Genomic DNA, 144179 nt, shown 5'->3' with positions numbered 1-144179 from the left:
GGCAATAACTTTTAAAAGGGGTCAATCTTAGGGTACAGGAATTAAATCTTTAAAATAGATTTAAAAGGACATACTAAAGATGCAATGATATGTAGTATATGTTGAAAGACAAAAGAGATATAAAAAGAGCTAAATTTCTCATATGTTGAATGACCTTGACCTTTGACCTTGACATAAATTAAAAGGTCAAAGGATGAAGATTATAATGCAGTTGGTCCCATGTCTCTAGGATAAATGGTTTTAATTTTTTTCAATTATTTCTAAAAAGTAAAAATTTTCAGGGGCAATAACTCCTAAAGGGGTCGAAGAATATTATCGCAATGAATAGATTGAAGAGTCTCCTTGAATAGTTGAAGACATTGGTGAAGGTTTGGTGTCTCTACGGTCTATGGTTTCAGAGGAGTAGCGATAACAAGGTTAATACTGTAAAGGGCAATAACTTTTAAAGGGGTCAATCTTAGGGTACAGGAATTAAATCTTTAAAATAGATTTAAAAGGACATACTAAAGATGCAATGATATGTAGTATATGTTGAAAGACAAAAGAGATATAAAAAGAGCTAAATTTCTCATATTTTGAATGACCTTGACCTTTGACCTTGACATAAATTAAAAGGTCAAAGAATGGAGATCATAATGCAGTTGGTCCCATGTCTCTAGGATAAATGATTTCAATTTTTTTCAATTATTTGTAAAAATCAAAAACTTTCAGGGGCAATAACTCATAAAAGGGGTCGAAGAATCTTTTTGCAATGAATAGATTGAAGAGTCTCCTTCACTAGTCGAAGACATTGGTGAAGGTTTGGTATCTTTACGGTGTACGGTTTCGGAGGAGTAGCGATAACAAGGTTAATACTCTAAGGGGCAATAACTTTTAAAAGGGTCAGTCTTAAGGTACAGGAATTAAATCTTTAAAATAGATTTAAAAGGACATACTAAAGATGCAATGATATGTAGTATATGTTGAAAGACAAAAGAGATATAAAAAGAGCTAAATTTCTCATATTTTGAATGACCTTGACCTTTCACCTTGAAATAAATCAAAAGGTCAAAGGATGAAGATTCTAATGCAGTTAGTCCCATGTCTCTAGGATAAATGGTTTTAAATTTTTTCAATTATTTGTAAAAATCAAAAACTTTCAGGGGCAATAACTCATAAAAGGGGTCGAAGAATCATTTCGCAATGAATAGATTGAAGAGTCTCCTTGACTAGTCGAAGACATTGGTGAAGGTTTGGTATCTTTACGGTGTACGATTTCGGAGGAGTAGCGATAACAAGCTTTTATTGCAAAAGGGGCAATAACTCCTTGAGGGGTCAAAGTTCATATACGCAGGGTGAACTGCCAAAATCTTTTAAGGAGTACATTCTTATGGACTATAAATCTTTTCGATAAATCGTGAAACTCAAAATCACGGGGAGGAAAAATAATAATAATAACTAGTAATCCTAATTGTTCGCGAACAATTAGAGGTCTTTCCACCTTTTCAGACATTCAAACAATGTCTCTGAATACAAAAAAATGTGTACTTTATATGCTTTAGATGGTATAAAAATTGCTTATTTTCAAAGTTTCTAGATGACCTTGACCTTTGACCTTGACCTAATTTTCAAGGTCAAAGGTCAGGGATGTCACTTCAGTTGGTCCTGTCTTCTTACGACAAATACTTTAGGAGTTGTAAATTTCTACGCGAAAGCGAAAACTTTCAAGGGCATTAATTCCCGTTACGGATCGAGAAACCATCAAAAACAGGAAGTCATCTTTTACAATTGATCAGGCAATAAGTTTAGTGAAGATTTCGTGTTCGTACCATTTACGATTTCCATACTGTAGTGATAACAATGGTTTTTACGCAAGTCGCTGTAAATCGAACAAAGGTCAAAGTTCAGAATGGTAATGATATGCGTTGACTTAAGTTGGTTCTTGACTACTTGTGCATAGTATACCTTATCTGTACTTTATTTGCTTTAGACGGTATGAAAATTGGTTATTTTCAAAGTTTCTAGATGACTTTGACCTTTGACCTTGACCTAATTTTCAAGGTCAAAGGTCAGGGATGTCACTTCAGTTGGTCCTGTCTTCCTACGACAAATACTTTAGGAGTTGTAAATTTCTACGCGAAAGCGAAAACTTTCAAGGGCATTAATTCCCGTTACGGATCGAGAAACCATCAAAAACAGGAAGTCATCTTTTACAATTGATCAGGCAATAAGTTTAGTGAACATTTCGTGTTCGTACCATTTACGGTTTCCATACTGTAGTGATAACAATGGTTTTTACGCAAGTCGCTGTAAATTGAAGAAAGGTCAAAGTTCAGAGTCGTAATGCAATGCGTTGGAATAAGTTGGTTTGTGACTACTTGTGCATACAACACTTTTTCTGTACTTTCAATGCTTTTAACTGTATGAAAAGTGCTTATTTTTAAAGTTTCCAGATGACCTTGACCTTTGACCTTGACCTGATTTTCAAGGTCAAAGGTCAAGTATTCCATTCCAGTTGGTTCCGTCTTTCTACGACTTATATTTTAGGAGTTTTGATTTTTTCCGTAAAAATCGTAAACTTTCAGGACCATTAACTCCCTTTAGGGATAACCGAAAACTTAAAAGTAAACACTACAACGCTTCAGCTTGATCGACTAAAGAATTTAGTGAAAGTTTCATGCTCTTATCATTTACGGTTTTCGAGGTCAACCGATAACAAGGGTTTTTTGCGTAAAGTCCCATAAGTTCGTTAGGGGTCAAAGATCAAATACGCAGGGTGAGATCTGATGGTCTAAATTGTTTTTCGATAAGTCTTAAAACGTCAAGAGCTTCTCGCGGCGGAAAGAAAAGAAGACAAATAATAATAATAATAATAATAATAATAATAATAAACAGAACAATAACAAAAGGTCTTTCCACAGAAAGGTGGAAAGACCTAATAATAATAATAATAAACAGAACAATAACAAAAGGTCTTTCCACAGAAAGGTGGAAAGCCCTAATAATGGAGACGAAAGTGCCACGTATTGAATACATTTGGCAATCCTAGGTCAGAATGGGAATCCTTGATGATTTAACGTCCAAAATGCGCGGTCGCATCCATTCCGAATTCTCGTATACTGTTGATTTCTACATTTCAAGATTTGCAACTGACCAGGTGTAAAGGTGCACATTTTCCGTTCTCGGATGGAAAAAGGGGTGGGTTCGATTCCCTCGGTCAGTTTACCAGGAAATGTGGAGTCATCGCACGTACGGAGAGTTCGATATTCGCAATACATTATCCCTTATTTCTTGGAGAAAACAGGGTTTGTTTGGGTAAATCAGCTTGATACTGGTCCAATATAGAGAAACAAATTATCAGACAGTAAAAAATACCACCGCGACACACTTTCGACCCAAATAAAGGCCAAAAAGTACGTGCAACATGTCGCATTCCCTTTTTCGCATTTAATGAAGTTGCGATTTATTTTTTCCACAAACGAAGTGTTACAAACATTACGACTTAACCCAAATTGATTGTTTTAAGCATCAATTTCATGTTCAATTCAATTTTCGCATTTGCTAAGGCATAAAACAGTGCAAGGTGGCAGTTGGGTAGAACACTAGTAATCCTAATTGTTCGCGAACAATTAGAGGACTTTCCACCTTTTCAGTGCTTTTTCTTGAAAATTAATTTTCAAATCATTTTCAACTTCAATACTTTTTCACTTTTATCGCCTAACCGTACAACGCCTAAATCCTAAAAAAAAACAAAAAAAAACAAAAACAACCCACTTCCGACGGTCACCCATCCAACTACTCGTCGCGATGAATGTTGCTTAACTTCCATCATGGCGACAGACTCTCTACCACTACACCAGACTGACTTGCTTAATGACAAAGAAGTCCAAGTGACTTATAAAGTGTTTAGGGCCACGAAAGCCATTGTTTAAAGGCCGTAACATCCAAAGACCATAAACAAAGGAATGTTAAGGGTTTTCTTGTTGTTTTGATGTGTGTTTGAACGTAGGACAGGCGTCAATGTGCATGGATATAGTGTGCTTTTAGGAGGACGTGCCGAGAGACCGCAAGTCCTGTTGTGTTGTATTGTGGACCACCACGGACGCGCACCGGGAGGTGTGTGACCTTGACCTTTGACCTTGACCTCCTTTTGAAGGTCAAGGTCATCGGTCTTGTGGCAAGTGCTCCCGTGTCTCTAGGTCTATTCCTGTCCAAGTTAGAAGCTGAAATAACGATATCGGAGATTTGCAGGGGCAATAACTCTGCTCAAGGGGTTCCGGTTCCCTTCGGTTGACTTCTCACTGCAAGGGAGTTTCACTGGGAACTCCTCAGCGAAAGTTTCGTGTCTCTACGACTTTCGGTTCTGGAGGAGTAGCGATAACAAGGTTTTCAACGCGCGTCGCCACGGTTCGCAGAGGGGTCCAAATTGAGAGTTGTCATTCATGATACGGAGACCCGTCCAGAATTCCATGCTGACCCCTATGGTATTTCACTGCTATCTGAAGCGGGAAAGAGAGTATAAAAAGTGCCATTTTCTGGTCTTTGGGGATGACCTTGACCTTTGACCTTGACCTGATTTTCAAGGTCAAAGGTCAAGTATTCCATTCCAGTTGGTTCCGTCTTTCTACGACTTATATTTTAGGAGTTTTGAATTTTTCCGTAAAAATCGTAAACTTTCAGGACCATTAACTCCCTTTAGGGATCACCGAAAACTTAAAAGTAAACACTACAACGCTTCAGCTTGATGGACTAAAGAATTTAGTGAAAGTTTCATGCTCTTATCATTTACGGTTTTCGAGGTGATCCGATAACAAGGGTTTTTTGCGTAAAGTCCCATCAGTTCGTTAAGGGTCAAAGATCAAATACGCAGGGTGAGATCTGAGCATGTTTCGAGATTTCAATTATGATGGTCTAAATTGTTTTTCGATAAGTCTTAAAACGTCAAGAGCTTCTCGCGGCGGAAAGAAAAGAAGACAAATAATAATAATAATAAGAATAATAATAATAATAATAAACAGAACAATAACAAAAGGTCTTTCCACAGAAAGGTGGAAAGCCCTAATAATAACTAGTAATCCTAATTGTTCGCGAACAATTAGAGGTCTTTCCACCTTTTCAGACATTCAAACAATGTCTTTGAATACAAAAAAATGTGTACTTTATATGCTTTAGACGGTATAAAAATTGCTTATTTTCAAAGTTTCTAGATAACCTTGACCTTTGACCTTGACCTAATTTTCAAGGTCAAAGGTCAGGGATGTCACTTCAGTTGGTCCTGTCTTCCTACAACAAATACTTTAGGAGTTGTAAATTTCTACGCTAAATTAAAAAATTTTTAAGGGCATTAATTCCCGTTAGGGATCAACCAATCATCAAAAACAGGAAGTCATCTTTTACAATTGATCAGGCAATAAGTTTAGTGAACATTTCGTGTTCGTACAATTTACGGTTTCCATACTGTAGTGATAACAATGGTTTTTACGCAAGTCGCTGTAAATTGAAGAAAGGTCAAAGATCAGAGTCGTAATGCAATGCGTTGGAATAAGTTGGTTTGTGACTACTTGTGCATACAACACTTTATCTGTACTATCTATGCTTTAGACTGTATGAAAAGTGCTTATTTTTAAAGTTTCCAGATGACCTTGACCTTTGACCTTGACCTGATTTTCAAGGTCAAAGGTCAAGTATTCCATTCCAGTTGGTTCCGTCTTTATACGACTTATATTTTAGGAGTTTTGAATTTTTCCGTAAAAATCGTAAACTTTCGGGGCCATTAACTCCCTTTAGGGATCACCGAAAACTTAAAAGTAAACACTACAACGCTTCAGCTTGATGGACTAAAGAATTTAGTGAAAGTTTCATGCTCTTATCATTTGCGGTTATCGAGGTGATCCGATAACAAGGGTTTTTTGTGTAAAGTCCCATAAGTTCGTTAGGGGTCAAAGATCAAATACGCAGGGTGAGATCTGAGCATGTTTCGAGATGTCAAATATGATGGTCTACATTGTTTTTCGATAAGTCTTAAAACGTCAAGAGCTTCTCGCGGCGGAAAGAAAAGAAGACAAATAATAATAATAATAATAATAAAAAACAGAACAATAACAAAAGGTCTTTCCACAGAAAGGTGGAAAGACCTAACTAGTAATCCTAATTGTTCTCGAACAATTAGAGGTCTTTCCACCTTTTCTGGATTTGTTTCTTGACCTTCAATCTTGATCCATTCTTCAGTAGGTCAAATGAGGCCAAAAAACTTTCAAGTCAATGTAATCTTGGAAAACTTTCAGGGGCCATAACTATTTAAAGGTGTTGGTGAATCTTTTCGCACTGAATAGATTGAAGAGTCTACTAAATCAGTACAAAACATTAATGATTAAGGTTTGGTATCTCCAAGGTTAACGGTTTCGAAGGACTAGTGATAACAAGCTTTATTTGTAAGATGGGCAATAATTTTTAAAGGAGCCCGGCTTAAGGGCCAAGAAAGATGTTTTAATTGGTTTTAAAAGAACATACTAATGATGCAATGAAAAATGATGTATGTTGAAAGACAAAAGAGATATAAAAAGAGCTAAATTCTCAATATTTGAAGTAACTTTGACCTTTGACCTTTACCTAATATTCAGGGTCAAAGGTCAATGATCACATTGCAGTTGGTCCCATGTTTCTATGATTATCCGTTTAAAAGTTAACGATTAGCACAAACACATAAAAGGGCAATAACTCATATAAGGGGTCAGCGGATCCTTTCACACTGAATATGTTGAAGTTGTGCTTTGAGAAACCGAAGACATTGGTGAAGGTTTGGTGTCTCTATGGTCTATGGTTTCAAAGGGGTAGCGATAACAAGGTTAATAATGTAAGGGGCAATAACTTTTAAAGGGTTCAGTCTTAGGGTACAGGTATCAAATCTTTAAAATGGATTTAAAAGGACATACTAAAGATTCAATTATATGTAGTATATGTTGAAAGACAAAAGAGATCTAAAAAGAGCTACATTTCTCATATTTTGAATGACCTTGACCTTTGACCTTGACATAAATTAAAAGGTCAAAGGATGAAGATTCTAATGCAGTTGGTCCCATGTCTCTAGGATAAATGGTTTTAATTTTTTTTAATTATTTCTAAAAATGAAAAACTTTCAGGGGCAATAACTCATAAAAGGGGTCGAAGAATATTATCGCAATGAATAGATTGAAGAGTCTCCTTGAATAGTTGAAGACATTGGTGAAGGTTTGGTGTGTCTACGGTCTATGGTTTCAGAGGAGTAGCGATAACAAGTTTGATACTGTAAAGGACAATAACTTTTAAAGGGGTCAATCTTAGGGTACAGGAATTAAATCTTTAAAATAGATTTAAAAGGACATACTAAAGATGCAATGATATGTAGTATATGTTGAAAGACAAAAAAGATATAAAAAGAGCTAAATTTCTAATATTTTGAATGACCTTGACCTTTGACCTTGACATAAATTAAAAGGTCAAAGGATGAAGATTCTAATGCAGTTGGTCCCATGTCTCTAGGATAAATGGTTTTAATTTTTTTCAATTATTTGTAAAAATTGAAAACTTTCAGGGGCAATAACTCATAAAAGGGGTCGAAGAATATTATCGCAATGAATAGATTGAAGAGTCTCCTTCACTAGTTGAAGACATTGGTGAAGGTTTGGTATCTTTACGGTGTACGATTTCGGAGGAGTAGCGATAACAAGCTTTTATTGCAAATGGGGCAATAACTCCTTGAGGGGTCAAAGTTCATATACGCAGGGTGAACTGCCAAAATCTTTTAAGGAGTACATTCTTATGGACTATAAATCTTTTCGATAAATCTTGAAACTCAAAATCACGGGGAGGAAAAATAATAATAATAACTAGTAATCCTAATTGTTCGCGAACAATTAGAGGTCTTTCCACCTTTTCTGGATTTGTTTCTTGACCTTCAATCTTGATCCATTCTTCAGTAGGTAAAATGAGGCCAAAAAACTTTCAAGTCCATGTAAACTTGGAAAACTTTCAGGGGCCATAACTATTTAAAGGGGTTGGTGAATCTTTTCGCACTGAATAGATTGAAGAGTCTATTAAATCAGTACAAAACATTAATGATTAAGGTTTGGTATCTCCAGGGTTAACGGTTTCGAAGGACTAGTGATAACAAGCTTTATTTGTAAGATGGGCAATAATTTTTAAAGGAGCCCGGCTTAAGGGCCAAGAAAGATGTTTTAATTGGTTTTAAAAGAACATACTAATGATGCAATGAAAAATGATGTATGTTGAAAGACAAAAGAGATATAAAAAGAGCTAAATTCTCAATATTTGAAGTAACTTTGACCTTTGACCTTCACCTAATATTCAGGGTCAAAGGTCAATGATCACATTGCAGTTGGTCCCATGTTTCTATGATTATCCGTTTAAAAGTTAACGATTAGCACAAACACATAAAAGGGCAATAACTCATATAAGGGGTCAGCGGATCCTTTCACACTGAATATGTTGAAGTTGTGCTTTGAGAAACCGAAGACATTGGTGAAGGTTTGGTGTCTCTATGGTCTATGGTTTCAAAGGGGTAGCGATAACAAGGTTAATAATGTAAGGGGCAATAACTTTTAAAGGGGTAAGTCTTAGGGTACAGGTATCAAATCTTTAAAATGGATTTAAAAGGACATACTAAAGATTCAATTATATGTAGTATATGTTGAAAGACAAAAGAGATCTAAAAAGAGCTAAATTTCTGATATTTTGAATGACCTTGACATAAATTAAAAGGTCAAAGAATGGAGATTCTAATGCAGTTGGTCCCATGTCTCTAGGATAAATGGTTTTAATTTTTTTTTAATTATTTGTAAAAATCAAAAACTTTCAGGGGCAATAACTCATAAAAGGAGTCGAAAAATATTTTCGCAATGAATAGATTGAAGAGTCTCCTTGAATAGTTGAAGACATTGGTGAAGGTTTGGTGTCTCTACGGTCTATGGTTTCAGAGGAGTAGCGATAACAAGGTTAATACTGTAAAGGGCAATAACTTTTAAATGGGTCAATCTTAGGGTACAGGAATTAAATCTTTAAAATAGATTTAAAAGGACATACTAAAGATGCAATGATATGTAGTATATGTTGAAAGACAAAAGAGATATAAAAAGAGCTAAATTTCTCATATTTTGAATGACCTTGACCTTTGACCTTGACATAAATTAAAAGGTCAAAGGATGAAGATTCTAATGCAGTTAGTCCCATGTCTCTAGGATAAATGGTTTTAATTTTTTTCAGTTATTTGTAAAAATCAAAAACTTTCAGGGGCAATAACTCATAAAAGGGGTCGAAGAATCATTTCACAATGAATAGATTGAAGAGTCTCCTTCACTAGTTGAAGACATTGGTGAAGGTTTGGTGTCTTTACGGTGTACGGTTTCGGAGGAGAAGCGATAACAAGCTTTTATTGCAAAAGGGGCAATAACTCCTTGAGGGGTCAAAGTTCATATACGCAGGGTGAACTGCCAAAATCTTTTAAGGAGTACATTCTTATGGACTATAAATCTTTTCGATAAATCTTGAAACTCAAAATCACGGGGAGGAAAAATAATAATAATAATAATAACTAGTAATCCTAATTGTTCGCGAACAATTAGAGGTCTTTCCACCTTTTCTGGATTTGTTTCTTGACCTTCAATCTTGATCCATTCTTCAGTAGGTGAAATGAGGCCAAAAAACTTTCAAGTCAATGTAAACTTGGAAAACTTTCAGGGGCCATAACTATTTAAAGGGGTTGGTGAATCTTTTCGCACTGAATAGATTGAAGAGTCTACTAAATCATTACAAAACATTAATGATTAAGGTTTGGTATTTCCAGGGTTAACGGTTTCGAAGGACTAGTGATAACAAGCTTTATTTGTAAGATGGGCAATAATTTTTAAAGGAGCCCGGCTTAAGGGCCAAGAAAGATGTTTTAATTGGTTTTAAAAGAACATACTAATGATGCAATGAAAAATGATGTATGTTGAAAGACAAAAGAGATATAAAAAGAGCTAAATTCTCAATATTTGAAGTAACTTTAACCTTTGACTTTTACCTAATATTCAGGGTCAAAGGTCAATGATCACATTGCAGTTGGTCCCATGTTTCTATGATTATCCGTTTAAAAGTTAACGATTAGCACAAACACATAAAAGGGCAATAACTCATATAAGGGGTCAGCGGATCCTTTCACACTGAATATGTTGAATTTGTGCTTTGAGAAACCGAAGACATTGATGAAGGTTTGGTGTCTCTATGGTCAATGGTTTCAAAGGAGTAGCGATAACAAGGTTAATAATGTAAGGGGCAATAACTTTGAAAGGGGTCAGTCTTAGGGTACAGGTATCAAATCTTTAAAATGGATTTAAAAGGACATACTAAAGATTCAACGATATGTAGTATATGTTGAAAGACAAAAGAGATCTAAAAAGAGCTAAATTTCTCATATTTTGAATGACCTTGACCTTTGACCTTGACATAAATTAAAAGGTCAAAGAATGGAGATTCTAATGCAGTTCGTCCCATGTCTCTAGGATAAATGGTTTTAATTTTTTTCAATTATTTGTAAAAATCAAAAACTTTCAGGGGCAATAACTCATAAAAGGGGTCGAAGAATATTTTCGCAATGAATAGATTGAAGAGTCTCCTTGACTAGTCGAAGACATTGGTGAAGGTTTGGTGTCTCTACGGTCTATGGTTTCAGAGGAGTAGCGATAACAAAGTTAATACTGTAAAGGGCAATAACTTTTAAAGGGGTCAATCTTGGGGTACAGGAATTAAATCTTTAAAATAGATTTAAAAGGACATACTAAAGATGCAATGATATGTAGTATATATTGAAAGACAAAAGAGATATAAAAAGAGCTAAATTTCTCATATTTTGAATGACCTTGACCTTTGACCTTGAAATAAATTAAAAGGTCAAAGGATGAAGATTCTAATGCAGTTGGTCCCATGTCTCTAGGATAAATGGTTTTAATTTTTTTCAATTATTTGTAAAAATCAAAAACCTTCAGGGGCAATAACTCATAAAAGGGGTCGAAGAATCTTTTCGCAATGAATAAATTGAAGAGTTTCCTTGACTAGTCGAAGACATTGGTGAAGGTTTGGTATCTTTACAGTTTACGGTTTCGGAGGAGTAGCGATAACAAGGTTAATACTCTAAGGGGCAATAACTTTTAAAGGGGTCAGTCTTAAGATACAGGAATTAAATCTTTAAAATAGATTTGAAAGGACATACTAAAGATGCAATGATATATAGTATATGTTGAAAGACAAAAGAGATATAAAAAGAGCTAAATTTCTCATATTTTGAATGACCTTGACCTTTGTCCTTGACATAAATTAAAAGGTCAAAGAATGAAGATTCTAATGCAGTTGGTCCCATGTCTCTAGGATAAATGGTTTTAAATTTTTTCAATTATTTGTAAAAATCAAAAACTTTCAGGGGCAATAACTCATAAAAGGGGTCGAAGAATCTTTTCGCAATGATAGATTGAAGAGTCTCCTTGATTAGTCGAAGACATTGGTGAAGGTTTGGTATCTTTACGGTGTACGGTTTCGGAGGAGTAGCGATAACAAGGTTAATACTGTAAGGGGCAATAACTTTTAAAGGGGTCAGTCTTAAGGTACAGGAATTGAATCTTTAAAATAGATTTAAAAGGACATACTAAAGTTGCAATGATATGTAGTATATGTTGAAAGACAAAAGAGATATAAAAAGAGCTAAATTTCTCATATTTTGAATGACCTTGACCTTTGACCTTGATATAAATCAAAAGGTCAAAGGATGAAGATTCTAATGCAGTTAGTCCCATGTCTCTAGGATAAATGGTTTTAAATTTTTTCAAGTATTTGTAAAAATCAAAAACTTTCAGGGGCAATAACTCATAAAAGGGGTCGAAGAATCATTTTGCAATGAATAGATTGAAGAGTCTCCTTGACTAGTCGAAGACATTGGTGAAGGTTTGGTATCTTTACGGTGTACGGTTTCGGAGGAGTAGCGATAACAAGCTTTTATTGCAAAAGGGGCAATAACTCCTTGAGGGGTCAAAGTTCATATATGCAGGGTGAACTGCCAAAATCTTTTAAGGAGTACATTCTTATGGACTATAAATCTTTTCGATAAATCTTGAAACTCAAAATCACGGGGAGGAAAAATAATAATAATAATAATAATAATAATAATAATAATAATAAACAGAAGAATATCAATAGGTCTTTCCACAGAAAGATGGAAATACCTAACTAGTAATCCTAATTGTTCGCGAACAATTAGAGGTCTTTCCACCTTTTCTGGATTTGTTTCTTGACCTTCAATCTTGATCCATTCTTCAGTAGGTCAAATGAGGCCAAAAAACTTTCAAGTCCATGTAAACTTGGAAAACTTTCAGGGGCCATAACTATTTAAAGGCGTTGGTGAATCCTTTCGCACTGAATAGATTGAAGAGTCTACTAAATCAGTACAAAACATTAATGATTAAGGTTTGGTATCTCCAGGGTTAACGGTTTCGAAGGACTAGTGATAACAAGCTTTATTTGTAAGATGGGCAATAATTTTTAAAGGAGCCCGGCTTAAGGGCCAAGAAAGATGTTTTAATTGGTTTTAAAAGAACATACTAATGATGCAATGAAAAATGATGTATGTTGAAAGACAAAAGAGATATAAAAAGAGCTAAATTCTCAATATTTGAAGTAACTTTGACCTTTGACCTTCACCTAATATTCAGGGTCAAAGGTCAATGATCACATTGCAGTTGGTCCCATGTTTCTATGATTATCCGTTTAAAAGTTAACGATTAGCACAAACACATAAAAGGGCAATAACGCATATAAGGGGTCAGCGGATCCTTTCACACTGAATATGTTGAAGTTGTGCTTTGAGAAACCGAAGACATTGGTGAAGGTTTGGTGTCTCTATGGTCTATGGTTTCAAAGAGGTAGCGATAACAAGGTTAATAATGTAAGGGGCAATAACTTTTAAAGGGGTCAGTCTTAGGGTACAGGTATCAAATCTTTAAAATGGATTTAAAAGGACATACTAAAGATTCAATTATATGTAGTATATGTTGAAAGACAAAAGAGATATAAAAAGAGCTAAATTTCTCATATTTTGAATGACCTTGACCTTTGACCTTGACATAAATTAAAAGGTCAAAGGATGGAGATTCTAATGCAGTTGGTCCCATGTCTCTAGGATAAATGGTTTTAATTTTTTTTAATTATTTGTAAAAATCAAAAAAATTCAGGGGCAATAACTCATAAAAGGGGTCGAAAAATATTATCGCAATGAATAGATTGAAGAGTCTCCTTCACTAGTCGAAGACATTGATGAAGGTTTGGTATCTTTACGGTGTACGGTTTCGGAGGAGAAGCGATAACAAGCTTTTATTGCAAAAGGGGCAATAACTCCTTGAGGGGTCAAAGTTCATATACGCAGGGTGAACTGCCAAAATCTTTTAAGGAGTACATTCTTATGGACCATAAATCTTTTCGATAAATCTTGAAACTCAAAATCACGGGGAGGAAAAATAATAATAATAATAAACAGAAGAATATCAATAGGTCTTTCCACAGAAAGGTGGAAAGACCTAATAATAATAAACAGAAGAATATCAATAGGTCTTTCCACAGAAAGATGGAAAGACCTAATAAACAGAAGAATATCAATAGGTCTTTCCACAGAAAGATGGAAAGACCTAATAAACAGAAGAATATCAATAGGTCTTTCCACAGAAAGGTGGAAAGACCTAATAAACAGAACAATATCAAAAGGTCTTTCCACAGAAAGGTGGAAAGACCTAATTACAGCAGTATGTCGTCCTCAAAGTTATGCATATTTTTGTCAAATAACACCAAGAAAATTTTCAAGAGTTATTGGGATTTAGCCTGACGGTGAGACAAATAAATTAATAACCCAAAATCCTGGAAGTGACTAAAATAGGAAATCATGATGTTGAAATTGAATTCAGACAGTGTACAGGTTGATACGTAATCACATCCACAATGATCTCTCTGTATCTCTGAAACATGCCAACCAACATTCGACTTAAGGAAAAGCTATATTTGTAAATAAGATTATTAATACGACCGTGTAATTTGCAATAACTGTAGCCTGCTGTTAAAATGTCGTGTTGTAAATTACGTGGTATGAATATAATGAAGAGTGGCCAGTTAGTGCAGTAACTACAGTCGCTCACCATAGGCTGAGTTGTATAGATCTCTGAGATGATCGTTTCTAGAGGTCTGCTCTGGTCTCTGACTTTCCCGGTGTTCTGGACAGCTGATCAGTATCTGGTGTGTCGGGTCCGATCTTGCTAACATCGAATACCCCCCCCCCCCCCCGTTTTATTTAAAAGAGTGTGGATTATAAAACCGCAAAATATTGTTCCACTGATTGAAACTATTTATCAAACACTTTATTTATATTATTTGCATAACTGTAAACAATCAGACAATCCGACTGTAAATAGTATCGCCTACAGGGGTTTATATGATTAAAGTAATTCCACCTTCCTGTGATGGAATCAGATTTTGCAAAATCAGTGTTTTATTTAGATTTATGCATGATAGAAACATTTTTGTTGGAGTCTTTTCCTATAGTTATTGTAAAATCTTGTTAAAAATAAAATATTTCAAAAGCTTAAGTTATATATGAATAATCAATGATACGTTTTAAAATATTGAATCCAAGGGCAATAACTCTGTCTCTATTGATTTCTTCATCAGGTCTCTTATGCGATGATTTCCTTTATTTTTTACAGACATTTTGTATATTTTGTGAAGATACAGTTTCATGAAATTGTTATGAATGCTACTATATCATCATAACCAGTTTGCATGGAATTTTAATAACGCTGTTTAAGGAAAATTGCAATTTTTTTACGGGTACCTGTAAAGTGCGAAACGAAATCGAAACGGAACGAAACGAAATCTACCGAAACGAAACGAAATCTACCTAAACGAAACGAAATCTGCCGAAACGAAACGAAACCAATCGAAACGAAACGAAACATTGTACATGTATAACCGAACTTTTTAAATTATAATAATTAAAAATGTGAAAGTTACCACATATAAATAAAATTCGTCTCCCCTTTGATGTAGGCTTTGGGCTTGACTGATACATGGTTTTAAAAGTTGGAAAGGGGGTGAGTAAGCACAAAGTCCATATCCGAAGTTGATTAAATACCATGTGAAATTAGTTTCGGATCAATAAATTTCAGAACGGAGGGTTACAGTCTCAGAGGTCTGGGGAAACACACTAAACGAGGGGTGGGGTCACCGGCGTTGGATCCGCCTTTGGGTATAGATACATTGTTTGAAGAAGCTGGTGCCTGAGAAAGTTGAAAGCAGGAAGAGCTCTTAACCTCTTATTTTATCTCTAACTGCTGAGGTGCGAGTACTTTCAATAATGAAAAAAAATTAAATAGTATACCATATTATATGAATGCAATTCGGTAAGATATATAAATACATGTATTATTAAAAATTATTATTGATATGTAGTGAGTCTAAAGATAACTTTATACATTTGGGGTATTGCTAAAACGTGGAATTGAAAACGGGACGGAAAACGGAAATTGTTTTATGCAATAATATCAGGAGGAGGTCAACATTTTGTAAAATCAAAAGGCTTATGAACAAGGGAAGCATAAATTACAAAGAGAACGGGAGGACATACTCAGAATCCACCGTTTGATATACTACATACAAATACACAATATGCATATGTATACGTAGATTTGTCTTTAGAGCAAAAAACACTGAAACATGTATTTATGCCCAAAACCGATTCCAGCGCCGGCGACCCCACCCCTCGTTAAGTGTGTTTCCCCAGACCTCTGACCTGTGAGACTGTAACCCTCCGTTCTGAAATTTATGGATCTGAAACTAATTGCACATGGTATTTTATCAACTTCTGATATATACTTTGTGCTTACTCACCCCCCCCCCCATTCCAATTTTTAAAGCTTTGTATCAGTCAAGCTCAAAGCCTACATCAAAGGGGAGGCGAATTTTATTTATATGTGGTAACTTTCACATGGGCCTAAGATACCATTTTTAATTATTATAAAAGTTGTACAATCTGTTTCGTTTCGTTTCGGTAGGTTTCGTTTCGTTTCGGTAGATTTCGTTTCGTTTCGGTAGATTTCGTTTCGTTTCGCACTTTACAGGTACCCTTTTTTGACGGTGATACATGATACTGCTTATGTACGTCTCGCATCTTAAAGAGTGATGACCTATGTATCTTATTTGATAATTTGTTAGCTTTAACTCTAATGAATGGAAATAAACACACATTTTGAATTTGTATCAGATAAAACTGCGAGTATTGAGTTACCTTAAATGACACAAACATATATATACAAAACCACTGTAATAAAATATTTTGTTTGATTTGCAATCGGAAGTCCTCTAATAAATAATCATTACCTACATCTGATAAGTGAACCCCATCATCTCTAAACAAGTAAGACTTCCTCATAATTATATGCTGTGACATACAGTTGTCTTTACCTAGAAAGTTTCTGATAACTGTGTTAATTTAATTCCTTTCCTTTCCCCTTCCTCCCATCTTAATCCTCTCCAAACAAGTCTACACAATAATTCAGAAAAAATAATGTGGCCATTTGGAAATATTTTCTGGATATACATGTACACTAAATCGGCCAGCATTTTTACTAACAGTTTCTTAGAGTAGGAAAATTTTATGTCATTAGATCCTAAATGAATGATAATGAAATCTGGAATAGGAAAGTTTGACTTGCAAAATTCAACTGTATCCAATAAACTTTCCCATTACATACCCCTAATGTCCTTCCAAAATAATACCTACAAAATCCATATCAAACTCCACATTTTCATTTCCTAATTCAATTGACCTTGTTTTAATCCAGTACATCAGTGAGGATCCAACTATCCATACACCATATTTGTGATAAACTTTAATCAACAAATCAACACAGTTCGCAAAAACTATCAAAATGCTTTAAATTGTCCAATTTAAAAGACTTGCAGCATTTATAACTGGATATGGAGAATCCTGCATCTTTTCCCCTGGAAACGTGGCATTGAAAATTTTCTCTCCCCGTAATTTGTCTGTAAATACTGAACCTTTATAACAGTAAAAACGTTCATGGCTGTTCATGAATTTGTAAATATTTTCAAAATTCTCAAACTTCAGAACTGGAATGATTTTTAGCAGTAAAGAGAACATGAAATCCGCCCAGGATTGTTATTATAGGTCTCCTTGTTGTGTAGTTCTAAGAAATGTTCTTGACCAAATTTCACTTTGCAGTTCGAACAGCATGTTTCAGGTGTTGCGTACCAGATTAGATTATTTTTAACCACATGTCTCTTAACATGTGTAAATTTGGCAAGGCATACCGGGCAAGGATTTCCTCTTTTTTTTTTTTTTGTCTTTGTTGCCCAATGGATCTTTCGTGGACTTGGTGGATCTTCGATGTCTGACCCAATGTCATAATCCGGTAACAAATTGTCCTCCATGTTAAAACTATGAGGAGTATGGTAACTTTATATACTAATTTGAAGGATGAATGGTGAAGGTAACGAACAGTGATCAATCTCATAACTCCTATAAGTACTACAAAATAGATAGTTGGGCAAACACAGACCCCTGGACACACGAGAGGTGGGATCAGGTGCTTAGGAGGAGTAAGCATCCCCTGTCGACCGGTCACACCCGCCGTGAGCCCTATATCCTGATCAGGTAAACGGAGTTATCTGTCGTCAAAATCAGTGTACCAAGAGCGGCCTAACAATCGGTATGAAAAACGTCAGACAACATTTGACCCAACTAGATCGATAATATATAAGGATAGAATGTTTAAATATTGTATTCAAGTCACAGACCAGACCAGACCTCTAGAGACGATCATCTCAGAGATTCATCCAACTCAGCCTATGGTGAGCGACTTATGTAGTTACTGCACTAACTGGGCACTATTTATTCTATCTATATTACGTAATTCACAACATTGGTGTCAGAAGTCGGTTTTAAAAAATCACACCGATCGTTTACTTTGGCGCCAAATTTGAATTTCTTTATCGAGAAGTTCCTTGTCTTGGTGTAAAACGTTACAGTGGGATATCTTATTCTTGGTGTAAATCATACAGTGGGGATTATTCAATACAATTACGTGGTATTTTGCATTTGTTTTGTGTATTCTTTTGTCTTTTCTTTGTGTATTTATTTGTCATTGTTTATAGCCTACATGAACGTATTTTTCAACAAGCATACACTCGATTTCGTCGTCGGAGTGTCTGATGACTTAGTCAATACACACCATTGTTAGGAAATAGTCCACACATTTTTGCGTAGGCTAGGAGGGTTAAAAATCAAAATCAGGACTACCCTCATAATTGAATTTTCTTTAAGTATGCGTTTTATTTTGCTACTAAATGAAATCATTGGTACCTCCAATACTTCTACCATTGATATAAATAAAGCATTGTTTGAGGATCTGTTATTTTAACCAATTTGATTAAAGGTAATTTTAACCAACTATGCCAGTTATTAACCGATGCAATTCAAAATTTTCAATAGATATCCTAGAGTGATTAATATCGGAACAATTTATTGAAAAAGATCACGCCAACAAGAACTTTTTTCAAAGACGTTCATTAACTGCATTTTGAAGTAAATATCTTATTGAACAATCACACTCGGAAGTGCTCCCGAAAATCGTTTTGGACATCTGTTTTTGTTTTTTGTTTTGTTTTGTTTTTGTTTTTATCTTCTTCTGACTTTGAATAATGAAAAATACAAAACATTATACTGCATTGATACATTTTATCAATCTCTTTGGAACAATATTTTGTGCGGAACTGCATAGCTTCTAATGCACGCTATTCTTTCAAAACATATTACTGGGAAGCTTCGTATTCTTCCTATTCACTTCAGGAGTTGTAAGACATTGCTCTGAGATATGTAATTCAGTCAACATTTTTAATCATTTTCGAGTATGGCATAATCTATATCCCAAAACATCGCTACACCTACCTAAAAATACAGTAATTGCCTAAAAAAAACATACTTTAGTTTTATAATACAAAGCACAGAAGCGTGATATGAGGTCATAGTAGACAACGCATTAGCTAAATGATTTTTTTCAAATTGGAAAACTATATACAATATGGACCTTAGCATCAGGAGAAAAAGACATTTATTAAAAGAATCTGTCTTTGGAATGTTAGGCAATATCCCCTTCACGTTCTTCCCTCCACCATATATTTTGGATCGCTTTCAGTTCCCCCCATCGTTTGCCAACCGTTCATTTTTTGCTCTGCATTCATTGATCTTGCATCGATCAGCTGATCACTCCGTTCCTTTACGTTCTATTTTTGCTATTTTCAAACTTATGAAGGAAATACCGTGGCACTTGAATGACATTCATGTGTACTTTATTCTATAAACAATGTTGAAAGGAAATATCCCATTGTTTGTATATAAAAACCACACAAATCCTGCTTCAATTAATTAATTTAATGTTTACATAGGTGTACATGCAATACTATACATATCTCAATAATCGGAAACTTTATGTCCGGAGAAGAACGTATATCTATCGTGTATGTAAGTAGAGACTCTATTGATATTCGCTGTCCAGAATTTGCTTCCTCTCTTCATCTTTGTTACCAGGTGTCCAGTCGTGCTTTGCCATATGGCGGTCTGACCATCAACCCCCGTGTAAACTTTCAGTTTACCATCCAGCATCCCTCCAATGTACGTGGCTGCACCTCTTCTGGTCATGTACGTCCAGCTGAACGAATAGATGCCATCGACTGGGGCTGTGAATTTACCCGTAGAAAGGCTGTATCCATCTCCAATGTTTGTGACGACTGTGTCATATTTCAAAATATGACCTGAAGAAAGAGATGCGATGCTCCTTGTGAGTCTGACTTGGAAAGCTACCGGAGTATCTAAATAAAAGAATGTATCAATCAGTATTTAGTAAGATATCGTGACAAATTCTAACAATTTCATAAAGAAACATTCTCGTCTTGTTCAGAATTTCAGCCTTGAAAAAATTGAACCAAATATGTATTTATGCATCGTTTTATGAGGTAAAAGTTTGTATCATCTAATAAGAATGGGTCTATGGGGTCTCAGGAACGGTATGCATATATAAATGGGGTTAACAATATTTATGTAGTGCAGAGAGATCAAATCTTTTAAAAGTATATTGCCATAAATTGTACCCCTTATTAACTGAACTGTTCTTATGAAGTAGAACCCATCAAAACAGTTGAAAGGAAAAGTTTATTTTGCTGTGGCCTTCAACTCGACATTCAGATACATTGACAACGTTTTATCCATTACATGCAACAATATTCATTTTCATTTATATGTCGAAATCAACTCGAAATTAAACAAAAAAAAAAACTTCCACTTTTCATTCATATTTCGATCTTTCACTGAACATAGACGTTAACGGCAAACTAATACCTCAATATTACGACAAATGGAATGAATTCAGCCTCTCCATCGTCAACTTCTCATATTTAAGTAGCAATGTTCCATTATCACCTGCAAATGATGTTTATGTGACCAGTCAATAGGGTATATTTAATCCTTCTAAGCACCTTATCCCACGTCCTGGGTGTCAAGGGATCCATGTTTGACATACTCTCAATTCTGCATTCTTTATTATATCTATGAAATTCATCACAGTTCGTTATTTTTACTTTTTAAAGAAACAGGTGGGTTTTTTTCATGGACTTTCTAAAACTTGTTTTAGACAAACAAGCAAATGGTATCAGATTTATCCGGCAGAGAAAAATGGGTAATGGGGATATCTTAAATAAAAGTTGTGTTTCACTGTGGAGTATACCAGAAAAAGTTTTAACTGTGTTTTAGCTAATCATATTTAAAAAATATAATGATCCTAGAATAAATCCATGGAAAGCATTCAAATTTTCTAACGAGCAGATATATTAAGGAAAATTTAGTGCTACTCTATGACTTTATAATTATACATTGATGAAATGAAAATAATGCAGTAAGGTTATGTTTGCTGTCGATATTGAGAAAGCATTGGCTTGACTCAGTATCCTGAAAATTTCCCTTAAAAATTCTGAAGTTCTTCAAATTACGACAGAAATTCATAAAATGTATCAAATCTTACCCAAGGGTGCAAAGGTTATATATAATTCAAAACATAGTAATTTCGGAGCGCTTTAATTTGGTATGCGGCGATAAAGGTGACCCAATCCTCCACATTTTTTTTCTTTTCTTTCTTTGTAATAAGATGATAGGTATAATGATTACAAATGATGTGCAAATTAGGGAATCGTTGTAGAAGATAAAGAATACAATTCCTAACACGATAACAGTGATCAATCGCATACTCCTATAAAACATACAAAATTAAGAGTACAAATATGAACCCTTGGACATACCAGAGGTGGGACAAGGTGTCTATGAAGAGTACGCATCCCCTGTCGACCGAATTCAGCCCTATTTCTTGATCGGGTAAACACTCCATTCATTAAATATTTTCATATTAGTAAATGAATTACTGGTGCAACGATAAAAAAGTGAATTATACGTACATTACTCCAACCCGTAGTCAACATCAGTGTGTAAAGAACACTGACAATACAATATGATTAGATACAATTAATGACTTTTGCCACTCTAATAATGTAGTTCATTGTATTATCGTTGCACCAGTAATTTATTTATTAATACATTGCTTGTGAAATTAGTGACTCTTACTATCAAATACATTTGTATTTGTAATTTCGTCCACTTCCCACTAAAAATATCACTTCTCAGTGAATTACTTGTTTAGTTAATTCCCATTTTCAATTCATACTTTGTAACATCTTATAAGTGCGCATACCCTTAATGAATATTAACACAAACTATACTTATGTATAGTAAAAAGAAAATTAAGTGTGTTTCTCTTTACCATTCCCTATACTGCATCCTTTGAACATTTTGGTGCCCATCCTAAATCTCGACACAGACAGCTCAGATTCTTCAGAAACGTGTTCGGACAGTCAGGCACGTGAGCTTCCGTCATCATCATACAAAGGAAGGCTATCCCGATTGTAATGTACATATTTCAGATTTAGCAACTGAAAATCAAATGAAAGTAAATTTTTGAGAGCCTAATTGTTAAAAGAAATTTCGTTAGATAGCAGGGTTTTTTTTAGATTGGAAAAATATGTAAAAAAAAATCATGCAATTGGAAATCTTTAAAATATTTTTAAAAAAAATAGAAATTGATAGATGAAAAGTCGCGTCAATAACAATTGGTTTAAAACAGCGCAAACTTTCTTAAAAGTTTTCTTCAATGAAAGGTGAAGATAACGAACAGTGATCAATCTCATAACTGATATAAGCAATACAAAATAGAGAGTTGAGCAAACACGGATATACCAGAGGCGAGATCAGGTGCCCAGGTGGAGTAAGCATCCCCTGTCAACCCGCCGCATCCGCTGTGGGCCCTGTATCTTGTTCAGGTAAACGGAGTTATCCGTTGTCAAAATCAATGTGCCAAGAACGGTCTAACAATCGGTATGAAACACGTCAGATAGCATTTGACCCAATGATAGGTTGCATTGACAAACTAGATCATCATAACGACCTTAGAATTTGTGAAATGTTGCCTTCAAACGAGACTTTGAAGTTGAGTTGTTAGTTTGCCGTACAATTATATTTTTAATAAAATATCTAGGTATAAAGCAGAAGTGGGTTACTCTGTGGTGTCTTTTATTTCGAGTTCACATGGATATATCGAATCAACATATAAATGAAAATTATCATTCTATCATTGTTAATAGATAAAACGTCGTCGATATATTTGAATGTCGAGTTGAATGCAACAGAAAGAGACTTTTTCTTCTCACTTAGAAGATTTTGAATAAACTCTGCTTCATAAGAATATAAATACAGGTCCACTAGCAAAGGTCACAATTCGTGTCCATAGGAATTCCAACAAACTGTTGGAAGACCTAATCCCAGAGACTACGAAGATATTGTCAATGAGAAACTCCAACATATTATTTATTTCAACTTCAGAGTACTTGTATGTGGAATAAAAGTGGTGTTTAAGAAAGTAATTCTTTGGATCATTAGATATGAATATTTCCGTTTTCCATTTTTGTTAAAGAATCAACTGTCTATAATGTCAAAAAGCCTAGTCTTTAATTTTTGGCACACCGATTTTGACTACGGAGAGCGCCGTTTACCTGATCAAGATATAGGGCTAGTGGCGGGTGTGACCGGTGGACAGGGGATGCTTACTCCTCCTAGGCACCTGGTCGCACCTTTGGTATATCCAGGGGCCCGTGTTTGCCGAAGTCTTTTTTGTGTATTGCTTATAGGAGTTATGAGATTGATCACTGTTCAATATCTTCTCCTTTCATTTATGATGAGCAATGGTCGTGTAAAGTGTTGTAAATTCATACGTTGTAATGTTTGTTAATTTGAGAAAAGATTTGCCATTTCAAATTTTGTAAAAGTTCTGTAGAAGTTTTTAGAATCCAAAATTTGTTTTTCACCACTTCGGGCATATATAGTAGCACAGTACGTTTGAAGTTTCTCCTTCACAGCCGTTAATATTTTTCGTGAGGAACGAAGATAGGTCTTGGTAGAACATTTACTGGATCCAGCAATGTATCATTGTTAGTAAGTGTTTTTATGAAGTTTAGGAATCCAATATAGGTACGGTAACTCATATTCAATCGACCTATTGACTGAAACTGATGCATGGTTTTGAAGAATTTCATCTTTTGAGAGGGCAGTTGGAGTATAAGAACGATTACCAATAGTGGAAATAATGTCAAGTTCGTTGAAAATACATCTGTAATTATGCGCCTTACAAACAAAGACTATGTTGTTAGATGTACAAGCTTTGTCAGCTGCAACCAAAACATATTCCTCGTGTAACCTATCTAATTCTTCATCACTGATAAATTATTATAACTCTAAAAATATGACAGTTAAATGCTAGGTGAAGATAACGAACAGTGATCAATCTCATAACTCCTACAAGCAATACAAAATAGATAGTTGGGCAAACACGGACCCCTGGACACACCAGAGGTGGGATCAGGTTCCTAGGAGGAGTAAGCATCCTCTGTTGACCGGTCACACCCGCCGTGAGCCCCATATCCTGATCAGGTAAACGGAGTTATCCACAGTCAAAATCAGTGTGCCAAGAACGGCTTAACAATTGGCATGAAACACGTCAGACAGCATTTGACCCAATGCGAGTTTGTATTGACGAACTAGATCGTTATAACGACCATAGAATTTGCGAAATGCTGACTTCAATCGAGACTGTTGAAATCCCTGTACCATCAACTTGTTTGTCAGTAGCTTACCTCGATTTACAAACTACGCATACGCAGAACAAGCTCCTGTGTATTGAATAATTTATTTTTTCCACAAAATCTGCTTCTCATAACGTCTTGAAATTATTTCATTAGTCTTGAATATTTCACATCATTCTGCCTGTTTCGGGATTTTGATGGTAGTCTGTGTTGAAGTACGTTAATAAAGCTTTAAATTTATTAGTTTATCTTTTGATGCATTTTCAAGTTATGTTAATCACTCGCCTTGTTTCCCCTTTATTTTGTTGGAAAATATGTCCATTATGGTTATACAAATATATATCATGAAAAGATGAACATAATGAATAGTGATCAATCGCATAACTGCTATAACGAATACAAAATTAAGAGTTAGGCAAACACGGACCCCTGGATATACGAAAATGGGATCAGGTACCTAGGAAGAATAACCATCCACTGTTGACCCTATATCTTGATCAGTCAAAATCAGTGTGTAGAGAACAGTCTAACAATTGGTAAGAAACACGTCAAACAGCATTTGACGCCATGACAGGTTGTATGTGCAAACTATATTATTATAACGACCATTGACTTTGTAAAATGCTTACTGTAAACGAAATTGTTGAAACTTCTGTAATATCAACTTGCTTCTCAGTAGCCTACCTCGATTTACAAACTACGCATACGCAGAACAAGCTCCTGTGTATTGAATCACCTGAGAAATATAAACACCTTGTACAAGTAATATTGGAATATTGCTACATGAATATGGAAAGTTGATGATGGAGAAACTGAAGATGTTGAGTTGTTGGTTTGCCGTTAACATATTATGTAAACCCCTTAGAATAATTCTAAAATTATATAATGCGCTATATGAATATTGCCAAATAAATATAGTATAGATAGGATAGACGTTACTTCGCAGAGAAAACATCCCACCGAAATACTTTACAAAGATGCAGAAAAAGACAAAAAATATGCAGGAGCAATACAAAAAATAGTGCAGATCGATTGCTCTAGATGACGTAAAACCACCTTGGAGATGGCAGATATGCCATGGTCATACATGGTCTAGATACCCAAGATATTTCGTACTTAAATCGAAATTGTATTTTCTACATTCGAAACAATGCATTTTCCATAGATAGTATATTATCAATAATTATATTGCTAAATGTCCGATGAGTGCCCAGACGATTGTTAGACATACCTTTTTTGGATTCACTGTTCACAAGTCAATCAAAATTATTATTACTTTAATGAAAGGTGAAGATAGCGAACAGTGGTCAATCTCGTAACTCCTGTAACCAATACAAATTAGAGAGCTGGACAGACACGGGCCCTTGGACATACCAGAGGTGGGATCAAATATCCCCTGTCGACCAATTACATCCGCCGCGAGTCATATATCCCGATCAGGTAAACAGAGTCACCCACAGTCAAAAGCAGTGTGCCAAAATGGCCTAACAGTCGGTTTGAAACGTCAAACAGCATTTAACTCAATGATAGTCTGCACTCGCAAGCTAGATCGTTATAACGACAATATAATTTGCCAAACGGTGACTTTAAATGAAACTGCTGCAACCCCTGCATCATCAACTTGTAATATATCTTCAGATTTATCTAGCAGAGATACTGAAAATTTCATTTCTATATGAAAATTATTTCAAACGTTAGTTGCATTAAGTCTATTCTCAGTTTATGGTCTTGAGGACTTCGGTCGAAACCCGAGATATTTTTCAATTTTGACTACTCATTTAAATAGAAAACTCAAACTTCCGTTTGATATTTATTTTGGCAAAATTCAAGCCAGGTGTTGTACCTTGTTTACAAAATGAAATGTGTATTTCTCAAATACATCTTTGCGTCCATTTTTATTTGGCCACCTGAGTAAACGCAGGTGACTTATTGTCATTGGTCTGCGTCCCTCGTCGTCCATCTTGCGGGACATGAATTGTAAATTTCAGGACTCTTGAACCCAAGCGCCCTAGGGGCTGGTCAAACTGCAAAACTCTTATCTATGTTCAAAAATCTTCTTCTCTACAACAGCACATGTGTAAGAAAAACTAAGTGCATATTGATGTAGAACAAGAAGGTCCCTAAATTGTAAATTTCCTGATCCCTGGGGTAAATGTTCTAACTCTAGGGAGGGCCTCTGTGGCCGAGTGGTTAGCATCGCGCTCAAAATCACGCGACCTTTCACCTCTGTCGGTGCGGGTTCGAATCCCGCTCGCGCAGGTAAGTGAGAGTTTTCCAGTTTACTTTCGGAAGGTCGGTGGTCTCTTCCCAGGTGCATTGTATCTGGGTTCTCTCTTCCACCAATAAAAACTGGGCGCCACCAGATAACTGAAAACTTGTTGAGTGTGGCGGAAAACATCAATCAATCAATCAATCTAACTCTAGGGCGGGGCCAAACTTCGTATACAGTTATATGTAAAAAAAAAAAAAAAAAAAAAAATTGAAACACATCTTTAATGTTATTGATACTAAATTGAAACTAATGAATATTTAGAATGAGCAGATACAAATTTAGGTAGGGGTTTTGGTATCAGGGTTGGGCCAAAATGGTCAGTGACTTAATGATAATCTCTTCTTGATAATTACCATTCCAATTCTTTTCAAATGTCGTATGAAGCATCTGTAGGTTAAGGGGAACATGGATTGTAAATTCCAGGACTCGTGTACCCCAGTGGCCCTAGGGATGGGGTAAAAACTGCAAAATACTGACCAATATTCAAACTCTTCTTCTCTACAACCGCATATCTCTATGACAAACTAAGTCTAGTGATGTAGAGCAGGGAAGCCTCTAACAAAATTGTAAATGGCATGATCCCAGGAGTGGAGGTTCTGACTGCACGGCGGGGCCAATCCCGGTAAATACAGTACATGTATAGTGTATATGTGTAAAACATTTAGATGGTATCTTCTTCAATGAAATTGATAATAAATTTATACTAAATAGATATTTAGAAAGAGGGGGTTGTCCTTTACAAAAATTGTAATTTTTTTATGATCCTAAAGGGTAGGGGTTGTGGTTCCAGGGTGGCGCCAAAATTATCAAAGTGATTATTGTTTTTATCATTTGAAAGAGTTGTTAAGTTTGCTGATACAGTATAAAAACTAAATGCATATTTAGGAAAATTAGAAAAGGATGTACCAAAATTGTAAATTTTGCAACCCCAGGGTTTGACTCTAGGACGGGTCCAAATTAGTCATATCGTGTTAAGATTACATATATTATATTCCGTAAAGCCTTTCATCGGTAAAGACACTCTCAAGGGCATTTTAAAAGTTTTAAGAACACATCTTGTTTTATACTGTAGCTGAATATTAGAATTTAGCTTATATATTCAGATTAGGAATTTTTTTCCTAGATTACATGACCCTTGGGGCTAATGATACTTTAAACTTACTACTCGGGTGACCGATAAGGTATGTGAGTCTCTTGTTTACATATAGGTTTGTTGCTACGTTTTACACGAATCAAATATTATCATATCATTAATTAGAAATCAAAATAATTTTTGTATTACAATCGTATTCATGCACCTTTAAATATAAGTTTGCACATAAAGCACATCTAGGTAAAAATCAATAATTGAGGGGAGAATTATATCAAAAGAATTTGTGTTTAGATCTGCAAAACAATGACAAATTTTATCTTACCTTAACAAAGAACGTACATGTATGTGGATGTTGATTTAAGTTTGAGTGTCATACCTATAACATATTTATATACTGAATATATAAGTCAATATTCCTATGCACTTCCATTAAAAGGAAAATGATACCAAAAACTTACATCTATGCATGTAAACAATCTGTTACAATCACGCAGTTTTATGTGATGATTAAACATTCAATGAGTCATTCTCTGTGTCTATTTTCTGGGGGTTTTAAATTATGGATAGACATAGGGAACCTCCAAGTCCTGTTATATTTATTTCACTGTTTTATTCTTGATTATCCCATGATACAATGATTATTGTTTTAGGATGCCAAGATGAAATCTTGGTCATCCTGTGTTCGAATCTTAGACACCCCATCCCCAAGTTTGCTTATCCCGTGTTTGAATATTAGATACCCCATCTTCAATATAGGCCATCCTGTTTTCATTCTTAATCATGACTATCTGGTGGTTCTACTTAACACCATTTAAATTAATATATATTCAGAATTTAAGTTGTGTCAAGATCAGATTCTATCCATAAAATCTTGTTATCTGCAAAAATGAAATGATTCGATAATCAACTGGCTGTCTTTTGTATTTCGCGGAGCAGATTTTGAAACATGAAAAAACTCTAGTTGGCACCTGCAGCCTAGTGGACCTCTGGGGAAAAAAAGCACCGATTACAAATTACAATTAAATAACCCTATATCTTATCTACAGAACTAATGAGCTCCGTGAGGCATGAGTAAACCTCGAGAGGTCCATAGTCCTGAACCTTTTTTTATCGTCGCGGATTTATATACACCGTTATGAGGTTGTTGATTCTAGAACTATAAAATGACGTGTACTGGTCAGCCCTCTATCTCCAATGGGTACCCGACCGGGGCGGCCAGCGGAACCCCACCCACCGTCACCTTCGTCTGTAACCCGGGATACACACTCTCCGGGAACCCCACCTATGCGTGTCACTCGGGTAACTGGACTGGAAATGCAGAATGCGCCCCGTGGTACATTAAAGATGGTATGATTTTTTTTTCATTTGATTATAATGGATTTCTCGTGTATGAGACCACCATGTTTTCCTTCACACTAATGGAGACTGTAGCAACATAAAATGTTCACATTGTTAAAACTTCTGAAAACGAAATTGAAAACATTTAGTAAACGCATGCCACTTTCAGTAGTATTAGCGAAAAACTTATTTAATTACTTATCATTACTTTTTAAAATATTGATTGTTTTTCTGTTCTTTGATAAAAATGTAAAAGTTATTTGAAATGTTTAACTAATGTACTCTACCTCGTATTACATTGCTAGATATACTGAATTTTTCAGAATATATACGCTGATTAATGTTAACTGTAAAACACTGTAACTGAATGAAATAGTGTTGTGTGAACCTACGAAAAATAACATTGACTGTATTTTATTTTTTAATCACATATTCATTGTATAACGATCTGAGAATCCAATTATAACTCTATATTACAAATGTAAGTGAAATCATCATCAAAAGCCTAGTGTGTTTGCATTTGAAAGAACTATATAATGTGGGAAGCAGCTATACTTAGGTTCTATGAGAATAATTACATGTACATGTATATGTAGTACTTATGGCCATCTATATGAGACGTGTTCCCGTATGTTTAATATGTTGTCAAACTCTCAAAATGTACATTGCATATGTACATGTGTATATGATGTACGTATAGTGAATACCTTTGCGTGCAAATATGTTGAATTTCGAAATATTTCTTCAGGATGTATGATTTTTAACGATGACTGGGAGGTCGCACTGCAACAAACTATTAATTCTACAAATAATAAAACTTTAGCACGGTGACTCAGTATTGGGAGTGCAAGTAGATTTTAGTTTGTCTTTACATTCGTTCATTTAAATCTTTGATTTCCAAACAAAAGATCAAACAAACAACTGATACTGTTGCCACCACAGAATACCTTTTGATAAGGTCGCAATCAGTGAAACCCACTAGCAGACCGCTCGCTCTTGGTTCTCAATCATTCGAACGTTTTATCTCGACAGGACCGTTCAACTTCACATTAATATTAGTCGACCAGTCTTGACACAAAAGCAAAGTTCGTGAATCAGGAGACAAAATTATCTATCTTTCTTTTCCCCCCAATGTATTTAAGATGAAAAAATCACCGACTTAGGACATATACTTTCTTCAATGGGTTGTGACGTCCCTCCGTCATTGCCAAATGGCTACCCTGTGACAAAAATTGACAAAAGCGGCTCCCAACCTTTTGTACGTTTTACATGTAATCCGGGACACACCCTCTCCGGAGCCCCGAATTTCTATTGCAATACGAGCTCTGATATTTGGTATGGAAACACAGTCTGTAGCCGTGAGGAAATCCCCGAGGGTGAGTGACCGAAACACGAAACAACGGGATTCTATATGTAATTTATGAATGGCTGTTGAAGAACAGGGCAGTTGTAAAAACCGAGAGACATTTATTCACTGAAAAATACAGTATGTTGTCTCTACATGTATGTCAGTTATAATTTACTGTTTATATCAAATTACAACTCGCACGCGTCTATAAAGTTGACTAGATCTTCTCTTCTTTTTTTTACCATGATTACATAATTTATTCATTATACATGTAAATAATATTTCTGATTCCGAACTTTCATGTAAAATAATTCCAATGGTTCCTAAATCACTACCACGAACAGTTGTCGTTCCATGGTAGTGAAATATTACACACTGTACGTTCTTTGTTGAGAAATGATAAAAGAAAATTTACTTACCGACAATACGTAAATAAGTTTATTGTAGCCTTTCAAATTAGGGTTGATAAATGCAGCGGTTTAATCAGAGAAGAACGACATCCACTCCGTGACATTTGGACAATGGTAGTGAGACTTAACAAAATTCACCCACATTGAAATAAGAAGTAGTGATGTCATTAAACAAAATGAAGGTAACTATATAGAATACATTCTTCATTTTTTTATACTGTTCTATTTTTACGGTTTTACAATTCTTGTTTTGTAGTTTGGTTCTGGCTCCTGATAGCGGTAGGGTCTCTGGTGGCTATTGGTGTGATAACGGCGCTGTGCGTCTACTGCTGCAAGAGATGCTGCTGGTATGCACCAATTTCCTACCATTTCATAAGAATTTTTGATAGTAGAAATCTACGTCTGTTTATCAGACGGCTTATTTTCATTGATGTTTAGAAATATGTAATTATATAACTATGTAATTCCACGTTCACTTGGTCAAAATCAAAATGTTCATGTGTCCATGAAATGAAAATCTCCCACAGGCGGAATCGAATACGGAGAGTTAATCCAGTTCATGATGAAGAATATCCACCAGGAGTATGTGGGGGTTGCTGTGACTATGGAGGAAGTTGCGATATTTGTGGTTGCGTGGACTTTTATGGATGTTGCTCTCTTTACGGTTGCTGTGGTTACCAAGGCGTCTGTGGCTTTGGCTTGTGCACGTGCTGTCGGTGTTGTCGAGAACCGGACGATAATCACGTACACGAAAATAGAAGTCAGAATGTGAAAGGTAGAAAACAAAAACGATGGGCGGGAATTCTTTCCAAAAGAACAGTTATGAAAGCGAGGCGAAAACGAAGAGACCTCTGGCGGCGTTGGCGTTCAAACAGACCTGAAAATCCAATGGATGACGAGGTGTACGATAAAGTCAGGAGAAATGCTAAAGTGATGGCTCTCTGGTTACCCCATTCAAACCCCATCAGATCCATCAACACGAGTACAAAATGAAACAGTTTATTTCAATATCATCAAGAGAAGTGGATGCATGACCTTAATCTTTCATATCGGCAAACTTTGATGAGCAAACCAATAATTTTAAATTTTAAATTATTCGATAAAGTAAGGTGCAGACTTTTTAATATGTTGTGAAGTAGCGGATCACGTAAGACTAATGCGGAGGCCGAGGACGAGGTGGCGTATTACCAGAGAAAATTTAAAGTGGCTCTGAATTTGAAAAAAAATCATTAAAGAAGTCTGTATTTTCTCATACAAATTGTGCTCTTTTATTGGCTGGGTCATTGTGTTTTGTATTCTTATGAAGCAGAATGTATTTTAAACAGGAGAACATATTTTGCTATGGTCCACAACTCAACATTAAGAGAAATCGACGACTGTATTTATGAACAATAATATAGGGTTATTGAACTTATATTGGTGAATATTGGCACGAGTTGGCTGTGAAAATGCACGAGCTTGCGAGTGCATTTTGACAGCCAACGAGTGCCAATATACACCAATATAAGTTCGATAACCCTTTTATTATATAGCTAAAGTATTTAGTTGTTAAGTTATATCCCCTTTCACTCAAACTTCTCCAAAAATAGACGAGAATTCATCAATATTGGCAGTGTGCAATAACGGCATGCATTTCTTAACTGTTCAATATTTAACCCGTCATTAATGCATGAAGCAAACTAATTTTGTAAATGGGGACATCATAATTTGTGTACAGTAAAACATTTTGCTTAAGTAAATATCAAATAGGGGCTCTGTCAGATTCGGAGGACCGTCGTCTGCCATTTTGGCTTGTTTAAGTAGCAGGGGACAGTTTCGCACTATAGGTCCGGTCAACTTTTTCAAAAAATGGAAATACCCCATATTTGAAGTGATATTACATGTGTAAAAATGTATACAATAATTTTAGGATGCATGTCAAATGTAGCTGGGTGCTTAATAAAAATGTTGATATACAACATGTAGGTGTCACCATGATTCCTAGCATATAGATGGGTGCAAATACGAAACTAAGACACGTGGTCAGTTGCTGAAGAAATTCCGATGAAAACATGCAGGGTCTAGCAAAAGGTCTGTAGCTGTGAGGGAAGGTGGATGGCCCCATATGAGAGGTAGATTTTTGCGAAGGGCAGATAGGGTTCTTGATTGTGCACAGTGTCTAAATCCCCATGTTTGGTACCGTGATGGTGTGGGGGTGGTGCGGATTAGCCCAAATGAGGGAAAATCAAAGCAAAAAAGGGGAACCTGCTCTGAGCATGTTTTGTGCACCAGTACCAGTATTTATAGATTACATGTAATTTAGGGTCATAATTTATTAACTACACTAATATGAAATACAAGTATTGACATAAAAGGGAAATGTGATTTTTCATTAGTCTGTCATAATCTGACTTTGGTGTATACCCCCTCTCCACATGTTTCAAAACCAAAGAAACTGTCCCTTGCCACCTTACGTCGGTACGGTAACGTCAATATTGAACGCTCATACTCGGAATGTTTCGGGCGCATACAATTTACGCAATGCAAACTTAGCGTTCAATAAATTCTCAGGATATTGAACGCTAACATTCTCTAGATTTTACGCAGATTTTATATTAGACTATTTATTAGCTATATAATAATACTGGCTATTAATCTCCATTCAAACATTGATTCAATACACGTGTCAGTAGTAAATAAAAAGGCACCACAGAGTCGCTCACATTTATTTCATATTAGGATGTTTTACTGAACATAAACTGTAATCTCAATTTTGTGACAAACGAGATGAACAATCTCTATATCTCCAGCTTTTCGTATTTATGTAGTAATATTCCACTATCTCGTGGCACCTGGTGTTTCTATCTCTCAACTTATTCGATATGCAAGAACATGTTCTGCGTATGATCAATTTTTATACCGAGAAAAGTTACTACAAATACTTTGTGCCTAATAAAAAAAAACGTCGTTTGGTCGCTTTTTTTTAAACTTGTATGGCGACTCATTTTTCACGATTCTTTAGATTTTCGTATTAATTCAAAGGTATTTAGAGAAATATGTACATGTATTTTTTTTTTTTAGATTTTGATTTTGATGGCTACCTTGGAAAAGATTTATGTTTGTCATCCATATTTAAAAGATCTACATTAAAATGCGTTTTTCCACCATTAGAGCTACATGTATGCCATTATTATTTACTAGAGCAGTCAAGCCCATACCTATTAGAATTCGTTTCCGAGCAAATTGGCGGTTTCTATGAATAACGCACTATTACAGTGCCCTTAGAGATCTATTTTTAACCTGGTGGTGCCATCTTTTGGCGAATTCGGATAAAAACAACAACACTTGCAGGGGCTTTCTGGTACGTAATTCCTATTATAAGTTTCATTAAAATTCTTCAAGCAGTTATGAAGAAAAATGTAAGAAAAACAATAACCCCACTCTATTTTTTTGGACTACGTATTACTCCGTTAACTCGGTAAAAAACAATTTCTGTTACTAATGATTTTTGTACATGTGCATTCATTTTCTCTTTACAAATAGTGCGTCGTCTTGTTAAAGTATCCAATGTATAATAGACCATATTTCATATCTAGTAAATGAGTGGTGGGATTTTTGTAATCATGGTATCATTTTGATGGGTTCATCAAATAAAAATATTCCACCATAGGAATTTTCAACATTTTGAATACTGCTTGATTTATTTCCCCTAGAATTTTACATTGAAGTCAATGGGAAGACTCTGTTTTATTACAATATTTGTAAAAGAAATTATATTGTTATGCAAATCTCTTGGTAAAAAGTCACATATCCTTTCTCTTTATGAAAATATGAAATAAAATTAATCATTTGCCGCACACATTTTTTAAAAATTAGAATTTTCTTATTTTTACGAAGGGTACATATGTTGATAACTTTTTTGAAAAGTCTCAAGTGCACGAAGGTTAGTTTCTTTAATAATGTACCAGTCGTGTGAATTTGATCTACTTCAATTTAATCATTAGTTAACAATAAACATTTATGTTGATTTAAATCATTCAAAATTGCTTATTATCCTTTTATCATCAATCAAATACCTTAAATAACAAGAAAATTATCTTGGTAACTCGTTACAACGAGATAATATGTAATTATAACTTGTCGTTGGACGAATGAAGAATTTAAACCAAAAAATCTAGTCTTAAGAGTAAATTAACTTCCATATCCAACTACAAAGCATTGAACTTTCTGTTTATTGCATTTTCTTGGGATTTAGAACATGTTTATTTCAAATCTTAAAGGATGTGTAGTAATACACAATATGAAGTCACAATCAGCAATGTGAAAATATCATTTTTATACAATGGATAAATTATAGTATTTCACTGCTGAAAATGTAATATATATTATATCAGAGTGTATCTGTAGACGTATTCGTCAATCACATCGGTTTTGAAATCATTTCCCAGAGTGTGGATTACGAACTCCAGCGACTTCACTTGTACTCCGTCCTGAATGAGGGCTGTTCTGTTTATAGCCATAGAGGCAATGTGGTCGTCCGGCATCGTTTCATCGCGCATGTCTACAGGAGAGAAGTACAAGGGCTATAACAGGGCTGTTTCCTCAAGTTATTTTTCCGACAGACGCTTGAAATCCGTGCTCGCATCGACATGATCTGATGGTGATTTTATATAATGTGGACCCTGGAGAGTCTTTATGTTCAACTTGAAATCGACAGTCGTTGAAGTTAAACCCCGTTTGTCTTTCTCTTTCTGCTAACGTATTGAAAAAAAATTTCAAACTTTCCTTTTCTGACGTCAGCCATACTGGAAGTAGTAAGTATGCGTAGTGGAAGGACGTTATGGTTGCTTTATACAATGACGAAGTTCTGTCACTTTCCATGGACACTATGATAAATAACATAAACAAAATCACATCAGCTGTGCATTAGTGCAGGTCACCATTTAAAAGATAAATGATTGTTTTGTTTCTTTCTAATCCCAGACGTTTAGGTTTATTGAATAAAAATACTTTAAATCAAACGTTTATTTTGCATACGTGTTATAATCTGCTGCTGTAGTGTAACCTATAGCACAGATCATATTTCGAGGTAAACTGATGCGTCTGACATTTCCAATGGAGTCAAATATATTTCTAAAGGATTTTAAGGCTCCCAGTAAACCACACTTATGTTGTAATGGTAATGCTAACATGTAACATGACTTTTTTGCCACTTTGAATATATATGTTATGAATGAAAGAGAGATAGAGATAAATATTACCCAGTTGCCATTCTGCAGTTCCACGACTTCTGGAGAACCCATTTTTAACCATATTCGTGTTTATCGGTGCCCGGATGACAGTAACGTATTTCGGGGTCTTTGTGTCAGTCGATCTTGTCGCAGAAACTATCTGGTAAGACGTCTTCTCCATCTGTCTATCGACTGTAAATCTGTCCTAATGTAGTGAATGTCGATAGATATATTCAAATTTATATGTTAGAACCCCCTTCCTGCTCTATGGAGAATATGTCAATGTTACATGCAGCGTTAGATAATGATTTATAAAGAATTTTATTTTTTCTAGTATGAGATTTTCATCACACTACGGGATTTTCAAATTAAATATCTCTATTTTATTGTTAGAGGTCATCTTATAGGCATGCATAGCAGGACGATTGTCAGACTTCATACCACCACACCCTAAAAAGCTTGGTAGAAAATGAATCTATTTGCTTGTTTCTATGTACTTTGAATTCTAAAATACTAAGTGTTATTTCCAAGAATATATTAGAAAAAACGTGCATGTTTCCATGCGATGATCTGGAACTCATCCTTGGGAAAACGTTCTGGTTTATCGCAGGTATACGTACATCACCCTTATTCAAAGTACATACATGTAGTATGGAGAGAGAGAGGAGGGAGAGAAAGAAAGATTCAAAGTTGAATGTAATATAATTACCAAAATGTCGCAATATTCTTTCTAATGATAAAATCGATAATCCTAAGATAATTTTGATCCCACTGTGTAACCAAAACCCCTACCCCTGGAGTCGTAAAATTTACAATTTGGTAAAGTGCTACCTGCTCCTTCTACATACCTACATGCATTCAGTTTAAGTTTAGTATTAAAAGCATCAAATATGTCATTCTACGTGTAAATGCTATACACACACACACACTACATGCCAATTGTGGCCCTACCCTGATGTCAGAACCTCTACCCCAGGGAACATGAAATTTACAATTTTGTATAGGCATTCCTGCTCTACATGATTATGCATGTAGTTTTTCTAGCAGATGGAGGATTTTTTTTTTTATATCTAGTCAATTTTGGCAGGTTTTGTCCTGTTCTTAAGAACCTAAGCATGCATGAGTACTAAAATTTACAACGTATGCACCAAATATCCCAAAAATGCATCATACCAAAATTGAAAAGAATTGCGATGGTAGTTATCAAGAAATGTAAAATAAAAATGTTCAATTTTTAATACACACATTTGATGACTATGAAATTTACAGTATTAGTAAGGGATTACTTCCGCATTCTAAACATTTGTTTAAATTCAATTTAGTTTCAATTGCATCAATGAAGACGTTATTTGAATGTTTCCTTATAGAAACTACATACCAAGTTATATGCCCACCCTACCCCACCCCCTTGGAGTCAGAACCTTTACCCTTGGGATCATGGAAATTACAATGTTGTTAAAGGCTCTACATGATTTTACATTTAGTTTTTCTTGGTGTGATTGAGAAGATCTTTTAACATTTGTTAATGTTTGGCAGTTTTTGCTCCGTCCCAGTGGTACAGGAGTCATGCAATTTTGAAATTTATGTTTTCCGCATTATAACTGACGCTGACCAATATCAATAAGTCACACGAGTGTCTCGGGGACATAAATTTGTTTTAAACTTACCTCCATGCAGTTTGAATCTTGAAGAAAACATAAGAATTGTAACAAAATGCATGGTACTAGGTCCATAACTACTCTATACTGTCGGCAAAACAGACTTGTCTATAAATGTACAATGTAACTTCAGTTGTGCTGTTTCTCATATACATACACGTACATCACGAACAAACTAGCAGTAATGAATCATAATTTCATCAATTGCTTCACAGGGTCCCTCTAATTATTGGTAGTCATTAGGTGTTTAAGTTAGTACAGCGTGGACAGTTTCAAATATGAACTCTATTTGACCGGGCAATTTTTCATTGGAGAATGCCGACATTTTCTTCTATAACTACGTCTTACCATACAAATATTACTGATCATCATATTGTCAAATCTTACTGGACATTACAATTGCCAAACCATCATTGAATTGGCCGTGTGATGTTAATTTTAGTCCTTTACATAGCCTACATCATATTAATCGTCTATTCATCTAATGGAAATATACCTATATCCTTCTTACTGCATGCTTCATACCCGGTACGTCAAAACGATCGGGAAAACAAATAAAACACGTGCGCGCTAGTCATTCTTCCAATATATATATATATATATATATATATATATATATATATATATATATACTTTGGCTGAAGGTTGACACGCTTTTATAGGGATATAGATATATCTATGTTCTAAAGGATATTCTAAAGCAAAAACAATAAACAAAAACCCAATCACAGATTTACCAATATAAATTTATTCACTTTATCCACGTAAATCTAGTAATTGATCGTTATATAGCCTATTTGTGCAATACACACACGCTAATCTCCAGTGACGTCAATGTGCATTTTTCTCGTTTTCAACTTGTAAAATGCATTACTTTCATGATATTTGTCCGTACCTACATATGACCGTTAGAAAATGTAACAAATGCTTCCAGCTTTTCGAATATGATATACGTTTTAATCACTGCGTTTAGTAAGAAAGGTATTACTAACAGAAGATAACACAAGTTTTGTCATTTTGGCGTAAAATTATATTCTTACTCACCGGCAATGATCGGCAATTTTAAATGCATGTTTTCAACGATTTCCCAACGTCGCACAGAAAAACTTAGTAGAAAATTTATTTAGTCTTTTACTCTGCTGTTTGAAAATATAATTTGTTTCATTATATTCCAATTATAAACAAGGTTCCTTGTTTATGACCAATAATGATATTTACAACTTCACTGAAATGTCATCTAAAGGTCAAAACATGATGCATCCCTCTTTAAACACTAACGTGTTTGATTTAAACACCAACGCGTTCGATTTAAACACTAAGGTGTTCGATTGACCGGTCGCGCTGCCTCGGTAGCCAGAACGTTTAGAGACCAGATGATCGTGGGAGTGACTCAATCTGTTTATGCATACTTATTTTAAAGTAAACTCCATACTCGCAATAGTATCTGGTTAAATTATAGATCGTGTATTCATTTTCATTTAATATGATAGTTAAAACTGATAAACTATCAAAAGAAATATATTATAGGACATCGCACTTTTTATGACAAGCGACACATACAGAAACAGAATGATATACATGTGTAGCAACGTCAGAAAATTGCAATTTTCAACAGGTTGGGAACACTACCCCTACAGCGAAATCTCGCTAAAACGCGATTATCCCTCTTTAGTGAGAGTAAATACATCCCATACAACCTAGTTGTTGTGTTTTTCTTGGTTGTATATAGCTGCAGAACTGTAGCTCTCTGAAAAAAATATTGAGACATATCAGAGAGCTACAGATCCGCCCCTTATAAAAACCTTCGATTTACGATGCACAAAATAATGTGCGAAGTTGAGGCCTTATATCGCTATATATTCTTGCATCGCCGTCTCATAAATTCAATATAAAAAAATCCGAACATATTGTCCTACTATACTTATGTCCAAACATACCTTCAAATATTCATTAAAGCCCCATACGACACAAAAACTCACAGCTTCAAATGATTTTGTTTGTTGCTCTGTAACTATTTTTATCAGAGAGCTAACAGTTCTGCAGCTACATTGTACATATAACCAAGAAAGCACCCGGAGTACATCTTTTCGCGTTTCACATGAAAAGAAGAAAAAGTGCTGAAATGTCTTATACTTCTGCAAATATATAAATCAAAACAAAAACACTCACGATGTGCACTGGATTTCAGCCTCCTTCTCTAAATAATTATAATTAAGCAGCAACGTTTATATGAAATTTCTTGACTATGTTCTCAATTTTATGAAGACAATTCGCTTCATATTGAGTGTGTATCGCACTAATTCAGCATTGCACAGAATTTGTCATTATTTTCAATAAAACCACCAGAACACTTGTTTATGGTAATGTTTACTCGCTAAAGAGGGATAATCGCGTTTTATAGCGAGATTATCTCGCTATAGGGGAAGTGTTCCCTGTCTGTTGAATAGCTAGCTTATCCTTTCATAAAAACTGGTTATAAAGACATAATAGTATTCAAAACAATTTCATGAATTCTTTACTAAAAAAATGCCTTGCAAAAAATATATCGCATTATGGATTTGATACAGAAATCAATGAAAATAGAGTTATTGCCGTTGGATTCAAAATTTTGAAACAAATCATTGATTACAGTGTAACCATATACAACTTAGACTTTTAAAATATTTCATGTCAAACAAGATTTTTTACAATAACTATCGGAAAAGATTCTCACAAAATTTATGTTCCTATAGTGCATAAATCTAAAGAAAGCATTGATTTTGAAAAATCTTACGACGTCACATGAGAGTGGGCTTATTGGAAAGAATCCTTCAGATAATACCTTAAAAATAGAAGTCCCATGTCACGACAGAAGCTGGCACGAAAATGAACCCTCACTGCTGCAACGTTGAAATGTTGATCAACAAATATTCGGGCATTATGTCATCATACAAGCAGAGTTCGACTTCGGTGTTACTAAACCGGTCGCGGTAGCACAGTGGTAGATCGTAACCGGGAGGTCGTGGGTTCGAGCACCGTTCGTGCCATGGCCGCGTCAAACCTAAGACGTTAAAATAGACATGCTGCCCTTCCGTAAAGATACAGTATACTGGTCAGACGAGTAATGATATATTTGTCAATTCAATTTCAGTTTATGTCTTCTACTGTTGATTTTATTGCCCATTTTAACTAAACACTTGTTGAACATTGCTGAAAACTGATATCGTGTCAGTGGTTTTGAGTTGAAATGCACAAAAGAATTTGTCTGACCGGAAAAGGAAGTTACACTCGAGCATGCCCAGTCGAGTAAATAGTCCATTACTTACAAGATAACTACGGTAGTACGAGTCATGGCTCTTGCAATGGTAAAAATTTATACCCTTACAATAACCTGGTTTATGAAGAGAAGATAAACAATGTGCAATATTTGTTGAAAGCAATCTCGATATCGAGGCCACCAGTTTATGTGACTAACTAGAATGTGGTGTGTATTATGGTGTATAATACATATAATATATTGAGCATGGTTGCCCCGTGGAATTACGTACATGTAGTAGCCTATTGGTTTGAGCGCAGGTCTACATTTGCGCAGAGCTTTAAACACCTATTTGAAGTTGGGAATGGTGACATCTCTACATCAATGAAAAATGGGACGTAAATATACTTATTCCATATACATATATAACTGATATTTATTTTGTCCTAAGACGCTTCCGGGTCTCGGTATATTGAGGAGGCGCGTTGTTTCTTTGTCATCAAATACACAGTCACAATTGACCCTCCACCTTCTTATGAACAAGTAAGGGTGTAACCATCTAAGGGTTCGCAGTACGTTCATTATTTCAATCGATATACGTCTGAATAACGATTATACTTTACCCAAGTCAGTGATTCACGGCATTGAAAACACTATCAAAGTGTAAACAAGCCGAGGGGTTTGTTTCCAACAGATTCCACTAACCGTAAGATCGACTCTCACTTACTTGCCATGTTGGTTGGAAATTTAATTTTCATGCACTAAATTTAATTATATAAATTTTGATTTGTAAACGTTTTCAAAATCAATGGGTATTGCGAATTCTCCAGTGTTTCCCATTGACAATGGCTATGTGTCAAGCTACACAGCAACCTCAGTGGTGTATGCTTGTGATTCGGGGTATTCTATGGTGGGCAATTCGGTGTCTGTACCTTTGACATCTGGTTGGACAACCCCTGGGAAATGTGAATTAACATTCGTTGATAAAGGTGAGCTTCTTTTCATGATTATTAATTCCAAAGTCCAACATATTTACTTTAAAGTTTCTCCAATTCATCTATTCGTTTCTATACTCCCCAAAAATGGAAACATGAAAATCTGATGAATGAAAATTCAAAATAAGCATGATCAATTATTTTACACAAAAGTTATTTTCACGTTATCTGTATGTAAACCAAAAACTTTGCGTTTTGGATTTTTTTGTAGTTTGGTTTTGGTTCTTAATCGGTCTCGCGGCTCTGCTGATCATCACAGGTTTAACACTGCTCTGTGTTTATTGTTACCGCCACTGCTTCAGGTAAAACACACGTACAATATTTCTAAATTACATACATATGTTTTCGGATCTTTTAAACGTTTTACCTCACTAGTTGGCCATTTTGTAATCCAACAGGTATAGTATAAGAAAGTCAGAAATATCACGTGATCATTCATTAAAAACAGCGGCCTATATTAAAGTATAAAATATAGCACAATATATGACACAAATATTTTAGAATGCGGTCAAGAAGAATCAAAACGAGGCCAAAGGAAGAAAAAACCCAACGTTCAAACCAAACACCGAGGAGTTCCCGCGGCGATCCCGGCTGTTTCGAATATGGTGGAAAATGTGACATTTGTTGCGTAGATTACTACGGATGTTGCTCATTGTCCAGTTGCTGTGGTTACCATGGCTTTTGCGCTTGGTTTTGTGGTTGTTGCCGATGTTGCAGAGAACCGGAAGAGGGGCCCGGTATTTCCAGTCTTCCTGTTTCAATGTTTCGCAAATGGAGGAAGAAATCGAAAGGTGGCAGTAGATCGGTTACGACCAGGCCGATAGTTGTGATTCAGTACAATAGGGACAAGATGAGATCGGTAAGAAAAGCAGCGAAGACAGCGAAGGTCCCCGTGTTGCCGCTTTGGCTGCCGCATAAAAATAATGTACGGGACATCAACACAAGCACGAGATAAATTTAATATTCCGGCACAATGATGTGAATAAGCACGTTATGAATTTAATATTCCGGCACAATGATGTGAATAAGCACGTCGAAATTTATTTTCATTGTGAATTCTTTGAAATCACAGAATACTTTTAAATTTATGAATGGGTTAGATACGAGATCTAACTCTGTCTATACTACCTGTTAAGGGTAGTTGAGATTCATTAAACCTAATTCATTGTAAGTTTTATTTTCATTTTGTTAATGCCATATACCCTGAAATATAATGTTAAACTACACGTTGTCGATAGTAGTGTCTATACTGGATGTGTTGTTTATCGTAAACTTTTTGTTTTGGTTTTGTACGCATGTCTTAGAAATGCATAGAAACATGGTTATAGTAATTTGCGGTGAGTCGAGTACTTTAGAAAAAATTTATTTCGCGAAACCTTATTTTCCCGAGGGTGCATTGATGTATTATTCACGAACCATAACTTTCACTTATCATTATCTATTGCTTAAGTTTGCTATGTGAAAGAGTTTATCGCAAAAACGAAAGTTTCGCTGATGACTAGTATTGCGTAATTACGCGTAAATACGCGAATTAAATGAGATATCAGATGTTCCAAATATCAGTTTAATACAGTTTATTTAAAATCTATAATAACATTATTATTTTTGCTTGAATTGGTATTAGTAATGGAATTCTGCTTTTGTAATTGAAAAGCTTTTACAATATATTGTTTACAAGTTATATCAGTAAATTATTAACTTTATGTCCATGCTCATAAATTGTATTGTTCATAACCGCTTTTGTTCTTAAGATGTGCTGTTCATCAACAGGACTATTCTATTTTGAAATAAAATAAATGCAGGTGTCTTTACTTTATGAAATTAGCATAATGGAGAGCGTGATGTTTAGCTTACCTGAGCTGAAAGCTCAAGTGAGCTTTTCTGATCACCCGTAGTCCGGCGTCCGTCCGTCTGTAAACTTTTAACATTTTTGACTTCTTGTCTAAAACCACTAGGCGAATTTCAACCAAAGTCGGCACAACGCATCCTTAGGTAAAGGGAATTCTAAATTGTTAAAATAAAGGGCCAGGGCACCTTTCAAGGGGAGATAATCAAGAAAAGGTAAAAATAAAGTAGGGTCATTAAAAAATCTTCTTCTCAAGAACCAATGGGCCAGAAAAGATTAAATTTATAGATCAGCTTTATTAGGTAGTGCAGATTCTAAATTGTTCAACTCATGGCCCCCAGGGGTAGGATGGGGCCACAAGGGGGGATCAAAGTTTTACATACAAATATATAGGAAAAAGCTTTAAAAATCTTCTTCTCAAGAACCACGAAGCCAGAAAAGCTGATATTTACATGAAAGCTTTCTGACATAGTGTAGATTCAAGTTTGTTCAAATCATTGCCCCCGGGGGTAGGATGGGGCCACAAGGGGGGATCAAAGTTTTACATACAAATATATAGGGAAAATCTTAAAACTGAGCTAGAAAAGCTGATATTTACATGAAAGCTTTCTGACATAGTATTAATTCATGTTTGTTCAAATCATGGCCCCCGGGGGTAGGATAGGGCCACAATAGGGGATCAAAGTTTTATATACAAATATAGGAAAAATCTTTAAAAATCTTCTTCTCAAGAACCATTGGGCCAAAGAAGTTGACATTTACATGAAAGCTTTCTGACATTGTGTAGATTCAAGTTTACAAAAATCATGGCCTCCAGGGGTAGGTTGGGGCCATAATAGGGACTAAGGTTTTACATGCAAATATATATGGAAAGTCTTCAGATATGGGCCAAGGTGACTCAGGTGGGCGATGTGGCCCATGGGCCTCTTGTTTATTTTACTTTTGTGCATTGAAACCGAGAAGAAATGACAGAATCTTTATCAGTCCCCTTCACCTTACCGCAATTTGGAACCGGAATGTCAACAGTTCCTGCAGTATGATATCACTCCTTAAGGTTAACAGGAAGAAAAAGGATCTTCCAGCAGTACTTAAAAGGAAGTGTTCATGTATCTGGTGTATTGCCAGAAGACGATCCATCAGTGGATATGTTCTACAGTTTTCATACGTGACGCAGAGATACCGGCTACATAGCAGGCTAGTATGTGTAGTACTGAATTTTTACAAGCACATGTGTCAAATAGTTCAAAACATAACTATGATAACATTATCATAGCACAGCGTGCGGCCATATATTGGGGACCAAAGTATAGCATTATCATGACACGGTGTGCAGCCGCACTTTGAGGACGAAAGTAAAGCATTATCATGACACGGTGTGCGGTCGCACTTTTAGGACGAAAATATAGCATTATGATGACACGGTGTGCGGCCACAATTTGAGGACCAAAGTTTAGCATTGTCCTGACACGGTGTGGCAAAGCACTTTGAGAAGCTTATTAGTAATTCGAGTAAACCCTTTTACTTGATACATTTGCGTTGACCGTCTTAAATGACACTAATAATGCCTTTACATCTGATGACCTCGTTCGGATTGATTGATTGATGTTTTCCGCCACACTCAACAATTTTTCAGTTATATGGTGGCGCCGTTTTTATTGGTGGAAGAGAGAACCCAGATACAATGTACCTGGGAAGAGACCACCGACCTTCCGAAAGTGAACTGGGAAATTTTCTCACTTACCGGCGCTAGCGGGATTCGAACCCGCGCCGACAGAGGTGAGAGGCCGAGTGATTTTCAGCACGGTGCTCTATAACCACTCGGCCACGGAGGATCCGACATAGTTCTGAACATTTTGCAAAGTTCTTTCGTTTCAGAGTACCGGGGTAATGTGTTCAGAATTTTGTCAATGATAATCGCCGGAGTTGTTTAAAAATACTACATTAAACCGTCCGGAAAAATAACAATGTCGGTCGAATATAGGGTTTTCGACCAAACTGTAACTCCCAAATTTCCACTTGCAGGCGAGTATATACGGTGTCCATGCTCATATGAATGGACAGAATATTACGTGCCCTTTCCTTCCTTCCGTTTAAATAAGATTTTATGGATTGTTACAGGGACATGTGATCGACTTATGTGTTCAGCACAGTACATGAAGTAGCTAATCGTGTCAACCTAAAATAGGTAATGATTGTTCGTACGCCAAACGCTCAGCATTTAAAAATGAGAATCGGTGGGTCCTTTGGTATGTCCCTAAAACGGAGGTCCGCATCGCGACTGGCTTTGGTACGTTAAAAAACCCTCGCTGCTAAGCATGTGTCTAAATTTGTGGTACTTCGCCTACTACTGGTGACGTTTCAATATAAGTGGAAATTTTTCAACGGGACATAGAACAACCAACAAACCACTGTATATATTCATCTTCATAAACAAGAATGCTACACATAGCCATGTCCCCCACCGCCGCAAAAAAGTTGAAGCACAAAAGTCCAATAACTCCTGTACTAAAATTTGTCGAATCAAAATGACGGCGCAATATGATCAACTACATATGGTGACTAACAATCCTACAAAACTTATACAAAATCCGTTGAGCGGTTTCGAAGAAGTTGCGTCCACAAAGTGTTTCTATAGTGTAGCATATACAAATTCAACAAAGTTCCATAACTCCTGTAAAATTTATCGAATCAAAATAACGGCGCAATATGATCAACTACATATGATGACTAACACTCCTACAAAATTTGAATGAAATCCAGTGAGTGGTTTCGGAGGAGTTGCGTCCAAAAAGTGTTCCTATAGTGTAACACGTACAAATTCAACAAAGGTCCATAACTCCTGTAAAAATTGTCGAACCAAAATGGCAGCGCAATATGATCAACTACACATGGTGATTAACAATCCTACAAAATATGAACAAAATCCGTTGAGCGGTTTCTGAGGAGTTGCGTCCACAAAGTGAAGTGGGACGGACGGACACCGGTATTTCTATGTCCCTTTCCGCGTTGCAGTGGGGGACAATAATATAGCTGTGCACAAGTCAAGTGTACTTTACCCACTCCTAAGACAGCACCATCACCTGAAGCCTTCCAAAAACTTACAGAATGTCTAAAGAAATTAACAAACGTAACTCAGTTGAAGGAAAGATTTATTTGTGCTTTTTCCTGTACACTTAGCACAGTGAACATAATACATATCTTAATGTATTCACAACAAGAGAAAATTCTTCAACTTATGACTGTTGAAAAACTACGATATTCGCTACACGAAAAAGGATGACAAAGTTCACAGAATGTCACGTGACTTCTATAACGATGAATAGCACAACTGTCTTCTTTATTTATAAAAAATGTGAAAGCAATGAAAAAATAAATTTATGTACAAATCAACTGCCATATTATCATAAAGATTTTCTTAAAAATCTATCAAAAATCAACAGAAAATTTCACATCTATTAACAAGACAATGGCAACCATCTCTAACAACTGAACCAAGAGGAACAAAATAATCATATAAACCTGTCCACTGGTATAATGAGGTCTTGCATTACAGACATACACCCAGTGCTCTTCGTCATCTAGACACGATTTTGCATATTGAACTTATCTTGGGCCACATTAAACATCAGTGTATCAGTACGTTGATCAGTAAATACAGAGGATTGTATTGCTTCACTTCCTCTATCAATACATTATGACATAAAGATACCAGCATTATTATTAATCATATATTATACATGTATGGTGACAAAACATTATCTTTGCCTTTTCATATAAAATAACAATCGTGTGTCCATATATCTCATATTCTGTAGGTGTCACACACTGCATTAAATTACACATTTAGAATATCATTCCAATTCACATATATTCATATAATAATTAAATTTCATGAATTTAAATTTTTCACACGACTCTGAGCAACATAACATTTTTTCAAATTTCATCTTTTTTAAAATGGAAGTCAAAGTAACAAACATCACAACAATTTTTTAATCCCCCCCCCCCGAGCAAATAATGAAATTAAAGGGGGGGGGGTGAAACCTGGAATGAAAATACTTGTTAGGTACTTGTCAAATACAGAACTTCCACTTCATAGTTCAGATGACAGTATTCCTGTAGATCTACAGATATTCTAAATCAGCCTGTGAATAACCAGCACAACACTGACTTTTAAAATGCCTGTTATGAACTACTATTATGAACATCAACAATGTTCTTTTCTTGACTTTTGAAATCCGTTTCTTGTTGATTTGACACAATATCTTCTATAGACGTATAAAGCATTAGAACACAATATGTTGTATCGGCTGGGGGAAGAAAGCGTCACTGAGAATTCCTTGAAGATAAATAAAATTGTTAACACCTGCTACAAATTTAAGAGAATTTGAATTTTCCAAACGCTATTTGGCATTTGTTTATGGTACAAGGTGAAAGGAAATTCTAAATATTATTCCTACTTATTTCAATAAATTTCTCTCTTCTTTCACTTGATAGGAGGAATAACACACCACAGAAATTTGATATGGATGAAAAGTGGGAGATATGTACAATAATAATTTGAAATTGAAAAGTTTGAAATTCACTTTCTTTAGTAAAAAAAAATGCAGTTTTAGTAGAAAGTAATCAGAAAAAATTTAAAACCTCTGCTGGACCTGAACCCACAATCTACAGTTCAGCAGTTGACACATTAACCAACTGAGCTACCCAGCTAGGCGATTACATTTAAAAGAAAGATACAAATATTGCTGATATTTATATTTTCATTCATGATTGAAAAGGAAGGCAGCCATTATGATGTCGTAGTATACCTCCTTAAATGAAATCTACGATGAAATTTTAAAATCCCAGTATGGATATAACATGAATTTGAAACTGCATGATTGAAAGAAAAATTCTTAACTGAAATATAAATACAACAATATGCTTTGACATACTCTATTAAATTTCTTTAGCAAAGGATTCCATCCTGTGTCATATAAATTGCCTTCCCCTAGTCTACAGCAGTAGTTGTGAAGTTTTACTACACATATAAAGTCTTCTTCTCAGCTAACATTTGTTGCAAGTTTTACTATACATGTATATTAACCTATACTTCACAAAGAAAGAAAATTGCATCTGAAAGTGTTTTCTTCCACATCACATACATGTTGTGGGGTCCAGACAACGCGCGCTGAAGTGGGATGATTATTAATCCCTGAAGTCTAGAGCAGAAAAGCCCGAACAGACAGATCTATGGACGAGATTGACGAGTAATAAGATTGCCGGCATCACTGTGGCTTGAATTTCAATACTTCTTCGTAAACTTTAACTGAAAGAGAAAACAGCATCTACGTTACATACACCAACTCAGTACAGCGAATGCTAGTTGCGTGTGAACATCCCTTATACAAAAAGCAGCTCAAATATAAGACATTTTTTAAGTATATATTTTTGTTGGGCAAAACTTTTGTAGTTTAGGAAAAGAAAAACATGTTTGTGGGGACCTCACTTTATGAAATGACAAATTGTTATTTATAACTGCAATTTAGCTTCTCTTGTCCTTGAGGGATTCAAATTCTCAGGTATGTCCATTCTATGTAAACATCGAAAACTCCACCCTCACCCACCCCGACTTTACGGTACGATGAAAACTTCTGTCTATTGTTTCTAATGAGGTAAACAAGTTTTACATTGTGAACCATACACTTTCTAGTGGTAAAACCACTGTGTTAATGGTAGTCTAAGAGTATATATATTTCAAATAATGACTATTGTCTGGATATCAGCATTTAGACTCTGACACTGATGCAAATGGATAAAGAGAAGCAAGTCTCATTCATTAAAAACAATGTTCCCCCCAATTCATGTGCTTACAAACACAGTTAATATTTGTGTGTTGGTGTATTTAATAATACTAAGAAACTCTGAATGTACTTGGTCTTCAAATGTACAGTTTATTTTTCCTTTATCAGTTTCCAGTATATAATTATAAAGCACATTATTATACATGTATGTCCTTAACATTCAATACAATCACTTAATATTCATAATTTCAATACCTTAATCTATATTTAAAAAATTCGATAGATTAGCATCCAAACCTTTCCATTCTGGTATCGTGAGTTCCATCTCCTCAAATGACTGGTCATAGGCATCAGCGCTGGGCTCATCACTAGGGTCAGCGTACTGGGTCAGGTAGGGGTGAGCGAGGGCATCCGTGGCAGTGATACGAGTGTCAGCATCTAAGTCCAGCATCTGTTCCAGCAAGTTTATTGCTGTAAAACAAGGCACCATTATAGGGGTGTATGAATATGCCAACAGTATTTCATTTTCCCAAAACCCAAAGTGACTGTCCCAAAACCCAACACACAGTTTAAAACACAGATGCACAAATACAGTTACTCATGCCCTACCCTATGCTGCTATCAGATTGACATGGTATTTGGAACCCTCCCTTCTTAAAGTGCCAAAGTTTGAAACCTACATGCAAGAAGACAAGACATCCCAAATCTGAATGGCATATGTGACCAACAAATCAGATAAGTTTCTGATTTCTAATTAAACAGCAACGTTGATATGAAATTTCTTGACCATCTTCTCAATTTTATAGAGACAATTCGCTTCATGTTGAGTGTGTATCGCACTTAATCAGCATTGCACGGAATTTGCCATTATTTTCAATAAAATCATCAAAACACCTGGCCCCAGGATCATGTAACAATCTCAGACTTAAGTCAAAATTTCAATCACCTGTAAAATATTTATTACTTTTGAACTGAAACTCTTAATTTGCAGACATTAGAAATTCAATGAAACAATATTGAATAGCAATTTTATTTTGGAATGATTGACTTCTCAATCATTTCATCACAATATTCAGATTTTGACTTAAGCTTAAGATGTTTCATGATACTGGGGCCTGTTTATGGTAATGTGTACTCTCTCGCTAACGAGGGATAATCGCATTTTAGCGAGAATATCTCGCTATAGGGGAAGTGTTCCCAACCTGTTGAATAGCTAGCTTATCCAAATTTCATAAAAACTGGTGTTAAAGACATAATAGTTTTCATAACAATTTCATGAAACAGATTCTTTTCAAAAATAAAAAAATGCCTCTGAAAGGTATATCGCATTATGGATTTGATAAAGAAATCAACGGAAACAGAGTTATTGCTGTTGGATTCAAAATTTTGAAACAAATCATTGATTAACCATATACAACTTAGACGTTTAAATATTCTGTCAAGCAAGATTTTTTACAATAACTATCGAAAAATATTTTCACAAAATTCACTTTCCTATAGTTCATAAATCTAAAGAAAGCATTGATTTTGAAAAATCTTACGACGTCACATGAGAGTGGGCTTATTGTAAGGAGTCCTTCAGATAATACCTTAAAAATAGAAGTCCCATGTCACGACAAAAGCTGGCGCGTAACTGAACCCTCACTGCTGCAACGGTGAAATGTTGATCAACATATATTCGGGCATTATGTCATCATATAAGCAGAGTTCGACTTCGGTGCTACTAAACCGGTCGCGGTAGCACAGTGGTAGATCGTAACCGGGAGGTCGTGAGTTTGAGCACCGTTCGTGTCATGGCAGCGTCTAACCTGAGACGTTAAAATAGACATGCTGCCCTACCGTAAAGATACAGTATACTGGTCAGACGGGTAATGATATATTTGTCAATTCAATTTCAGTTTGTGTCTTCTACTGATGATTTTATTGCCCATATTAACACTAACTAAGTCTTGTCATTTGATAAACACTTGTTGAACATGGCTGAAAACTGATACCGTGTCAGTGGTGTTGAGTTGAAATGCACAAAAGAATTTGTCTGACCGGAAAAGGAAGTTACACTCGAGCATGCCTAGTCCATTACTTACAAGATAACTAGTACGAGTTATGGCTCTTGCAATGGTAAAAATTTATATCCTTACAATAACCTGGTTTATCAAGAGAAGATAAACAATGTGCAATATTTGTTGAAAGCAATCCCACTATCGAGGCCACCAATTTATGTGACTAACTGGAATGTGGTGTGTATTATGGTGTATAATACATATAATATATTGAGCATGGTTGCCCCGTGGAATTACGTAGATGTAGTAGCCTATTGGTTTGAGCGCAGATCTACATTTGTACAGCGCTTTAAATACCTATTTGAAGTTGGGAATGGTGACATCTCTACATCAATGAAAAATGGGACGTAAATGCTTATTCCATATACATATATACATAATGTAACTGATATTTATTTTGTCCTAAGACTATTCCGGGCCTCCGTATATCTTTGTCATCAAATACACAGTCACAACTGACCCTCCACCTTCTTATGAACAAGTAAGGGTGTAACCATCTAAAGGTTCGCAGTACGTTCATTATTTCAATCGATATACGTCTGAACAACGATTATACTTTACCCAAGTCAGTGATTCGTGGCATTGAAAACACTATCAAAGTGTAAACAAGCCGAGGGGTTTGTTTCCAACAGATTCCACTAACCGTAAGATCGACTCTCACTTACTTGCCATGTTGGTTGGAAATTTAATTTTCGTGCACTAAATTTGATTATATCAATTTTGATTTGTAAACGTTTTCAAAATCAATCAGTATTATGAGTTCTCCAGTGCTTTCCATTGACAATGGCTATGTGTCAAGCTACAAAACGAACTCAGTGGTGTATGCTTGTGATACGGGGTATTCTATGGTGGGGAATTCAGTGGCTATCCTTAAATCAGGAGTTTGGTCCACCCCTGGGAAATGTGAATTAACATTCGTTGATAATGGTGAGCTTCTTTTGATGATTATTAATTCCAAAGTTCAACATATTGACTTTAAAGTTTCTCCAATTCATCTATTCGGTTCTATACCAAAAAAATGGAAACATGAAAATCTGATGAATCAAAATTCAAAATAAGCATGATCAATTATTTTGGCACAAAAGTTATTTTCACGTTATCTTTATGTAAACCAAAAACTTTGTAGTTTGGTTTTGGTTCTTAATCGGTCTCGCGGCTCTGCTGACCATCACAGGTTTAACACTGCTCTGTGTTTATTGTTACCGCCACTGCTTCAGGTAAAACACACGTACACTATTTCTAAATTATATGTATATTCTCACATATATGATTTCGGATCTTTTAAACGTTATAGCTCACTAGCTCATGATCAGTTGGGTCATTTTGTAATCCAACAGATATAGTATAAGAAAGTCAGAAATATCACATGATCATTCATTAAAAACAGCGGCCTACATTAAAGATATTAAAGTATAAAATTTAACGCTATATATGACACAAATATTTTAGAATGCTTTCAAGAAGAATCAAAACGAGGCCAAAGGAAGAAGAAACGCAACGTTCAAGCCAAACACCGAGGAGTTCCCGCGGCGATCCCGGCTGTTTCGAATATGGTGGGAAATGTGACATTTGTTGCGTAGATTACTACGGATGTTGCTCATTGTCCAATTGCTGTGGTTACCATGGCTGTTGCGCTTGGTTTTGTGGTTGTTGCCGATGTTGCAGAGAACCGGAAGAGGGGCCCGGTATTTCCAGTCTTCCCGTTTCAATGTTTCGCAAATGGAGGAAGAAATCGAAAGGTGGCAATAGGTCGGTTACGACCAGGCCGATAGTTGTGATTCAGTACAGTAGGCACAAGATGAGATCGGTAAGAAAAGCAGCGAAGACAGCGGAGGTCCCCGTGTTGCCGCTCTGGCTGCCGCATAAAAATAATGTACGGGACATCAACACAAGCACGAGATAAATTTAATATCCCGGCACAATGATGTGAATAAGCACGTTGAAATTTATTTTCATTGTGAACTCTTTGAAATCACAGAATACTTCTAAATTGATGAATGGGTTAGATACGAGATCTAACTCTGTCTATATTACCTGTAAGAGTATTTGAGATTCATTAAACCTAATGCATTGTAAGTTTTATTTTCATTTTATTAATACCATAAACCCTGAAATATGTTAAAATACACGTTGTCGACACTAGTGTCTATACTGGATGTGTTGTTTAATCGTAAACTTATTATTTTTTTGTACACTTGTCTTAGAGATGTATGGAAACATGAGTAAATTAACTGGCAGTGAGTCGAGTACTTTAGACCAATTTCATTTCGCGAAACCTTATTTTCGTGATAGTACATTGATGCATGATGCATTATTCACGAACCATAACTTTCACTTCTTAAGTTTGCTATGTGAAAGAGTTTATCGCGAAAACAAAAGTTTCACGAATGGCTAGTCTTGCGTAATTACGCGAATTAAATGAGATACTAGATATTCCAAATATCAGTTTAATGCAGTTTATATAACATCTATAATAATATTTTTTTGCTTGAATTGGTGTTAGTAATGGAATTCTGCTTTTGTCATTGAAAGCCTTTTACAATATATTGTTTATAAGTTGTATCAGTAAATTATTAACTTTACGACCATGTTCATAAACTGTATTGTTCATAAGCTGTGCTTTCATCAACTGGACTTTTCTATAAAGAAATAAAACAAATGCAGGCGTCCGTACTATATGCAATTATCATAATGGAGGGCGTGCTTTTCGTTTTACTTTTGTGCATTGAAACCGAGAAGAAATGACATAATCTTTATCAGTCCCCTTCACCTTACCGCAATTTGGAACCGGAATGTCAACAGTTCCTGCAGTATGATATCGCTCCTTAAGGCTAACAGGAAGACAAAAGAACTGCCAGCAGTACTTAACAGGAAGTGTTCATGTGTCTAATGTATTGCCAGAAGACGATCAATCAGTGGATATGTTCTACAGTTTTTTTTACGTGACGCAGAGATTCTGACTACACAGCAAGCAATTGTGTGTAGCACTGAATTTTTACAATCACGTGTCAAATAGTTCAAAAGACAGGTATGATAACATTGTCATAGCACAGTGTTCGGCCACACATTGGGGACGAAAGTATAGTATTATCATGACACGGTGTGCGGCCACAATGTGAGGACGAAAGTATAGCATTATCATGACACAGTGTGCGGCCACACTTTGAGGATGAAAGTATAATATTATCACGACACGGTGTGTGGTCACAATTTGAGGACCAAAGTTTAGCATTATCATGACACGGTGTGCGGCCACAATTTGAGGACCAAAGTTTAGCACTGTCATGACACGGTGTGGGAGAGCACTTTGAGAAGCTTATTAGTAATTCGAGTAAACCCCTTTACTTGGTACATTTGCGTTCAATGTATTAAATGACACTAATAATGCCTTTACATCTGATGGCCATGTCATCGACGATGACATCGTTCTGAACATTGTGCGAAGTTCTTCCGTTTCAGAGTACCGGGGTAACGTGTTCAGAATTTAGTAAATGATACACATGATAATCACCGGAGTTGTTTAAAAATACTACGTTACGCCGTCTGGAAAAATAACAATGTCAGTTGAATATAGTTTTGCACCAAACTGTAACACCCAAATTTCCACTTACAGGCGAGTATATGCGGTGTGTATGTTCATATGAATGGACAGAATATTACGTGCCCTTTCCCTCCTTCCGTTTAAATCAGATTTTATGGATTGTTACAGGGACATGCGATAGACTTGTGTTCAGCACAGTACATGAAGTAGCTAATCGTACCACGGCCACGTCAACCTAAAATAGGTAATGATTGTTCGTACGCCAAACGCTCGGCATTGGTGGGTCCTTTGGTATGTCCTTAAAAACGGAGGTCCGCATCGCGACAGGCTTCGGCACGTTAAAAAAACCCTCACTGCTACGGCCTTCAGCGCTAAGAATGTGTCTAAATTTGTGGTACTTCGCCTACTACTGGTGACGTCTCAATATGAGTGGAAATTTTTCAACGGGACATAGAACAACCAACAACCCACTGTATATATTCATCTTTATAAATGAATATAGCTGTGCACAAGCCAAGTGTACTTTACCCACTCCTAAGACGGCACCATCACCTGAAGCCATCAAAACGCACAGAATATCTACAGAAATTAACAAACGTAACTCAGTTGAAGGAAAGATTTATTTGTGCTTTTTCCTGTACACTTAGCACAGTGAACATAATACATATCTTAATGTATTCACAACAAGAGAAAATTCTTCAACTTATGACTGTTGAAAAACTACGATATTCGCTACACGAAAAAGGATGACAAAGTTCACAGAATGTCACGTGACTTCTATAACGATGAATAGCACAACTGTCTTCTTTATTTATAAAAAATGTGAAAGCAATGAAAAAATAAATTTATGTACAAATCAACTGCCATATTATCATAAAGATTTTCTTAAAAATCTATCAAAAATCAACAGAAAATTTCAAATCTATTAACAAGACAATGGCAACCATCTCTAACAACTGAACCAAGAGGAACAAAATAATCATATAAACCTGTCCACTGGTATAATGAGGTCCTGCATTACAGACATACACCCGGTGCTCTTCGTCATCTAGACACGATTTTGCATATTGAACTTATCTTGGGTCACATTAAATATCAGTGTACCAGTATGTTGATCAGTAAATACAGAGGATTGTATTGCTTCACTTCCTCTATCGATACATTATGACATAAAGATACCAGCATTATTATTAATCATATTTTATACATGTATGGTGACAAAACATTATCTTTGCCTTTTCATATAAAATAACAATCGTGTGTCCATATATCTCATATTCTGTAGGTGTCACACACTGCATTAAATTACACATTTAGAATATCATTCCAATTCACATATATTCATATAATAATTAAATTTCATGAATTTAAATTTTTCACACGACTCTGAGCAACATGACATTTTTCAAATTTCATCTTTTTTAAAATGGAAGTCAATGTAACAAACATCACAACAATTTTTTTTAATCCCCCCCCCCTCCCAAGAGCAAATAATGAAATTAAAAGGGGGGAGAAAAAACCTGGAATGAAAATACTTGTTAGGTACTTGTCAAATACAGAACTTCCACTTCATAGTTCAGATGACAGTATTCCTATAGATCTACAGATATTCTAAACCAGCCTGTGAATAACCAGCACAACACTGACATCTGAAATGCCTGTTATGAACTACTATTATGAACATCAACAATTTTCTTTTCTTGACTATTGAAATCCGTTTCTTGTTGATTTGACACAGTATCTTCTATAGAGGTATAAAGCATTAGAACACAATATGTTGTATCGGCTGGGGAAGAAAGTGTCACCGAGAATTTCTTTAAGATAAATAAAATTGTTACCATGGTTGTGTATACATGTTTGGCATTTCTGAAAACGAACACTTGCTACAAATTTAAGCGAATTTGAATTTTCCAAACACTATTTTGCATTTGTTTATGGTACAAGGTGAAAGGAAATTTTAAATATCATTCCTACTTATTTCAATAAATTTCTCTCTTCTTTCACTTGATAGGAGGAATAACACACCATAGAAATTTGATATGGATGAAAAGTGGGGGATATGTACAATAATAATTTGAAATGGAAAGGTTTGAAATTCACTTTATTTATTTTTTAAAAATGCAGTTTTAGTAGAAAGAAATAAGAAAAAATTTAAAACCTCTGCTGGACCTGAACCCACAATCTACAGTTCAGCAGTTGACACATTAACCAACTGAGCTACCCAGCTAGGCGATTACATTTAAAAGAAAGATACAAATATTGCTGATATTTATATTTTCATTCATGATTGAAAAGGAAGTCAGCCATTATGATGTCGTAGTATACCTCCTTAAATGAAATCTACGATGAAATTTTAAAATCCCAGTATGAATATAACATGAATTTGATATTGCATGATTGAAAGAAAAATTCTCAACTGAAATATAAATACAACAATATGCTTTGACATACTCTATGAAATTTCGTTAGCAAAGGATTCCATCTTGTGTCGTATAAATTGCCGTCCCCTAGTCTACAGCAGCAGTTGTGAAGTTTTACTACACATATTAAGTCTTCTTATCAGCTAACATTTGTTGCAAGTTTTACTATATATTAACCTATACTTCACAAAGAAAGAAAATTGCATCTGAAAGTGTTTTCTTCCACATCACATACGTGTTGTGGGGTCCAGACAACGCGCGCTGAAGTTAGATGATTATTACTTCCTGACGTCTAGAGCAGAAAGGCCCGAACAGAGAGACCTATGGACGAGATTGACGAGTAATAAGATTGCCGGCATCACTGTGGTTTGAATTTCAATACTTCTTCGTAAACTTTAACTGAAAGAGAAAACAGCATCTACGTTACATACACCAACCCGGTACAGTGAACGCTAGTTGTGTGTAAACATCCCTTATACAAAAAGCAGCTCAAATATAAGACATTTTATCAGTATATATTTTTGTTGGGCAAAACTTTTGTAGTTTAGGAAAAGAAAAACATGTTTGTGGGGACCTGACTTTATGAAATGAGAAATTGTTATTTATAACTGCAATTTAGTTTCTCTTGTCCATGGGGGATTCAAATTCTCAAGTATGTCCATTCTATGTAAACATCGAAAACTCCACCCTCACCCACCCTGACTTTACGGTACGATGAAAACTTCTGTCTATTGTTTCTAATGAGGTAAACAAGTTTTACATTGTGAACCATACACTTTCTAGTGGTAAAACCACTGTGTTAATGGTAGTCTAAGAGTATATTTATTTCAAATAATGACTATTGTCTGGATATCAGCATTTAAACTCTGACACTGATGCAAATGGATAAAGATAAGCAAGTCTCATTCATTAAAAACAATGTTCCCCCCAATTCATGTGCTTACAAACACAGTTAATATTTGTGTGTTGGTGTATTTAATAATACTAAGAAACTCTGAATGTACATGGTCTTCAAATGTACAGTTTATTTTTCCTTTATCAGTTCCCAGTATATAATTATAAAGCACATTATTATATATGTATGTTCTTAACATTCAATACAATCACTTAATATTCATAATTTCAATACCTTTATCTATATTTTAAAAAGTTGATAGATTAGCATCCAAACTTTTCCATTCTGGTATCGTGAGTTCCATCTCCTCAAATGACTGGTCATAGGCATCAGCGCTGGGCTCATCACTAGGGTAAGCGTACTGGGCCAGGTAGGGGTGAACGAGGGCATCCGTGGCAGTGATACGAGTGTCAGCATCTAAGTCCAGCATCTGTTCCAGCAAGTTTATTGCTGCAAAACAAGGCACCATTTTAGGGGTGTATGAATATGCCAACAGTATTTTTTTTCCCAAAACCCAAATTGACTGTCCCAAAACCCAACACACAGTTTAAAACACAGATGCACAAATACAGTTACTCATGCCCTACCATATGCTGCTATCAGATTGACATGATATTTGGAACCCTCCCTTCTTAAAGTGCCAAAGTTTGAAACCTACATGCAAGAAGACAAGACGTCCCAAATCTGAATGGCATATGTGACCAACATATCAGATAAGTTTCTGACTTTTAATTAAACAGCAACGTTGATATGAAATTTCTTGACTATGTTCTCAATTTTATAGAGACAATTCGTTTCATGTTGAGTGTGTATCGCACTTATTCAGCATTGCACGGAATTTGCCATTATTTTCAATAAAACCATCAAAACACCTGTTTATGGTAATGTGTACTCTCTCGCTAACGAGGGATAATCGCATTTTAGTGAGAATATCTCGCTATAAGGAAAGTGTTCCCAACCTGTTGAATAGCTAGCTTATCCAAATTTCATAAAAATTGGTGATAAAGACATAATAGTTTTCATAACAATTTCATGAAACAGATTCTTTACAAAAATAAAAATAAATGCCTCTGAAAAGTATATCGCATTATGGATTTGATAAAGAAATCAACAGAAACAGAGTTATTGCCGTTGGATTCAAAATTTTGAAACAAATCATTGATTAACCATATACAACTTAGACGTTTGAAATATTCTATGTCAAACAAGATTTTTTACAATAACTATCGGAAAATATTTTCACAAAATTCACTTTCCTATAGTTCATAAATCTAAAGAAAGCATTGATTTTGAAAAATCTTACGACGTCACATGAGAGTGGGCTTATTGTATGGAGTCCTTCAGATAATACCTTAAAAATAGAAGTCCCATGTCACGACAAAAGCTGGCGCGTAAATGAACCCTCACTTCTGCAACGGTGAAATGTTGATCAACATATATTCGGGCATTATGTCATCATACAAGCAGAGTTCGACTTCAGTGCTACTAAACCGATCGCGGTAGCACAGTGGTAGAGCGTAACCGGGAGGTCGTGAGTTTGAGCACCGTTCGTGTCATGGCAGCGTCTAACCTAGGGCGTTAAAATAGACATGCTGCCCTACCGTAAAGATACAGTATACTGGTCAGACGGGTAATGATATATTTGTTAATTCAATTTCAGTTTGTGTCTTCTACTGTTGATTTTATTGCCCATATTAACACTAAGTCTTCTCATTTGATAAACACTTGTTGAACATTGCTGAAAACTGATATCGTGGTTTTGAGTTGAAATGCACAAAAGAATTTGTCTGACCGGAAAAGGAAGTTACACTCGAGCATGCCTAGTCCATTACTTACAAGATAACTAGTACGAGTTATGGCTCTTGCAATGGTAAAAATTCATACCCTTACAATAACCTGGTTTATCAAGAGAAAATAAACAATGTGCAATATTTGTTGAAAGCAATCCCACTATTGAGGCTACCAGTTTATGTGACTAACTAGAATGTGGTGTGTATTATGGTGTACATGTAGTAGCCTATTGGTTTGAGCGCAGGTCTACATTTGTGCAGAGCTTTAAACACCTATTTGAAGTTGGGAATGGTGACATCTCTACATCAATGAAAAATGGGACGTAAATACTTATTCCATATACATATACATGTATAACTGATATTTATTTTGTCCCAAGACCCTCCCGGGTCTCGGTATATCGAGGAGGCGAGTTGTTGCTTTGTCATCAAATACATCTCTACATCAATGAAAAATGGGACGTAAATACTTATTCCATATACATATATAACTGATATTTATTTTGTCCTAAGACTCTTCTGGGTCTCGGTATATCGAGGAGGCGAGTTGTTGCTTTGTCATCAAATACATCTCTACATCAATGAAAAATGGGACGTAAATACTTATTCCATATACATATATAACTGATATTTATTTTGTCCTAAGACTCTTCTGGGTCTCGGTATATTGAGGAGGCGCGTTTCTTTGTCATCAAATACACAGTCACAGTTGACCCTCTACCTTCTTATGAAGAAGTAAGGGTGTAATCATCTAAGGGTTCGCAGTACGTTCATTATTTCAATCGATATACGTCTGAACAACGATTATACTTTACCCAAGTCAGTGATTCATGGCATTCAAATCACTATCAAAGTGTAAACAAGCCGAGGGGTTTGTTTCCAACAGATTCCACTAACCGCAAGATCGACTCTCGCATACATGCCATGTTGGTTGGAAATCTATTTTTCGTGCACTAAATTTCATTATCTGAATTTTAATTTGGAAACGGTTTCAAGATCAATGAATACCCCAGTTCTTTCCATTGACAATGGCTATGTGTCAAGCTACACAGCGGACTCAGTGGTGTATGCATGTGATACGGGGTACTCTATGGTGGGAAATTCTGTGTCTGTAAAAACGACAACATGGACCGCTCCTGGGAAATGTGAATTAACATTTGTTGATAATGGTGAGCTTCTTTTCATGGTTCCTATTCCCAAGGCCAACTTGTTGACGTTAATTTTTTTCTAATTCATCTATTCAACGCAAAATCATAGAAATATAAAAATCTGATGAATCAAAACTCCCCCAAATAACCACGATCAAACATTTTGCACGTTATCTGTATACACCAAAAACTGTGCTTTTTTTTTAATGTTTTGTAGTTTGGTTTTGGCTCTTAATCGGTCTCGCGGCTCTGCTGACCATCACAGGTTTATCACTGCTCTGTATTTATTGTTACCGCCACTGCTTCAGGTAAAACACACGTACAGTATTTCTAAATTATATGTATATTCTCCCATATATGTGATTTAGAATCTTTTAAACGTTTTAGCTCACTAGCTCATGATCAGTTGGGCCATTTTGTAATCCAACAGATATAGTATAAGAAAGTCAGAAATATCACGTGATCATTCATTAAAAACAGCGGCCTATATTAAAGATATTAAAGTATAAAATTTAACACGATATATGACACGAATATTTTAGAATGCGGTCAAGAAGAATCAAAACGAGGCCAAAGGAAGAAGAAACCCAACGTTCAAGCCAAACACCGAGGAGTTCCCGCGGCGATCCCGGCTGTTTCGAATATGGTGGAAAATGTGACATTTGTTGCGTAGATTACTACGGATGTTGCTCATTGTCCAGTTGCTGTGGTTACCATGGCTGTTGTGCTTGGTTTTGTGGTTGTTGCCGATGTTGCCGAGAACCGGAAGAGGGACCCGGTATTTCCAGTCTTCCTGTTTCGATGTTTCGCAAATGGAGGAAGAAATCGAAAGGTGGCAGTAGGTCGGTTACGACCAGGCCGATAGTTGTGATTCAGTACAATAGGGACAAAATGAGATCGGTAAGAAAAGCAGCGAAGACAGCGAAGGTCCCCGTATTGGCGCTCTGGCTGCCGCATAAAAATAATGTACGGGACATCAACACAAGCACGAGATAAATTTAATATTCCGGCACAATGATGTGAATAAGCACGTTGAAATTTATTATCATTGTGAATTCTTTGAAATCACAGAATACTTCTAAATTGATAAATGGGTTAGATACGAGATCTAACTCTGTCTATATTACCTGCTAAGGATATTTGAAATTCTTTAAACCTAATGCATTTTATAAGTTTTCTTTTCTTTTGTTAATACCATAAACCCTGAAATATCATGTTAAAGTACACGTTGTCGACACTAGTGTCTATACTGGCTGTGTTGTTTATCGCAAACTTTTTTTGTTTTGTTTTGTATGCATGTCTTAGAGGTGCAGGGGAACATGAGTAAGGTAACTGGCGGTGAGTCGAGTACTTTAAACCAATTTTATTTCGCGAAACCTTATTTTCGCGAGGGTACATTGATGCATTATTCACGAACCATAACTTTCACTTCTTAAGTTTGCTATGTGAAAGAGTTTATCGCGAAAACAAAAGTTTCGCTGATGGCTAGTCTTGCGTAAGTACGCGAATTAAATGAGATACTAGATATTCCAAATATCAGCTTAATACAGTTTATATAAAATCTATAATAACATTTTTTTGCTTGAATTGGTGTTAGTAATGGAATTCTGCTTTTGTTATTGAAAGCCTTTTACAATATATTGTTTATAAGTTATATCAGTAAATTATTAACTTTACGACCATGCTCATCAACTGTATTGTTCATAAGCTGTGCTGTTCATCAACTGGACTTTTCTGTAAAGAAATAAAACAAATGCAGGCGTCCGTACTATATGCAATTATCATAATGGAGGGCGTGATTTTCGTTTTACTTTTGTGCATTGAAACCGAGAAGAAATGACATAATCTTTATCAGTCCCCTTCACCTTACTGCAATTTGGAACCGGAATGTCAACAGTTCCTGTAGTATGATATCGCTCCTTAAGGCTAACAGGAAGACAAAAGAACTGCCAGCAGTACTTAACAGGAAGTGTTCATGTGTCTGGTGTATTGCCAGAAGACGATCAATCGGTGGATATGTTCTACAGTTTTCTTACGTGACGCAGAGATACTGGCTACATAGCAAGCTAGTGTGTGTAGCACTGAATTTTTACAATCACGTGTCAAATAGTTCAAAACACAGGTATGATAACATTGTCATAGCACAGTGTTCGGCCACACATTGGGGACGAAAGTATAGCATCATCATGACACGGTGTGCGGCCACAATGTGAGGACGAAAGTATAGCATTATCATGACACGGTGTGCGGCCACACTTTGAGGATGAAAGTATAACATTATCACGACACGGTGTGTGGCCACAATTTGAGGACCAAAGTTTAGCATTATCATGACACGGTGTGCGGCCACAATTTGAGGACCAAAGTTTAGCACTGTCATGACACGGTGTGGGAGAGCACTTTGAGAAGCTTATTAGTAATTCGAGTAAACCCCTTTACTTGGTACATTTGCGTTCAATGTATTAAATGACACTAATAATGCCTTTACATCTGATGGCCATGTCATCGACGATGACATCGTTCTGAACATTATGCGAAGTTCTTCCGTTTCAGAGTACCGAGGTAACGTGTTCAGAATTTAGTAAATGATACACATGATAATCACCGGAGTTGTTTAAAAATACTACATTACGCCGTCTGGAAAAATAACAATGTCAGTTGAATATAGTTTTGCACCAAACTGTAACTCCCAAATTTCAACTTACAGACGAGTATATGCGGTGTCCATGTTCATATGAATGGACAGAATATTACGTGTCCTTTCCCTCCTTCCGTTTAAATCAGATTTTATGGATTGTTACAGGGACATGCGATAGACTTATGTGTTCAGCACAGTACATGAAGTAGCTAATCGTGCCACGGCCACGTCAACCTAAAATAGGTAATGATTGTTCGTACGCCAAACGCTCGGCATTGGTGGGTCCTTCAGTATGTCCTTAAAAACGGAGGTCCGCGTCGCGACAGGCTTTGGCACGTTAAAAAACCCTCGCTGCTATGGCCATCAGCGCTAAGGATGTGTCTAAATTTGTGGTACTTCGCCTACTACTGGTGACGTCTCAATATGAGTGGAAATTTTTCAACGGGACATAGAACAACCAACAAACCACTGTATATATTCATCTTTATAAATAAATATAGCTGTGCACAAGCCAAGTGTACTTTACCCACTCCTAAGACGGCACCATCACCTGAAGCCTTCAAAACGCACAGAATATCTACAGAAATTAACAAACGTAACTCAGTTGAAGGAAAGATTTATTTGTGCTTTTTCCTGTACACTTAGCACAGTGAACATAATACATATCTTAATGTATTCACAACAAGAGAAAATTCTTCAACTTATGACTGTTGAAAAACTACGATATTCGCTACACGAAAAAGGATGACAAAGTTCACAGAATGTCACGTGACTTCTATAACGATGAATAGCACAACTGTCTTCTTTATTTATAAAAAATGTGAAAGCAATGAAAAAATAAATTTATGTACAAATCAACTGCCATATTATCATAAAGATTTTCTTAAAAATCTATCAAAAATCAACAGAAAATTTCAAATCTATTAACAAGACAATGGCAACCATCTCTAACAACTGAACCAAGAGGAACAAAATAATCATATAAACCTGTCCACTGGTATAATGAGGTCCTGCATTACAGACATACACCCGGTGCTCTTCGTCATCTAGACACGAGTTTGCATATTGAACTTATCTTGGGTCACATTAAATATCAGTGTACCAGTATGTTGATCAGTAAATACAGAGGATTGTATTGCTTCACTTCCTCTATCAATACATTATGACATAGAGATACCAGCATTATTATTAATCATATTTTATACATGTATGGTGACAAAACATTATCTTTGCCTTTTCATATAAAATAACAATCGTGTGTCCATATATCTCATATTCTGTAGGTGTCACACACTGCATTAAATTACACATTTAGAATATCATTCCAATTCACATGTATTCATATAATAATTAAATTTCATGAATTTAAATTTTTCACACGACTCTGAGCAACATGACATTTTTCAAATTTCATCTTTTTTAAAATGGAAGTCAATGTAACAAACATCACAACAATTTTTTTTAATCCCCCCCCCCCCCCCCCCGAGCAAATAATGAAATTAAAAGGGGGGAGAAAAAACCTGGAATGAAAATACTTGTTAGGTACTTGTCAAATACAGAACTTCCACTTCATAGTTCAGATGACAGTATTCCTATAGATCTACAGATATTCTAAACCAGCCTGTGAATAACCAGCACAACACTGACTTCTGAAATGCCTGTTATGAACTACTATTATGAACATCAACAATTTTCTTTTCTTGACTTTTGAAATCCGTTTCTTGTTGATTTGACACAATATCTTCTATAGAGGTATAAAGCATTAGAACACAATATGTTGTATCGGCTGGGGGAAGAAAGTGTCACTGAAAATTTCTTGAAGATAAATAATTTTTTTTACCATGGTTGTGTATACATGTTTGGCATCTATGAAAAGGAATACCTGCTACAAATTTAAGCGAATTTGAATTTTCCAAACACTATTTTGCATTTGTTTATGGTACAAGGTGAAAGGAAATTTTAAATATCATTCCTACTTATTTCAATAAATTTCTCTCTTCTTTCACTTGATAGGAGAAATAACACACCATAGAAATTTGATATGGATGAAAAGTGGGGGATATGTACAATAATAATTTGAAATTGAAAGGTTTGAAATTCACTTTATTTATTTTAAAAAAATGCAGTTTTATTAGAAAGAAATCAGAAAAATTTAAAACCTCTGCTGGACCCGAACCCACAATCTACAGTTCAGCAGTTGACACATTAACCAACTGAGCTACCCAGCTAGGCGATTACATTTAAAAGAAAGATACAAATATTGCTGATATTTATATTTTCATTCATGATTGAAAAGGAAGTCAGCCATTATGTCGTAGTATACCTCCTTAAATGAAATCTACGATGAAATTTTAAAATCCCAGTATGAATGTAACATGAATTTGATATTGCATGATTGAAAGAAAAATTCTCAACTGAAATATAAATACAACAATATGCTTTGACATCTCTATTAAATTTCGTTAGCAAAGGATTCCATCCTGTGTCATATAAATTGCCGTCCCCTAGTCTACAGCAGCAGTTGTGAAGTTTTACTACACATATTAAGTCTTCTTATCAGCTAACATTTGTTGCAAGTTTTACTATATATTAACCTATACTTCACAAAGAAAGAAAATTGCATCTGAAAGTGTTTTCTTCCACATCACATACGTGTTGTGGGGTCCAGACAACGCACGCTGAAGTTAGATGATTATTAATTCCTGACGTCTAGAGCAGAAAGGCCCGAACAGAGAGATCTATGGACGAGATTGACGAGTAATAAGATTGCCGGCATCACTGTGGCTTGAATTTCAATACTTCTTCATAAACTTTAACTGAAAGAGAAAACAGCATCTATGTTACAGACACCAACCCGGTACAGTGAACGCTAGTTGTGTGTGAACATCCCTTATACAAAAAGCACCTCAAATATAAGACATTTTATAAACTTTTAATGGGCAAAATTTTTGTGGTTTAGGAAAAGAAAAACATGTTAGTGGGGACCTGACTTAATGAAAAAACAAATTGTTATTCATAACTGCAGTTTAGTTTCTCTTGTCCATGGGGGATTCAAATTCTCAGGTATGTCCATTCTATGTAAACATCGAAAAACTCCACCCTCACCCACCCTGACTTTACGGTACGATGAAAACTTCTGTCTATTGTTTCTAATGAGGTAAACAAGTTTTACATTGTGAACCATACACTTTCTAGTGGTAAAACCTCTGTGTCAATAGTAGAGTATATATATTTTATATAATGACTACGTCTGGATATCAACATTTAAACTTTGACACTGATGCAAAGGGATAAAGAGCAGCGAGTCTCATTCATTAAAAATAGTTTGTTTTCTATTCATGTGCTTACAAACATACATAATTTTGTTTTGATGTATTTAATAATACTAAGAAACTCTGGATGTACTTGGTCTTCAGATGTACAGTTTATTTTTCCAGTATATAATTATAAAGCACATTATTATACCTGTATGTCCTTAACATTCAATACATTCACTTAATATTCATTATTTCAATACCTTTATATTAAAAAAATTTGATAGATTAGCATCCAAACCTTTCCATTCGGGTATCGTGAGTTCCATCTCCTCAAATGACTGGTCATAAGCATCAGCACTGGGCTCATCACTAGGGTCAGCGTACTGAGCCAGGTAGGGGTGAGCGAGGGCATCCGTGGCAGTGATACGAGTGTCAGCATCTAAGTCCAGCATCTGTTCCAGCAAGTTTATTGCTGCAAAACAAGGCACCATTATAGGGGTGTATGAATATGCCAACAGTATTTCATTTTCCCAAAACCCAAATTGACTGTTCCAAAACCCAACACACAGTTTAAAACACAGATGCACAAATACAGTTACTCATGCCCTACCATATGCTGCTATCAAATTCACATGCTATTTGGAACCCTCCCTTCTTAAAGTGCCGAAGTTTGAAACCTACATGCAAGAAGACAAGACATCCCAAATCTGAACAGCATATGTGACCAACAAATCAGATAAGTTTCTTGCCCCCCCCCCCCCCCCCCCCCCCCCCCCCCCCACTTGATCCTACATTGAGCAGATCCTACATTCTAAACCAACATTCAACCTTTAAGTCATACCCCCATCAAATCCTTTGAATCTGTTACAGTTCAATATCAAGAAGAAGCATGGACTAGGTTGTTAAACCCCGTCTTTTATTACCTCTCAGTCCAGGAGCCAGACCCCAAGTTTAAGACCCACTCACAATTACATGTATAAGTCATATCCTATCACACAATTACAAGTCACATCCTACCAGATGCCACCATCAAATTATCTACATCTATCATGAAGAAAAGCATGGACAAGATTATGTGGAGAGACAGACAACGTCATAGCATTATACACCTTTAGTTTTGTGTGGTTATATAAAAACATAGGTTAATAATTAGCACAGCTCAGTCTTGCTGTAGCACAAAATCACACAGCACATGTACAAGGAAAAATACAAGTCTTCATTTCAATCATTCATCAGTCCTAAAGTCAATTACACTGTAATTCAATATCTGTTTTCTCAAAATCTGAAGACATAATGAGGTACATCAATAATACTCACCATGTGGATTAGCTCCGATAAACACTTCTCTGAAGTCCTTTTTGGGCCACTTTGGCATAGATGCCACATAGTTCCTAGCCTACAATGAAAAGGTGTTTATTCTGTTCATCCAGTGTTCTCCATATTCTACAACAACTTGAAAAATGGATCATCTTTCAGCCTAATCAACACCATTTGTATTACACTTTTTTTCAAAGATTAACATTGATAAATAGAATGTATTGTGTATTGCAGCAGGTCTAAACATATTAAAGAACACTCTCAGAACAAGTCCCAATTAATGCTACTGACCTCTGGGCTGTTGATTTTATCTAGAAGTGTCTGATTTGGTGTTCCAACTAACGACAACACCCTTGTCAACTGGTCTATATCTGAGGTACTAGTTAAGGAACAAATCAAGCAAAAATAACGCAGTACTGTTGTGTACGTTTCGTGGGTGTTGATTCAAGATTGCATACATGTACTTTCTCATGGATCGTCCAGAAAACTTGTGGATTAAGGTCCTTAATCTTCTGGTAAACGATGATAATCTCACATTTTCATCAAACGGAAATAGAGGAAGTAGTATTTAATGAACTGCGGAGAAGAATAAGTCTACCCAAATAAAATCATCGTAGTCGGTCATGTAAAATAATAAGAGTCCATGACGTGTGCACTGGTGCATTACTACAATCTCATCCTTTGATCCACTCCCGTAGATCACCACACAAGGATCTGAAGTAACAAAATAGACGGTCATGACCTTTCGTTTAGCCAATCAAATACACGCTGTCAGATTCTACCAGCAATGCTTTCCCATAAACCCTCGTGCCAATTTACATACGTTAAAGATTACTGCACCCATGATCGGAGGCCGCACATTTGTCAAAACATGTAATGTAAACAATATCTGCATTCTACGTGGGTTTTGTTTTATTAAGCCTACCAAATTCTTCATGGATAGGGAACACTAAAAATAATTCTTGTATAAAAAATTAAAATTGACCGACAAAAGAAAACAGTTGATTAGAAGTGCTCTAAACCCTGACATCGTTGAAAGTACCGATACAGGTGTGTGCCATAAATGTTTTAGGTCGGTAGAAAAGACTACAGAATCCTTAGAGCTAAAAGACAGGGTGAAAAAGTGCTCTCTTCATTGGTATTAATAATTGGTAAGGACGAGATTTTCCAAACACCACTTCATCAGCAATCTTGACATCTATTCAAATCATATCCATCACTATTCATAAATGAATGTTAATTGACAATTTACCAAAGTTGGTTTTATTTTATCTTGTACATTTTGTTGTTTGTGTGAACCGAATAAATCATGCATTATTGCAAAAGTTTTTGAAAATCCTTATGCGTGCACATACAATTTTGAACTGGGATTTCATAATTTGTATGGCATAATCTGATTGGCTGATAGATCTCATTAATATTCCAAACGAAAGGTCATGTGGACATGACCCAGTATTGGGTTACTTCAGATCCTTGTGTACAATGTACTTGAATAAGATTGGCATTACTAATCCCTGCATTCTATTGGTGGAATGTCCAGAACGCAAACAATCGGCGCCAGAGTACATAATAATGAAATAAACACCAGCAGTAACTACAAGTGACACTATGTGTACAAAAGCCATGCCCACTATATATTGATTAGAGAAACTTCACTCAGTTCTTGTCTGTTGTTGATACATGTACTGAATAACTTTTATGTAGATGAAATTAAAGTGAATGTCAAGAATATGTATTATATGTCTACTTTTTGTCTAACAATTTACTGGTTATCATAAATACAGATTTTTAAAGTTATCAAAAAAAGAATACACTGCATATGAGGCTTGTCAAATGCAACAAAATTAACTACATTTTCCTATGAACGTGAATACGCATTAAATAAATGAATAAAGGAAACGTTTTAGATATAGATGTACATGTACATTTGTATTCTTCAAGAGTTTGAAGCTGAAACTCATTGATCTTAATCTGAACTGGTACGAAAATGAGAAAACTATCTGGGAGAAAGCACAGCCAACATATATATTGATATAGAGCACGAATGTACTAAACAAATAACTAGTTCAAACCGAATCAACATTCATCAAATACTAGATCAAACCGAATCAACATTCATCAAATACCTAATTCAGACCATAGCAGTGTATTGTAAACCTTTTTTCATATAGTTCCTTCTTTTTCCTTTTAAGCATCCAACACAGTGTGCGAGTTTTGTAAAAAGGATACGATCTGTTCCCGGGAAAAGAGGTTTGCCCGTTAACATCTCTGCCATGATACACCCTACTGACCAGATATCCACTGTAACATACACAATATTAACACATGTACTATATATCATTGTGGGTTTGAACCTTAAAAGATTACGAAATGCATATATCAAATTGATGGGTATCATTTTCAAAACTTCATCCAAGTATCTGTTTGAGTGTCATACAATGATCAACCTGGTTCCATAACCTGAATTATGAATATAAATGCATCTAGGTGTAGTGTGGTGACTATCTGACTGTAGTGTGGTGACTATCTGACTGTAGTGTGGTGACTGTAGTGTGGTGACTGTAGTGTGGTGACTCTGGTGTGGTGACTGTGTTGTGGTGACTGTAGTGTGGTGACTGTGTTGTGGTGACTGTGTTGTGGTGACTGCAGTGTGGTGATTGTAGTGTGGTGACTGGTGTGGTGACTGTAGTGTGGTGATTGTAGTGTGGTGACTGTGTTGTGGTGACTGTGTTGTGGTGACTGCAGTGTGGTGATTGTAGTGTGGTGACTGGTGTGGTGACTGTAGTGTGGTGATTGTAGTGTGGTGACTGTAGTATGGTGACTGTATTGTGGTGACTGTGGTATAGTGATTTGTGTGGTGACTGTAGTGTGGTGACTGGTGTGGTGACTGTGTTGTGGTGACTGCAGTGTGGTGATTGTAGTGTGGTGACTGTAGTGTGGTGACTGTGGTATAGTGACTTGTGTGGTGACTGTAGTGTGGTGACTGTGTTGTGGTGACTGTGTTGTGGTGACTGCAGTGTGGTGACTGTAGTGTGGTGACTCTGGTGTGGTGACTGTAGTGTGGTGACTGTGGTGTGGTGACTGTAGTGTGGTGACTGTGGTATAGTGACTTGTGTGAAGACTGTGTTGTGGTGACTGTAGTGTGGTGACTGTGGTGTGATGACTGTAGTGTGGTGACTGTGGTGTGGTGACTTGTTGTGGTGACTGTAGTGTGGTGACTGTGGTATAGTGACTTGTGTGGAGACTGTGTTGTGGTGACTGTAGTGTGGTGATTGTAGTGTGGTGACTGTGGTGTGATGACTGTAGTGTGGTGACTGTGTTGTGGTGACTGTATTGTGGTGATTGTAGTGTGTTGACTAGTGTGGTGATTGTAGTGTGGTTACTGTGGTGTGGTGACTGTAGTGTGGTGACTGTAGTGTGTTGACTGTTGTATAGTGACTTGTGTGGTGACTGTAGTGTGGTGACTGTAGTGTGGTGACTGTAGTGTGGTGACTGTAGTGTGGTGACTGTGTTGTGGTGACTGTGGTGTGGTGACTGTAGTGTGGTGACTCTGGTGTGGTGACTGTGGTGTGGTGATTGTAGTGTGGTGACTGTGGTGTGGTGACTGTTGTATAGTGACTTGTGTGGTGACTGTAGTGTGGTGACTGTAATGTGTTGACTAGTGTGGTGATTGTAGTGTGGTGATTGTAGTGTGGTGACTGTGGTGTGGTGACTGTAGTGTGGTGACTGTAGTGTGGTGACTGTAGTGTGGTGACTGTTGTGTGGTGATTGTAGTGTGGTGACTGTGGTGTGGTGATTGTGGTGTGGTGACTGTAGTGTGGTGAATGTAGTGTGGTGACTATGGTGTGGTCACTGACCTGTTTGACCATAGTGCATCCAGTTAAGGACAATCTCAGGAGCTCTGTACCACCTGGTTGCCACGTAACCCGTCATGGAATCTTCTGTGTGCCGCGCCAGACCAAAGTCCAAAATCTGCACAAAATAATTATCAACTGCACAAGTACTAAATAAAAATATTTACTCCAAATTTTCTTTTACCAAGCAATATAATTAACTGTACCCAGTCGACATTGATGAATAAATACAGGAATCACACACGAAGAGAAATTTACAGTTACCTTTAATTCGCAGTCTTCATTCACAGCTATATTGCTAGGTTTGAGGTCCTACGAAAACAGAATTAAAGCCAATTTTATATGACATTAACAGAAATTTAGTGTTGTCATGGCATACTTGAAGACAGAGAGCAGCAACTTAGTACTCACCTTAATAACTTAATAGCAGTCATTTCTACATACCTCAGTACTCACGTTAATAACTTAATAGCACTCATTTCTACATACCTCAGTATTCACGTTAATAACTTAATAGCACTCATTTCTACATACCCTGTGTATAATTCCCGCTGAATGTATATACTGCAATCAGAATATATAAACGTATTCATTAGAAAAGTTGCATAAAATCTTTATTTATGGAAAATGTCAGCAATATCCTTGGGTTTTTTTCAATAATTATCATAACACTTCACATATTTTTCCATAGAATGTTCATGTTACATCAATGAAAAGCTTTCTGCATGAATTCACCAAAATTCATATTGCATATACTGTATAAAGGTATTCTCTGCTGTTGGCCATTACACGAAATCCACAAAAATTACAATTGCAAAATAAATACATATAATTAGAAACGCATAATATAATTTGCTACCTTACAGGGATCAAATCGCAAAAATTTCCACCCACAGAAATACCAGTCTTACAGTATATGTAGTCAGTCACAACTAGGCTCAGTCAGAATGTAGGGAATAATGAGCCTTTAAGATCTCAGGTAATAAGTTGTGTCTCCAGATGAATACAAGTAAGTCTGGGATACGAAGTGTGCTACGTTTTACTCACCTTGAGTCCCCGCAGAATTTGATAAACTAGGAACTGTACATGGTCATCACTGAGGGTTTGTGTCTTAATTATGTTGTTCAGATCGGCTCCCATTAGCGGGGACACCAGGTATCTATACAGGTAGAGAAAGTGGATATTAACATCATTAGCGGGGATACCAGGTATCTATACAGGTAGAGAAAGTGGAAATTAACATCATTAGCGGGGACACTAGGTATTTATACAGGTAGAGAAAGTGGATATTAACATCATTAGCGAGGACACCAGGTATTTATACAGGTAGAGAAAGTGGAAATAAACATCATTAGCGGGGACAACAGGTATCTATACAGGTAGAGAAAGTGGAAATTAACATCATTAGCGGGGACACCAGGTATTCATACAGGTAGAGAAAGTGGAAATTAACATCATTAGCGGGGACAACAGGTATCTATACAGGTAGCGAAAGTGGAAATTAACATCATTAGCGGGGACACTAGGTATCTATACAGGTATGGAAAGTGGATATTCACATCATTATTTCTTTGAATTGTTTCCTTTAGTTTCTGACTTTAACTTAAGGATAAAAATGACAAAGAATTACATATAATAATGGTTTGGGGTGAAATCTGCCACTTAAACTGTGATCTCATTTGTCAAGGAAGTACATGTATAACACACTTAACAAATCTGTTATGAATGCAAACTTTAAGGATATGTGTAATACTGTTAGTTGTGGTTGAAGAAATTTCAAATTCTGTCTCATGTATGCTCTGCATATGCCAATGTCATGTGTTTCAAAAGGATATAGAGAATATATAGATCTGTAATTTTATTTTTTTTTATCTATAATATCATACTTGTGATAGAAAATTGTGATGATGCATTCATTTCCTCAGAATTCCTCCTTAAGTGTAAAGTAACATTCAATGACAGATCCAGAGGGGGGGGGGGGGGGGGGGCAGTGGTCAGGGGGTTGGAAACACCCCCACCCCCCGCCCCCTTTGTCAGAAAATTTTACTTTAACATAACACATTTTCAAGGTGGAATCCCCTTTGAAAACCAAAATTATTGGTAGAACCCCTTCCTTTCAAGAATTCCTGGATCTGCCCCCCGACATTCAAGGTAGTTTTCTGGGTTTGATTTTTAAATCTCTGTCATTGATGAATTCAAAAGAAGTAATCTTGGGATAACATTTTGACTTTGACTCCACTCTCAAAGTAAATCATACCCAAATCAAATACTTTTTGGTTTATGTCTAAAGGAGAGATGTGCCATTCAATGCACGATAGCTTCAGGAACAGAGCTTTCATATGTCTTTGTAAGGGCACCCAGATCAAATCCAGCAGTACATTATTTAGTGATTTTTCTGTAGATACCAGTGAACAATGTATAATTATGAACATTTGAATTTTATCTTTGCAAAAACTGTAGTAATATGTCCAAATTTTGTCTATGTGAAAAAAGAGAGAATATATTGCAACTTAAAACCTCAAATATTCAAGGGAAATGACGGTTATTACCTATCTTGCATATGACCTTTAAAACTCATACATTAATACATAATCAGGGTCACTGACAATTTATCTATTAAAAGAGTACAGTACATACACATCGTTAAACTCCTCGAAATTTGTAGTTGCTGTGAACACATCTAATAGGCCAATAATCTAAAACAAAAAAATGTTTGTTAAACCATATACATATAATCCAGTGCTGAATATGAAAACATGTACAGTATCCGAGTGATTTATATGTACAATATCCGAGTGATTTATAGGTACAATATAGTAATTTATATGTACTATATCCGAGTAATTTATATGTACAATATCCAAGTGATTTACAGGTCGATATCCGACTGATTTTCAGCATGATTCTATGGAGGTCCACTCCGTACTTACATTCTCATGGTTCATATGCTTCAACATCCGTAATTCCCTGTATGTTCTTTTGGCATGGATGGCGGACTGGAATGGTCTGGCCAATTTCTTTATGGCCACCTTGGTGTTTCTCTGCTGCGTGTCGACAGCGGAGCTAAAAATAAAAACAAAACATACAGCATAAGTATGCACCTATTGCCATGAATTACACATGTATGAGAGAAGAGAGTCTATAATGAACAGTGTGCTATACAAAGTACACATCACTTGATTGCATCATTGGATGCATTCCTGTAACATTTCCCTGTGTCGATTAATCTTAGCAACAAATGTGCAAAAAAGGAGGAAGTTGACAACTTGATCGAGACCTGAAAGTCTTTTTTTTCAAAAATGAAAGCTTAGTGGTCACTGTGGATGAAGAAAACCTGTTTGCTGTTTTTGTTGTAATCACAATAACCAATACAAATAAAATAATTAATCACACATTGATATTAGAAACTATCAACAGCCACACCATATGCATATAATATCCTTCTTGTGATTATCAAAGACAAAATTTTTGTCCATCAAAACTTCTATCCCCCCCCCCCCCCCCCCCCCCCCCAATTTCCCTGGATTATGGAATGAGCTAAAACATTATTTTCTCCTACTATGAAAGAGCAGATTGAGTTCAATGTGATTATAACTCCAATTTAGGGGGAGCTAAGACAGCTAACTAGTATGTATCCCATAACCATAGTAACAAAATGTTGATTTCAGTGTATGTTTCTATATACATGATATATATGCAATATCTACCCTATAGACATGAATGACTAACATGAAATTAATTCTGTGTACTTTATGAACAATATAGTGCACACTCATGACTGTCAAATAGATAGCCTAAGGGGTCAATAGTTTCTACATTTTATCATATACGATATTGTAAAAACTTATAGCAAAGAAGAAATTCCACTGCTAGATAATGGTTGGTCCTGGAAATGAAAATCAAGGCTGCCATTTTTGCATGATTAGTCTATAAATGTTACTAGTGCGGTGCTCAGAAAACTTTTATCTTGGTCAATATTCAACACAGCCTACCTCCGTTAATTCTCTGCGACAAGACAGATTCTCTCACGTCAGGTCAATTATTGCCTGCATTTGAATATGGTCAGTCACGGTCCACTTGCTAATCAAATGACTTGGATCATAAAGCCAACATTATTCTGTAATTTATGCATTTGACCTTCATACATTAATTATACACCTTCACTTCCAGCTTCCACTTACTCTATTGACACGGTGCAGCTGTCACAAAACTGTGGCTAATTAAGAGAAGTCAGCATAGACAAGATGGAGACATTAATTCTGTCCAGGAAATTTAAACACAATCTTGAATGGTTGAACAAGGTAGTGCTTCATCAGCATTGTTTAAAACAATTACACTGTAGTGCACTTAATGAACCTAAAACTTTAATGAGCTCTAATTCAACTATATGTATAATATTTATTTCACAGAGTCGGCGAAAAGTGAAAGAAAAATGGAATGATCTTATTTTCAGTGGCATCCAATGATAATTCCAGAAGACTTAAGTCTTGCATTGCACAATTATGCATGCAATTTTATCATACCCATATATACCATTGTTTTAAGAAAAAAACCTTCTTTATAAAAAATACATGAGGGTATATATGACCCGTGATGCTTCATATGCCAGCATACTTTATAAAGCATGTTAACACATCATGAAAAGTACACCTCGCTAGGCATGCATGAAGCATTACAGTTCATCATGTACATAGTTCATCATGTACATATATAGCCGCATGTATCTTCAAAACTGAAATTTGTTTTTACTTCCATTTCTGTCAGAATTCCCAGCCTTTAAATAGACATACAATATATTAATTATCAATTAAGACTCTATATTACACTCATTGTTCACAACTGCAATGCATTCATGTGGAAACCATTACAATTTGTAGAGATGATTGGACCAAAAATAATTTGGGAATTCCCATATTGATACTATAAAAATTTGTTTAAAGTTTTTGGTCGACCAATGAAAACTTGTGTCTCGGATTCTCTAATCTATTTCAACTAGTCTTTCACTTCAGCTGTAAACAAAGATGGACAACCACAGTTATCTTTACTACATTTTCTTTGGTTTTAGAACATGTTTATTTCAAATTTTAAAGGATGTATGTATTATACAGTAATATATATACAACATCACGTCACAATCCGTTCTTATTTTCAGTGTCATTTTCACACTCTGAAAATATCATTTTTATTCAGTGTATAAATTATTATTTCACTGTTGAAAATGTAATTATATATAGTACACACATACATGTAGTACCTTTTATTGTATAGTAAACATATATTAGTACTAATTGTTATAACATGATTACACACAAATGTACATTTAATTATCTAGCTAGATTATATAGATCCCAAACAATTACAAACATCATGTTCAGGTTAAAACTGATAAAACCGTCCCGATCAATTTAACAGTGGCCATATCAAGTACAAGTAAACAGTACGATAATGACCTCTATCTTTGAACTGTAGTGACCCCAAAATCCAAAGTCTCCTTCCTTATACAATAACTGGTAGGTTGTTAATTGTAATTATGTCACAGAAGTCCTGATCACTACTGGGTAAATTAATCCCACAAGCTTGACGATGTCCACATTTGTCACCATCGCATATGTTTACCAAAAGTATACAAACAAATGAAAAAGACAACAAAGGAATGCGGGGATTTCTAGGAATTTAGTTAAGTACTAGAACAACTGATTTCAGTGAGTTCACTCACTATACTGACACACTTTGTCTTGTGTCTCATGCTGTATGAGTGGAATTACGACTAATTACCAGGCTCATCGACTAATTACCAGGCTCATCACTAATCATTCGACAGTCTACATAAATTATCAAGTTCCTTGTCTGCTTTTATATACCCCTGTTTATCTTGATTTTTTTGGCTGGTTAGAATTCTTCTGATACATTTATAACTCTACGGCTGCATTTTCTTCACAAAAATAACTTCCTCCTGATAAACATTCATGTGCTGGCTGTTCTGACACTATAATGAGTAAAGGCCTTGCCTCAGTATACACTAAGCTAATTCTCTGAATAATTAGCACTTCTTTGCAATTAATAAAACGTCTTGACAGCAAGGTTCCGTTGAAGGTGACGTTTTAGGGTTAAATATGGTGCGTGTCTAATCATACGTGGACACCATCACACTCAGGTACATAGATAAAAATCTTCATTAGGTACTGAAGCAACAACAAACAATATTTATCACGGTCCCGTGTTACAAAACAAGGAACTACTTAATCATTATTTCATACAAAAAATAAAAATTATAAAATAAAGGTATGGGAACAAAATAAAAACTATATATAACAGGTTCCATGATTAAAAACTGAGGACCAAGTCAAAACAAGATGTTATATCAGGGTTGGGCAGTCAAAACCGCCACCGGTTTTAACCGTCCCGGTCAATACTCCCCAAGTGGTCAATACTGGTCAATTGTGATTTAAACTGTCCATTTTCCTATTTTTGTACATTTCTTGCAAAGATAAAGACAAATTACGTCTTTTCATTATATGGATCAATTGTTGATTAATATTTTTCATTAGATAATCAAATGTAATTTCATAAGTTTAATATATTTGGTTTGCTGAATCTGACCAAAATATCTTCAGTACCAACCAGAGGGTCACAGTTCTATAGCATAGATTGATGATTGGAGACAGACCTTTTACTACATGTACCTGGACAGATTAAGAATAAAAGGTAGCTGGACATTACCTGAGCACAGGAAGCAGAGTTGACAGGTGTTAATAAGCATAGGCTGGGACCAGAGATGACCAGTGTGCCTGTTATTGTTATGAAAACATCACCAACACACCCCTCAAATGTTTATTCAACAGTTAAAATGAAGATTAATGAAACAATACTTATATAGGTAGTTCTCTTGTTAAACTAAGGAATTTGAACAGAAACTTTTACATCTTCCCCAATTCAACAGAGTCATTTGTACATTATTTATTTAATATTATGACTTATAAGTATATTATAAACTGATAGTGCATGTTATGAATTACAGTATTTACCATAATGGTCACTTAAACATTTAAAATAAATAACACAGACTATAATGACCAAATAATTTTCAATCGACCAGTATTGACCAGTTTTAACCAGTATTGACCACCGGCCCGGTCAATACTCATATTGACCACTGTTTTGCCAACCCTGTGTTATATTATATATATACCCTTGGCTTGTTAAACTGCATTGACATCTTGAATCATACTAAGAATCTGATCTCCACATGAATCTAACATGACTGAAATATCAATATTTCATGAATTTGATCTTTTCTCACTCATAGAGCCAGGTATATAGTACATGCTCCAAGTCTCTGTCAGAATTTACTAGTGACATATATTGGTAAAACAGGACTGTTTGATTTGTTTTCATATCCCAACTAGAAATCTATTTCCAAGTTCTCACTTTCTCGTGAGAATTGTAAGCCTCTAGTTTAATAAGACACAATACTGTAGTTATAATCCTTATAATCAATTTCCATGGAAACAATAGAAATGAACATCATCCCTTCACACTTTTATTAATTGTCATTTAAATGTGTTGAGTAACTGTCTCAGTTTCTTCCGTTTTATACTGACTTGTGTAGTCATATTGCACGACTATAGGATGCTTAAATCTATTATATCAGACATGTTAAAGGGAGAGAATGTTCAATTAACAAGATGTTGAAACAAAAAAACCTATTCTTAAACTGTTAACATATCAAAACTGATAATTTTAAGTCCATTAAGTCCTAAATTTACATATGGCTTAATTGGCCCTTTTTGGTACAGGGTCTGGTACTGTTTCAATTGGAAATTTTATATCTAAAATCTGCTATTTTTGGTAAATTACTTAGAAAAAAAATAATGCATCGTAGGTAGAAAAATAAAATGCAGAGTCATTCATACATCATGAGTAAAGGTATGCATGCTCGAATTTCTATATTGGATGCTAATAAAGATACAAATACTACAGTATTCTGTAAATAAAAATAAAAATACTACAGTATTCTGTAAATAAAAATACAAATACTACAGTATTCTGTAAATAAAATGAAACAAAAACTATGAAATGTGCATGCAAAAACTATGATTGTAGAGATATAAATTAAAATGGTTTCAAAATACAGTCCGTCTTTTTAAACAAGCGAGTCGAGTGCTGACCATGTGACTGTCTTATTAGCATACCATGTGTTATTTTCTCAGATTTGTGCAGACCTAACTACCGTTTATTGTTGAACACATGATGTTCGATAATGAATTTAATCTGATGGGTCCTTATTCCTATATCTACAGTCGATGACCTTGGTGTCAAAAAATTTAAGCCATTGTTTACTTCCTGATCATGTGTGAAAATGACGACAGCAATTAGTGCATAAATATACAAATAGTCCATTTAATATTTCAACCTATTCCTTTCAACTAGGATACTTCAACAAGTTGTTACACATCACCATTATCATAATAAGGCAAGAATGTTGAAGCACTGTGCAAAAAAAAAAATTCTCTTACTTCAAAAAATTCTTGTTCATTTTCAATGAATTCAAATAACAAATTCAATGTTTTACATGTGTAAATTAGAAATGCATTGGATAACTTAAATCATGTAATGGTATAAACTGAAAATCAGAAATTAGAAACTGCAATGTGCTCTTATGAATTCACATAAAAAAATGAATTTACAGTCTTTCTAACATCTAAAAGCAACTTTAATTCAGGTATGTATAATTGGGATAAAATCTTTTTAAAAAATCTATTATTGTCCTCGCTTGACTGGCTGATGTAAACAGTTTACCGATATCTGGAATTTTCTTGATACATGTAACTATGTAAACATGCTACCCTTTCAGATTTCAACTTCACAGGTTTTTGAATTTATACATGTCAGGGGTTTTTTCAGGGTCTGCAGAAGGCCGAAATCCGGCCCCATTCCCAATGCTGAAAAGCAGGTGTTTTTCCCAAAATGATACCTAAAATTCCCAAATGATGGATGCTTTGATGAGAATATGCCATGAGGGGCTATCCAACCTCAGTGCCACTCTGTTGCAAAAAATTTGTGACAGTTTTTTCTCTGCAAAAGACCGGAAATTATATAAAAGCTTGTTTAAGCCAGCTACATTGATAATGAAACATCAAATGGTTAACGTTTTGCTTGTAAATTGTTTTTCTTATTTTATATTTGTATGAAACAAATTTCCCAATTTCAATTAAATATCGCTAATTTTCCCAAACTTGAAGGCCCTGGCCCCTGGATTCAAGGGGTAAAAAAATCCCTGCATGTGAAAATTGATAATTTATATAAAACTTTTAAAGCCTTGACTTTTCTTGCAGATTATTTGATGATGGAATGGTATTGTGAATTCTAAAATGAAAATTCTGGGGTTTTATACAAATTGAGTAATCAAAGAAAAGGACACTTTACATATGAAATACATATATATTCACTGGTATTTCTCGCAACGAATGTAATATAATGTTATAGAAATACATCTTGATGTTAAAAACTGTACATATTCAACTATGTACAATGCAAAAACTCATAGGAAATTTTGTAAATAACAGGAAAACTGCAAAGCAACTCCATACATTTACAAAATAATCATCCACACACTGCAAGAGGACCATGGTTGGGCGGTTAAAACCAGTGGTTTTAACCATCCCGTTCAATATTCCCCAAGTGGTCAATACTGGTCTATTGTGATTTGAACTGTCCATTTTCCTATTTTTGTACATTTCTTGCAATTAGAGGACAGTCATTAAGTGGTAATGTACATGATCATGTATACAATGTGTACACTAATAAAATACATACACTGATATACCTGTATTGTTTGTACCTTTTATCTCACTTTTTTGCTAAACATTGTAAACATCCTCCAGCCATATGAAATCATGACATTGCAGCATACATGCATCACACAACATGAAAATAATTCACCTGGACCTACCAGACCTGTCCATAAGCTCCGGACCCCACTAACTTTAGAGGTTTGTATCTCTCCGGCACCTCCCAAGTCACATTGTTCAGTTGCACCTGATGTACAAATCGGGCTGGCGGACAGTGCATGACACATCCATTCAACATATTAATAGGTCTTGTGTTCAAAACATCCATCACATATCCAATAAAACCTCCTTTTTTCTTTATAATAAAACCACTTCAATACCGTGTCTTAAAAGAAAACTTCTTCTACCTTCCTAGCAAGCAAATTTTAACTTGGTAGATTCCCACAAATGCCCAAAGGGTGTTGACACAAAAATAGCAACTAAGACTGTGCCTAAATATAGAACAAATCTGACTAACAACAGTGAAAACTGATGAATAACCCAGTAAACAGTCTCTCGGGATATCTGGAATTCCACCGGAATTCCAATGTATTTAACTCTTAACACAGCACAAATAACCAATAAATCTTGTTGCGCTAATGAGGATGCAGGTTCAAAGATCAAACCAAGACGACATGTTATAATAAACATATAAGTCCATGAACAGTGATTGCTAAGAGAGCAATTGTCTAATTTACTTACCATACTTGTCCGTACGCCCCCGCCCCCACGGGAATCAAATTTTGGTATCGTTGGGGGACTTCCCAAATTGTCTTATTGAGTTCAACACGGTAAAAATCAGGCTTGATCTGGGCGGACGACATTTAGGACATTGAATGTTTTGATGGTAGCAAAACTTTCACAGCCAGTTACTGGAAGTCCAATTAATTAATTGCACTGAGTTTAACTTGCAAAATTAATCTAATTCTTGCAAAAACTTTTCAAAAATATGCCAATGCCCTAGAGCTTCCGGAAATCAACATGAAGACCTAAGCTTTTTCACGACATTGATTCAGATTATAAATTTTAAAACCTTAGTCGTTTTTACTGACATTCCGGATTTTCCTGATTCTAATCTGATCTATAAAAAAAACAACCCATTGTTCTTTCAACTTGACATGAAAACTTAAATATAACAAAATATTAATGTAAAAATATAATGTAGACTCTATGTATTTGCATTATGGCGCATACAAAACAAGGGAAACCTGCGGTAATTTCTGCACGGCTAAAGCCATATGGACAACCTGTTTAAATACAGTAAACTGCCAAATACAGCTCCACAGGGTAGGATGAAAGTGTCAAAATGACACATAAAGAAGTAAGAAGACTTGGCGGAGGTTGCACTGCATCATGATTTTTCAAAATTTAGCCATTTCATTCCTTTAGATTACTTTGTAACAGGGAGGGAGAAAATTTAACGGGCAAGATCAGGATCTGAACCCAGGCCCCCTGGATCTCTTGTCAGATGCACTACCAACTGATCTATCTGGTCATCGGCGATCGAACCTGACTGACCGCTACATTCCTCCCTTCTTAAATATCTTCGCGGCTCTTTTTGCCCCTGGAAGGAACTTTCACCTACAAGTCCAGGGGTGGTCAATGTAACAGGAGGGGAGAAAATGCAACGGACCAGACCGGGATTCGAACCCCTAATTTTCTAGTCTAATGCTCTACCAACTGAGCTATCTGGACACCTGCGATCGAACCCGGCTGACCGCTACAGAATATTTCTAAATATTGTACTGTATCGTGTAGGGGTCACCCAACCAAGTGCTGGTCATGCTCACTGTACTTCCGTGATCAATTAAGAGAGACACTCTACCACATCACTAGAAAAACTAGCTCACTAGCGAGAGAAGATAAGTCCCCTCTTATACTGTCCGCTACACCCCCACCCCCGCGCTTGGGGAAACTTCGTCTCGAAGCTAAGCGTGAGTACTCTCTAAGTGTCTGACACTTGCTCAGCAACGGCATCCGCCGTTCCCGACGACAACCACCGTCGTATCGAGCGTGACTTGGCTGGGTGATCCCTACATGTTACAAATTGGTGGCAGCGTAGTGACTCTGGTGTTTGGTGGGTCTTCTTCAGGTAGAGTCTCTTCGGAGCTCTGGGACTTCGTGTCCATGTAAGGACGTGGTTTCGACACTCTACCACATCACTAGAAAAGCTAGCTCACTAGCGAGACAGAATAAGTTCCCTCTTACACTGTCCGCTACAATTCCATTAGGCCTAAATATCTCTCCTTAATGGATTGCAAAGTTTGTATTTGTAATTCACGAACATTTGGATATTTCTTTAATCCATCAATTTATTTTTAGTGGCAGGATCTGAATAATAGAAATTTGACTTGAAATATTTACCTGTGAATCGATTAATTTCATCTTATCTTAACCACCAACCGTGTCCCGTGACACCTCCATACCTAATTTGCAGGACTGAAACCAAAAAATCATAGCAAGTCAGAATATAAAATTTACTTCATTTTGTCAATGACAACAACAAAGTCCAAAGCAAGGCAAAAACAACGCATTACATGCCTAACATCGAGGATTTAATGAATATATTGAAAGTTACTTGACTTATAATTACACTACAGTTTAAGACAATTTCTTCATTTACAAGTTTGTATTATCATTCGTACCTGTAGTAGCTGCTTAATGCTCATCTACATACATTTGTACATTTATAAACTTCTTAAAACTAGAAAACCATGAAAAATAATTGATTTCATTGGAGATATTAGTTAGTGTAAAAATAATTTGCGACAAACTTTGAAACAATGGCAGTACGTACATGAACAGAGGCAATGGGTATGGGGCCGCCTTGAGACCTTCAGTAGGTCTTGGGCAAAGCGAGGGTGGGGCCCATGGAACGAAGCCACCGAGTTTAAGACGTTTTGGGGACAGCAATTTTTAAATTTCAAAAAAAGACAAATTTGTGATTTTCAAACTTTAAAAACTCTTTTTTAACATTGTAAAACGACATAATCATTACAAAGACTTAGAGGTCTGTTGATTTCTCTACATGCATACTCTAAAAATCAAGGTCTATTTTTCTGCATTTTCCAGACATGCACCAGTTTCTCGAAACATTCTCAGCGCAAAGATTACCAACAACATCATAACTGAGACTGTGTATTATGGCAAGACTTTGCAATTTATCTTCCATCATGATTGTGCTCCAATATTTTAGCGCGGGAATTGTAAGTAGTATCACTGGTATAATGTGTAAATGTCTGGATACTAATGTACATACAGTGCTCAATAAAAAAAAAAAAGAGTCAATTTTTAGTGGCCCAGCTGTTCTGAACGTCACAATCCATCTTTCAATCCCATGCTCCAATTCACCAGGAAACGACAAGCCTTGTGCATGCGCATATTCCATACTGATTCCTTTGATTATTTTATATGCAAGACGATTTACCCCCGTTTAAAGAAAATGGAAAAAGAGTGAATAGCTTTTGGAAACCTGGATGTTAGGGGAGAGGTAATATGATCAAGGAATGGCAAAAAAAATACGGTTTACCTGTTTCAGCTGCAACATTTTCTCTATGGCGTTGTCTGTTGGAAACTCGTAGTTTGGGTTCACAAACATAGTTTTTCTGAGTGATTCATACATGCACATAACATGAAACCGGTCATCGGTATTTTCTGTTCACAAATATTCTACCTCTCCTTTTGCATTGGTAAAGTCGCAATTTTCTGCTTCAAGAAGAATGTTTATACAGAGCAAGGACCAACTGACGAAGAACAACTTAAACAATGAATTCAAAAACAAGCTTGCTTGAAATGAAGAAGCGTCAAATGGAGCCTCACAACTTAGTATCTGGTCAGAAAGAGCACTGCAGGAGGTACAGAAGATGATGTCATGGGAGGCGGAGTATGAAAGGTGAAGATAGCGAATAGTGATCAATGAAAGGTGATGAAAACGAACAGCAATCAATCTCATAACTCTTATAAGCAATACAAAATAGATAGTTGGGCAAACACGGACCCCTGGACACACCGGAGGTGGGATCAGGTGTCTAGAAGGAGTAAGTATCCCCTGTTGACCGGTCACACCCGCCGTGTGCCGTATATCACGATCAGGTAAACGGAGTTATCCGTAGTGAAAGTCAGTGTGCTAAGAACGGCCTAACAATCGGTATGAAACACGTCAGACAGCATTTGACCTAATTGATAGGTTGTATTGGCAAACCAGATCGTTATAACGACCATAGAATTTGCGAAATGCTGACTTCCATCTAGACTGTTAAAACCCCATTACCATCAACTTGTTAGCCAGTAGCTTGCCTCGATTTAAAAACTGATCATACATAAAACAAGCTCTTGCGTATCGAATCAGTTGAGAAACATAAATACCATATGCAGGTGATAATGGAATAGTGCTACATAAACATGGGAAGTTGACGATTGAGAACCCGAGGTCATGCCGTTTGTCATGAAGTTGAGTTGTTAGTTTGCCGTTAAAATCTATGTATGGTCAATTAAGTATCCAAGTACGAAGCAGGTGTGGAAGACTCTGTTGTGTCTTTTATATCGAGTTCACAAGGATATTTCGAATCGACATATGAATGAAAATTATTATTGTTGATAGATAATACGCTGTCGATATATCTAAAAGTCACATTGAAGGCCACAGCAAGATATTATTTGTCTGACGTAGAAGTTTTTTAAAAAATAAATCCTGCTTCATATGAACATAAAACAGGTTAGCTAACAAAGGAGCACAATTCGTGCCCACAGGAATTCCAACAGACTGTTCGAAGACCTGATCACCAATGACGAAGATATTGTCAATGAGGAACTCCAACATATTTTTTATTTAAACTTCAGAGTACTTGTGTGTGGAATCAGAGTCGCGTTTAACAAAGTAAGTTTTTGGATGACTGTTCATTAGATACGAATATTTCCGTTTTCCATTTTTGCTGAAGAGGCAACTGTCTATAATGTCAAAAAGTATAGTATTTAATTTATTGTGAGGAATAGTTGTGTAAAGTATTGAAAACCCATGCGCTTTGATGGTGTTGATTTGAGAAAAGCGTTGCGATTTCAAGTTTACTAAAAGTTCTTTAGAATTTTTCAGAATCCACATTTAATTTACACCACTTCTGGCATATGTAGTTGCACAGTACGTTCGAAGTTCCTCCCTCACAGCTGTTAATATTTTTGTGAGGAGCAAAGGTAGAGGCTTGGTAGAACACTTACTGGATCCAGCAATGTATCTTTGTTTGTAAGGGTTGTATGTAGTTTAGGAATCAAGTACGGTAACTGATGATATTCATTTGACCAATTGACTGGGATATTAAATGTGTCTAAAACTGAAGCATAATTTTGAAGATATTCATCTTTTCGAAGGACAGTTGTAGTATAAGAACGATTACAAAAAGTGGAATTAAAGCCAAGTTCGTTTAAAATACAGCTGTAATAATGAGCCTTAGAAACAAAGACAATGTTGTTACAAGGGTTGTTATCTGGAATTACGTAAATTACGAGGGCGAGTCATTAAGTAACCAGCCTATCCCATTTCCGATTGACCGAGACGGTTACAATTTTCATTCCTTCTTTCAATACATGTTTTATACCTGGGTACAAAATTGCACGCGTATCGAGTCATTCTTTAATAAGATATTGAATGTCAAACATGGCCAGTGATGCATAGGCATGCTTTTCATCTAAAGTTGAGTACCGTACTATAATTCGGTACTTGTATTTAAAAGGTAAAACAGGCAAGGAAATACACGGCTAGTTAGCCGATGTTTATGGATCTGCTGCACCATCTTATGCTCAGGTTAAATTCTGGGTAAGCGAATTCAAACACGCTAGAACGTCTTTACAAAATGAAGCCAAGTCTGGACGCCCACTGGATGCCACCAACGAAGAAATGTATAAGAGAGGTCGGGATCTGGTATATTCTGATAGGCAAATTCAGGTGGGAAAAATAGCGCAGGCATTAGGCATTTCGCATGGTAGCGTTTCAGCAATCTTGCATGATCTTTTAGGTATGCGCAAGCCAACAGCCCGTTAGATCCCCAAAATCCCTTAGCGATGAGCATATGGCAACCAGAGCATCAGTATGCAGCGCCTTGTTGAATCGTTTTAGGTCTAAAGATGATTTTCTTTTGCGTCTGGTGACTGTAGATCAGACTTGGGTTCATTATCATGAGCCAGAGAATAAAGTTCAGAGTCGTCAGTGGGTAGGGCCTGGGTCCCCGAGGCCAAAGAAGTTCAAGACGCAACCATCTGATGGCCACAGTATTTTGGGACGCAAAAGGCGATGTTGGACTTTTTACCCAAGAAAAGTACAATAACTGGAGTGTACTATGCAAACTTGCTACCCCAGCTGAGAACCACCATCCATGAAAACCGCTGAGGTAAACTCTCTAAAGGTGTTTTGATGCAACAGGACAACGCGAGAGTTCACACTCGCAAAGTTGCAATGGATGCTGTAGAGCGAACCGGATATGAATTACCCGTAATACCACATCCTACCTGTTCGTCTGACCTAGCTCCTAGCGGCTTCTTCCTATTCCAAAACTTGAAAAAGAATATCCGTGGACGTCATTTCCGGTCTGACGAAGAAGTCGTGACGGCAGTGGAGGAGTGGATCAATGGAAATGACCTTGACTTTTTCAGTTCTGGACTGATGGCACTTGAACACCGTTGGTCTAAGTGCATCACACTAGATGGCAATTACATCGAAAAAGAAGAGGTGGATCTCAACCGAAAATAAGTTAGGCTGGTTACTTATTGACCTGCCATCTAATTCTTTTATCACTTTTAGTTTACTAAACACAGTGGGATAGATTATACGTACTTTTGTTTTAATATGTCTAATGTGTGATTTTGATATTCCTCTTACACTTTTAATCCATTCTGACAATATATCAAGTTCTTTTTCATATTTAGCCCATCGTCTGACATAATTTTCGACAGAATTCATAATAGAGATGATTTTATCCAAAAAGGCGACTTAAGTTCCCACCCTTCAATGTAATGTCTGCCTTGAATATATGTCTTTGATTTGAAATGAGCAATTCTTCTTGGTCAACATCAGCCAGTAAGTTACTTATGAAATTCATTGGATTTCTTCAATCTTCGATAGATGAACTGCTGTTAGAATGACCAGACACAGAGGCTGTAGGACTGACGTCACTGAGAACAGTCGGTTGGGATTGCTCACTGGCAGACATACATCAGAATCTTTCTCTTTGCCTTATTGTTTTCATAGGAATGATTTTTATGCTCTCTCCCAAAGAAAATAAACTCGGCCAACTATGATTGTTGGGATGTCATAATTTCGCTATCAACTGATAATACTGTTCGATTATTCAAAACTATGAGTGCTATTGAAACGCAGTTGTTCAACCAACAGCAAGGGTGACACTAGAATGAGAGTAACTTGGACGATTGAGCAGAGGTATAAACGTTTAGGTGTTATGCGATTGGCCAAACTTAAGAAAATAATATGAATTTGAAATATGAAAGAGTTTGAATTAGTTGTCGGAATGAAAAATAATCGTACAAAATCAAGAAATGACAGATGCTTATGCAGTATGACCTATAAAAGCAATGAGTCCCTATACATTTTTGTGACCTTATTCTCGAAAAGTGCTTGGAATGAAATATGTAATGATTACAGACTTTTGTCTAAAATTTACTTGTAAGGTGAAGATAACGAACAGTGATCAATCTCATAACTCTTATAAGCAATACAAAATAGATAATTGGACAAAAACGGACCCCTGGGTATACCAGAGGTGGGATCAGGTGCCTAGGAGGAGTAAGCATCCCCTGTCGACCAATCACCCCGCAGTGAACCTTATATCTTGATTTAGTTAATTCGTGAGAGGGCCAAATGTTTGTTTTTGGATTTTTAGGCAGATTGATGTGGTCTTAAACTCAACATTTAGATATATCGTCAGCATTTTATCAATCAACAAAACTCATTTTTGCATTCATATGAACTCGAAATGAAATACACCACAGAGTCTTCAACATCTGCTTCGTACTTCGATACTTTATTGACCATAGATGTTAACAGCAACCTAACGACTCAACTTCATGACAAACGACATGACCTCGGGTTCTCAAACGTCAACTTCCCATATTTACATATTGTATTGTAAAACTTATACGGTACCAATTTTGATGCACCAGATGCGCATTTCGACAAATAATGTCTCTTCAGTGATGCTCAACCGAAATGTTTGAAATCCGAAATACAGAAAAACAGAGTGCCAAAAAGTGGAGTCAAATTCGTCTAAGGATAAGAACTATGCATGAGGGAGATAATGTAGCAATGTCCCATTATCACTGCCATATGGTGTTAATATCTCTCAGCTTATTCGATACGCAAGAGCTTTTTCTGCGTATGATTAGTTTTTAAATCGAGACAGGCTACTGATAAATAAGTTGATGTAACAAGGGTTTCAACAGTCTCGTACAAAATCAGCATTTTGCAAATTTTATAGTCGTTATAACCATGTAATTTACCAATACAACCTGTCATTGGGTAAAATACTGTTTGAGAGGCCGTTCTTTACATGCATACTGATTTTGACTAAGGATTATTCTGTTTAGCTGATCAGGGTGTGACAGGTATACAAGTGATGCTTACTCATCTTAGGTACCTGATCCCACCGTTGGTATGTTCAGGGGTCCGTGTTTGCCCAACTCTTAATTTTGTATTCCTTATAGGAATTATGAGATTGATCACCTGTTCGTGATCTTCACCTATACATTTTAACTACAGATTGCTCAGTTTACCTGGTGAAGATATTGGATTCACGATGAGTGTGATTAGTCAACAAGGAATGTTTACTCCGATGTATCTGACCCCACTTCTGGTGTGTCCAGAGATCCATGTTTACTCTTCTATTTTACTCTTGATAGGAATTATGCGATTGATCACCGTTCGTTATCTTTCCTTTTTCATGAAAGTGTATGAGAAAAAAATAAAGTACTCTTTTCCCTATATACTACATGTGTGTATTAAGTATTTGCAGCAAACTTCAATGCAAAGGAAGTACAGAAGAAGAATAAACAGAGCCATATATAATATGTTTCTGGAAAAAGTGAGGGCCTCCTTCTGAGTGAAAATATCAATCTGACAGCTCGACGGTACCGACCGAGCCACGACACAGCATCAGGTTTTTTTTTTGTTTTTTGTTTTTTTGGTTTGATATAGATTACTAGATTGGTTATTCTATTTTTCATGGAAGGATTGGGGTTGTCAATAGGCGTATAATTCTAACCCACGACTTTGGTCAATGCAGCTGAACAGGGACGCTAAAATAAACAAGTTGAAGTTGAAAGCTAATTTCGTTAGATACTAGTATACATGTCTCTGGTTTGAACTTTATTGATTGATTCTATGACTCGAAACTTTTTTTTTTGAGTTAATCAAAATCCATGCTATATGTAAGTACGACTTTTTTTTACCGAGACAGTTGTCTTGGCAACTCCAATGGTAGTTACGCTATGGAAACATACTGATAATGACAGAGACCTTTGTACACGGATTGCTTCACTTACATTTGTAAGTACATTTGATGAGTATATGTAATCTTCAGAGTTCAGACAAAACTCCAAAATTTAATAGGCTTTCATATACACCCAGTACTACTTTACAATGAGAGGAATGTAACCTGGTACCTCCGTCGATGGATGGGTGTATCATGTACAATGCTTTTCATCAGCTGAATTTCACAGCTATACCACCAGGTTGTGCTTAACACTCATATAGTGGCATGGGAATTCAAAACTGGTGAGACTTGTTTCATAATGACCCTCAAGGACTCCAGTGATTTAATGACAGGTTGCAATGGTAAATCAGATTGTTATAACGAACATACTGCTTTTTACCATATTCTACCATTTACCACTTCAACTGTGATTCAAACTCGAGGTTTTAGTGTGGCTGGTCATATACTGTGAAATGCTCTACCATATGATATCAGAACTGCTGCTAGTCTCTGTATCTTTAAATATAAACTAAAGACTCATCTGTTTGCAATTCATTACAACTAGTCTGTGCAGATGAACTCTAAGTCAAGATTACTATGTTGGGCAACCATAACGGACTGCTTACCTCCACCTACTAGTCATTTGTTCTTCTACAACTTATTGTACTTATTTTATTGTTATTTAAATAGCGTTTAGAGCAATATGGATTTTACACTTTACAAAATGAATTCAATCATTATTATTAGTATAATAGAATTTGTAAAATGCTGACTTTAAACGAGAGTCTGCCTCGATTGTAAAACTGGAAAAATAAGTTCTGATCAAATCACATTTCTCAAATAATGATTTGAAAGATCGGGGAATCTGAACTTGCATCCAGAATTATCCTTGCAGCTCTTTTTTATAACTTGGAATATTTTTTCTATACCAAGGTTCGGATGTATTACCCCAAATAGTGAAGCAATTGTTAATAGATGGCAAAATGCATGCATGTACATTGTGATCGAGTATTCTGGTACATTGTATGTAGGGGTAGAAAGCTTTTTATCTTGTGTAGAGTAAATAATATGTACGTTTACGTTTTTGCAAACCGAGTCAATATGATTGGTGTAAAGTTATTTATCATCAATGTGTACACCAAGAAGCTTCTCCGTCTGAACCATTTCAGTTTGATTATTTCTAGCAACAAGTTTTAAAATTCGGTCTTCCAATTTTGATTCCCTTTGCTGCGTACCCGTAAGCATACGTTTCGTTTTATCTACGTTCAACACTATTGGATTTTGAGAGCACCATGCCAGTTCTCAATGTCACAGAGATCAGAATTGGGCACATTTTCTAAACATCTCGCACTATGACCATAATAGTGTAGAGTACCACAGTTGGCAAACATGTCAACATTTGAATCATTCATATATGTAACGGAAGGTCATTCATATATAATAAAAATAAAAGAGTATCCAAAATAGAACCCCGAGGAACACTTGTTGTGACAGGTAATGTATCAGAGACATAGGTTCATTTTATTTATTTATTATTATTTTTTTTTACATATTGCGTCCTGCTATCAAGAAATAATTTTTCTGCATATTCCCGTAAAAAACTGTTGATCTCCTATATTGTGGACCCATGTCTACCCCTGGTGTGCAAGATTTGGACAAACTTGGATCTACTCTAGGTCAGGAAGCTTTAAAAAATTTCCCTAGATATTGATCCCCTATTGTGGCCTCAACCTAACCCCGGGACCATGATTTGAACAATTTTGAATCTACACTATAGGAAACTTTCATGCAAATTTCAACTTTTGGGTCCAATGGTTCTTTAAATAGGAGAAAATAACCCCACCCTACATTGTATATTTGCCTTTTCTTGATCGTCGATCTCCCCTTTCAAGTGGGAATGTTCCTTCATTTGAACAAACTTGAATCCCCTTTACCCACGGATGCTTGTTTGATTGCAACTGGGCCAGTGGGTTTGACTTGACTTGAAGAAGACAAAAATGTTTTTAAAAATTTACGGACAGGTCTCGACAGACGGACGCCGAACTAAATGTTATCAGCAACGCCCTCATTAGCCTTCGGTTCAGCTATATGACCTATCCCCCAGTATTTAATAGGGTTTTATTCCTGTAATTTCCAAATAAATGTGTGTGTTTTGCATTGTGATATGGTAAAATTTTAATTAAATTACAAATTTATACACCTTTTATTTTAATTTCTAGGCAGACAGCAATAAGATCAACCATACTAATAAGATTGGTTAACAACTTACACAAGATTATAAATAAACATAATTCGTTACAATTATAAAACTAATTATATACTGTACAGCATAGGCGTAGCTTGGGTTCGAATATTACCGAGGCAGGGGGTCTGTGGGGCGCAGCCCCCAAGAAGCTATCGACATTTTAACAACGTAAAAGGTGTTGTTGTTTTTGTTTTACCGAGGCAGCTGCCTCGGTTGCCTCAATGGAAGCTACGCCACTGTACAGAGGTAACTTTTTACACGTATCTACATGCGATTATCTTCCTTTGGACGCTGTAACTTCCAATTCAGCTGTTTCAGCTTCATAAATGTATTTCCCGCGTTAAATATTAAAAGGCGGATCAAATCCAAAGTCATGTTGCAAGATGAAAACATAATTATAATCCACTGCCTGTACAACATTCAGAAAGCGTTATGACTAAATGACTAAAACGTACCGCCGTATTTCTTGTCCCATGATCCCCTGCTCTACGATTGATCAATAACTGGCGGGGGCGGAGACCAGACTTACACTCGACCAGATGGCGCTACGTTCCGTCGTCTGGTTGATAGTGACAATCTAAGTGGAACAACTTCCTGAATGGAGGCGATTACTTTCACTTCAGTTACTTTGATGTTATTATATTTTACTCAACACAAGGTACATATTATTGGTGATCATTTATAACAATATAAGTATTAGATATATATAATTGTGAACTGGTTATTTTTTTTGCATTAAAGCAGTGTCGAGAGATGATATTAGCTGGAATTTCCTCTGGTCACCTTTTTGGTCATGCATCTAATTAGCGCATTTTTTATTGCTGTTTGAAAGTTTGTAATGATTTAGCAGACTTTTTTCATAGGTATAACGTGGGGTTCACTCGCCACTGCACTCTTTGGCCAAAAGTTTGTTCCCCCAAGGAAATTATTCCCATGAAGGTCTAATATTTCAACATTTCGCTTTTATCTGTTTATGATATTTATGGTGGTGGAAAGGGGGAGGGGGCAAAATCCCCCAAAGCTAATGAGATCTGACTTCATGCGTCACGCCCCCCCCCCTTTTTTTTGTAAGGGTATGCCCCCCCCCCTTTTTTTGTAAGGGTATGCATTTAAAAGCCTTGAATAATTAATCAAGCTTACAGTTAGATATATTCATAGTTTGACATATATATGGATAAGATAGTAACTACAATTTCTCTGTCCTGTTAAGTGTAATGATTGATATTCTAAACTCCGTGTGTTGGGGGTGGGGGTGTCACTATGTTTCACATCACAGAGTATACCAAGATGAAACTGGAAACTCGGTGTGACTGGTTGCTATTTTTTTTCATTCAGAAAAACCAGAGGTTTGTATTTTCTGTTGCATAAAACAGTCACCTCAATATAAGGTTTGCCACTACATCATAATTAATTATATGTAATTATGACATCAAAACAATGACTGTGATGTCACATTGCCTTACCTTGGCTATGGTTGATATTACATTTCATTATATACATTAGACCTACTCATTTTCAGTAATGATAAGGTGCATTTCATTGTGCTGGAAATAATGAAACGAAGAGAGAACTGAGGTACAGTACCCGCAACGTTATTCTTGACATTCCTATCGTGCGTGTATCCTATCCTATCGTGTTTTGCGTTTATCAGGTTTTCCGTTTTCTATCGTGTTTTGCGTTTATCAGGTCTATCGTGTATCATGTTTTGCGTGTATCCGGTTTTCCGTTTATTGTGAAAATCGTTTTTCGTGTAGCTTCGGAAACTATTGGAATTGTGTATTAAATCTAATGAAAAAGTACGATACTTTTCGAAAGCTTTATTCGTTTTGTTAAAGAAGCTATTTTTAGGAATCGAGAAAAGACAGTATATTTGAAAGAGAACACAAAGCTGTCGATTTTAAGGCAGAAGAAGAGCTATTTGTCGGTCCAGAGAGGGTGAAAATTTATCACAATTTCATTCTAAGTAGTATGAAAAGTAGGCAGTGGTTTGCCGAGCAAACCAGGGACAGTAGATCTGAAAGCTCCTTCATCTGAAGTTCATAAACATTTGTTTGTCTAGAAACCATTATTTGTAATCAACACTAACAGAGAAATATGAAGTTCCGTTTTAAAAGGAAGAATCAGTAAATTACATTGTTTATTATATTTTAATAAAGGCTCTTTTTCTTCCGATTTTTTTCCACCTGTGTACTATTTATATACCCACTACTGAACTTGTGCGCGTCTGTGTATCACCCGTGTTTTGACAGCAAACATTCTCGGGGACATTGTATTTCACACATTTAGAAGATTAAGTTTGAAAAGAGTGCAATGGTGTTGCATCTCTCTAAAGTCTGCCCAACTGGGCACGAATTGGCTGTCATCGTTGTTTTTTTTTTTTACTTGTACTTGTACATGTACCAATAGTCGTACGGGTAGATACTGGAAATTATAATGCCGGTTTTGATGATTATTTAATATTTTTTTTTTACATACTAAACGGCTATGTTGAAAGTCCATCATGACGTGGTGAAGGCACTTGACAATAACTGTTGTTGCATTCTTGTAATGTTAGATCTATCAGCTGCCTTCGATGTGATCGATCATCAGATACTTTTTCAACGTCACAAATTTAGTTATGGAATAACTAGCTCTGCTTTATCTTGGATACAATCATATCTGAGTGACAGATGTCGGCGTGTAGCCGTCGGTTCCGAACTGTCTGAATCCCAGGAAATTACGATTGGAGTTCCGCAAGGTTCTGTGTTAGGGCCTCGGCTCTATTGTTTGTTCAGCAAACCGATAGGACAAATATGTGATCTTCATGACATGGACTATCACTGCTATGCTGATGACAGCCAGATCTATATTGTAGTCGAACCGCGTCAAAACTGGGATGATGTTTCGAATAGGTTAACACAGTGTCTCTCAGATATCCGTAAATGGATGTGTACTAACCTGCTAAAACTAAATCAAGACAAAACAGAATTAATGGTGTTTGTCCCAAAACGAAGCAAATACGATAACAATAATTTCAACATAACTTTCGATGGAAACATCATTTGTGATACTGAAAGTGTGAAAAATCTCGGAATGTATCTCGACAAATCTCTTACAATGGAAAAACAATGCAGTTCCGTTGCAAGATCATGTTACATGCATCTACGTCGGATAGGCAGCATTCGACCGTTTATAACTGATGATGCTTGTAAAATTCTAGTGAATTCTCTCGTTACATCGAGGCTGGACTATGGTAACGCTTTATTGTATGGAATCAACAAACAATTCACAAACTCCAGCGAATTCAAAACACCGCTGCAAGGATAATTACACGGACTAGAAAACACGATCATATCACACCTGTTCTGATCAATCTTCATTGGCTTCCCGTTGATTATCGTATCCAGTACAAAATTCTCCTTTATGTGTTTAAAAGTCTCCACAACCTGGCTCCAGGATATCTAACGGAACTCATTATTCCATACAACCCGACAAGAGCCCTGCGTTCAGAAACCGCAAATCTATTAACTGTACCATCAGTCAGAACTAAGACCTACGGTGAACGCAGATTCGACAAGGCTGCATCCACACTCTGGAACAATCTGCCTAGCCAGCTCAGAAACGCCAAAAATCTTGAATGTTTTAAATGTCTGTTAAAAACTCATCTTTTCTGTCAATCCTATAACCTTTAAATAGCTATGTACTGTTGAATTTAATGAATTTTGGGCACATTTGTGTTTTAGATTCCTTTGAGTGGTTTTACTTGTTTGTTTTTCATATATTTAGGACGTTGTATGCTTGCATCATATTTTATACTTTAAATTGTCTTGATTTGTACTTTTTATCCATTATGACATAATGTTGCATTCATGCTTATATGTGTAAGGATTATTCGTTGTGTATTCTATGGTTTTTCTTTTAATTATCAATTGTAAATTTTAGTATGTTGTACAGCGCTTTAGAGTATTTTTAGATAAGGCGCTATATAAGTGTACTTTTATTATTATTATTATAAACACAAAAGTTTTTAAGTGTTTCAAAATTGTGAATTTAAAAAAGCCGTGTTTTGTTTATTTATTTTATTTTTTTTTGGTCATATTTTATTAATTTTTTGTTAATAAGATATCATTTCAAATACATATGTTCCAATTACTTATGAATATCAATTATCATTTATAGTGTAGAAATATCTAACGTATGAAGAGTTGGTATAATGCAGTGGGTCTTTTTTAAAGCGGTCATGATGAAAATAATTGTAATTGTGGAATGACCGGTGAACTTAAAGCTTGATGCAAAATAACCCCTCCTCGCTACAACACAAAATATTACTTGGTTTTATTTCACATTCAAGATAATAGACATTAGAATAAGAGAGCTACTGAAGCATATGATATCACTACATTATATTACATTTAGTTAATTCCCTGTGTAATTTATATATTAAACATTAGGTGAAAGTACAATTTTAGAATCATTGGCTGAGAAAATTCATATAGATATCAAATAATGAATTAAATACCGTATGTAGTTTAGTTTTCTGATTTTAGCTGTGATGGTGTAAAAAAATTTTTTAAGTACGACCGTGTATTGAAGAAATTATACGTTTTAGGTATGTAATAAATATTGAAATCCTTCAGTATTATTATCAACATAATGTAATTCTGTTGTCGGTATCAAAATTTTGTTCTATCTATAAATTGCTTCTAAATTTACAACATTTCTATCAAGTTTTCCGTTTATCGTGAAGATCGTTTATCATGTTTTGCATTTATCAGGTCTATCGTGAAGATCATTTATCAGGTTTATCGTGTATCCTATCGTATCGTGTGTGTATCCTATCCTATCGTGCGTGTATCCTATCCTATCGTGCGTGTATCATGTTCTATCGTTTATCATGTCAAGAATAACGTTGCGGGTACTGTAATTCACCCAGGAATATCAACGAAATGTGACTTTGCGCAATCGATTGATTGATTGTATCTTGCTTGACGTCTCTCGAGAATTTTTCACTCATATGGAGATGTTTGCGCAATCAAAATGATGTTGTAAATTTATTAGATGCAAGTGTAGACTAAATTTTTCTGTGGTCTAATCTTTGCTATGCAAGTGACCCTCTGAGTTGCTTGCTGTGTTTGTTATAACATTGACAAAAAGTTACAATATCATAGCAAGGATGCTCTCATTTCAGATTGATCCGACACCTTGAGGAGAAGATGTGGCATCTTGCTGTGAATATAATGGAAAGAGAGCACTGTGATTGAGATTTCTGTACAGATAGAACTGCAGTGTTTGATCAGGTAATTTGTTAAACATGCGTGTGTGCAGTTTGTCATGTACATCATAGATAACACCAGGAGGCTTAGTGATCCAGAAAAGAGACAGAGATGTATATTATATACATTTTATAATGAACTTATTAATTATTGATATATGTAATATGTACTAAGGGGGCAGATAAAGGAAGAAGTGTGTGTTGAGGGGGTGTTAGGAATGAGAGGAGAAAACTGAAAGGAGGGCAAAGTGTACGATGATATGGGTGGGGGTGGGGGGAATTCCCCACCCCCCACCCCCCCCCCCCCCCTTAGTATATTTACAAAATATACGAGATGTATTTACAAAAGTTATCTTGGATCAGTATTTTGGATTGATCCAAGAACTCTGACTGACACAGTTAGATGTATAGGAGCAATAACACTTATTTACAGAGTGTTTCATCATGAACAAATCTTTTACAGAACACTGGCTTAAAGTGGGGACCTTCTGTACACTAGAGCTTTAGCAATTTTAAAATCAAACCAGACATTCTAGATGTGTACAACACTGGTTATCCACCATTCGTGTCGAATGATAAACACAAATATCAAAGAAACCCTTTACATATTTTCAGATCATGGAATGCATAATATTATACTGTATTATATATATCCTTTCCCCAGCCATATTTAATGGCAGGAGTTTTGTGTCCTTTTACTAGGTTTTGGGAAGATATCCTTGTAACTTTGTCATGAATATAAAAGTACAGTTTATGTACCTATTTATGTTTAGAATCTAAAATATTACGGATTTTCACCAGGAAAGATTTTTTTCATGATGGACTAAAAACAAACTGGGTGTGAAAAGGAAGGGGAAAGGCGAGAGAAAATTTACAATATGGTGAAAGGGAAGGAAAGGGGTAAAGAGAAAAACAATGGGCCGGTGTCCATGTGAGTGTTGACTTTCCCAGGCACCTTCAGCTTTATAAAGAATATTCAGCTATGGCTGTAGGCTGTACTCCGCTGTAGGCTGGTAAAGGACTAGATGTGCATTGTATTGTTAGGATATATACAGAATGTTAGGTAATCGTAGATTCGTTGGGTTGTTCCCCATTGGTTAATTTATTACTGTCAGTGATAATGTGAGAGAAAAGTGGAAACTAGATAGTATTATTTGTCTGTGGTGGAATTAGATGGAATATTTAAAAAAAGAATTAATGTTAAATGATTAATTGTACATCTGTACGTAGGAAATAAATCGGAATATTCATTATCATTCTGTATGTGAGAAATAATTGGAATATTGTAAAAGTTCAGTGTCTAAGTATTTGTGTGTGGGAAATAGATCTATGGAATATGTAAAAAGTTCAATGATTAATTAGACAGTTCATATCTTGCGTGTCTGTTTGTCAATGTTTATGGGATCTACTTGGATTTTCAAACAGTTCAATAATTGTATAGGTGCATGTCCTTTTCTGAATGATGTAAAATCATGTGTATATGTTAAACAAAGAACATTGAGATTTCACGAAGTTTACTGAAGTGAATGGAAATTATTGGAAGACAGAAAGTTAGGGATGTTCCACATGATTTGGTATTAAATTCATTGAAGTCCTCATTTTAATTATTGTATTCAAATCTAGGATAATTAATGCATAAGTACATGTACATGTATATATGAAAAGGTATATATATATGAAAAGGTGAAGAGTTCAAACAATGATCAATCCCATAACTCCTATAAGGAATAGTTGGGCAAACACGGACCCCTGGACATACCAAGGGTGGGATAAGGTGCCTATAGGAGGAGTAAACATCACCTGTCGACCGGTCATACCCGTCATGAGCCCTAAATCTTGATCAGGTAAACAGAGTAATCCGTAGTCAAAATCAGTGTGTACTGAAATGTTAAAGCCAGTTCCATTTTAGAAATCTGTCATCCTTTGTTAATAAAATAATATTGTGCTGATGTTAAATCTCTGGTGAAAACTTTGTATATATGTAGCATGTATGTACACAAGGTCTCTAGATAGAGTATTTCTGCTAAAGGTGTATTTATCCTTGAACTCTAATAATTCATTATCATGGATGGACTGAGCAGATAGATTGATTGAGTGCTATCATGTAAACAGGAAGTTTGTACTTACTCTATCATGTCTATAGTATTGTTACTGTACCATAAATAGTACTCCATTGGACAGTGACTGCATTGATGTCAGAATTTCTGGTTTTCAAAACATGTTTATTCAAGTTCTGTATTATCAAAAGGAGACTCTTTTAAAGAAAAAGTCCTATAAACATTTCATTAACCAAAGAATTTGTATTCAATAACATGTTTTCCCATCAATAAGTTGTTTTGCAGTCAGTCCTCACGAAATGCCTTTTATAAATTATGAGATCCAAAGCTAGTATCAATTTTCAGAGGAAGTTTATGTACTGGTTGATTGTAAGCATTTAAAGAAGAGATCTAGGGAATCCTGGCAGGTGCTGTACTACAGTTGAACCTCTAGATATATATATATATATATATACATGTATTCACAATTACTAAATACACAGATAGAACCTAATGGTGATTAATTAAAACTTATTTAGAATATCAGGACATGTACATCATATTGATACATATATATGACACCAGATGTCACTGATATAACTGGGACACATGGTGGAGGTGAGATTGTAATCTGTTTGACAGCTAGGGTTGTGTATATCTTGATAGGATTATAATGATTGTCTGCTCCAACCCAGTTTGCAATTGTGCTAGAATGAATGAAAATGGAATCAAAGTCCACACAGCTTTTGTTCTATATATATATAATATACACCGGCTGTTTTGGATATAATTTTGTATTGACATCACTTGTGTTTATTAGGTCAACTAAGTCTCTTTAGTATGTGTGAACATAAATTTGGCAAAGTTAATATAGTTTCGTACGTATGCATTTCGCAATTGTACTTTTAGAAACTTGTCTGGGTGACTGTCTAAACACAAATTTATATACCAGCATGTATTTTGTACTGGTATGTAAATACATGTATATTATAACATGTATAGTTATATGGATTCCTTGGCAGGGTACATGGACTCAAAATGTGAAGTCTTTATTTTTGCACAAGCTTATATCAAAAACTTATCGGAAATATTACTGTTACAGTGTGCAGGTATGAACACATGGATAAAAGATATGTTCCATAAATGGTGTTAGAATAACTATATATAACACAACATAATATTTTTTAAAAAATCAATATTGTCACACTTAATTATATTTTTACTTTAATAAATTTTTTCCACTTTCAAGAAGTAGAGGGTGGGGTTGTGTGTGTGTTAATGTGCATTAATCATCCTATTCATTTCAAATTTCCTAAGTGTTCTTTCGACAAGAAGAATAAAAAACTGTGTTCTTTCAACGACAGAATAATCAATACCAGGACACCTTAGACTTGGTCAAAGCTGATTAAGTCCTCAGCGCCCAGGAAGGAAGTGATATCAGATATTTTGAATATCACCATGTAAAAATAGAATTTGTTGAAATATCACAATTTTGAAAACAGAAGGTTCTGCATTTACTCATGATTGTGACATATAGTGATGATAGGATTACTTTAATCTTTAAACAATTCAAAATATCTGCCCTCTCTGTAACTATTCTGCTTCAATCAGGTGACCTTAAATTCCTATCCATTAACTGTTTGTTTATATTGAATGTTTTATTTTTGCTCCTTTTTTCCAAAAACTTAAAGGTCAAACTTCCACCCTAAATGCTATAGAATGTCTTTTTGGGTAGAGGAACTAAAAAAGGAACTAAAAATGTTTAAATCTTGTGTCCCATGTCCCTTTGCACCCTAGTGCAGACGCATTTGGGTTGAAATTCAGCTATGGAGAATTTAGCGGCATGGTACCACAGGGGTGGATCCAGGGATTTTTGAAAGGGGGTTGGTTAATTTTTGCTTTCAAAGGAGGGTTCCACCCTCAAAATGCATTGTTTTTACCTTAACTTTAAGCAAAATTTTCTGAAGAATTATGAGAAGCGGTAGACAATGTTTGACAGTTACATGATTACAGCCAATAAATGGACTTTATTTCTAGTTCACCATGACGATGTGAGAGGTAAGACCTTGACAGTGTTGCTTCTAAATGGTAGGAGTCTTAATTAATTATAATTTTCATATCATATCAAACTTTCCTCCGAAAATTGCAAGCAACAATCCTGCAGCTGGTAATTAAAAAAGAAAACTAAAATGACAGCATGATTGATATATCTTGTGAATATTTTGTTTATAGGAAGACATTTTTTTATCATATAAATGTTTAAAATGTTGAGTGCCTGTGAGTCGATCATATGTTTCAAATGCAGTATATTTTAGAAAATCTTTAGACTACTCACTGGACATCAAACAGGCAAACTGTCTGCATGATCATCTATAATGAATAATGATCAAGTCCCTTTTGAAAATTTAATAAATAAATTATTTTCCCGTTTAGAATTCAAATAGAGAGCTTGACTCACCTGTATAAGAATTGTGTATTATCAATAATATTGTGTATGCATGGATATACCAATATATTTATCATCTACTACAAAGTATTAAATAAAGTATAAAACACGTCTACACAGGTAACACAATAAAACAAAAAAGTGCATTTCTAAGGTGACTGTTAAGGTCCACGTCATGGGCCTCTGGTTTTTAATGCTTTTTCAAAACCCATGGGAGTCCCAGACAATTAACCTATAAATGTTCAAGTAAACACCTTAAATATCATTACTGTATGAATAAGCAAAAATTGGATGTTGCACCTTTTACAGATCCCTTAATTGATTTGAGTAAACATTTGAGGTCACCTGCTATACTAGTAATATTCTTTGACTATACATTCTTAACCTCATTTCAAATTGATATCAAATTTCTGATGGAATTTAGAATTTGAATGAGTTGATGAACATTCTATACCTGCATTTGGAAGAGATATGTGAGGTGTTTGATTTAATCATCCCAACTTAATGAAGGCTTTGTTTATAATAGAAAATGCGAAATGTCATAAGCTTGAGCATCTATAGGCCTAATGGCAGACACAGTAATTAGCTTGTTTTGCCTTTGACAGGGGGATTGGTTTTAAAATTTAGGTGGTTTAATTTTTTTAAAAAGATTTCTCTGTTATTGAAATGATTCATGCGTAGAAATATATCTTAGCCAATGGCAGTCTGAATTTGTTTGGGAAATGTCTTCCTGGTTGATTTAGTAATGCATGAATTGTAAAATTAATGTAAATATTTGACAGTGAATTTTACCCAGTCGGTGTACATGTGTGTGTTTGTGTATGTGTGTGTATTGAACATTAACACTAGTAGACATTGTCAATATATATGCAAGATTTAAAATCGTCTGCTCAAAGGAGTTTCTTCTTTGAAATGATTAGTGTCTATAGAACTTTCAAAACAGTCTGGAATTAATGGACAACTCTCCACAGTGTTAATTATATATATTATGTTTTGAATTAATTATGTAGGTCACATGATCTTTATTTGTAGCATAAATAAAGATAAGCTGCATAATGTATTATTAGACAGAGCTTCTGAATTTAATCATGTATAACCATTAATGATTAATCATTTTAAGATTTCATTGACACATTAAGATCTTTGATGATCCACTCCTGAATTGCATACCAGATTATATCATATGGAGTTGATTATAAAATCAACTTTACACAGCATTGTTTAAAATTTTGAGTAATATAATCAATGTTTTTTATGCATTATTGGATGTTCAGCTGGCCATAATCAATCTGACTAAAGTACAGACCTATATTATTATATATATAATAATATAGGTCTGTACTTTAGTCAGATTGGGCCATAATGTAAGATATCTTGTATGTGTGCATGGAGAGAGAGAGAGAGAGAGAGAGAGAGAGAGAGAGAGAGAGAGAACTTGTATATATATAGTAAGGGCAATTTTTAACCATTTGATGGAAGTTGTGAGGACGGAAGTTGTGAAGACAGAAGTACATTAAGAGGACAAAAACTCACAGTTACATTGTAAGTCTCCATGAACATGACCCACAGAATGTAAAAGATTTATAGATACAAGATATTAGATTAGTGGGGGACAAGTGGTGTGGGGACATGTACTCACTGATATTCTATCTCGAAACCATTTTTTTCACAATTCGAAAGAGAGTTTTAGATAAACTTTTATAGGTGTCCCTATAGCTAATAATCATAGTACTTTTTTGCCTTTACAATAGCAAATATGTGTATTCTCTTCTAGACATGGATCCGGGTTAGAGTAGGTCCTCATGCCGTATCCCTTGCTTGTTCTAAGAGGCGACTAAATGGGGCAGTCTTTAATTCAGATGAGGCCCATGTCACAGCAGGTGTGGCAAGATAAAGATCCCTCCATGCTCAAAGGCAGAAACTTCAGCCCTTAATTCACCAGCAATTTTGACTGTCGATCTCCATGAGTGAAAAATTGTCGAGAGGGATGTTAAACAATAATCAATCAATCTATAGACTTTATGAGGACATCCTCACAGAATAGGTTTCATAAGGGCCAGAGAGAGAGAGAGAGAGAGAGAGAGAGAGAGAGTTATACATTAAAGCACTGCAGGAAGTATATATACTGATTGATTTAAGACAAATGGCTCAAAGAAATACATGGTAGTCTGAATTGTTAAAATCAAGTAAAGTGGATTTGTGTTTATGATCAAACACATGTCTATATGTGACATCTATACACAATTGTGCATTTTATCCAGATGTCTGTTAATGGTGTATTTATGCCATTATTCATAGCTTGAAGTAGGAGCAGTCTTTTTTATAGTGCTTCATTTGTACAACAAATTTCCAAATATATACTTTGTATATGTGTATCACTTGAATAGATAAGTATATGCAGGTTTTGTGTTGGTGGTCTTGTACGAGCTATATAACTATATGAGGTATTTAGACTCTGGATTTTACGTCAGAGTCCTCTGTAAAAGTTAATCTGTCATTTTCTGATTGTTTTTATATGTTTTGCCTGAGCGCACACTTGTAATGCATCCGTCTGGGTTTTCCGGTTGTGCTATTTTTAGAGGATCGGTGTCAGGGCTGTGTGCCCCCATTCAATAGATTAGTTTTGTCAACAAGTTGTTCAAACCAGAGTGTTCTTCTGACTGACTCTCTACAATATTCTATTTTACATGGAAAATGTTATTTTTAATGGAAAATACAATTGCAAAGTAAGTGTACCTGTATTAACACTTAATTGTGTTAGGTTGTCAGATTGATGTTTTTAACGGAACATTGCACATGAACATTCTTAAATCCCCGGGTATTTTCTCAATGTGTCAGCTAGATCTATGTCATGGAATATTTCCATGGATCAACTAGAAAAAAAATCCATAAGTAATGTTAAGATATATACATGAGTATAGATGTTATTGATCAATAGACTGTTCAATTTCTTCTTGCATTTATGTATTAGAGGTGCTGCAGACGGTGTTTACAAATAACAAAGTTTGTTGTTACATTGTATAACTATTACATTTCTTCAAAAAGCTGTAGACAATTCGAGGTTAATTAGCACCTATACTGAATATACTAAAGTAAACCATCCTGTGTGGACATATTGTGTATCTTGTTAGTAGTTAATACACATGTAGGTGACTAACAATTTGTGAAAAGCCTCTGACTCAAATTTCTTTTCTCTTGAACCCTGGTGTGTAATGGAGATTGGACTATATACATGATATCTATAGGTCATTTCAGAAAACTTGGTATGTACCAGTTTAGAAAAACTGCATTCACTTAAATTCAACAGAACCTCAGAGTTTTTCCTTCTTGTAATTCGAAGCCAATGTTGAACAATTTTGTTTATTTTGCTATGAATTCCTGTATAATAATAATTTCATTCTGTAATACACTGTACTACCAGGCTAATGGTGCAGCATCATGTGATAAAACGCTTCAAGGATGCCAAAACAGCGAGCCCCACCACCACCCCCCACTGGAGACACACCGCCTGATTCCCCTCCGCCTCCTCCCCCCGGTCTGCTGCAACATCAGCGAAGCCAGTCCTCTTTTTCAAGTCAGACTTCCATAAGCACACAGGGGTCCGGCATGGGACACAACACCGTAGACAACCGACAAGATTACAGAAAACTGCCTTATTTTTACTCCAATTTCACAAACCAAGATGAGGTAACTGACCATGTACTCTGTGTTATGATTTATAGGTTTATTAAAAAATAATTTCATAATTTTAAATGCTGACAGCATTGAAAATGATGTGAGTTTTTAGAATTCTTTTTTCAGTATATTATTACGTTACATCAATTTGCTTGATGATTTAATACAAACCCTAACCATTATATTACTACCAACTTAGGGCATTTTAACATAACTGTTTAAGTAAACAGTTTATTATATAAGTAAATGGTTTATTATTTTCAATTCATGTGCCAATGATATTATATATGTGTCTGCATTTTTGATTTGAAATGCAAAAGGATGTGTTTTATTTTATTGTACAAGATGAATAAAGAATTTGTCGTTTTTAGATATGTATTTTGATGATTGACATGTACTTGGTAAATAATGAGAAACATATTGCAATTATTTTGTGATTATACGCCTGAATGTGCTAGTTAATATAGCCACAAGGTTTGCTTTCCCATATTTTATATTCCATATCATGATGGATATATTCTCATCATTTTGTCAAACCACACGTCTACACTATTTGAGGTTGTCTTATGTTTGTACGTATTTGTTATACTTGAGTGATTTGAATTTGAATTACAGGTTTGTCAGTATCTAAGTCATCACTCCAAGAAAACGCCAGGGTATTTCTTGTTAAGGCCAAGTTTCAGCAACAAGAATTCAGTCTCTGTATCGACTGTGTAAGTATTCCTTTTTATTGTGTCATTCATTTCTCAATAAGCATGATCATTGGTGTAAATGTGATGTCCATATAACTGCAATATTATTATAGACATCCCAAAGTGGAGGACACTATTCTTGTAAAAATTATAATCATCAGTTGAAATTATAAAGGATTCTTCTACTGAGTTTTATCATTTTAATTGATGTATTGCTAGATAAAGAACTAGAATTTAATACAAAGAAGCTTTGTCATGATATCATCTCCTAAATGAAAAACAAACGTACAAATAAAAAAAAAATTTGATGATGTGGGTACTTGCTTGTAAAAAATAATGTCCGTAACTGATGATGAGAAAGCCTTGATAAGGGCATCTGTAACTGCTGAATGTTGTTGATTTGGTATTCACATACACACTGTAATATGGTAAATGAATGTAAAGTTAAGTTTTCTACATGTGGAGACCCCCACCCACTTTTTAATAATACATTGTGATCCATTCAAAAGCCTAGAATTAATCTGATTAGGATCATTTGATGTTAAACTAACAGTTACATATTTTTAAAGACATGAATACTAATGAATATTGGGTTCTTGTCAGTCTAAAGTATTTTATCCTACATGTTTTGTATTTGTATATATGAAACATTGAGTATTTATTGTTTGAGTATATAGTTGGGTTTTTTTCATTTGATTTGTCATGGCATATATACAATCATTTCCAACTCATCCACACAGAATAGATGCACTTCTTTACAATTCCTTGTTATAACTTTGCCAGTATGAACTATGCAAATGAACATAGTCCCAGCCATTTCTGCATGTTCTGAATATAGATTTCTTGTTTCTCTGGGAGTCAAACTAAATCTTCAGCAGTTGGTCAATATAGATGTGAAATTAAACATATGAGATCATTGTGGTAACTACGAAAGCCAAGGTTCTTTCATTCCATTGTCTGTTAGACATACATGTACTGCTGACAATACAGAACAAGAGGCCCACAGGCTTGGATCAGTCACCTGAGTATTATTTAAAACAGAATCGGGTAACCTGGTGTATTCACAACAAAAGACCCCTTTGTTGTAAGTTTGAAAGCATGGCCTGAAGGTGCCTCCATGTTGAAAGTGCTATATATTATCCAATACCTTTTTCGGTCACAATTGAGTGACTCAGCTTGGTGACCTGCTGCTTATTGGTCTGCATCTGTCGTCATCCATTAATATAAATGAATATTTTCAACTTTTTGTTGATAACTACCAATTGTTTTCATCTGTGGGACAAGGGGAACATGAATTATAAATTTTTAATTTTAGGATGCCTGCACCCCATGGCCTTAGGGGCAAGGCAAAAACTGCCAAAAATTTACAAATTTTCAAAAAAAATTCTTCCCTTCAACCTTTAAGAAAAACTGTATGCAATTGCTAGTATCAGTGATTTTTCTACAATTTTTACAAAGGTCTTGTGGCTTTCGAATTGGGAAAAATTGTCGACATTTCAGTCAAATTGGGAAAAATCAATTTCATCATAAATAAGTTTTAAAATCATATCATACATTATATTATCTTTATTTTACACATCTAATTTCCTTTAACCCTCTAAAATTTACAATTATTCTATCCAAATCATCATTCCCATAATCTTTGTTAAATCTTATGTATATAATTCACATGGCATGTTTATTTTTTTCAAATACATTTTCCTTTCATAATTTTATTTTTGGGAAAAATACAAGCTAAATTGGGGGAAAATTGGTAATTTTTAGGAGGGGAAAGGGCCGAAATTCGGACCCAAAATGGGCCTTAAAAAATCACTGAGTATAGTCATCTAGAGCAGGAAGGCCTCATCAAAATTGTAAATTTTGTAACCCCTGGGGTAGGTGTCCTGACTCCAGGGCAGGACCAAACTTTGTGTATAGTATTTATGTGTAAAGTACTTAAATGACATCTTTAATGCTATTGATGTTGATACTAAATTGAAACTAAAGGGATAATTAGAAGGAGCAGGTAGTCATTTACTAAAATTGTAAATTTAATGATCCCATGAGTAGGGGTTTTGGTTCCAGGGTGGGGCCAAAATGGTCATAGTGATTAAATGTTTTTATCATTTGAAAGACTTAATTCTTTCATTTTGCTGATACTGTATAAAAACTAAATGCATATTTAGGAAAAGCAGAAAGGGGTGTGCCAAAATTATGAATATCACAACTCCATGGTTCTGACTGTTGGGCGGGTCCAAAATAGTCATGTATAGTGTTAATGTTACATATACTATGTTTGGGGACATTTGTGTTTTTTAAAAGATTACGCAGCTTAATTGTTTGCTACTGCTGCTGTCAATGTTGGAATTCAGCTTCTAGATCTGCAGAACAGGAATATTCTTCTAGACTTTGTAGTCCTTGAAGCTATAGTGATACTTTTAACTGATATGCAGGTGATGGATAAGGTCTGTTGGTCTCTTGTTTGAATGATAACATCTCTTTTCTTCTTGAATATTTCAGTTTTGATTAAGTATAGTGGTTAGAGATGAACACTTCTTAATGTGATATTGTATTTTCTTTTCTTATTTCATGCAGAGTATCTGATAAAACCATTCGCCATACGAATATCAAAATTGAGAGTGGTAGGAATTCCAAATGGTATTATCTAGTACCAGAGGTCAAATTCCATTCTGTTCCAGAACTGATAGCCTATTACGGACAAAATGAAGTGAAAAATTTACAGAAAGTGAACAATGTGCGCTTCTTATTTCCACTAGAAAAACGGAGGTCGGAAAATCGAAATGGTATTTCTTCTGTTGAGGGATCGGAAAGTTCGGGTAGCCACTATCAGTCACCAATTGATGTGCCGGGGCCTGAGGTTCGGCCAGCTCTCCCAGAGAGGCCACGAGACTTACCCCGCCTCCAATCCCAGAATTCCATTGGATTCCATAGTCCTAGTACCAGCAGCTTGACATCATTTGGAAGCCCAGAAGGGCTACATAATGGTGTTTTTGAGAGTAGTGGTAGTGGAGCCAGTGGAGGCAGACAGGCACATCACCAATCCATCTCTTCTATAGAAACTCGTCCCCCAGCCATGCTCCCAATTGGCCATAATACTAGAGATGGTAATCCATATTACTCAAGTCCCAGAAATGTTGATGAAGACATTACGGATAGACTGAAGGAAGTCCTGCGACAGAATGAAATCTGTGATTGTGGTATTCCTAGAGACAAAGCAGATCTTCCTTTAGGTTGGACTGTGCATAGAAGCAAAGATCCAGCCACTTATGGTCGAATATTTTTTCAAAATAACAAAGGTGTTACGTCCTGGAAACTACCCCAGGAGGTGCAGAATAGACTGAATATTGTACAACAGGAGAATTTATCACAATTAAGGAGTGAAGGTATGCGGGTTCCCGTTGACCGAAGAGGAATAATAAGTGAGACAAAGTTTTAAGCTGTGACGAAATGTCCGATGGATTTTAATACTCCTTAGATGTGACAAAGTGGATTATGGTGGGCTGTTTTATGGAGTTTAGTTCCACGTAGCTCAACTGTCAGCGTGATATTTTTCCTCGGTGCATCAAAATCAGTTTTGTTATGTGACGATGTGTTTGTGTCTGCTTTGACCCTGGAACTTAACCATTTTGTGTGAAATGCAGATCTTTCGTGGAAATGCTGCCCCTGCCAAGAATTTCTGTGTTGTGAGCTATTGTGAACTTTGTTATATTCCAAACTAGTTGTCAACAAAGGATGGATATTCTTCCTTGTTTCATTTGTGAAATAAAATCAGTGTTAATTGATCATGTCATATGGAGCCTTTAATGTGGAGGAAATGAAATTCGAATGGTATGCCGACCATTATAGCAGAGTATCTGCAGCAAATGTTTACAGGAAATCATGTATATATATTCACTCATAACCCAACTTTCCAGTTCATAAAAGCATTTAACATATTTATAATATATAACCATCTATGACTTGTATGATTTTTTTTGCATAGTGTACTTTCTTAACAATTTGCTCATAAATGACAGATTTTTATCTCGTATTCAGAACCATGCTCAAATTTATTCCAGTACCTTTCCCTGTTACCATACTGTACCATGCCTGCTCTTTGTTTTGGTTATTTAGATGCTGGGTTATTTGTACACATGCTGGTCTTTTATGTGTTTATGCTACACATGCACACTCTCTTTTTGTGTTTATACAACACATTCATATGTATCCTGAAGTTTATGTACATGTCCTTGATCTCCTCAAAATGTAGCTGAAAAGTAGTAAAGCACATTAGTGTTATTTATAGAGAGAGAGAAAGGGAGAGAGAGAAAGAGAGAGTGCTGATAAACTTGATAAAGTGAGGGCAATTTTAACCATTTGAAGGAAGTTTTGAGGACATATGTGCACTATAAGGACAAAAAAATTATGTACTTAACTGTTAATTAAGTCCCCATAAACGTGACCCCACAGAATGTGAAATGTTAAGATTTGTGAAGAAGAGTGGTGTGGGGATATATACATTTTGTATAATCTCTCTCAAAAACTTTTTTTTCAGGGTTGAAAGAGGATATTGGATAAACCTTTTATGATCTATAATTCAGTTATCAATATAACCATAATAACATGATATAAACTACCTAAAAAAGTACATGTTTAGTATTTACTGTATCATGTAATTATCTCCTAGGACATTGTGAAGATGTCCTTACTAAACAGCTTTCATTGGAGAGAGAGAGAGGGAGGGGGAGAGAAGGTGTAGAGAGAGAGAGAGAGAGAGAGAGAGAGAGAGAGAGAGAGACTACATGTACTTGAGATTTACATGATTTATGGGGGTTTTCTTTCAGAAAATTTTCTGGGTTTTTTTTCTTCTCATATTTTCTCAAAGACAAAGGAGTTATGCAATTTACACTGGTATACATGTAGTTGATTACATTCCAAGTGGAAATAGAAGATATTTTGTTGTCTATTAAACTGCATACTTTAACATGTTTAAGGTTGTGATAAAATTGTTAACTGTTGTATGGCTGAGAAATATATAGATGTATCAGTGGAATTATGGTACTGTAACTGAAATGTAATTTATAAAATCATAATATATAAATAGAAGTTTGTATAAAAATTAATGACAAGCTTTATGATTCAATTTAGTGAATCAACTGATCTGCAGGGTGATCAGAGATACCCTTGTTTCTTTTTAACATTTTTTAGAATTAAATATATAAAATTTCATAATGTGTGGAGTTACAATTACTTTTAAAGTAATTTTGAGTTGTGCCAATTGAAATTTAGCTATATTGATCAATACATCATGTGTTTATCTTGCTGATTTTAAAAGAAGATGGTGTTTCAAAATTATATACTTTTACTGGGATGCAACACCAATCATTTAAGCAATGGTCATAGGTTACCATGGTTTTCAGAACTGATGTTTTAAATTAACGTTTTATAACTTTGATATATACAGAATTCATATTTTTCATGTGCAGATGTGTTTTAAAATTTACCAAAATTGATGAAAGACATACATCTTTAATTCAGAGGAATAACACCTGCATATTTTCATTTTGTAAGGAGGTGTATTACATTTGCAACATAAAAGTTTCTTTAAAAGAAATGGAGTATACTATTTATCATACAATGTTAAAATGTGTATTTTAAAAATACATTAATATTCAGTGTCATACCTGTGTTTGAGATACTCATGCCCATGGATTGACAATTTTCTGATGAAAATGTTAATTATCTCGAGTGTTTTTGTAGTTTTCATTGTTTATCCAGTATTGACATTCATATACAACATAGTTAGGAATGTTGTGACAATAGGACATTTTTTGTCATTAACCATATTTATAATCGTTGTGTTACTGAGATACATACAGTGTATGAGTTTCATCCAAGATGAAATGTCAAGATAAAGTATGACTTGTGGGAAAGATATTTAAAAAATGATAGTATCTGAAGCTTCATATTATACAAAGGAGACAGTATTGTATTGCAGATTGTTATGGAACAAAATCCGAGATCTTCGAAAAAACAATTAGTTTTTTTGGTTGTTTTTTTTTTTAAAATATGTGTTTAGCAGATGTTTAGTGTAAAATCACTTCTTCTTTTCTTTTTAAACATATGCACATACCATTAAAACAATAAAAACTTATCCAATTTGACATTCAATGAATTTACAGTACATTAATACATTACCCAGCAATACCAGTGGTATGCATATATATATATATATATATATATATATATATATATATTTGTACAATGGTATTTAACACTGCATACAGAACGTCTATTTTCATGACATCTTCTGGATTGACAAAAAAATTAACATGTCAAAAGAAATTCCCGGCCGCTTTAGGATATTATCTCCTCCTCTGAAAGGTGTGTATTTAAAATGTCTATACATATATGATTCTATAGGTATTCATTAAAGTAAGTCTATAATATAATTCTATAGGGGTTCATTGAAGTAACTTCCACGTGGAAATATTTGTAGTTGAGTGACTAACATTTTTCACCTGTTTAACAGAGGTGGTTTTTAAATTTTTTGCTCAACATTTTTTTAAAAAAGAATTTGTGTGATATATAGGAGAATCTATTTTCCACATGTATGAAAGCATTGGAGCTGAACATATTTGGCAATTGCACAAAATGCGTATTTCTGCGACAAATGAGTTAGGGATGGTGTTTTTTAAACATTATTCATTGTTATGTAGGTCGTATATAAAATGAAAACACTTTAAAAAATAATAAACCATCTAGAATCAATAGAAAACACAATTGATATACCCTGCATAAGGAAATATAGAGGCAATATCACACCCTTAAATCAAACTTCAGCAGTACTTGCATATATCCACACTGGTATTTTTTACTGCAGTTAGTTCCTGTTCAAATGAATTTGTTTAAGAATGGGTTCTCTCGAAAGCTTGCTGAGAGACTAAATATGCAATTTTAAAATAATACATTTTGATTCGCAGAAAAAGCATTAAACTTTAAGTCTGTGGATTCATCACTGAGAATTTTAATTAAAATTTGTATTATTTAATGTGATTCATCTGTTGTTTTAGATCCATGTAGATTTTAACATTATGAATGTATGTGTCCTTCAAAAGTTGAGGATTGATAGATTTATCGGTGTGGTGCTTGGTGTCCGTTTCATTGTATGGACGTGTATTGTAAATCTATTATAGATGTCCCACATTTTTATAATTATATAAATTTTGAAAGTACTTTGTTTTCTTCAATGCAAACAAAATGTCAAGTTTTACCGCACCTGTTTATTCTAAGGCCAGTAAAAGCAACACCACTTTAGTCCCTTTTTTTCAGGAACTATATTACATGTAATTCTGACAGAAAGAGTGTTAAGAACTTATCTATAGTATAGGATAAGTGCACATGATATTGATAGCTTTAATTGTTTGTCCATCAATCGCGATAAGAGCTTCGACTAAAAATAACTTCTTAATTCAAACCCCTACATGTTTAATAGCAAAAATAACTTCTTAAATCAAACCCCTACATGTTTATTAGCAAAAATAACTTCTTAAATCAAACCCCTACATATTTAATAGCAAAAATAACTTCTTAAATCAAACCCCTACATATTTAATAGCAAAAATAATTTCTTAAATCAAACCCCTACATATTTAATAGCAAAAATAACTTCTTAAATCAAACCCCTACATATTTAATAGCAAAAACAACTTCTTAAATCAAACCCCTACATATTTAATAGCAAAAATAACTTCTTAAATCAAACCCCTACATATTAGCAAAAATAACTTCTTAATAATCAAACCCCTACATATTTAATAGCAAAAATAACTTCTTAAATCAAACGTCTACATGTTTGATAGCAGGTTTTTTTTTTTAATTGAACAAATCCATTTTTGGCAAACTATCCATCTATTGTATTTACAGATTCTGTAATGTATGTTTTGAGGTGTATGCATGTATTAGTGTGACTGGACATACAAAGGTTTAACTTACATGTATAAAACTATGTTCTGATGTCTGGTCTTTTGTGTGTACTCATATGTTGTTTGTTGGCACCTGAAAAATCATTTTCAACCAGTGTTTTGCACAATCATTGCAATATTAATACCTTTGTTATCTCGTTATGAAACATATATTTGTATGAATAAACATGGCTTAAATTTTTGACTTTGTTTCGTATCTTTAATTTAAAATCTTGCATTTTTTGGGATATATATTTGTAATGTCATGCTATATTCCCTTAATGTTTAGTGAAATCTGTGATTCCCGTTCTTTGAGAAAACATTAACTTTTTTTAACTCGCTTGAGTCTAGGTTGTATCATGTCGACCTGTACCTCTATTGTTTTTAGCCATTGTACATGTATAAACTTCGGAGTGCTGAGAGTTGTGAGGTATGATGACTCCCCACCCCATACACGCCATACGATTTTCAACATTGTAACACCTGTAAGCGAAAAGATCTTGGAAAAAGTAATGACAACAGTTCGTGCGTAAAACTGATTAATGCTGACTAATTAATTGCGACTAAGCCGAAGAAGAAAATTTCTGTCTGATAATCAAAGACCGATTCCAAGGTTAGAAGTATATATTCAAGTTTTATAAACCATGGCTGTACTTTACATACATGTATTAATTAAGAAAATCTACCAAGAGATGAAAAATAAGAAAATTACAGTGTTCGTAAACTTTGATCTTATTCCTAAGAGTTTAATTGGCATTTGCTGTTGTAGGTTTGTAGGATGAATATTGTTTAACGTCCCTCTTGAGAATATTTCACTCATATGGAAACGTCACACCATTGCCGGTGATTAGACCTATGCTCGACGCTTACGGCCATTTAGCAAGGGGGAGGGGGTGTCTTTATAGTGCTACAACGGCTGTGACACGGTGCCTCGATTTTTGCTGTCTCGGCCGAAGGACCGCCCCATTTAATCGCCTCTTACGACAAGCAAGGGGTGTTGAGGACCTATTTTAACCTGGATCCATGCAACTGGATCTAAAGTACACGAATACATTAAAATACAATTCCCAGAAATCGAAGTAAAAACGCAAAAGTTCATGAATCTGCCAGAAAACGTAGTGACAAATTCCGTTTCGACACAAGGAAACTCTGATACATTTATTACGCACTGGTGATACTTATACCACACCAAAGTAATTTACGACAAAAAAGTGATATCGACAAAACCATTAGTAAAAAGATAACTGCATAAATATGTGCAAGCATTGAGGTGTACGTCATGTACATAAATCTAATTATGTACATAGAATCTAATTAGTTTCCCAGAAAACCCCTCAACTTTGATTTTAAGTTTTGTTTGGGGGTTTTTTTTTTTTGGAGGGAGGGTGTTAAGGGTTTTTTTTTTTTTTTGGTTTTTTTTTTTATCTTTTTTTTTTTTTTTATCTTTATCATTTTGTTATCAATCATTTCTGAGTCATAAGGTATTTAGTACTCGGTAAACTTTCCGAAAATCGCCAGTCTGAGTGAAGATTGTCTCATCTCGGAGACTTTGCAAAACACTCATTGTCGTTGATGCCATTTTTTGACCACTCGCCGAGAGATTTGGAGCCTGCAGAGCCCTTGCCAAATTATCACTATAACGTAAAGTTTTTCACTAAGTAAACACCCAAAGAAGAAATCAAACCTGCACATATTTATAAGCAGCCACTCCCCTAATTCTGTTTCTCATTTCTACCTCACGCACTTATTGGAGGCTTTCATCCCAAACATTTCTTAGAATTTCATAGTTTGACAAAATGCTCAAAAATGTGTCGGCTTTTATTGTCCATCTTGTGGGACACAAAACCCTTATTCCCGTTGACGTTTTCTCTAGATTTTGGGCATTTTTTAATGTATTGAAAATCATCTCCCTTCTTGGAGATTCTTTAATCAACTTTGTTATATCCTTTGCAATGTCCAGGATGTATCTAAGCAACTTACATCCCTTAATAGAATCACTGCAAGCTAGGTTAAGAGCATGACCATAACAGTGTATGTAAAGGGCTCTGGGTTCAAGTGCATGAATTTGTGTTGCAACACCTGTCTTTGAACCAGCCATAGAAGCAGCCATGTCATAACACTGGCCTTGTACTTTGTTGATAGGCAGATCGAACCTCAAAAGGGCATGTTTAATTGCTAGGGTTATTGAATTAGCCCCAATGTCAGAAAGACAGTACATCCCTAATAAATCTTCATGAGCGGTAAAATTTTGATCAACCCATTGAATGCATAAAACAATTTGCTCTTTGTTGGAAATATCTCGTGTTTCGTCTGCCATTATTGAAAAGAATTCAGACGATTTGATGAAAGCAATAATTTGTCGCAAAACCTGCAACACCATCACCTGCAAAATTTCATTTTGTATATTTGGAGCAACATACTTATTTGTCTTGCGTTGTAGCCATTCCTGAAGCTGGGGATCGCGTTTAGCCTCTAGCATGAGAAGTTGATTAAAGTTCGAGTTTTTCTCGTCTTTGTCACCCCGAAGAGCAATTCCTTGTCGAGCAAGAAACTTCAAAATGTTTGTGATTTTAAGCAAATTCTCTCTGTTAGACTTCTTCTCGACTTCGTGCGTCTTTGAAAGACATTCTCCAACATCTTTAACCTCCTCCTTTATCGTAAACTCCCTTTCCATTGCCTCTTTATGGCAATCACTTTTCTCGTGTGCGGCGAATTTTGTGGTTGCTTTTTTCCAGTTTTTAAAACCACTTGATATGAAAGCTTTTTCTTTCTTGTGACAACTGAGAGTCTTCTTCTGAAATGATTTTATGCAAGGAAAACAGAATACAACATCTTTGATTTCTACATAATTTAACCAAGACCACCGATCAAACCAGGAGGCATTGAACGATCTCATCTTTTTACCAAAATTTTTTGCTGGAAAGAAAATATTCCGTGGCTGATTACTACCGATCTCTGGTGTATGCCATTTTTTATGTACAACCTGGGCCTTTTGAACTGGTATTTCTGAGATATCATCTTCTGAAGAAGAAGAAGAATCAATAAAGGAAGCAACCTTAACATGTTTGTCTGTTTCTTTGTTTGCAGTTTCCCCCAATTTACCTGTTGCAATAGACTCCTCATTTGTGTTAGACTCCAAGAGTGGGGAAGGACTATCTTGTGATTGTTTTGGTTCAAATGAGCGATGAGGTTCAGAATCCTCAAAGGATAACCTCGAACGCTTTGAAAGAGGTTTCTCATGCTTGTGAATACAGGCAACAAAATGATTAGGTGTCCAACCATCTATTTTTGTAGCAATTGTTTGAGTCCACGTGATGTGGATAGCATCCTGATATTCTTTAGCATCAGCACGATCAAGAGGAACAATAAGCTGATTATGATCTTGTCTGTTTACACCAGGGTTTTGCACCTCGGGGAAAATAGACATGATTGGTTTCTGCAAAACGTTAGAAGCTACGATTTAAGCCATAAGACAATAGTGATTTGTATCATACTATTATTTTCAGTAAAACTAAGAATAAAAGATTTTTTTGTAATAGCTATCTGTAAATCAGTCTTATCTTCCAGAAAATGCTCAAATTCTGCTAGGAAAAATTGTAAAAAAAAAAAAAAAAAAAAAAAAAAAAAAAATCGCATTCCCATATATAAGATATATTTTAATTCTATATTGAAACCATTGGATTTTCTTATCGTTTGTCACTGGTATTACATGAATTATTTTCCATTCTGTAGTGTCAGCTTCTAAAAGCTCACTCCATTTTGTTTTGCTTGATGTGATTGAGGTATTTTGATATAATTTCATTTTAAAAAAAGTTTTCATTTGTTAAAAAAACCAACAAAAAAAACCCTTTATAACAACTCCTTCCCTCGATCGATCAGAGAGTGGAACCACTTACCGGAGACAGTGACTGCAGCACCAACATTGGAAGCATTCAGGTCCAGTTTAATCAGCGTGCCCTGCTCCCAACTACTGCACCACTAAACTACAGCTCGTCTTTTTCAAATAATTAATCATATATATGTGTAAATACGTTCAATTTTATCTCAACTGGCTATAAAGCCTTGTTTTAACCGAGCTGAAGTTTACCCAACACACTGAAGGCGCAAGTTCAGCTCCATGGTGGATCCGAAGAAGATTGATAAAAATTAAGCTATGGAGTTACTAAAATAATCATCACATATAACAGTTCAGAAGTCTAACTGTATATTTACTTTTGCATATATGCAATTGCGTTCACATGCTCAAATTCACACTCGGGTGCAGATTTTGCATATATATCCTATTTGCACCCCATGAGTAAATCAGCGCATGTGAACGGGGCTTATAGAAGATTTCTATTGTTGGACAGCTCTAGGTAAATCACAGGTATTGTATTGCCTGCACAAAGCGGTACTTTCCACTCATAAGACGAGATCTTATTTTGATTACTTGTAATTAATTCCAGTCATCAAACAGACCAACACTTTTAAGGATAACAGAAACTTCATGTTCAATGAGAAACATCACTAACATATTATCAGTTACGCAATGGGATTCACACTATCTATTGAAGCTTCGGAATATATACTAGATTACTGAAACAAAGATGCCACAATCTGACATACTACACTCAAGGGTCAAAAGTATTTCCGCACTGCAAATTTTCACTTTATATTCATCACAACTTTCTTATTTTAAGAACTTCACCAAAATGTGATAATTAATTATATAATTATGAAATTTTTGGATTACATGTAGGATTCACTTAAGATTCGTGACAAATGCTACTTTTATTGTTTGTTTTTTTTTTTTAAATATATTTTGTGGGTCGATTTATAAATTACGAGGTGGGTTTTTAAAAATGCTAATTAATATGAAATACCTCAGTATGTAAGATTAAGTTAAAATAAAGTTCATACAACATGATTATCCTAGGGAATGTTAAAAACTGTAACACATATAGAAAAAAAAATAACAATAACAGATTTAAATCTAGGTGATTATGCATAATTTGTGAAATTTTATAGTGATAGCTCTATAGTAAAATAGTTTTATCAGTGCTTTAAAAATTGGATTATTCAATGAATTATATAGTGAAAATTAGCAGTGCGGAAATACTTTTGACCCTTGAGCGTAGTATAAAAGTCTTAATCCACGGCAGATTTAAATGTCCTGGGAATCCTGAATCTCATATTCGTGTTTAAAATGTTCTTTTACAGTCCACAAAAATAGCTTATGTCGGTACATGGTACATGTATGTATATGAAGGGGAACAAACTTAAAAGGTGGCATATTCGGTGCAAATAACCAGAAGTAAAATTACGTGAAGTATGTACTCGAGAGACTGAGGATTATAGTTTTACATGGTATTTTCCATATCCCTAAACATTGTATCCTATAATTTGATCAGATTTGAAGGCCAATCTCATAAATCCCACAAAGTATACGAATTCTAGAACAGAGCAAACACGAACCCTTAGAAATATCATAGGTGAGATCAGGTTCCTAGGAGACAGCATCCCAAGCTGTTGACCGATCACACCTGCCATAAACCCTTTGTTTTGATCGGGTAAACGAAGTAGAATGACCTAGCAATTGATAGGGAGCAGATCAGACATCATTCGACCTCACGGCAGGTTTTATTTGCAAACAAGACAAGATCATAATAACGACCATAGAATTTCCGAAATGATGACTCTAAACGAGATTGTTGAAACCCCTGTGCATAACTTTAACTTATTATCAGTAGCCTGCCTTGATTTGATATTGATCGTACGCAGAACATGCCCTCGCGTATCGAATCAACATCATATGCAAGTGATGATGGAATATTGCTGCACAACATTTGGAAGTTAGCAATGAAAAAGCTGATCAAAGCCATCTCGTTTGTCATAAAGTTGTGTTGTTTGTTTGCCGTTGACATCTATGTTCAATAAAATGTCCAAATATAAAGCAGATTTGAAAGACTGTGGTAACTTTTATCAATTCTCTTCAGACTGATGCATGTGATGTAGATCTGTTAAAACCCTGTAACATCAGGGTTTTTTGATCTGTAGCTTGCATCGGTATAGAAATTGATCCACATGTACTTTTCTTAATGCATGCAATAAATACATTTCATTTTTTTAATTACATGAAGGTATAAACTGTGATTTTTTACGTCGGCATGCTTCATGAATCGCGTGAAGCGATACCATTCATACCTTTGTGTTATTTGAAATATGAAATTTATTTTTTTATATTAAATTTTACATTCTTTTTTCATTTCTGTCAGAATATTCCCATCCGTTATCATAGACGTACTATATTTATCAAAATCCATACGCGCAACAAAAACATTGCAAATGTAATATATGAATATAAATGAGATCTAAAAAAATAAATCAGCAATTCAATTTGACAATTGATATGCAAGTTGCCTTAAGTTGTATAAGGAAGTTTGTTACAATTAACCCTGAATCTTGAATTGGCCACACCCAAGGTGTAAATGTTTATATTCATGTGGGAACCCTTTAACGATATTTATAGGTTATAGACTTTGTATGGGAAAATATGACGACCGAGTTATTTAGGCCCATTCGCGACAAAAAACGAGGTCGTCATATTTTCCCATACAAAGTCTATAACCTTTTTATTATATACTTTCAATTTCATTTAGAAACTAACAATAATTTATTTTTAACAATTTCTTGATTGGTTTAATTGAGTAAAAGATGAAAAACACGAAAAATTTTAAAATTAACGACGTAGTAATTTGCTTGTGTGTTGATTGTGACGTAATGTTTGCGGGTCGGAATGTTTCCGGGCATATATCGTGTGATATATGCCCGCAAACTTTTAAAGAAAAAAGAAGAGATGAAATTGAAAGTATATAACAATTAAATAGGAATTGACCCTTTAAACGATATAAATAGGAATTAACCCTTTAAACAATCTACCGGAGAACTACAAGTCTGCGATCTGTCAAATTCTTATACATTATCTTTATATACTTCATATTCAAATTCTGCTCAAAATGGGATCATGGGATTAGGACCGGGCCACAAATGGGACTTTAAATAAGAATACATAGGGTTTTCAGAGATCATTTAAAGAACCATTACACTTTTGTTCCACTTTTTCACAAGAACTATTATGTAGTGTAGATTTGAGTTCATCGTAAATCATGACCCTCAAGTCAAGGCTGACCCACAATTGAGGTGACGAGTTTTATGTGTAGAAGTATATAAGCAAAAACTAAAATTAAAAACATGAACTACAAGTCAAGAAAATTTCTTCATAAGTAAATACCTCATGTGTTGCAGATTCAAATTTGTTCAAAGTATGACATCGAAGTTAAAGCCAGGACGTGATTAGAATTGAAGCCATTACATGTACACATGCCGTTTTCTATAGTATAACACGGGGGTGAGGTGGGATTTAAAAAATACACTGCTAGTGCCTCAAATGAGAATGTATTTAATCAAGGTACCTCGGGTGAGTGTTGTCACCCACATACATGTACCCCTCATTAGAGATTGTTTCTTTATTTTGTCTGTATATTGAAGCTAATATTTCCTGTACAATCACAAAATTTACAACAATGATGTTTTCACAGATGCACATCATCAGATTTGTAATTGCAAACATTTCTTTTTCGATATTAACTTTAAATAAGTGTGCATGCATGCACTTCATTTATAAACTTACGGAAAGACAGAAAACAATCAGATTGATTTCAATAAACAAGACCTATATCTTAGAGGCTAAACTGGGATCGTCATACTTTGTAATCAGGCCCCTGAGTAAAGTGTGCATATAATTTTTGAAAACATGTCCCATGGATTTGATTTCTTGCATCAAATAAAGTCAGGAACAACTTTAGCATGTGTATGTCTTCGAGATCAAATATTACGTTGGACTGGGTTTTTTTTAATTTTTTTTTTTTTTTTTTGCTCACTTGAGTTGAAAGTTCAAGTCGTCTGTCTGTCCGTCTGTAAACTTTTCACATTTTTGACTTCTCTAGAACCACTTGGCCAATTTCAACCAAAACTTGACACCCCCCCCCCCCAAAAAAAACCCTCCTTGAGTGAAGGGCTTTTAAGTTTGTTCAAATGAATTGTCATGCCCCCTTCAAAGAAGAGATACTCACAAAAGTGCAAAAATAGGGTGGGGGTCATTTAAAAATCTTCTCAAGAACCACTGAGCCAGAAGAGCTGAAATTTACATGACACCTTCCTGACATAGTGAAGATTCAAGTTTGTAAACACAATGATCCCCGGGGAAGGTTGGAGCCACAATAGGGGATAACAGTTTTACATGAAAATATATAGGGAAAATCTTTGAAAATCTTCTTCTCAAGAACCACTGGGCCAGGAAAGTACAAATTTACATGAAAGCTTTCTGACATGGTGCAGATTCAAGTTTGTCAAAATCATGGCCCCTGAGGGTAGAATGGGGCCACGCTAGGGAATCAAAGTTTTACATTCATATATACAGAGACAATCTTTAAAAATATTCTTTTCAAGAACCACTGGGCCAAAAAGTTTAGATTTACATGAAAGCTTCTTGACATAATGCAGATTCAAATTTGTTCAAATGAAAATCTTTAAATATGTGTCAAAGGTTACTCAGGTGAGCAATGTGGCCATGGGCCTCGTTTTTTATTTTTGGGTCCGCCTCTTGGTTTCTTTGTATTTTATCAACTAATCAGGACTTTGAAACAATACAAGATATAAAGTTTATATATAGGTGAACCAAACGGTCACGATCGTATCTGTTTGGAAAATAAAGGTCAGGGTCATTTATCAACGTCAAGGTTGGTCATGATTGAGTCCAGCCACCATGGTCTTCTTTAATCTCGATACAATATTGTCTGTCATTTTCGAGAATGAGATTTTATTTTGTGACAGTAATTTCTATTGATAGGATAAAGTTGCTTATTTGCAGAAGAAAATTGATACCCCCCCCCCCTTTAATGAAGGAGGTATACTACGTCATCAAAATGGTTGACTTCCTTTTAAAACATGCATGAAAATATGAATATCAGCAATATACGTCTATTTCTCTTAGATTTTTAAAATTGCACAGATGAGCAGCTCAGTAGAATAACAATGTCGACTGCTGAACTGTAGGTCACGTGTTCGAGTCTTGCAGGAATACTCAGTAAACAACAATTCTGATTACTTTCTATCAAAACTGCATTTTTGATTAAATAAAGTAAAATTGAAGGTTTTCAAATTCAAAATCTTATAATATTGTACATATCCTCCACTTTTCATCTACATCAAATTCTCTAGTGTAGTATTCCTCCTTAAAAAAGCATATTTACAAGAATGTACGTTGATTCGAGAATTCGTGATCTTAAACAGCATGGTTATACAACATACATGTTGCTCTGGAATAAAAAAGGCGGCTCTCTGATCATACACTGCAATACATGTATTTGATAGATGTACAAAAAATGTAGCATTACAAGGCGCAAAATACTCAGATTCAGCATTCATTAGATGAATAGAAAAAGGAAAAAAATCATAATTTGAAAACACTTCACTATGTTGTAAGGTACATATATACATACAGAGCGTGGGCATTTTATTTGTGTTACTGTATTTTGCCCTGATATGTCGTATTTTAGATAATTATGCTGTATGATAGAAGGAAATAATAAGCTGGAAATTGATTTGCGCGGGTTAAAAAACGAGGAAGCATTGTTATTTGGCCGGAATTTTATTCCGCAGTGAAGTGTTTTATAATGGAGTACATGTATAAAGATTTTGTTTGTGAAAAAAAAAAATGTGCAGTTTACTGTTTACTATCAACAGTTTACAAACATTGCAGGCATGTACATTTTTAGTATCGTTTTCCATAGTGTGTGTGTGGGTGGGTGTGTGTGTTGAAAGTCGATCTTCAAAATCCTTGATTTTCATCAGCTAATACCGCTTTAAAAAATTTCCAGGCTTCGATTTCTGAAACCTTGGAGTAGGGGAGAGGGGGGAGGGGGGTTCGCAACGTTTATCTTTTGCTACATGGCTTGATATCACAACTGTCATGCTTACATACTTCTCATTCATTATAACTATCGAGAATAGGGGGAGGCGAATCGTCCAATATACATCTATCCTTATTCGCGCATATGAAAAAAAAAAAAAAAAAAAAAAAAAAAAAAAAAAACAACCAGGAAATGATCTTCGTCAAATTGACAACTTCAACACCCCCACCCACCCCTGATTCTACATACCAACACTGTACATGTATACATGAATGTCAACGTTACCCATGGGAGTTTTTTTCATGTCCCATCTACCCGTCATGCAGTTGAATATTACATCATAGTATGTACAATGTACGTCTGTCAATGAATGTTGCCTCGCCAAGGCGGTGGAGATTCTCACCGAACAACAACTACGAGTATCAGAGGGCGTTGTACAGATAAGAAGTTAGGTCCTTACTATGCAGTACCTACACTTACGGATATATCTTTAAGTTATTGTACAGGTAAGGAGGTAGAACTTTTTAATGTACAATAACTCTAAAATGAGTAAGTTATTGTACAGGTAAGGTGGTAGAACTTTTTATCTTTGAATATTGTGAAAGTTTTCAATAAACGAAATAAAGAAAATATTTTCAACGTATACCACACATCTCTTTTCCGTCCGCCCTACCCCTAGGAGCAATTATTTAGACAAACTTGAATCTTCATTATGTTAGAAAGCTTTTACATAACTTTAACCATTTCTGACTCAGTGATTCTTGAGAGGATTTCAAAAATTACCCCACCCACCAATAATCTTCTCTTGATTATTTCCCCCTTGGAAGAGAGGATGACCCTCCATTTGAACGATTTCCGTTACCCTGGAGAAGGTGATGGAAGTGGGAAACGTTAATGACGAGGACGCCGACAACGATGACAGACAGTGGACAACCAAAAAACCTTTGGTTATACTTCTTGTAAGGTGAGCACGAGGTCGTTTCGATACGGCGGGCTACATTGCCTTCTGTGGAGTCTGGAAGACAGTTACCATCTGGGGTTTTTTCCACAGCGGTACTATAATTCACTTTGGTTTTGCTTGACGTTATTATCTGATTATAATTCACAATCAATTCAAGATGACAGTCACATCAAGTGACGGTCATCTTAGTGAATATGGCCGTCTAGTCCGGAGTAGACAGTGCAGGCGTGAAACAATCCCTTTTTGTAAATGCGCTCGACAATTCGGAAGTGAAATATCAAGATGTCTGTCAACGTTGTCGACAGAGTACAATTTATGATTGCGGTCCCGAGTCTGGAAACCTGTATGAAATTACTCTAGATGAGAAAGCCCCTGAGCGATACCGGGTATTTTTTTGAAGGGATCAAATCGAAGTTTATCAAGCAGTGCAACCGTCCATTATTGTTGGTTTCTTATATCTACCAGTTCACGTGTTTATTCAGGGTAAAAAAACACTCTAAGCGCGGATTAGGTGTAGAAATGCCATCAGTGAATAGGAGATTCTATCCAGAACAAGGTGATGGATATCTGCTTGTTAAACTTCCCCCGAACATGTGTTTATTTCCTTCCACAATGTTTAACAAAGCATATCATAGATGTACACATAATGGACATGAGATCTGATCAGAGCGTGTCCTAGATTAACGTGTTTACGACGTTAACAAGCTTAAGGACATTATGCTACTAAAAGATCGGTAAAGTTGGCTACTAGTAACCAGCTACTAGTAACTGGCTACTTAAAAAGAGAAAAGTTGGCTACTAGTAGCCAGCTACTTGAACCAGGAAAAGTTAGCTACTAGTAGGGGATAACTTATCTCCAACTCTATTTTCGATTTTTGCAAATGACCTTGTTCATGAAATAAACTCTTTGGATGTGGGTGTAAATATCGCAGATGAAAAGCTGTCCGTTTTATTATATGAAGACGATATAGCCTTAATAGCTAAGACACCGGAAGAATTACAATGTATGTTACAAAAACTGCACAACTGGTGCAGGCGTTGGAGAGTCCTTATAAATACTGAAAAATCCAAATGTATGCATTTTCGTAAAACTAGAACAAAAGGAACAGAGTTTGAATTCACTATTGGAACAAGTACATTGGAAATAGTAGATAGCTATAAATATCTTGGAATCATATTTACTTACACTGGAAATGTTATAAAAAATGCAGAAAATCTTGCTAAAGCTGGAGGACGGACACTTGGAAAAATTATTTCTACAATACACAATAATAAAGAATTTGGATTCACTGCTTACGAAAAATTATTTTACTCTTGCGTTTTACCTATATTAGACTATTCGTCCAGTGTTTGGGGGTTCAAAGAATTCCAGTCAATAGATAATGTTCAAAATCGAGCCATTAGATATTTTTTGGGAGTACATCGTTTTGCGCCTTTATTGGCAATCTATGGAGATACGGGGTGGATACCCAGTCAATATCGTCGATGGATTAATATGATAAGATTTTGGAATAGAGTATTGTTATTTGACAGTGAACGCATTACTAGAAAAGTGTTTGAAATGGATTATGATATATGTAGAAACAACTGGTGTAGTGCTCTGAAAGAAATTTTGCAAAATTTGGAACTGGAAAGTTATTTTGACTCAAAATTGTTAATAGACATGAATGTTCTTCAAACAAATATGCATTACTATTACTCAAATATCTGGAAAAATGAAGTATTTAAAGTACCTAAATTACGAACTTGTGTCTATAAAATCAACCTTTGGTCGAGAAAATTATGTAACATTGGATATGGAAAAGGCAAAATACTTTAGATCAATTATGTCGCAGTTTAGATGTGGTATTTTACCTTTAAGAATAGAGACGGGAAGATATTATGGGGAACCTGCTGTTGAAAGAATATGCTCATTGTGTTCATTAAATTGTTCATTTTTTACTCTATTGTCCATTGTATTCTAAACTCAGAACAACTTTGTTTGAAAACACGGGATTTGATCAAATGTCAATGTCAGATGTAGAGGTTCTTCGAATGTTACTAACAAACTACCCAAGACAATTAGCAAAATACTTGTACTCCTCCTTTTCTCTTAGACAATCTATTATATTTGGAAAAATCAACAACTGAGCTATTTATACATTACATACTTATTATACATGTATACACATGTATGTATATATAATTATAGAAAATGTTATTATGCGCAATTATTTGCATTATATATTATTATATCAACGTTTAAAGTGGCATATTGGCCCGACGGGCCGGGTGTTTATTGATTTGTATATTGTGATAAAATTGGATGTATGAATATATGTACACATGCCACTATAATAAATAAAATTATACTTACTTACTTACTAGTAGCCAGTTACTAGTAGCCAGCTACTAAAAGTAAGAAAAGTTAGCTACTCGTAGCCAGTTACTACAAAATATAAAAGTTATAATTACTGATAGCCAGCTACCAGATAAAGGTTAATGAGTTTGAAAATTATTATCTATCAGATTTATTTCTAAAGGGGACGAGGAGTAGTATGGAATTTCATGCACAATTTTCCCCAATTAGATAAGGTTGCAATGCAAAATACGAATAAACTTTTCCAACTGAGTGTATACTTTAAAAATGATACGGATTGAATTCAGACCTTCATTCATTTGATATACCATCCATTTTGAGATATCTGCTACTTTTACAATTTGATTCGAGTTACCCTGAAATTTCAACATTTGTGTGAATACCGTAAGGAACTTTGTGTTTGTATTATATATCTGACGAATTTACTACTATACATATGGCAAGAAGTGATAGAGGGTGTTTTGATACGCCACGAATTTTCAGATATCGCTCTTAAAGGACACATCGCATGCTTTTAAACTTTTTAATTTTTTTTCAGCAAAATTAATTCATTTCATTCCTAAAACTACTTTACATGTGTTTTAAATGAAACAGTTTGTGTAGTTTTCGAGTTTGAAAGCGATGAAATTCAAATCTTGCGATATGCATATTTTCTTCGATATTTTACGCGCCATTATCTGTGACGTCATACGCGACCTCGAGCGAAAAGATTTGAAAACAGCAAACTCCCCGTCGAGGCCTCATTACGTCACCTACGAATAGACCTCTCCTATGTGACGCAGTACAATACTTATAGGTTATAGACTTTGTATGGGAAAATATGACGACCGAGTTTTTTGGCGCGTAGACGGACCGAGCTTGCGAGGCACATAGAACTTTCCTTGCTCCTTGTAACTATGAATAATTAATGCAAATTAGGTGACCTATGACGTCACAACATTGAAGCGGGCCATATATTGATACGACCCTATCAGGTATGCGCATTTCTATTTTCAGACGGGATTTTCCCTTTGCACATGCGCACTGATCTGAAATTGAGAGAATATAAATAAGCGCTTCGTTGGGAATTTTTTTTATAGAAATTGATCAAGAAATGAATTTTTAATGAATTTTTTAATATTTTCGACTGGTTGTGATTAAAGAGATTGATATACTCCCAATTCGGTGATTAAACTAATAATTGTTATGAGGATATTTTGATTTGAATCTTCGATTTTTGTAAGTAGCTTGAATTTCCTCTGACGATTAAGTTACAGCAAGTCCGATTCAGAGTTTTTTCCTCATTTTCTGGGTAAATCATATTTCCTTACAGCAAATTTTGAGAAAAATACTAATTCCGGTTGATTGTTTTCATTATTAAACGTAATTTTTCGTTAGATTTTTAAATTTTTCTCGGCTTTTGAAATGATATTTCAAAGAGAATTTGATTCAAATATGCATTCTTATCTCTAATGTTTTCAAATTTAGGGAATACACTTGATTTTAGTTCCCATTTCTATACAAACCCCCATACAATAAAAAAAAAATCATCAGTTATCTTCCTCAAGATTCAATAATGACTTGTTCTGGCAGATGGGGCAGTGCCTGTCTGAACTGTTTTACTTATTGCCCCTACACCACAGTCAACAATGTTTATTGTCCACTTGCTTTCATTTATATCAAAATTTAAAAATCATCTGATGTGCTAAGCTAAATGTGTTTTTATCCAGCCCTCTGCATACAATATTTTGTACAAAGACTACAAGCTCTTGACTGAAGAGGGGGGAATACTAATCCTGAAGAGATTATTTTGCCAATGGCATGGCCTATATTGAGACATCAGATTCCGTAACAAGGAAATCAAAATTTGTTGTAAGTCAAGATGATTCTTTCATTCGTTTGGCACCTAGCGCCCCCACTGAGCATGTAACTAGATTACTTCACCGTCTGATAATTCTTCTATTTTTAATTTCATGTATGAATTTTCTTCTTGAGGTGGATAAGTAAAATTTTTAATTTCCAACTCTACTTTTCGCCATGTACGTAGCCTTACTAAACTCAGCTCAGGGAAGGTAGAAATCGCCAAGACATCGTTTACTGAAAATTTACATACACGTGCTTCCGCTTCTAAAAATACACCGGATGTTGATATTTTCTTACCTATTTACGTATGGCGCATGCCCTAAAACACGCATATTAAGTACATCCGGTAGGAGCATGATTAGTTCAAGGAAAGTTCTATGTGCGAGGTCCGTTCGCGACAAAAAACGAGGTCGTCATATTTCCCATACAAAGTGTATAACCTTTTTATTATATACTTTCAATTTCATTTAGAAACTAACAATAATTTTATTTTTAACAATAACTTTATCGGTTTAACTGAGTAAAAGATAAAAAACACGAAAAATTTGAAAATTAACGGCGTAGAAATTTGATTGTGACGTAATGTTTGCGGGCCGGAAAGTTTCCGGGCATATATCGTGTGATATATGCCCGCAAACTTTTAAAGAAAAAAGAAGAGATGAAATTGAAAGTATATAATAACACACGATGTATGCCAATCTCTACCAAGAGTTATCGTTCCTTACACTGAGAGCAAGGAACGACAACTCTGAGTAGAGATTGGATATATGCCCGGAAACATTCCGGCCCGCAAACATTACGTCACAATCAATACACAAGCAAATTACTACGTCATTAATTTTCAAATTTTTCGTGTTTTCCATCTTTTACTCAGTTAAACCAATAAAGAAATTGTTAAAAATAAATTATTGTTAGTTTCTAAATGAAATTGAAAGTATATAATAGAAAGGTTATAGACTTTGTATGGGAAAATATGACGACCTCGTTTTTTGTCGCGGACGGACCTCGCCTACGCGCCAAAAAACTCGGTCGTCATATTTTCCCATACAAAGTCTATAACCTATAAATATATGCCCCAAACTTTTAAAGAAAAGAGAAGAGATGAAATTGAAAGTATATAATAAAGATTTGTATATTGTGAGTCCGCGATTATCACGCAGGTAAATAATATCAAAGAAGTAGTTCGTAGTTAAAAGTTTAAAGATAATGACATTAAAAGTATGGATTTTATTTTAAACATAAAATGATCAAAGATCAATAAAAAGTAGGGAGACTCTGTTCAAGTTATTGTGTTAAGTAATGAACTTGATGTTTACGTTCTTGTTTTGAAAGTTGTTTACGTTTGACGTTTGTTTTTTCGTCATTCTACAGTGACGTCACACAGTATACGCTGCCTAAGAAATCGCTATCCCATAATGCCTAAGTGGAAGAGTTTGGTTTGTGAGCAAACGAACTCTGGCGGAGGTTTGTTGAAAACAGTTGTTAGCCATTTCATAAACAGATTAGATATTTAATTGACAAACAAACAATTATCACATTAACGGCTTGTAAATAACACTGCATTGGGTGTTAAAATGTGCCGTTTAAGGGTGTACTTGCTGTCAGTAAAGAGGATTTGGACTGTGTGTTTTTTTTTGTTTTTTTTTATCAATTTTCGAAGGAAGGTATGAGGGACAAGACGTGGATATTTTTTGTCGGCACAACGACTTTGCCATAAAAAAACCAGTAGAATTTGTTCCTGTATTTTTTTAAACAAGCACTTAGACAATGACGTAGATAATCTGCGACAAAATGGTTCTATTGAAGCTACGCACTGTTACATGTAGGCCTACGACATATGATTTCCGTTCTGCTCTCAAATTCAATACACACTCGCACCAAACTGACCTTCACCTTGTAACAACATATAGTCAGAACTTTGCTAGCAGTGTCTACCAACCAGAAATCTAAAGATAAAAGATAATTGAACTTTCAATTATAAATAATAAAATATGATATTTCCCAACTTTAAATTATAATGCTTTCATTTTTGTTAAGAAACGCGTACGTGTTTACAACAACAGCACGCCGCGCTCCCACTTCCTAAGTAACAACGTGTAGATAACAAAAAATAATGATTAATAAAATTGCTTGAATAAAATAATTTAAAAGTATTGTGATTTTCACAATATAAAGTTTGATCATTTTTATTATTATTATTTATTTTTTTTCGAAATATAGGCCTAGTTGTCAATAATTTAGGTCCTTCTAACTTCTCCAAAAATAAATTTAATAATAATTGCACTGTTTATCTTAGAAAAGCAACAACGCTAATTACAGTTGTTTACAGAAATGGCATTACCAAATATTGTTTAGACAGTGATCCCGGCATGTAAACATTATTTACTCGCAAATTTATGCAGATTTCATACTCGCTTTTCTCGCTACTTGGGTCGCTATTTGTATGCACTGGTGGCTAAAAGATATAAGACTCGGGAAATTTGTCAACATCGAAATAAATGTTATCCATGGTAAATAAATTAGGCCCTTAAAACCCGAGTTTTTAAAAATATCTAACACTACTTTTACAAGTTGATAGACGAAGGTCGCATATGACGTCACTGTACCACGTGACTACCTACATATTGTATCTAAATTAACTAGGCTTTTTGAAATCGCGGCTTAGATTTAAGTCCGTATTGTGGCTAATTATCGCAATACTTCAGCGAACGAACTATTACAATTAATTTCTATAAGCATAAGGAAGACAAAATGCATATAATTCTGTATACTTATGAATGAATGAAAACACGAGAAATCAACTACTTTTACGTTTTGATTATCGATACAATGAAATTTCAAGATCTGTGTGAATACCCTAAGGAACTCTGTGTTTATATTATACATTTAACTAACTTACAACGATACGTAAGGCGAGTAGTGATATTGGGTATCGCAATATGTCATGCATTTTCAGATATCATTCTATGTTTGTATCAGATATCTCATTAATTTACCAATATTCATGCGAAGAGGAGTGGTATTAGATATCTTCATCAGCCATCAGTTTTCAGATATCACCATTAAGGAAGTCAACTTCTTATACCTTTTGATGGCAGGTAACCTGAAATTTCAAGTTTTTCGCAAATATCTTAAGGCACGTTATGTTTGTATTAGATATCTCATTAATTTACCAATATTCATGTCAAAAGGAGTGGTATTAGATATCTTTATCAGCCATCAATTTTCAGATATCACCATTAAGGAAGTCAGCTACTTATACCTTTGCATTGCAGGTAACCAGAAAATTCAAGCTTTTAGAAAATATTTTAACGACCTCCGTCTTTGTTTTAGATATTTGATTAATTTACCAATGCACATATGACAAGATCTGATATTAGGTATCTTGATATAACATCAATTTTGAGATATCACGCTTAAGGAAGTCAGCTACTTATATCTTTTGATTCCTGATAACCTGAAATTTCAAGTTTTTCATAAATATCTTAAAGAACTCTGTGTTTGTGTTAGATACCTCACTAATTTACAACTATCCATATGAAGTGGAGTGTCATTAGACTCCTCGTCCTCTTTAGAAATAAATCTGATAGCTAATAATTTTCAAACTCATTAACCTTTATCTGGCAGCTGGCTATCAGTAATTATAACTTTATATTTTGTAGTAGCTGGCTACGAGTAGCTAACTTTTCCTGGTTCAAGTAGCTGGCTACTAGTAGCCAACTTTTCTCTTTTTAAGTAGCCAGTTACTAGTAGCTGGTTACTAATAGCCAACTTTACCGATCTTGCTATTTATATCATGTTAAAAATAAAACAATGCTGTGAATGGGAACCACAGGTGGGAGTGTTCGAATCGGATGAGAGAACATGAATACTGAAATACTACGTCATGCAACAAAATTACGGTAGTGAGAAATTCTATTCAGATAGGTAAATACAAGGATAAAAGAGGGAAAACGAGAATATGAAAATAAATATAGATCGGAGAAACGGATGTGGAAATGCACATACGAGGAAAAATATACCGAATGCGCTCAAAATTAATAAGATACTATATTTTCTTTTGATAAACATTTGTAAAGACAATTCTGAGTATATCAGATATTCATCTTTTTTGCTATATCTAAATATATTTATCTATATTTTGAACAGGTACTCCATTTACAGTGATGATGACATATCCCCTGGACCCCACAACTCCACAAATTTAAAAATGTTTGATCCAGTTCAAAGATTAAAGAACTACTGCAAAATTTGGGACTTGGATGAAAAACATTAATTCACTTATATGAGCTCAGAGCAGTGGATGTTGTACAACATACTTTAAACTAAATTGTGAATTTAAGGGAAAACAAGTACATGTACTTGTGTATTACATGTACATGTCTTTTGAAAGACAATAATATTGCATAGATGTTAAGGAAATTTCAATGTTGATTATTCTTTCTTAGATATATTAGTAAAAAATGTGCACATGATAGAATATCAATTTTATAACTTCAATCAATGTGTTTGAATTTTCCTTGTAATTCAAAATTTAGTTGAAACATACATCATTGATACATTAATGTATATCAAATTTTTAGAAATGTTTCATAATGGAACTAATTCACCCCCCCCCCCTCCCCCTTATACATACAGTGAACATAGACCTTCACCTGGGGGAAAACTACAGTTAGTTAATGCAATATACATGTACATGCATTCTCAATTATCCAATAGTGAGTTTTTGGTTCTTTGTGAAAGTACAATTAGAAATCTTAAACTTATGAAAGACACACCTATCTGTGAGGGCAAGATGACTCAGATGGACTTAAATGTAGTGATCCATGGGCAGTCCATGGGTCTCTTTCCATTGATATTAATTATTTATTGAAATATGAAATGGTTATTTAAACATATTTGGTGTATTATACTGTATAGTGATATAAATTTCTATAAAAAAATGTGTATAGGTAATAGATTTGGTCCAGTTATTACAAGAAATTGTATGAAAAATAACTAAATATTTAGGCAATCATTGTGAGTGCGAAAAGGTCAACTGCAATGGCACACAATATATATCATTCTTAAATGGCTCATAGAAACTTCTAGTATTGCGAGTTTGAATGCTTAATGTGGTAATTTGGGAATGCTTAATCATTTAAGGTCAATAGTTTATCTCTGCTGACTGTATCTTTTAAAATTCATTTTTAGAAGGGAGGGGGTAGGGTTACAAAATCTGACATAGTTTCAGATTAAACCTCATTTGGTATATTTTTTTCTATTCAATATTTTAGATACTACTTGACTTATTGTAAAAATGAAATAAAATCAGAAATTTTATGAGCAGAATTTTGTTGTTGTCAGAAAATGTATGCCTGATAGTATTTGATAAACGCCATATTTAGGGTAAATTTGGCCAATTGCCAAGTCGAATCATCCCAATGTTTTCCTTAGATGCATTTTGAATGTTGACTTTTTATCTGTTTGTGTTTAATATACACAACTATATATGACAAACAATATTTCTGGTGTCAATAAAAATTTTATTGGCTTCTGTGTTAATTTGCTCAATTTTGGCATTTTTTGCCTTTTGGGGCTGTAAAAGAGGGAATTTCAATCTCGCTTTCCTCGAAAATTAACCTGATTACTTTTGTTGATTTTTTGATATGTTGTAGAATAAAGTCAAAATGTTATAATAAATAAAATTGAAAAAAATTCAATGAGCGGTTTTTTTGGGGCTAGCTATCAATAGCTACCTTAATTGAAGGCGAAATGAATACAAATACCAAAGTTGAACCTCGGCAAAGAGAGACAACCCAAAATCAGAAACGAAATCATTTGCTGCGGTCAATTAATGGAGAGACAAATCGGAAGAAGAAAGGCAAAGAAAGGAATATTACAAAGGAAAAGAAATGGATAGCAAATTGAATTTCTTTTTCTCCTAAACATAACAATGGTCAGAATATCAAAATAGAATTGTACTTGTTTGTGTGATATGAGATTATACAAGAAACAAACAAACGAGAAAAACGATTTTTTTGACAATTACACACATTTTTGGGATGGAGATATTTATCGTAATGATAAGCCTTTTTAATGAAACATGGTATGAGATCAAACGTTTGACATGCCCTGATCTCATCTCATTTTTTATTCTATTTGGGATTTACGAGATTCATCACTGTTCGTTATCTTTCATGTTATTAGAAAAAGATGGCAGGTTTTTTGCATAGTTTGATGCTATGGATATTTATATTCAAAAGAACGTGAAATAGAGATAATCATGTTTTCAAACTCCACCAGAAAGGATTTCTCCATTAGGAAAATTTATTGTGTTGGGTGATTTTAATAACACACTGTGTGAAATAGATGGCTGTTGTAAAACAAAACATGCGTATAATAAAAGTGACAGACCGTTGACTGGTATGAAGGATAAATGTGATATCGTTGGTATATGGAGAAAAACAATATGAAACGAATATTTCCTGATAAAATTGTTGCAGAAAATAAACACATACAAAATAGCATTGGCTACATGGTAGTGTCATTTGTTAGAAGCGATTTTGTTAAAAATATTTGTTGCTAAGTGATCTTTCCCTCGATACAAACGCGTCAGAGGGAGGGTTAGGAGTGTGGATATATATCAATTCTCTCTTGTTTGACGAGTTGTAGTCAAAATATTATAGATATCCTAGCGAACGAAACGAAATGAGATTTATTTCAAGAGTGGTGGGACAATTCGAAAAAGACAAAATAAAGAAATGTTCACGATCTTATAACGTAAAGATCGTGCCAAATAAATAGATAAAAAAAATTATATACTGAAAAATGTAATCCCAACAATGTCATTCCACAAAATATTACTGACGGTGTTTGTAATGACATTTAAAGAAATAAATTTCATGTTTGAAAATGCATATGGGTATGAACTGCAACACTTTACATTGCACTTCATGAAGAGCGGTAACTCTAGGCATGGTATGCATTTTATTTCATAAAGAACGTTAACTCTGGTGAACTTTTAAAACACCAGAATATGGCATTCGATGACAACATCAGAAATTGGCATTCGATGAAAACAACAGAAATTGGCATTCGATGAAAACATTAGAAATTGGCATTCAATGAGAAAACTTTAAAGTAACTTTAGTTAAAACTTTTTTTTCTATTTTTCAGTTCTTGTTTTCTTTTATTTCTTGTAAAACGTGATCGGTAATTTTTAATGATGAAAGGGTATGCATATAGATTCTTGTTTTTCAATCCGAGCATTCCATGATGCATGTATACACGTGTGCTTGTTTTTCAATCTCATCATTGTAAATGATGTATATATACAATCATGTTATTCTTTACTGAAATAACTACATGTGTACAGTTTAAACTAATCAATGCTGGACTATGAAATACCAATAATGACTTCATAGTACACTACTAAAAATCTTTTTCTTTAACCTCATTTCTATTTTTCTATTCAAATGGCTTTGACCATCTTTAAACGAATTCAATTAAATTCTCTCAAGTTGCGTAAGCTTTTCAAAGTAAAATGCACGCCGCGTAAATACCAAATTAGATTTCTATTTCTGTAAAATACAAGCAATAGTTCTCAAATTCATCATTATTCTGCCATAAAATGCAATATTAGAACTCACAAAATACAACATTGTCAGCTGGAGTTATATTGCAGATAAAGAATTTAGTATGACAAGATTGGAAGTATCAAATTGGCGAAAATATTGAATTTACCAAAGCGCAGATTGATATTACAATTCATTCTAACACCTAATATTGCATGCAAAAACAGTGTACTTTATTCTTTTGTTCCACTGAAAGCCTCGTACAAATTAACTTTACATGTAAATCTGTAATAAATCATCGTTTAATAAACTCCGAACTTAATTGTATATACATATACAATGTACATGCATGTGGATAGATAGAAAGATGCATGTTAAAGAGATTCGTACCTTAATTTTGCAGTATGTTTTGGAAGCACATTATTTTTTATTTCTACATTGAAAGAGAATAATGAAATTAAAAAGAACAAAAGATGTTTGTAAAACATATATGCCACCCTTGGTGCGAAATTGAAAAGGGTTATACACATGCATCATTTAATTGATATTAGTATCACCAATTCAAAATACATTGAGCAGACAATGTATTCCAATGTCAAGAGTGGATTCACCATATGATCTAAAATCAACAGGGGTCATCTAATCCTTATGCTGTACCAGTGTATCAAGTTTGGTGTTAATCGAGCAAACAATTCTTAAAATATAGGAGACAATATATTAATATGTCCAGTTTAACCCTTGACCTTTGATCACATGACCTGCAAATCAGTAGCGATCACCCCCACCGTAATATGTACCAGTGTACCAAGTTTGATGTCTGTCAAGCAAAGGGTTCTCAAGATATCGATATGACAGTATCTTCCTATGTCCAGTTTGACAATTGACCTTTGACCATGTGACCTCAAAATCAACAGGGGTCATCTTCTCCTGCAGATGTACCAGTGTACCAAGTTTGATGTCTGTCAAGCAAAGGGTTCTCAAGATATTGAGCGGACAGTATATTTCTATGTCAAGTTTGACCCTTGACCTTTGACCACGTGACCTCAAAATCAGTAGGGTCATCTTCTCTTGAAGATATACCAGTATACCAAGTTTGATGTCTGTAAGGCAAATGGTTCTCAAGATATTGAGAGGACAGTATATTCTTATGTCCAGTTTGACCTTTGACCATGTGACCTCAAATTGAATAGGGGTTACCCTTCTCCTTCCAGTTTTACCCTTGACCTTTGACCTCAAATCAATAGGGGTCATCTACTCCTCACAATGTATCAGTGTACCAAGTTTAATGTCTGTCAAGGAAAAGGTTCTCAAGATATTGAGCGGACAGTATCTTCCTATCCCATAAGTGGATTGACCCTTGACCTTTTGATCTGAAAAACAATTGGGGTCCTTTTCTACTCATAACCAACCCACATATGAAATATCACTACGATCAAGTAAATGGTTTTCAAGATATTGAGCGGACGACATGTGGTCAACCGACCTACCTACAGGTGCAAAGCAATATGTCTCTCTTCTTTGAAGGGGGCATAAAACTAGGGTTATAGTGCTTGTTATTGAGTTTTTAGCGCTTAAAATGTGCTTACGAGTACACCAGAAGTGATGAAAGAATTAGATAAAGCTACATGAGGAATATGTTTTGGTTCCAGTTGACAAAGCTTGTAACAACATTGTCTTTGTTTGTAAGGCTCACAATCGCAACGGTATTTTAAACGATCTTGGCATTAATTCCACATTTGTTAATCCTAGTTATACTCCAACTGCCCTTTCAAAAGATGAAATTCTTCAAAACCATGCTTCAGTTTTAGACACATTCAATATACCAGTCAATGGGATGGATTGATATGAGTTACCGTACCTACATATATTCTGTATTCCTAAACTTCATAAAGACCCTTACAAAGATGTACATTGCTGGATCCAGAAAACGTTCTATCAAGTCCCTATCTTTGCTCCTCATGAAAATATCAACAGTTGTGAAGGAGAAGCTTTAAATGTATTGCGCCTCGACATATGCCAGAAGTGGTGTAAATCAAATGTGGATTCTAAAAAATTCTATTGAACTTTTAATAATTTGAAATCAAGAACATCGAAATGTATGATTATTTAGCATTTCACACGACCATTCCTCAGGATAAATTAAATACTGGATTTTTTGACATTATAAATTTGCTTCCTCAATAAAAATGGAAAAGAAAAGAAATGTTGATATATTGTGATCAGTCATGCAAAAATTTACTTTGATAGACACCCCTCTGATTCTACGTATAAGTACTCCGAAGTTGATTTTAAAAAGATGTTGGAGTTCCTCATTGACAATATCTTCATAGTCTTCGGTGATCAGGTCTTCCAACAGTCTGTTGGTATTCCCGTGGACACGAATTGTGCTCCTTTATTAGCTGACCTGTGTTTATGTTCTTGCGAGGCAGAATTCATTGCAAACCTTCTACATGAGAAGCAAAGATCTCTTGCTATGGCCTTCAGCTCGACATTTAGATACATGTATATCGACAACGTTTTATCTATCAACAATAATCATTTTCATTCACATGTCGATTCGATATATCCCAGTGAACTCGTAATAAAGTAAAACATTATATCTGCTTTATACTTAGATAATTTATTGAACATAAATGTTAACGGTAAACTAACAACCAAACTTTATGAAAAACAAGATTACTTCAGCTTCTTCATTTTCAACTTCCCATATTTATGTAGCAATATTCCATTACCATCTCCACATAGTGTTTATATCTCTCACCTGATTCGATGCACAAGAACTTGTTTTGTTTCAGTTTTTAAATCGAAGTAGGCTACTGAAAAATAAGTTGAAGTTACAGGTGTTCCAACAATTTCGTTTTACGTCAGCAATTCGCAAATGTTATGGTCGTTATAACGATCTAATTTACCAACACAACCTATCATTGGGTAAAATGCTGTCGGACATGTTTTATACCAATTGAGGGCATTCTTGCAGACATTTTGACCACGGATTACTTCATTTGATCAACATACAGGGTTCACAGTGGGTGTGACGGTCAACAGAGGATACTTACTCCTCCTAGATCCCACTTTTGGTATGTCCAGAGGTCCGTGTTTGCCCCACTCTTAATTTTGCATTTATAATTTAATGTAAACTCATTTGTTTGTTGGTTTCAATACATTATATACAACACAAATCAATTATTACATCAAATAGATATATTGTCAAGTCTTTTAACAATATAGATATAAAAAAGGTTAATGCTAGAGGATTGGAAATAATGATCTTTTAGCACCTACGAAACAATTCATTATATACAATCGGAGAGTTCAAGCTGTAATATGTATTTATATATGATTCTTTAACAGAACGATACTCGGGTTATTGCGCTACCCACGCGGTGATCTCCGAATGTGTTTTCGGATGTTTTTTATTCGTCCAAAAATCACAGGAGTTCCTCGATTGGTTAATATATGAACATAAATATTGATAAGATGGAGGGTTTTCTTAATCATACCACCACGGCTATGACGTAGTGTGAACGGAGACAATCGACGTGGTTTGTGACGATAGCTTTTATGGTGCTCTGTCGTAAAAAAGAAGAAGAAAGATCTCGGTCATGGTGGATCTATAATTTTCTCTTGACTTATTGCACCAAAATCCGCTAAGCCATTTGTGTTACTACTGACTGCCTATGACGTTCGTAAGGTTTTCAATATCGTCGTCTGAATAATCAGCAAAGCTGTCGTATGTCAATTTTGTCACAGACGTAAACCTTTCGGAGAATCATGGGAATTAACGAGCTGGGTTTCGATACAGGTAACTCCGAAGTAAACCGAGTACCAGCGAATATTAATGCATTAACGTTAAGCCAATTGTTGCTAGGCACACAATATCTCTTGCGTCTACGAAGGCACTAAATGCAGCGATTTTTTCCGACTTTAATTCATCATTTATTCTCCATCTTTGTTTCGCAAGTGTTGTGTCTGAATCCATTTTTTCTTTCTTTATTGATTGATAGTATGTTGCTTAACGTTCCTCTCGAGGATTTTTCACTCATGTGGAGACGTCATGTTTATTCTTTTTTCTTGAATTGATTGATTGATTTTAGATTGTTTAGCGTCCCTCTTGAGAATTTTTCACCATATGGAGACGTCACCACTGCCGGTGAAGAGCTGCGAATTTAGAACCATGCTCTGCGTTTACGGCGTTTGAGCAGGGGGGGGGGGTCGTCATCGTGCCACACCTGCTGTTTTTGCGATCTCATCCGAAGGAAAGTATAAGAAAACTTTTATAACATTTATTTCAATGCTTTATTGAAGTCTCCCCCCCCCCTATACTTTCGAAATTCAATTCATTTATGAAACGCTATGCTTTTTATCAAGTGGAACCTCTGATGATAAGTGCGCGCTTAATGCGCTTTGTAATTAGGTCGCGTTGAAATTGCGGACGTCCATTATCCCAAATTAGTATGTGTTATGCGGTGTATGGCAGTATCTCTGTGTGCGGAGACGGAGAGGATTATGGGTAGTACGAAATTCTAGTTTTGAACTATAAGTTGTACTTTCTGTTTCGCTCTGTATAAATGCTAGTATTGAACTAGATTTTAATTTCTCTTTCGCTCTATATACTGGTCTGTTCTTATCTGACTGTTTTCTTTCTGCGATAGTAAATGTTGATTTCCATCACTATCAATGTCAACAAATCAGGTTTATGAAGTCGACATAAAACCCTTTACACATGCCACTTCCGTCCCTGCATCTAAAGCTTTGAATAAATTAATTATTTATTCAAAATTAAAATCCACAAATTGATAGAACTACATAAAATAAAATCCTCGTCTCGGCTATCCTGGTTCCTCAGTAGGTTCCCATAACATGTATACACACCAGTAGGCGATATTGAATACCATAAAAGCAACTGGAAACGCTATCCTTGCTATCCGGTCAATATTACGAGCTTTTTCCCGATCTTTGGAATAAAGACTCCCAAACAGGCCCGTTCTCTTGTGCCTGTCTGTCATACTTTGAGTTTGATGTTGTTTTGTCTGGAAAATAAAATGGATACAAACTTGTTACAAACTTTTTTTCAAACATGATGAGAACGAAAGCGAAATTTGTTTTGATTATCAGTAAAATGAGTTCTCAATTTACCGCATAGAATGTAATGTATTCCAATGATTTATCAATTACGTTCAGAAATAGTAGGATAAATCAATTTTATCTGTAAAATCAAACAACAACACTTTTTCTCAATGAAACTACTTATCATTTACACATAGGGTAGTACCAATTTCACAACATATCTAAAAGACTCGGATATATAACCTAATTGTAATGCTGTAAAAGTTTGTGAAATTCAGATTTACAATTCAAAATGGATACAATCTAGTTCGATCTAGTTCGTCAATACAACCCATCATTGGGTCAAATGCTGTCTGATGTGTTTCATACCGATTGTTAAGCCCTTCTTGGCACACTGATTTTGACTGTGGATAACTCCATTTACCTGATCAGGATATAGGGCTCACGGCGGATG

The 144179-nt window shown here is 35.2% G+C and overlaps 7 protein-coding genes, 1 long non-coding RNA gene and 1 pseudogene across 12 annotated transcripts in view; 5 read left to right on the top strand and 4 right to left on the bottom strand.

Annotated features, from left to right (window-relative positions):
- Positions 1-16369: 16369 nt before the first annotated feature.
- Positions 16370-17490, bottom strand: LOC125657218 (uncharacterized; annotated as a pseudogene).
- Positions 17491-28778: 11288 nt separating this feature from the next.
- LOC125657228 (uncharacterized) lies at positions 28779-32184 on the top strand. 2 transcript variants are annotated; one of them, XM_048887909.2, is made up of 3 exons: positions 28779-29003; positions 31009-31099; positions 31280-32184. In XM_048887909.2, exons 1-3 carry the CDS (start codon positions 28820-28822, stop codon positions 31743-31745), a joined length of 741 nt encoding a protein of 246 aa, XP_048743866.1. In that variant the 5' UTR covers positions 28779-28819; the 3' UTR covers positions 31746-32184. The 2 variants fall into 2 exon arrangements, with proteins under 2 accessions (XP_048743866.1, XP_048743864.1); XM_048887907.2 differs by lacking the exon at positions 28779-29003 and adding an exon at positions 30020-30370 and having other exon boundaries at positions 31280-32183.
- Positions 32185-41439: 9255 nt separating this feature from the next.
- On the top strand, positions 41440-43657 carry LOC125657229 (uncharacterized). The gene is made up of 3 exons (XM_048887910.2): positions 41440-41844; positions 42062-42152; positions 42352-43657. Exons 1-3 carry the CDS (start codon positions 41664-41666, stop codon positions 42803-42805), a joined length of 726 nt encoding a protein of 241 aa, XP_048743867.2. The 5' UTR covers positions 41440-41663; the 3' UTR covers positions 42806-43657.
- Positions 43658-52136: 8479 nt separating this feature from the next.
- LOC130048122 (uncharacterized) lies at positions 52137-54124 on the top strand. Its single transcript, XM_056144383.1, has 3 exons — positions 52137-52469; positions 52669-52759; positions 52992-54124. Exons 1-3 carry the CDS (start codon positions 52298-52300, stop codon positions 53443-53445), a joined length of 717 nt encoding a protein of 238 aa, XP_056000358.1. The 5' UTR covers positions 52137-52297; the 3' UTR covers positions 53446-54124.
- Positions 54125-55685: 1561 nt separating this feature from the next.
- LOC130048121 (uncharacterized) lies at positions 55686-60959 on the bottom strand. The gene is made up of 2 exons (XR_008796954.1): positions 58633-60959; positions 55686-57902 (listed from the first exon to the last, which is right to left on the bottom strand). It is a non-coding gene; the product is annotated as an uncharacterized LOC130048121 (long non-coding RNA).
- An 89-nt stretch (positions 60960-61048) lies between these two features.
- On the top strand, positions 61049-62911 carry LOC130048120 (uncharacterized). The gene is made up of 3 exons (XM_056144382.1): positions 61049-61357; positions 61554-61644; positions 61879-62911. Exons 1-3 carry the CDS (start codon positions 61108-61110, stop codon positions 62330-62332), a joined length of 795 nt encoding a protein of 264 aa, XP_056000357.1. The 5' UTR covers positions 61049-61107; the 3' UTR covers positions 62333-62911.
- Positions 62912-64574: 1663 nt separating this feature from the next.
- LOC125657219 (mitogen-activated protein kinase 14A-like) lies at positions 64575-83243 on the bottom strand. Of its 2 annotated transcripts, none has more exons than XM_048887893.2 (12): positions 82355-83243; positions 75333-75465; positions 75040-75098; positions 73450-73561; positions 72937-72966; positions 72667-72714; positions 72406-72520; positions 70778-70849; positions 68840-68919; positions 68549-68627; positions 67530-67703; positions 64575-66790 (listed from the first exon to the last, which is right to left on the bottom strand). In XM_048887893.2, the coding sequence occupies exons 1-12, from the start codon at positions 82519-82521 to the stop codon at positions 66750-66752; spliced, it is 1110 nt and encodes a 369-aa protein (XP_048743850.2). In that variant the 5' UTR covers positions 82522-83243; the 3' UTR covers positions 64575-66749. The 2 variants fall into 2 exon arrangements, with proteins under 2 accessions (XP_048743850.2, XP_048743851.2); XM_048887894.2 differs by having other exon boundaries at positions 82935-83242.
- An 11212-nt stretch (positions 83244-94455) lies between these two features.
- LOC125657215 (uncharacterized) lies at positions 94456-116192 on the top strand. Of its 3 annotated transcripts, XM_048887891.2 has the most exons (6): positions 94465-94605; positions 99115-99223; positions 100924-101042; positions 107102-107367; positions 107971-108068; positions 110622-116192. In XM_048887891.2, the coding sequence occupies exons 4-6, from the start codon at positions 107140-107142 to the stop codon at positions 111481-111483; spliced, it is 1188 nt and encodes a 395-aa protein (XP_048743848.1). In that variant the 5' UTR covers positions 94465-94605; positions 99115-99223; positions 100924-101042; positions 107102-107139; the 3' UTR covers positions 111484-116192. The 3 variants fall into 3 exon arrangements, with proteins under 3 accessions (XP_048743846.1, XP_048743848.1, XP_048743847.1); XM_048887889.2 differs by lacking the exon at positions 100924-101042 and having other exon boundaries at positions 94456-94605; XM_048887890.2 differs by lacking the exons at positions 94465-94605; positions 99115-99223; positions 100924-101042 and adding an exon at positions 105773-106406.
- Positions 116193-143414: 27222 nt separating this feature from the next.
- The window catches only part of LOC125657235 (glycine receptor subunit alpha-2-like), a 19289-nt gene continuing 18524 nt past the window's right edge, over positions 143415-144179 (bottom strand). The window contains exon 9 of the mRNA XM_048887917.2: positions 143415-143688. Coding sequence (XP_048743874.1) covers positions 143488-143688 — 201 coding nt within the window. The 3' untranslated portion in view covers positions 143415-143487. The remainder of the gene's footprint in view (positions 143689-144179) is intronic.

This window comes from Ostrea edulis, chromosome 7 (genome assembly GCF_947568905.1).
Source record: "Ostrea edulis chromosome 7, xbOstEdul1.1, whole genome shotgun sequence".
Lineage (NCBI taxonomy): Eukaryota > Metazoa > Mollusca > Bivalvia > Ostreida > Ostreidae > Ostrea > Ostrea edulis.
The sequence above is the reverse complement of the archived record's forward strand: the minus strand, read 5'-3'. Positions and strand labels throughout refer to the sequence as shown.

Bases quoted from the DNA above. Each gene is read 5' to 3' on its own strand.
- LOC125657228 (XM_048887907.2), top strand. From the start codon at position 30,175: ATGGGTTGTGACGTCCCTCCGTCATTGCCAAATGGCTACCCTGTGACA. The intron at 30,371-31,008 runs GTGAGTGACCGA...CTTGTTTTGTAG, and splicing joins CCGTGAGGAAATCCCCGAGG to TTTGGTTCTGGCTCCTGATA. The intron at 31,100-31,279 runs GTATGCACCAAT...AATCTCCCACAG, and splicing joins TGCTGCAAGAGATGCTGCTG to GCGGAATCGAATACGGAGAG.
- LOC125657219 (XM_048887893.2), bottom strand. From the start codon at position 82,521: ATGGATGTTTTGAACACAAGACCTATTAATATGTTGAATGGATGTGTC. The intron at 75,099-75,332 runs GTAAGTACGGAG...TTTTTGTTTTAG, and splicing joins AGCATATGAACCATGAGAAT to ATTATTGGCCTATTAGATGT. The intron at 66,791-67,529 runs GTTTGGATGCTA...TTTCTCTTTCAG, and splicing joins CACGATACCCGAATGGAAAG to TTAAAGTTTATGAAGAAGTA.
- LOC130048120 (XM_056144382.1), top strand. From the start codon at position 61,108: ATGCCATGTTGGTTGGAAATCTATTTTTCGTGCACTAAATTTCATTAT. The intron at 61,358-61,553 runs GTGAGCTTCTTT...AATGTTTTGTAG, and splicing joins ATTAACATTTGTTGATAATG to TTTGGTTTTGGCTCTTAATC. The intron at 61,645-61,878 runs GTAAAACACACG...CGAATATTTTAG, and splicing joins TGTTACCGCCACTGCTTCAG to AATGCGGTCAAGAAGAATCA.
- LOC125657215 (XM_048887889.2), top strand. From the start codon at position 107,140: ATGCCAAAACAGCGAGCCCCACCACCACCCCCCACTGGAGACACACCG. The intron at 107,368-107,970 runs GTAACTGACCAT...TTTGAATTACAG, and splicing joins ATTTCACAAACCAAGATGAG to GTTTGTCAGTATCTAAGTCA. The intron at 108,069-110,621 runs GTAAGTATTCCT...TATTTCATGCAG, and splicing joins TCAGTCTCTGTATCGACTGT to AGTATCTGATAAAACCATTC.
- LOC125657229 (XM_048887910.2), top strand. From the start codon at position 41,664: ATGGGTATTGCGAATTCTCCAGTGTTTCCCATTGACAATGGCTATGTG. The intron at 41,845-42,061 runs GTGAGCTTCTTT...ATTTTTTTGTAG, and splicing joins ATTAACATTCGTTGATAAAG to TTTGGTTTTGGTTCTTAATC. The intron at 42,153-42,351 runs GTAAAACACACG...CAAATATTTTAG, and splicing joins TGTTACCGCCACTGCTTCAG to AATGCGGTCAAGAAGAATCA.
- LOC130048122 (XM_056144383.1), top strand. From the start codon at position 52,298: ATGAGTTCTCCAGTGCTTTCCATTGACAATGGCTATGTGTCAAGCTAC. The intron at 52,470-52,668 runs GTGAGCTTCTTT...AAAACTTTGTAG, and splicing joins ATTAACATTCGTTGATAATG to TTTGGTTTTGGTTCTTAATC. The intron at 52,760-52,991 runs GTAAAACACACG...CAAATATTTTAG, and splicing joins TGTTACCGCCACTGCTTCAG to AATGCTTTCAAGAAGAATCA.